The sequence below is a fragment of the Peromyscus maniculatus genome, chromosome 6 (assembly GCF_049852395.1).
Source record: "Peromyscus maniculatus bairdii isolate BWxNUB_F1_BW_parent chromosome 6, HU_Pman_BW_mat_3.1, whole genome shotgun sequence".
Classification (NCBI taxonomy): Eukaryota; Metazoa; Chordata; class Mammalia; order Rodentia; family Cricetidae; genus Peromyscus; species Peromyscus maniculatus.
The window spans coordinates 95,641,813-95,785,991 of NC_134857.1; the positions used below are offsets into that span (position 1 = coordinate 95,641,813).

At 41.9% G+C, this 144,179-nt stretch overlaps 2 protein-coding genes and 1 non-coding gene across 5 annotated transcripts; 1 reads left to right on the forward strand and 2 right to left on the reverse strand.

Moving 5' to 3' along the window:
• Window positions 1-6,905: 6,905 nt before the first annotated feature.
• Slc30a7 (solute carrier family 30 member 7) lies at window positions 6,906-70,877 on the reverse strand. The gene is made up of 11 exons (XM_006977818.4): window positions 70,523-70,877; window positions 70,192-70,293; window positions 61,792-61,905; window positions 58,759-58,846; window positions 58,011-58,137; window positions 54,975-55,136; window positions 47,199-47,249; window positions 43,454-43,589; window positions 19,690-19,780; window positions 16,877-17,026; window positions 6,906-9,227 (listed from the first exon to the last, which is right to left on the reverse strand). Exons 1-11 carry the CDS (start codon window positions 70,600-70,602, stop codon window positions 9,180-9,182), a joined length of 1,149 nt encoding a protein of 382 aa, XP_006977880.1. The 5' UTR covers window positions 70,603-70,877; the 3' UTR covers window positions 6,906-9,179.
• On the forward strand, window positions 70,212-92,553 carry Extl2 (exostosin like glycosyltransferase 2). Of its 3 annotated transcripts, none has more exons than XM_076574861.1 (5): window positions 70,212-70,308; window positions 74,122-74,195; window positions 86,393-86,820; window positions 87,925-87,995; window positions 90,552-92,553. In XM_076574861.1, exons 2-5 carry the CDS (start codon window positions 74,191-74,193, stop codon window positions 91,035-91,037), a joined length of 990 nt encoding a protein of 329 aa, XP_076430976.1. In that variant the 5' UTR covers window positions 70,212-70,308; window positions 74,122-74,190; the 3' UTR covers window positions 91,038-92,553. The 3 variants fall into 3 exon arrangements, with proteins under 3 accessions (XP_076430976.1, XP_006977881.1, XP_015852016.1); XM_006977819.4 differs by lacking the exon at window positions 70,212-70,308 and adding an exon at window positions 71,035-71,311; XM_015996530.3 differs by lacking the exon at window positions 70,212-70,308 and adding an exon at window positions 71,284-71,947.
• Window positions 92,554-126,248: 33,695 nt separating this feature from the next.
• On the reverse strand, window positions 126,249-126,352 carry LOC121830637 (small nucleolar RNA U13). Its single transcript, XR_006073853.1, has one exon. It is a non-coding gene; the product is annotated as a small nucleolar RNA U13 (small nucleolar RNA).
• Between the last annotated feature and the right edge of the window lie 17,827 nt (window positions 126,353-144,179).

Here is a 144,179-nt window from a genome sequence, read left to right on the forward strand (position 1 = left end):
TGGTCAGTAAACCCAGTGATGCTCCTCGGCTGGGGTTACAGACACCCGTGAGGCCATGTCCAGGCATTTACATGGATGCTGGGATCTGAACTCATGACATCATGCTTGTTCGGCAAACCTCTTACCACTGAGCCATCTCCCCAGATTTTTTTTTTCTTTTTCTCTTTTTCCAATAAATTTTGATTGCCTAGTGTGTGGGACTGTGTGAATTCTAATGATACCTCATCAGGCTCTTCTTGGTTTTTTTTTTTTTTTGGTTTTTCGAGACAGGGTTTCTCTGCGTAGCTTTGCGCCTTTCCTGGAGCTCACTTGGTAGCCCAGGCTGGCCTCGAACTCACAGAGATCCGCCTGGCTCTGCCTCCCGAGTGCTGGGATTAAAGGCGTGCGCCACCACCGCCCGGCTCTTCTTGGTTTTAAGAATTTAGAAAATATAGTTGAATTGTCTATTTAAATGTTGGTAACACTGTTAAGCATGAGTTTTGTGGTAAGACTTAAAAAAATGTTATTTTAATGTGTATAACCGGTTGTTTTCTTGCATGCAGTGCTGATAGGGGCCAGAAGAGGGCACCAGATTCCCTGGGATTAATGTTAGAGATGGCTGTGAACTGCTGCGTGGGTGTGGGGAATTGAACATGGATCCTTTGGAAGAGCAGCCAGTGCTCTTAGCCACTGAACCATCTCTCCAGCCCCAGTGGTAGATTTTTCAAAGCTTGGAGGTAGGGTTGGGGGAACTGACAATGTCCCAATGAGCCATCAAAGTGCTGTTAAGTTGCTTTTTTCCCCTTGAAATAGAATGCAAACTAGTAAATTGCTGCCATTCTGTTTACATTGTTGATGTGTTTGCCTCTCCATCTCTGTGTGTCTTCAGTCTAGATGCAAAGCTTGCTTGTTGCTACACTGTGAGAAACGGGACAAAATAAGGAAGAAAACAAGCATTTAAGAGTTCCCAGAGGGTTTAAGAGAGATGGCTTAGCAGTTAAGAGTGCTGTCTGGCTGTTGAACTCTTCTAGAGGTCCTGAGTTCAAATCCCAGCAACCACATTGTGGCTTACAACCATCTATAGTGGGGTCCAATGCCCCCTTCTGGTGTGTAGAAAAAGCACTTGCGTACGTAAAATACATAATGAAACCTTTAGTTGGACCTAGTGTACTTGGGAGGCAGAGGTAGGTGGATCCATGTATGTTTGAGGCCAGCTTGGTCAACATAGTGAGTTCCAGAATAGCCACCTGTCAAAAACAAGACAAAACAAAACAACAACAACAGCAACAACAAAAAACCCACTGTGTTTCATAAGTGATAGGTACCTTGTCAGCACTACATACCAGGAATGTACACCTCCTCCAAAAATCAAACCACAAATGTAGATTCAGAGTTTGAAACAAACTAGTAATGGCCATTTCTAAGGAAGAAGCAAAACAAGAGAGGGAGCGATGAGAAAGAGCCAGTACTCTGAGCTAGAGGACTGCTCTGCACCGGGAAGCTAGCCTTGGCAGCCGGGCAACATAGACAGGCTTCTGGGGAGGCAGCGGGCTCTTTTAGAAGCAAGATCGGTACAGCATGGAACTGCAGTAAAGAGCTTGTCTCCCCTGTGTGAGAGCTGCAAAGGTTGTGGCGACTGTCCACAGGCCATCGTGGACTTTGGCTCAGGGGCTAATTCTAGGGAACAGAGCAAAGGCAGAGATTCCCTGACCGGTGCTGCAGACCTAGCAAGTAAGAGTGGTGTGCAGCAGGGCCAGGACGCTGAGCAGGAAGTCGGTAGAGCAGCGGACATCAAAGCCTGGCCCAGTGGATCCAGTGGATCCCTCTCTTCCCCGCCTAGAGGCCAATTCTATGTTGCTGTGAGGGGCTGATCCGGACACGGCAAAGCTGGGCATGGACTAGGTGGGAAGATGAGCAGTTCTCACGTGATTCTGCTCAGTCAAGTCCTGGGATACAATAATGTCCTGGAATGGAAAAGGGAGAATTCAAAAGATTATAAAGGAAGAAGGGAAGGACTTTGTGATAGGAGGGCGAGGAAGTAGAGGTGGCCAAAGCCATGTTTCAATTTCTTAGGAGTCAATAATTCTGAATAGAATTGTCACCAAGAAGCAATTTGGATGGAAGAGTTTTATTTCTGTTCCGGCTTGTATGTTGACAGTTGTGCCCTCAACATGACACATGTGCCACCGATGGCCTTTAAACAGTCAGAACAAACACAAGTGAAGGCAGAGTACTAGGAGCTATGGAGACTCGGACACGGCAAGCAGCACGGGTCCAGGCTGTGAGGGTCTGAGAAGACGCAGCGGAGGCCGTCCCTGGAGTACAGGCAAGACTGACAGCGAAGAAGCCGCTTGAGAGTGAGGGAGACACCTAGCGCAGGAAACTCCAAGGAATCTACGAGAGAAACCCTAGCAAAAACTGCTGTAATGGGGGACACAGAGCCTGAACCGGCCATCTCCTGTAACCAAGCCAGCCCCCAAGTGGAGGGACTGGACTTCAGACCTGGTTTGTCCTTCCTGCAGAGTATTCTGGGACCAGAGCCCAGCAGAATCCTCATCAAAGACCAGAGAGACTTCATCCAGCAACTGATGGGAGCAGATGCAGAGTCCCACAGCCAAACATTAGATGGAGCTTGGGGAGGAGGAGGAGGAGGAGGAGGAGGAGGAGGAGGAGGAGGAGGAGGAGGAGGAGGAGGAGGAGGAGGAGGAGGAGGAGGAGGAGGAGGAAGGATCAGAGGAACCAGAGGGGTTAGGGACACCACGAGAACACAGCCCACAGAATCAACTGACCGGGACCCTGTAGGGGTACGACCCAGGTCCTCACGTTATGACTGAGCAGCTTCGTGTTCTTGTGGGTAACAGTGGGAGCGGGGATGGTCTCTCACTCTGGCCTGCTTGAGGGACCCTTTTGATACTACTGGGTTGCCTTGTCCAGCCTCGATGTGATGGTTTGTGCCTGGTCTTACTGCAGCTTCTTTGGGTTGATGTCCCTGGGAGGCCTGCTCTTTTCTGAGGGGAGGTGGGAGGGGGGGCTGGATTTGGGGGACAGGAGAAGTAGGAGAGGAGAGGCTCAGGGGAGGGGAAACTACAGTCATGATGTAATATATGAGAGAAGAAGACAAAAGAATCCCTTTGACAAGATGGCATGGATTTTTCTGGAATTTTTTTTCATTTAAAAATTTTATTTATTTAGAGACAGGGTCTTAATTTGCAGCCCTGACTACCCTGGAACTCACTCTATAGATTGGGCTGGCCTCAAATTCAGAGATCCACCTGCTTTTGCATCCTTCTGGGTACTGAAATTAAAGGTGTACACTACCATGCCTGGCAAAGATTATTTTAAAAGGGAATTACTGCTGACAAGAGAGCTTTGGAAGGGTCATGGAGACTAGGTCAGCTTCACGTCAGATGAGGTCATCCATAGAGAGGAGGTAAGAACAACTCAATGCTGGTGGAAATCTCCAAAGAGCACTAGAAAGGGATTTGAGCTAAAGGAAGAGTATGCAGGAAGAGGCTCTGGGTCAACACCTCAGCATCCGGTCTCTGTAGATTCTGGCCCATTCAACTCAGAGACATGACCCAAGAAGACTTTTAAACAGAAATTTAATTGAAAACAATTTTTCAATACAGCTGTTTATGATCATTTTAAAATACATTGCGGTTAAACAAAAATATATATGTGAATGTACTCAAGTAGAAAATGTGAAAGATACATACATTGTGGACCTGTTGTAGTGCACTTGGGCAAGTCCTAATAGTTCACTGCAGCTTTTTCAAACCATCCAGGTTGCTTACCTCTGACATTCCTACCTAGCCTTGCCTTGTATGTAAACATTTTAGAAATGTTTAGAAGCTATCATTTTCACCAAAGGAATCAACCCCAAGTTAGCCATGTTTAAAACCATCAAGAGCAGGGAAGGGAAGTGTGGGCCTGTTCAGAATACATAAAGAAGGGAGCTGGCAAATTGTCAGTCACATTATTTCCAAATTAGGGGAGAAAATATACAAAAAATATTTGAAGATAAACAAGACAAAAATGGTAAGTGTATTCTAGGGACATGAAATGGTGTTTTCATTAGAAACCCCTTCAAGAGGTATCTCTGAAAGAGTTTTGGATGACAAAATATCCGGGGGGAGTAGACAGTCCTTAAAAGATAGGGCACGATGGCAATTCTCCACCAAACCATGGGAGGCGACACAATCCTCATCGTGCCTGTGCAGTCCAGAAGGCCCCAGCGCGGTCTCAGTTCTGCCAAACCCCCAACAACATGGAAAGTAGACAAGAGATTGATCATCTCAGAGGCTAGCTGGGGAGAAATGGACAGAGTGAACAGAGATCCAGTCTGGACAAAGACCGCAGAGCTTGTGAGATGTTCCCTGCAGTGAGTGCCAGCGTCCTCCTGACCCTACCCTTCAGGCTGCATCGCTCCGGTCTACCAAGAGGGACTGGGAACTACATGTGTCATGAGCCTGTAATCAGAAACCCACTGAGTCAAAGCGGAAAAGGAGATACAAGACTTCTTTTCGGTTTTTTTTTGTGTGCTTTCCAACATCACAGTCAAAATTACAAATTTGTATTCAAAGTTGTGGTGGAAGCCCAGGCTTCTATTTATGAAACAGACTTTTCATATCGAAAAGCTTTGTGTAAAATGCAATGTGTAAATCAGATACTACTTAACCCTTCTGAAGATTGATCGGTGCTTTTTGGCCGATGATCCCCCAATGATGTTCTTGAGGGCGGGCACTCTCTTCTTCATGCTGGCACAAAGAATGCTGTCAGTGAGCAGCTCCACTACGACTTCCAATGGAACTTTCTTCTGACTGCTTGTTAAATGGACTTAAGAAGTTCTAGTGCCATTTCCCCAGCATGGTTTTGGTTCCATGGCCAAGTTATGAGGCAAACATATAGAGCATAAGAAGAAACAGGCTGGAGGCAGTTTGTAAATGTTCCCATAGCAACGGCACCTTGAATGTTCACCGATTTTCCAGGAGACTACACAGATGTGCTACAACTTCGTGGGTCTTTTAAAAACAGCCATCAGAAAAGACTGAGTTGCTGCCATACCAGACTCCCCCCAGATAAGGACTCCTTCCTCATGCTGTGAGAATCATGGACTGGATTTTAAGATGCCGTCAATCATAAAATCATGCAAAATTCTCTTTATAAAGATGTGAGAACACGAGAAAAGCCACCAAGTATCCGGATACATAAATATTTAGCAGAGACGATCTACCTTGTTTTCTGTGTTATCTGTAGTTAGGAAATGGCCAAAGATGACCTCATCAAAAGAAGCCCCAGCCATTTGGCCTTTAAATAGCTACACCTCTCTGCTATATCTCTGCAAACGCTTCCCTTGATAGACGATTTTTCACTGTCTGTCTTGGTTCTGTGGTAGAGATCTGAATCATTAAGGAGGCCTCTGTAAATCATATCCTGAGAGTCTTTCACAGAACAGAGAATTGGAAAACCATGTGTTTCAACAATGGTGACTCTTTGTAGAAAGACAAGCAAACAAAAGACCTTAACTTGGCCAAGGAAATATATTCACGGAGTGGCCTAATATTTGCAGTTCTGATGAAGATTTCAGAACTTTACCCGAGTGAAGTAAAAGATGTGTTCCATACACTTACTGTCCCCCATTTGCACAGCTCTGCTCTGAGAACTTTTAAAGTAAAAATGCTCTCCAATGGCTGAAACAGAACATGGCAGGCAGGGCTGAAATGGCATGACCTGTGTGACTCAGCATGCTATCTAAAAGGAACCCATTTACAGCACATTAGCAAAATTAGGAAAGTAAGCCAGCATTCAACTGGACTGAGCCTTGGGCAATTAATAAAAATCCACTCACAAGTTAAAAGTATCTAAAGTACAATTTTGTTTCCTTTTTCCAAGTCAAGAGCTGGTTTTGGAAGAATAAAAAATAATCATTATAATTTATTCTGCAACAAATACTATGGAGATAATCTAAACTTCACAATTATGTATGAAAACTGAGACAACATTCCATTTATAAAGTGCCTTCATGGACCCAAACTAGAGGTCAGAGTTCTTTATTGACAAGCCATATTTAGTCACATTTACAGAAAGGCAAGGTCCCACAGGGAAGCAGCACAGCACAGTGGAAAGAACTCTCGACATGGCATGGATAATCGCATTCGAACATTGGCTTTGCCACCACTTAGCCCTGTAATCTTAAGGAAATGAGAGCTTTTCTGGACCTCAGGTTTCTCATGAAAATGAGAGGTAGTACAGACTGTTCCCAGCACAGTCTTTGCTTAGGTGTGCAATTCTACGGTAAGTAATGTGTTCTCTTAAATCCCAGCATTTGCACCTTGTTGGTTCCCATGTACTGTCTGTAAAAACACGGACGTTCCGATCAGCTGCACTGGGGGTTATTGATTTGGCTGCTCTACAGAGGTACATAGAAGTCACAGTATTTTGGCTGCCAGTACGTATGTGTAGGCTCTGAGGAATCTAGATAAAGGGAAATCACAATGACATCTGTCGCTATGATCTTATGCCTCCACTGCAAAGGGGAGTGGATGGCAGTAGAGGGACACTAACCTACACGTAACTAGATACTGTCCTTCACGAAGACGCACACTTCGGTCAAGTTCTTCATCAAGGAATACAAGGAATTTTGAAAATACACCTAGTTGGGGACATTTGTCTGGTAAGGTAACTTTCCCTGAACAAAGCAGGTTTGTTATTCAGAGAAAAGACTTTGGTTATTCATAGATTGGCAAATTTATACTCAGATTCGCTTTTTAAAAATGAATATTGGCCTAATGTTAGGGGTATTCTGATTTAATTTTACTACCATAACCAGGTAGTATTTCTTAGTGGGACCACTGGTTAGTATTATGACTGCATCAAGAACACTAGAAGACAAGCTTTCTTTCTGTGAAAGGTTGTTTCTGCTCACATTTTCTTTTCTTTCTTTCTTTCTTTTTTTTTTTTTTGGTACATACAGGTATGCCAACATTTAAGCAAAAGTGTAAATGCCAAACTGCAGAATGTTATGAGTTGGCAAGCTCTTGGAACAAAGTGCAAACTTAGTTCACATCAAACATATTCCATGCCTCTCCAAAGGAAAAGCAACGCTCATGGATTGGGCACTGAGGTCTAGTTAAACAGAAGCACACATTTCAACAACAACTTCACTTCCGTAAATCTTATAAGCAGCAAAGTGGACTCCATGTGTACAGTGTCGATACAGTGAGTCACCAAGTTTAGCCTGGGAGGCTCACATCTGAGTCTGTGCCTTCATCTAGACCTCTCATTTCCAGCAGTGTGCCCCAACCCACAGAATATCCTGGGATCCGTCTGACTCAACTACTCAGAACAGAAATGAAAAAGCAGTCCAGGACCAGGACATTTCCATTTGTATGTTCCCTCCTGAAAGATTACCGAATTTGTTCCAATCAAACACAATCTACTGCAGGGAGTCCTGGCTTTAGAACTGCCTGGCAAAAAACAAACAGGGTTTGAAATCACCACTTGATTTACACAAAGGGCACCATAGACATTGTGTGGTCTTCTGCTGCAGTCGAGACTGCTGTAGCTCTCCTAACACAGACTAGTTCATAAATTGTAGGTCAGAAGTAGGACAAAAGGAACTAAAAAACTCAGGCAAAAATCAACAGTAAATTCGGCCACCTTACTGATAAAGTGTCTGTCACTGATCTACACTCTTCATTTTTGCCTTTCAAGGTTTTTAAAATTTTGCTAACTATTAACTTATTTAAACTAAGGGGATTTTTTGCTGGGATAAATGGGGCACAATGGAAACATGTTCACCCAAACAGCATCTCTCCAGAAGAACACTTGAGTGTTAAGCACCTGTCATCTCTAATTACAGTTGATTTATTATTTAAGACAGGGTCTCTATGTATCCCTGGCTGTCCTGCAAGACCAAACTGACCTTGAACTCCAGAGACCTGCTTGCCCATGCCCTCTGAGTGCTGGGATTAAAGTGTCCATCATCATGACCATTGAAATTTTATTTTTCAAGTACTGGAGACCCTAGAAAACCAACTATTTGTAAGATACCCATTTTAGAAAGAATTCTATATCGCCATATTTGCTCCACAGTGATAACAGTTCACACTCAATCAAGTGCTGTCCTAGAATTCCTGGAAGTAATTTGTACTTGTGCAAACAAAATCAGAAAACAAAACAAAACAAAAACCCTGTACTACTTGGCACCTGAAAAGAGGATGAAGATGTAAAATGTCACTGTCACAGTTATTTCTGCCAACTCTGTGGTGCTTTTTCTCATCACTATCAGAATCTATAAAAATGATGAGGACAGCTACTGGAGGATTTCCCACAGACAGGTGAAGGGTTTAGAACCTGTAATGGAGGAGAGTTTTTGGTTTAAATGAGTTTTTCCAATGTATCTGCACTTTTGAAACTAGTCTACAAAGTATCTTAATGTGATCACTGAATTTTTTATAAAGCAAAATAATGTTCTTTTTCACAAGACAAGAAATTTAATATACTTAAACCTATGCTGGAAATACACAAAAGACAATTATACATGTTACTAGCAAGTCTTATTTTGTACAAATTACAGAATATCCATTAAAAAACCATACATATGACCTTGATGGTACATTTCTATGCTGGCAAATATATTTTCGGATACAAAGGCACTTTGAAAACCCAATATGGTTTGGTTCATAAGTTTGCAAGGTACAAACAATTTTACAAACGTATGATTACACTGAAGAGCATCAACAACTGTGACATCACATAGAAAACAGACTTCTATTTGTAAAAACAACACTGGTTTTGTGGGAATACAAGCAGTGGTTTCCAGCAGCTTTAGTGAAGATATTCAGAAGACTGGCGGCCCCCGGTCTGAATTTCTCACTGGCTGGGTGAAATGATAGGATGGGCTGAAGGTGATCAGCAAGAACCCCCAGAAAAAAAAGAGAGAGAGAGAGATAACCCAAGACCCCAGAACAAACCCAGAAACCTTAGCAATCGGAATGGCTTGGAGGGAGAGCACACAAGGCCACAGTCTGGGCAGGATCCGGCTGTGATCCCCAGCTCACGCCGACTCTACCTGCACTACTGGGTGCTTCCGACGAGATGTAGTGTTGGCGTCTCCGTTTTAGAGCACTGGGTAGTACAATGCTTTGGATTGTACAGTACTGGAAAATTTTGGTCCTCAAACAATTTCTTTTCATTGACTACATTGCTGCAAAGTCAATCTGTACATAAAGCTGCCTCACTCCAGCCTGAAAAGTTAGAGAGAACAATTAGAACCAAACCTGTAATAAAACCTGTAACAGATGAACATTCTAAAAAAGTGGCAAGAAAGCAAACGCCACCTCATTTTTCTTTGAAAATGGAATCATTTTTGTCTTCTGCTTCTAAGAAACAATGTATTTTCATTTCAAGTTGTCAAACTACTACAGAAAAAAAAATTCTATGCTATTAGTCACACACCCTACTCATGTGCTATTAGATAGGGTTATCCATTTGCCCTCACTGTTTAGAGAACACGACAGTGCTTGATTAGCCACTATTAAAACCAGCTTACCACAGGCTAGCTCTTCCCATGACAACATAGGCACTTATTTTTAATAATCACAACCAGCAACTGGTTACTTATTTTACATGCCAGTTCCTTCAGTTTGGGATATGAACTTGCTATTCACGAACATTGCTCTCTAAATTACCCCCTATTTCATCTATATTATCAATTTTATTCTTTCAATTGGGTCATTTCTCTTAGTGTCAAACACACTATAGTTTCTTCTACCTTAAAAATCTTTTACTTTACCCAGCATCCCTTCCTGCCTGGATAGTCTCAATCTCTGCTCTTGTGGGTAGCCAAAATACCCAAACATGTCCACAGTCATCGTCTCTAATTCCGCTGCTCTTGCAGGCATTTCAACCCTGATTTTACATCTCACCACTTTCTACAACTATCTGTCAAGCAACTTCCAAACTGCTCAGACCATTCCACAGTCATGATTATCAGGAATAATTCATATTACCAGTCTCCTCGTGCCAAACACTTTCCCTGTGACACTTTCCGAGAATATTCACTGGTTAGTCTCCTTCACTGTTTCTTCTATAATTGAGCAATAACCACTGACAAAAAGCTTAGTCCTTGTAATCTATACTTGTTCTCTAATGGTCTCCTCTTACAGCCAGACTGTAAGTCAACCTTTGCATGTGTTCATACCTCCACGTTTGTATGTCCAGACTGGAGCTTGCACCTACCACTTACACTGGAACTTGACATTGTTGGGTATCCAAGAAGCAGCACAGGGCCACTGTACTCTTTCTTCCCATCACACCAGTTGACCTACCCTCAGGACTGCTCCTTCTAAACCTCTTTCTGTTTCTCACATCCAATATCCAATCTACTTGCAAAACTTGGTGGCTTCCCGTCCAAAATATTATCCAAACCAGAACTTGACCACTTTACATCATCTCCATCACTTTGAACCCACCCTCGCCACCATCAACTCTTGTCTAGATGTTATCAATGCCCCTTGCCTGGCTTTCACATTTCTGTTTATTCTCAGAATACTAACTACAAGGACAAGTGTCCCTCTATGCCTCCAACCACTCAACAGCCGATCTCCCTTCGTCTGTACAATGGCCACCACGCTGCTGTGGAATGTGGCTCCTGACTTGCCATTGATCTCACTGATCACTCCTCCTCCTCCTCCTCCTCCTTTGTTTACTCCCCTTAGCTATACAGCCTTCCTGTGAACTTTGCTCCTTACGACAGCCACATGACTGTTGCGGAGTATTCCTTTACACTGTGAAGATGTGTCACTGTGATTGGTTCAATAAAGAGCTGAATGGCCAATAGCTAGGCAGGAAGAGGTTAAGCGGGACTTCTGGGGACAGAGAGGATTCAGAGAGGAAAACAGGTGGGGTTGTGAGTCAGACATGGAGAAAGCAGCATGAACAGTATGGAGAGATGGCATGCAACAGAACGTAGATTAAAATGAGATAATTTAAGTTATAAAAGCTAGTGGGACAAGCCTAAGCTAAGGCCAAGCTTTCATAATTAATAAAAAGTCTACATGTTGTTATTTGGGAGCTGGTGGTACAGAGAAAGACTTGCTACAGAAGATGTTCTCATCACACCCCTAATGAAGACATCAGTGAGGTCTGTCCTCACAACTCTGTAGTGATATATTATGTCCCCCAATATATTGTGTACCCTAATAAAACTTATCTGGGGTCAGAGAACAGAACAGCCACTAGATTAGACATAGAGGCCAGACAGTGGTGGCATACACTCTTAATCCTAGCATTCCAGAGGCAAAGATCCATCCGGATCTCTGTGAGTTCAAGACCACATTGGAAACAGAGCCTTGTCTTCACAGTTTATATTCTATCAGGGCCTGGACAGGAAGAAGAGGGAAGGACAAGAGAAGAAAACACCAGTTGTCAGATGTAATGCCAGAGGGGAAAAGACCGCTTACGGATACTTCAGACAGCCCAGTCTCCTTCCACCCTCACCCAAATCCCTGCCACTTTGTCCGGTCAGCCCAGGACCAGACACTCCAGACACAACTACACTGCCACTTAAGATCGTAAAGATTACTTATTCAGTCAGTTTATCATTTCTGTTCTTCCACTATAATGTAATCTCTCCAAGAGAAACATATTTGTCTTCTTTTGCATTCCAGACTCCCAGAACCTCCGTAATATCTGACACACAGCACGAGGTCAATAAATATTACTGAATGAATTAAAATCCTATTAATTTCTTTCTTTCAAGCAAAAACTACTTTTAAATAGAAGCAGGAAAAAAAAAGGAAAGAAATGAGAATGCTCTTGCCAATACTTTATAAGGAGAGGTTCTCAACAGGGGATAAAGAGGTATTAATGTGACCTTAGAACAGTAACACTGGGCTCCTCAAAACACCCCTCATTTCTATTACAGCTCATTTTTTTCTGGAACTCAGGTGGAAAGGTTCTGTGCAATACTGATGAATGCCTAAGCTAGCTTTAGGACCTATTCCAGTAGAATAAAGAAGTAGACAGACCCTAGGTTGTCAGCACAGAAAATATGCTTTTTGCCTTCCCGCAAAAGCCTTCCCATGACAAGCTACAACTTTTGCTATTTAACTTACAGAAAAGTGACCTTGTTTCTACTTCCCTTTGGCTGACAGGCTTGTAGGGAGGAACTTAGCATTTGTATGATCTTTACCCACAAATGAAAACCTAAGCCCAGTTCTCCTCACCGAAACAGTGTTGATGAAATCAGTGCTACTGATTTGCGGGAGTGTTATATGCTCATCTAATATTTAACAAGTAGTTAATAAACCTGCTTCCCTAGAGTGGGCACTGTTGTCAGGAGCATGTGTGAATGAGAAAAAAATTTCACTCGCTACAAAGGCTGTTATTATAAATTATTCTGATTTACTGCAAGGATATGAGTTGATTTACTCAACCCAGATGGCTCTGGGATCGTCTATGTGTAATCTTAATAGAAAGTAAAAATGTTGCCCAAACATATTGTTTAATATCTTTTCTTTTTAAACAAAATTGCTAATGAAAGTAAAATGGGCAAAACAGTTGGGCTCCTTTTTATTGCCTGCCGTTGTCATTACCCCAGTCTTAGCACGGGGAAGACAGTAATAAGAAATGAGTAGCCCAAGGCGATGAAGAGGGGAGAGAAAAACAAAGGGCTAGATAAATTATCTTTGCATAATCATGAGTTAATTACTCAATCTGATATCAGTCCCTGAGGGGATAGCAGCTTTCCACAAAAGCTCAGTCCAACAGCAAAGATAAAGAAGTCATTTGCTGCATCCGCCTGTCCCAGTGGGCCGGGCAGCTTGCTTCTCCAGTTCCCATGTTCATCCCAGTCTCCTTCAGAGTAAAGAGAAAGCCAAATTTCCAAAGAATCTTCCGGCCAGTGACCAATGCCTGACACAAAGAGATCTAGGGTTTCCCGACAGGAAGACGTGACAGCTATCCCAGTGGTCTGCGCCTTCTTTAATGGGAAGGATGGCTAGTCATTTTAACCCTCAGTTCACTGCCCTGTCTCCACCCCAAAAGTTAGCCTGGTGCTATGGGCTCGGGATAGCGCCAAGAAAGAAGTTAGAGTCAGAAAAACCAACAGGAATATGACTGCAGAAATGGTTGTTTTACTGGTATTCTCTTGGACCAAAGCCATAGATTCATTTTTGCTTGAGGTTTTGACTGAACATGTTAATCTTTATTCCTTTGAAATGCAAAAGGGGGGGGCTAGGAAGATGGCCCAGAGATTAAGAGCACTGCTCGCTCTTCCAGAGGACCCAGGTTCAATTCCCAGCACCCTTATGGAGGCTCACAACCATCTGTAATTCCAGTCCCAGGGATCTGATGCCCTCTTCTGGCCTTTGCTGACACTAGGCACACACATGATGCACAGACATACATGCAGGCAAAACACCTACACATATAATTTTTTTAAAAAAAAATGTAAAATGAAGTCATGCCAAACTATCTTTCTTTTCCACGAGAGATACTACAGAGTTAATGAAATGTAAGTAAATATGACTAAATTGTAAGTCAAGAATAACAATCTAACTGGTTATCACGACACACCTGTTATCCCAGTGCTCTTGAAACAGAGGCAGGGGCAGGAAGCCTATAACTCTGAAGCTGCCCTAGCTACAGAGCAAGTTCAAGGCCAGCCTGGGCTACTTAATGACACAGCCAGTGAGAAGAACCAAGAACTGGGGATACAGCTCAGTGCTGACTTAACATCACAAAACAAACACAAGGAAAAAGAAAGAAACCAGACCTGGCGTCTTTTTCTGTAAACCGCCTGTGGTCACGAACACATTAATCCCTATCTCTGTAACTGACACCTCGCGGGCTCTCAGGAAGTGCCGGTGTTGCCGCCGCGGCCATCATTATTGTGTCCGCTCCTACCGACCAGCCAATGAACACACAGACCATATGGTTTAATGGAAACAGCAGACCTAGGGATACATAAGATCCCATAGCTGTCTACTTAGCCTCCCGGACTTTAGGTACATGTGATAAAGGAAGGTGAGAAAAAAGGCTAAGGAAAAGTCTGCAGAGCAGGCAAACAAAATCAATACCCAATAAACATTAAAGCCCATTACAAAAAGAAAAAAAAGAGGGTTGGAAGGGGAGGAAACCAGAAACCTACTTAGAGAAGGGAACACGACCCTTTCTTCTGCATACCACTCAAACAGAGAGCACAAGCCTGGACAATGCTGCCGGTCAGAGAAAGGGGGATTACGAACACAGGGACTGGAGGAGGCGGGGGGTTTCTGTATTTTAGGGACCCTGACTTGTGTTTGGGAGGAGGCTTTTTGATTCCTTCCTGGATATACTGTTCACTTCTATTTTCAGGTCAGAGGACAGAGCACAAAAGGCAGGAAGCTGGGGGCTCAGGAAGCCGGGGGCTCAGGATGCTGGGGGCTCAGGACTTAACTGGCCTAGAGGGAGAGCAAACTGGGAAACTGAGTAGGGTTCTGCCAGGAGAGAATGTGCAGCGGTTTGGCTGGCTGTTGTGCTTTAAGGAATGGAGGAGGATAATGAGCCTCAAGTACATTCGAGATCTTTCTTTGAACATATTTAAGAATTTTTCTTCAAATACTATTGCTAATAAAACAGAGTATATTAAGGCTACAACCATAATTGTGACGTATACCATTAACAAGTGATCCTGGCCAGTTTAAACAAAAGCCATCAACCACTGCATTGCTTCTAACCCAGAGTCTCACTTTCTGTTTCTCCAGTTATCAATTGATCATTCATTTCAAACCATTAGTTTACATGGCCACTGAGGAAGACTTTGCTGCACAAGACAACTTGGACGGTCCACACTGGATTACACCTCACTACTATTCCTGAAGGAGTATACGCCCCCAAGTGACTTCCAGCAGCTCCCTCCCCTCTCCCACACTCACACACAAGCCTGTCTTTAGCAGCTGAAGAGAAATCGGTGACTCTGGAAAATGATAAAAGGACAAGGCCACACAGTTCTAAATTCACACAGATGTAGACCACGTAACTAAATAGAAACTTCAAACTGTCTGATTTCTGTTTCTTTCCGTTTAAAGTTACCTAACGCAAGCTTTCATGAAAATGTCTGTAACCAAGGCCAGCCCTTACATTCTCACTCAGGGTCAGCGGGAAGAAAGACACCAAACACACACAGTCAACTCAGTCAACTCCTTCAGAACCAAGAATAGACACTTTCTACAAGAGTCAGCGCCAGTGTAAAAAGTGAATTCATCTACTTTACATCTACTCATTTTGTGTGGGGTGCTTGTGGAGGTCAGGGGAGTCAATTTTCTCTTCCCCTCATGTGACGTAGGTCATTAGGCTTGGCAGCGAGGTCCTTCAGCTGCTGAGACATCTCACTGTATGTGATCATTTTTGCCTCCCTCGAAAAAGCAGTCAACTAGGTTTCATTTTGGTAAGTGAGAGTTCTACGTAAGATGTAACTTAAAACACAAAGTAATTTAAAAATTTACTTTTATGAAGTGAAATCTGTTACAGCAAGCCCTGACATTTGCTCATGCTTCAAGGACACACATTACTACTGCATAAGCAGAAAAGGAAATAAATTATTTAAATATTCTATTCTGGTATGTGAGCACTAAAAAAAAAAAAAAAAAAAAAAAAAAGATTAAAAAAAAAACCCTTTAGAATCACTAAGTGTAAATAAAAGTTACTTTAGAATGTGACCCCTACTTCTCCCCGGTGGCGTGGGGAAGGGCTTTGATGACCTTCACAGCAAGCCTCAAAGAGAATCCCTGGTAGCTACAAGGAGTGAAATCAACTAGTCAGGACCTTCACTGATAAACGGCTTTAAATATTCCAAGCTCAAATATTGTTTCTGAAACAGAAGCGGCAGCTGAAGGCACGTTCAAATTCAGCCATTTCCAAAGGCAGGCAGGGTTAAGACTTGGGAAGCCTCGCCGTGCTCCTGCGGTTACAGCTTCAGCAGCCCCGACAGGCAGCGGCTGCCAGCGTGGTTCTCAAACGAGAAGCTGCAACACTCCTTTTCACAGAGAGCTGTGAGTCAGCGACAAAGCCGGGAGTGTGCAGGTGTGCAGGGTGTGCTAGAAGGGGGCTCACAGAAGGCCCACTCCGAGGAGGGGCGCGGCACTCGGAGAAGACACAGGGTAAAGGAGAGGACCGTGGTCGGGGGAGGGCAGTAAGCAGAAGGTTACTGCCATGTCCCTCTCCTTTGTCCCTGAAACATGGAGCAGTGAGAAGTATTCAGATAGACTGCATAGACCTCCAAGGCTTCATTAAGAAAGTCACGATGAAGCACATTTATAGAGATGAGACAATTTATATACTATGTCTCTCAAAAAGCTGTTAAAATTCTGAGCAAGTGGTACCAGCACACTGTACAGCAGTCTTAACTGCATCTAAGATTGGGATTATGTAAATCCTAATTAACATTAGATCTGTCAGTAATTCATCCATAAGGAACCTAAGCATGTGTGTCTCTCATCAGGAGGCAGAATCTCTAATTTCTGTAATGCCTTGAATTAAACTAGACTGCATATTATATTCATGTCTGAAGATGTGAGGGAGAGAAAGAGAAATATATAACCAGTGACACATACATCACAGAAAAGTAATTCTGCTTAGAGGACTGCTTAGACTCCATTCAACAATACTAACTGAAGTGGAAGGCCCTGAGTCAATATCCAGCACTGGAAAAAATAAAATAAAATGAAAGAAAGAAAGAAGATAGTTAAGAACTTTTAAAGGCCTTCCAAATGTTGACTCAGGTTGGAGAGCAATGTTTCCTGCTCTTTTCCTTCAGTAGCATCAATATTTGACATGTTAAACATAGGATTTTTAAAGCTAGCAGATGCAGAGAAACATAAGACTCTTAAAAGAGGTTTGTAACGAGTCATACCTGAGTAAAAATATTATGTGTTTGGCTTAAGATCCACCTGGCATCAGCATCAGGGGCGACTATGAGCTTCAAGGTCCCAACGTAAACATCAGAACAGAGCGTCCAGAAGTGCTGTTCCTGTAAGCTGTAAACTCCTTGTAACTGCTGCACCTGAAACACAGGCCAGATGTCAACATCAGGATCAAGACAGCCCCCTCCTACCTACATAAACCATCAGGCAATCAGAAAAAAGGGATGCTGGGACAAATGCCCATGGAGTACTCGTGTTCCGGTGACATTGAGACAGACTGGAGAAAGAGAATGAACAAACACTTATCAAAATCTGTAGCGACATCTGAGGGGAACTAGAGGGAAGTTCTCATTTCACACGTGGATCAGAGAAATGTTTAAGTACAGCCGGGTTACAAAGCAGGACAAAGTATGACAAAGTATGTAGACCACAGAAAAAGGGGGAGGAAACAAAGGCCAGGAATCAACACAGACTTAGAAGTGATAGAATTCATTCCATTGACAAGGTTAATGGGCCAGAGGGACATTTATTAAAGATACACTTTTGAATACCTACACAAATGGACAAAACCCAGCGCATGCAGTTAAGAAGTACGACAGTGAGATGACCACTCTCCCTCCGTTTCCTGATTTTGCAGCTCCCCTAATTCCTTCTCCGGCTCTCCCACCTGTGCTCTGCATTTGGAGGTGAAAACAGAGCCAAGAGAGCAGAACTCTGGCCTCTCCCAGGGTCACCACATGCCTTCCCAATGCTTCAGACATTCCTCTGTCCTCATGTCCCCACCCCCGAGAACCTGAGCCATGGCCTGCACATGCTGGCTAGCACTCTACTCCTGAGCTACTTCCTGGCCTGACTTTCAATCTTTTCAGTCCTAATCAGTGCCACGATGCCAGATGTGCTACTTAGCCGTCATCCTCCCGAAATGTCTGGATGTATTATCAACAGAGTCTTATTTGGAACTAACTTCCTGCTCTCCAACACTTCCCACCCTCGTCTCAACCTCCACAGCAGCATTACCGTACACCAAGCTGTGAGACAGCACCTTTCCCCTTCACTAATGCAAACCTCTAAAAACACATCCCAAATATGTATTCGCCTCCATCTTGCTGCCAATGACAGAAGTCTGAGCCAGCTTTTAAAACATGCTCTCTACATAGGACAATCTTGTTAAAGCACAAAACTCATTACATTCCCACTGCACCAAAGCATTCCAGATCTTCCCACTGAGAGTGAAGTCTAAGCCCCTTAACATGACCAAGACCTCCTAACATCTGGTCCTTGCCTTCTTTCCAACCTGCCAATCACTTTCCCCCTTATTTATCATGCTGCAGCCACAAAACCTGTTTTGCTAGTCTCCAAATACACTAAATTAGTTCTAGCCATAGCTGCCTCCCATTAGTGGTTTTGTGTGTGTGTGCATTCTGGAACATTCTTCTTAAGGATTTGTATATGCCTGGACACTTCTGGCCATCAGGGTTTCAGTTTCCTTGGATATAGTTTCCTTGCTGAATCTGATGTGGCCATCCACATCTACCACATTCTCATTTCATTTCTCACAGTGCACATCACTGACATTTTCATATCACTAACATCACTTAACATGTTTGTGCCCACTAGACCGTGAGCTCCATGAGAGCACAGTGTCTTTCTTTGTTCACCATTTGTCTCTAGTGTTTTAGAAGAGGATCTGATACACAGTGAACACCACAAAAACAAAACAAAATAAAACATAACAAACAAAATCATCTAGAAGGTGGCGGAGATGGTTTCAGCAGTTAAGAGGACTTGCTGCTCTTCAGAGAACTGGAGCTCAGTTCCCAGCACCCACATCAGGCAGCTCACAACTGCTGGAACTCCAGCTCCAGGGGCTCTGATGCTCCTCTGTCCTCAAAAGATACCCACACACGTGGCATACATACACAGAAACACATGCATATGCATAGAAATAGACATTTTTAAATACACTGGTGTGGTGGTGTGAATGAGAATGGTCCCCCATAGGCTCATATATTTGAATGCTTAGTCCCCAGGGTGTGGGAAGGATTAGGAGGTGTGGCCTTGTTGGAGGAGGTGTGTCACTAGGTGAGGCCTTTGAGGTTTCTTTCTTTTTTTTTTTTTCGAGACAGGTTTCTCTATGTGTAGCCCTGGCTATCCTGGAACTCACTCTGTAGACCAGGCTGGCCTCGAACTCAGAGAGATCCACCTGCCACTGCCTCCTTCCTGAGTGCTGGGATTAAAGGTGTGCGCCACTACCGCCTGGCTGCTTTGAGGTTTCGAAAGACCACAGCAGGCCCAGGTGTGTGTATGTGTGTGTTTGTCTGTCCCTCTGCCTGCAGATCAGGATGTAGCTCTCAGCTACTGCTCTAGTGCCATGCCTGCCTGCCTGCTGCCATGCTTCCTGCCATGATGAAACAGACTAAACCTCTGAAAGTACAAGCAAGCCCCCAATTAAATGCTTTCTTTTATAAGAGTTGCTTTGGTCATGATGTCTCTCACAGCAATAGAACAGTAAATAAAACAGTTATATACTTATAATATAAGCTTATTTCATTAGTTAACAGATTCTATTTCTTTTAATAGCTCAATTTCTAGACATGGACAGTACACACATTTTCTTTAGTAAAGTTTAGTAAACTCATTACTTTCTAATGAGTTTACTTGGGTTTATATGAATGACATTCATGGTCACCATGCAGTCTTGGAAGAAAGATTAAATTATATGCACATACCACCCATATTTATACAAGATGAAAATCCTAGCAGTTTGGAAACAACATACACTCCAAAAGTTTGCCAATCTTACCCTCTGATAGCACTGGGGAAGTGTATTTTCCAACGAGGGAGGAGTTCTCTGCATTAATATTCCAACAGACTCTCTTAAAAGAGGAATAACACTAAAGGAAAAAAAAAACTTATTAAGCCATGCTTTAATAATCTCTATTTGAAAAAAAAAAAAATCCCTGTCTGCAAGATGGTAATACTATACTTCCTTAAAGTACAGAGTATGATTTAATAGAATTTCAGAAAAAAATAATCTACTGGTCTTTGTTCCAAATTTCTTATAGATTCAGAAAGTTATTGAGTAAAGGATCTAGAGAGAATATATCCACTAATGTATCCATTGATTTATCTATTATTTCTTCTTCTTCTTTTTTTTTCCAAGACAGGGTTTCTCTGTGTAGCTTTGTGCCTTTCCTGGAACTCACTCTGTAGCCCAGGTTGGCCTCGAACTCACAGAGATCCGCCTGCCTCTGCCTCCCGAGTGCTGGGATTAAAGGCGTGTGCCACCACTGCCCGGCCTATCTACTATTTCTAAATCTGGTTATTTATTTACCAGTCATAGCTCAAAAAGAAGCGTGTGTGTATGCACAATACTCATGCACCTGTGCCTGTGGATATCTGAGAAGACTAGAAGAGGGTGTCAGATCCCCTGGGGCTGTCAGCTGTGAGTCACCCAATGTAGGATCTGGGAGCTAAACTCTGGTTCTCTGCAAGAGCAGCAAGTACTCACAACTGCTAAGCCATGACTCCGCCCTCCCCTCCCCCCAGCCCTCTCAGTCATATTTTCATTATTTAAAACACAGAGCAGCCTGGTTACTCCCACAGATGGATGAGGACTCCTCTAGGAAGGGAGTGCAAAGGTCACTATGGACACAGGTGATCTTCACAAACATCTGAATTATTGCTTTAGGTCACTTGGATGACTGTGCTGAAACAAAACGAACAGCACAATGCCGAGGGTGATGCTAGTGCAACACCCTCTAGCCTGGCTAGTCACCAAATTCACCGTGGAGCTCATTTTGCTTTTAGTTTTGGCATGACGAACCAGCATATCTAAGGAAGGTCCACTATCTACAGCACTGCAAAGCTCTGCAGATGATTCCAGTAAGTCAGGGGGTGACATTCTCTGTTCCACTGCTGGCTACAGACCAGGGGAAGAGATCAGAAATAATTTCATGGCTCTTAACAACTGAAGCCACTGCTCACTTTCAACCTTATGCAATCTCTAAATGGCAAATATGGAGTTGTCTTGGAAGCATCTGCAGGGGGTGCGGACCATGGGAATTCAGGCCTGTGATCTCAAAGCATCTCACAGCAAAGTAGCAATGGAACTGTGCCTTAAGGATTCATGATATTTCTAACACGAGAAGAGATACTACTGCAGACCAAGAGGAACAGGGCAATGTCTGGCTCATCATCATAGTCAGAACTGTGCCTAAAGGATTCCTGCTATTTCTAACAGATGAAAAGGAAGAGCAACTACTAATGCAGACCAAAGGAACAGGGGCATTGTCTGGCTCACCATCATATTCCCAAGGAGGCCTAATAAAGTGCTGGTCACCAAGTATGCCCGTGATAAGTGTTGGCTGAATAATTGACAGATACACAGATAGCAGGCATTTTAGAATCTAGATTAAAGAAAAGGACACAGAAAAAGAATTAGAAGTGTGTTTCCAACTTTTACATATAGAATGATTTGAGTAAAAAAGAACAGCAATGGGAACAAAGACAGAGGAGATTCAACAGACAGGAATAACTGGGATCGTACAGTATAGGGGAGCACACAGTGGCAGCCAGGCTGAGGACAAGTCAGTTTACTAAGCATGGAGGCGAGGGAGCAGAAAGGATGGCATTTTCAACCTGGACAGGACTTTCAGTCATACTCAAGGAAAACGTATTTGTTTAGGAAGACAGCTACAAGAATGAAGAATTAAATATCATCTGTGACTCCTCCTTAACCCTAGAGCCTTCGTGCTCTATCTACTAATGAGATGTCCTGATCCTACACCCAAGAGAGTTTGTAACTAGTTCATCCTACTCCACAGCCACAGTGATTTCCAGATCATTCACCTGGATTATTACATTAGCCCCCAAAGGGCTCCTTGGCATCTAATCTTACTGCCCTAAATCCACCTGGCAGGCAGCTTCAAAGATGGCTCCCGAGACCCTTGGGATTCATGTTCCCATGTCATCTACCCCTAAAATGTGTTTAGTGGGGAGGGAGACCTAACAACTTGCTACTAATGGACAGAGTATGACAAGTGATGAAATCAGCTTCCTGATTAGCATCAACACTCTGGCCTCTGACCTAGCTTCTTTCACCCTCACTTGCTACCTCACAGCTGCCATATTGTGAGCTCTTTTCCTAAGAGGCCCATGGGTCAAGAGAAGAAGGGACACCTCTGGAGAGGAACTAGAATCCAGTCCACTAGCCCCAAACAACAGAAGACTATCAGCAGCTGCTTGAGGGAGGCTGAAGTGGCTTCTCTCTCAGCTGACCCTGCAAAGACTGCAGCCCAGGCTGACAACGTGATTGCTGCCTTGGGAGAACTCCCAGTTAGCCATGCCCACAGCCTCCTGAGCTACAGAGACTAGAAGATAGGAATGACATTAGCTACTAGGTTTCTGTGGGATCTGTTCTGCATCTATACATAACAGCTATTTTCTATAGAGCTATGAGGCTAACCCACAAAAAACAAGCACCCAATCCCATGTTCCCTAGTAAACGCTGGGTCAGAAGCTCCCCACTTCCTAAGGGATGAAATGTGAGCTCTTTAACATGGTACTATTTCTGGGGAGAGGAGGGAGGCCTCTGATCCCTCTACCTTTACCGCCTCTCAATCCCCGCTTCACATGTAAGCTCTTCAAACATGACATACCTCACCTTGTTCCTTCCTGTCACGCTTTGGCTAATGGGCCTTTTGTTCAGCTTCTAGGTTTCTTTGAAACTCAAGTCTGACTTCCGTTGGGGTATGTTTGTTGACCATGAACTGTCCTCTGAACTATGCGACGTCTACTCTCGCTCCTATAAAAACATGAGTGATGTGGGGCCTGGTGGCACATGCCTGTAATCCCAGCACTCATGAGCCAGGGGCCAGACTGTGACACCTCGAAAGACCGTCTCAGAAAAAGACAGAAAAAATATCAGTGGTTTCTATGGGATTATTATATTGCAAAATCATCAAGCTGCTTTCCTCTCTACATACTGAAAAGTACTTTATGGATTAGGATTTCTGTTTGTGTCCCCAGCATTTGAGTGTTTGGTCTATAACTATGTATGGAACAGAATTTACAGCTACATCCACTGAATAAAATTAATTCAAAGAGTACACTTTAGGTCGTGAAAAATTACTAAACCTTTCAGAATGTATGAAATATTAACAGAAAACACACGAGTGCAGACTGTAAAGCTCAGTAATGAAACACGTGGCAACAGAAAAGGCATCTCCAGCGGCTTACACATCCCAATGAAGGAAGAAAATACAACCAGAAGGCCATTACTTAAAACAATACAATATGCTCCAGTCCAGGCCTTCCGTCACACATTTTCAGGAGTCATGGTTAGGTCGGAGAGGGCTGGAAAGAAAACCAACTGGAGAAGAAGCAAGGAGCTGGACAGTTAGGACTATTGGCTGTCAAAGAACTCCCTACACTGCAGAGGAACCCCTGTTTCTGCCTAGCATCCACACTAGTAAGATGCACGAAGACTCGAGTGGGAACAAAGAGAGGGACGATGTATGATTACTCTATGTTGGTTTCTTCCCTCCAGCTTCATTTCTCAAGGAGAGGAAAGGTAAGTCAGAAAGGGTTTCACATACTTAAAGGGTCAGCCATCACCTTTACTGACCGGGCTCTTCTAAGAAAACTAGACCGGCCACCGGTCACAGCAAGCACCCTGCTGCAGCCTGGGCACGCCACCTAGCTTTCCTAACAGGTCTGAAGTGGTGTCAGGGGGTCAGGTGTTGGAAGGACACCAAACAGCTGGGGAAGACAGTGCTTGCTCACTCACAGGAAGAAATGAATTCGGAACCAAGGTCATTTTCAAAGTCCATAGAACGTAAAAAAAAAAAAAAAAAAAAGCCTGAAGCGACTCCAGTTTTGACTTTTCAATTGTGTTTAGCTCAGGAGTTTCTGTCCATATTTTTCTGATTAACTATCATGACGGGGAATCATCAAATGGACTTCAGCATGGCTCTATCTAGCCATAATGAAAGGATATGGAGGAAAAGGCAAGCTTAGCAAATTCCTGGCTGAGGTAAGACTGAGAGCTGCATCCAAACCCTGCAGGGAAAGGAAGAGCAAGCATCTGGAACCAGTCAGAGGCTGGCTTCTGGTTGACTAACTCAATTCTAGCTTTCACAATGGAACGCTAGTTTCCTTTCATAAATGACAAGGGATGACTCATTAAGCATGAATTTACCAGTAAAACAAAGTAATGGTTTCATTCTTCAAAAACTCAACATAAATCTATGGTCATACTATAAACATAAAATTAATTCCAAAGCCTTTTAACAGGTTAAATGAGCAACATTTACTCTGTACTTCAAGTAACTCTGCAATGGAAATAAATTCAAGTTTTATTTCAGACACAGCTTTTAGGGAAAGTTCAACATATTTCAATAGTAAATTAAATAACCTAACAGTAACTATAAATAAGGTAAACAATGTATTGGGGTTGGTGAGATGGTTCAGCAATTAATAGTACTTGCTACTCATGCAGAATGAGTAGAACTGAGTTTAGTTCCCAGCACCCATACCAGCAACACACAAGTGCCTATAGTTTCAGCTCCAGGGGGCCCGTGCCCTCTTCTGGCTTCCATGGGCACTCACATGGATGTGTACATACACAGACACACTTAGATATATGCAAATAAAATAATTCTGGGAGTCTGGAAAGATGGCTCAAAGGTTAAGAGCATTTTGTACCCATGCGAAAGACCAGCATCAGTTCACAGCACCCACACAGTGGCTCACAACCCTCCAATGACAACTCTAGGAAATCTAACGCCCTCTTCTGGCCTCCTTGGGCACCAGGCATGCATGTGGGACACATACATACACATATATAGGCAAACACTCACACTCTTAAAAAATAAAAATAGTGAAATCTTTACATTTTTTAAAAGGCATACACATTATGAAAATTTGTGAAGAAAAATGATACTTATAAACTTCAGAGTTTAAGTAATTAAATCTGAGAAAAAATATCTAGCAATAATTAAAACAATTCTTAGGCTGTGTGTGGTGGTGCATGTGCAAACCTTTGGTCCCAGCACTTGGGAAGCAGAGGCAGGTGTATCTCAGATGAGTTCAAGGCCAGCCTGGTTTACACAGTGAGACTAAGGAAAAAAAGAAAAAGAAAGAAAGAAAAGAACAAAAGCCCCCCAAACCTACATGATTTTTGCAAATTGGTTTATTTAGTGAATGCTTCCTTCTTACCATTAAGGATTTTTATAACCTATAAATATGGAGAGAAAAAAATGAAAATTTTAAATTAATGTAAATCTAAAGGTAAAGTGTATATGTCTGCCTACTAAAAGAACCAAACCCAAAAATATGTATGTGAATGCCTGCATGTATGGATGTACAACATGCATGTCTGGTGCTCACAGAGGACAGAAGAGGGCACTGGATTCCCTGGAACTGCCGTTAGAGGTGGTGGGACCTCTACAAGAACGAGCCATCTCTCGAGCCCCACTCAAAACCTTTTAAAGGACAAAAGAAGACAGACATTCCATCTCTAACAGTACTGCAAGGTACACGTAGACATGCTCTATTTAAACAACCAAGCCACGGTCATGGATGATTACTATTAATTAATCTTGAATTTCATAAACCTAGTAGAGGACAGATCTGTCAAAGTGATCCCATCTGGGGATGTGGTTCACATATAACTATACTAAACTTCTGGACCCTGGGGTCTAAATCAGTGCACAGGACAGTGGGTGTTTCTTACTTAGTAATGAGGACAATAACAGACACAATAACAGACAATAATAGTCATGAAGAGGTTGCCCCTTTCCTTAAGCATCTGGGACATAGTTGTAACACTTCATGTATCTGCTTTTTGCAACAGAAATAACAGCATATAACATCAAATTAGTAAAGAATTCTATTTTTGTTTATATAGCACTTAATAGCTTTTAAAGTGATTTCATAAAAACTTTGGAACAAAAATATCAGCATATAGCATCAAATTAGTAAAGAATAATATTTTTGTTTATGTAGCACTTAATAGCTTTTAAAGTGACTTCATAAAAGCTTTCCAATTTTATAATCACAACAGTCCAACAGTATCCTTAAGAAAGTGTTGGGGTCACAGCATCTCAGATGAAGGCAGGATCATGGGGGATCACTGACCCAACTCTTTCCTTTTATAGATGGGAAAAACAACTCGGAGAGGCTTAACCAGCTTGTGGTTTGTTAGAGCTGGCTAAGAACCGTTAGTGACACAAAGCCAAGGCTCGAGCTGCCGAAGAGCTTGCGGCTTCTCGGCACAGTTAGGTCTCCTGGGGTCAAGTCCAGTCCTACTTTATTCCCAAGGCCTGGCATCGCGGTCTGAACCACGCACTTAGCACCTGTCCAATCACGTATCAAACAGACAACACATTGGGGGAGGTGCTTCAGTGGGTGAGGAGGACCCAAGCGGGAGGACTTGTGTTTGAGTCCCCAGAAGCCACACTGAGCAGGATGCAGTAAAGCACATCTGCAATCCCAGTGACCCTGAGACAAGATGGGGGTGGAGACAGGAGAATGGACGGAAGCTGGTGAGCCAGCTAGTCTGCGGTATGCAGGGGCAAACAACAAAGACACGCAACTTCAAACAAGGCAGCAGGCAAGGACCAGCACAGGGGGTGCTTTCTGACCCCCACAGGCATGTGTAGAAGTGTTCACATGCCTTTCCAGACACAAAGTCACGAACAGACACATACATATATCACACATGAGCATATGCAAAGTACGCAGTATAAAAAATTCAATTGCCAACAGAGAATCGCTGGAATACAGGATATCCTGCAAAGTAAGAGTCAAGTACCCCCAATTCTGTAGTTCTCAAAAAAGAACCTCTAGTAAACAGAAGGCAATGTGGCATTTCATTGTATGCTTACATACAGGTGAGGAAGAATTTATTTAAGAATACTCAGCACTTTCAGATCTTGATGTATAATTTATTATCTTTGTGTGTTTGAGTCAGGGTCTCGAGTAGCCAAGGCTGGCCTGGAACTGAGAATGTAGCTGAGAACGACCCTGAACAGGGCCTCCCGTCCCAGCCCCCCAGTCTCCGCCTCCTAAATTTTGGGATTACAGGCAGGACTATGCCCTACTTCAATCTGTTACCTTTTTTAAAAAGTTGTTTTTCAGACTTATTTACTTTTCCCTGAATGTATGTATGTGTATCCACATTTGAGCTTGGTGCCCATGGGGTTTGAAGAGGGCGCTGGACCCCCTGGAACTGGAGATGTGGATGGCTGTAAGCCACCATGTGGGTGCTGAAACTAAACCAGGGTCCTCTGCAGTAGCAACAAGTGCTCTTAACCACTGAGCCATCTCTGCAGACCCGAACTTGTTAGCTTAATAAAATATCTTTCCTTCATTTCATGAATGAGAAACTAATACTCATGCCATCGAGCCATCAATATAATAAAGAGGAAATCTAAAAACGTAAGAGACAACACAACCAACCAAGGGAGCCAAAAGCACCCCCGTGCACACAGCTTTAGAAGAGGCCGGAACAAACTCCCACGCGTGTATTCAACATCAGGAGACAGAGGCGTCAAAGAGATGGTGAGAGCGGGAGGAACCAGCCACCTGAAGCCAAGCAGCGGCTTCGCTCTTGCTTTCCCTCCATTTGATAATGAGCTCAGCAGAACCAGTTACCATGAAAAAGAACACAGCCCAGCAGTAAGGGATCACAGTTATGGAAGTGGCTGCTTCTTCTGTGGGCAAGCAGGCCATTGGCAATGTCCGGTGCGGCAGGTTTAAGACTGTATAAATGATAACCCATTAGAATGGCACACACCAAACTACAAGCTCGGTATAACCTTATCTACTTTCAAGGTGGAAAAAATCGAGACATGGAGAGGCTAAGTGATTGCTCAAGGTCACATGTCTAAATGTAAAACCCGAGACAGGCTTCACTTCTAGTGCTTCTAACCAGTCTGAGATATGTCATGGGAACAGCTTTCTAGTTCTTCCAAGGCACCTTTCTCTACAGAAAAGACATGACTTTCAGATGTGTATGAGGCCTGGATTACTAAAAGAAACGAAGCAGCTTGGGGGCATCTGAACAGGAGAAGTGACCCAAGGGGACCTTGGCCGTGTGCAGGAACAGCAATGTGGGGCACTTCTCACACCTGAGCACTGATCAGAAGCAAGTCCCTGACCCTGTGACGACTGCTGGGCGCCAGTTTCAGGAGCCGCACGTTTGCTAGAAGTAAAGCTCACATACGAAGTAAAAAGCAAAGGAATCCATGTTTAACTTCACCTAAAAATAGAAAACCACCCTGAGTGTGTGTGGTGGAGAATCTCAAAGCGGGTTTCCAATTGCCATACTGCACTGCATGCAGGTTACTCTGAAATGTTGAGTTACAGAGGTACAGATGAAATCATGTTTTCAAAGGACTAATTAAGCAAAAGAACCAAGTAGCCTTCATGCAGACTGTACCTAGCAGCAGATAATTTTAAACTATACACAGATTAATAACAAACATTAAAACTGTAAAAGTAAAGGTCACCCTTTTCTTCTTGCAGCAAGTAATGAAGGGCACGCCCATATGCTTTCTGCCTTTTAAAGTTTGCTGAAACTGTTGACAATTCTCAAGTCAAAAGGACATCAAGGGGCCACCAAGATGCTCAGAAGGCCAAGTGTTTACTTGCAAGTCCAGCAACATGAGTCTGAACCCTGAAAGCCCCAGGAAAATGGCAGGAGAGAATTGTTTCCACAAAGGTGTCCTCTGACCCCCATCACATTCACACAGTGGCACACTCACCTCACACGCATTACACAATGTACAGTAATAAACTACAATTTACAGAAAAAGAATGTTAAAGTATATTTAAAATCTCATTTCAAACACCTTCCCTGTCTTCCTAGAGGCAGCTATATTTACTTTGGTTTGAGTTTTTTCCCCTCCAATTTTCTTTCACAAACTATGTAGAGTGTGCTTGTTATTTTCCTTATTACATACATGACTGCAGTGCTCTCACAGAACATATGCTAACATCTTACACATGGCAAATAGTCAGCGCTTTTCAGGGAATATCTTGTTCTCAGACTATTGTATCTTGGAAATCATATCACATCATCAGACACCATCTATATTCTTTCTTTTCCAAGAGTCTCTTACACAGACCTTTCTTGCTGACGAATATCTGTGCTGCTACCAATATTTTGCAATTACAAACATAGCCACAAGAATAATTTTATGAATGTATCTTTTAATGTTTTTGTCAATTTATCTCTGGGATATGTCCCTAGATGTGGAATTGCTTGATTACACAAATGCTAGTATCGCAACATTTCTCTTTACAGGGACAATTTTTATTCCTATCAGCAGCACGTTAAAAGTCCTGTTCTAACCATATCCTTGCTACAAGGTTGGAAATTTATCCGGATCGGTAAAACATTCTGTCTTATTGCTGTTTGAATCTGTCTTTGTTGTTGTTTTACGAGGGGGACTGAACTACTTTTATATGTCATTTGTTTCTGGACTCATTGAACTGCTCCCTAAGTTTATCTGCTTTCCAGGCCAAGTCACTTTTAGTTATAAAGACCACATTTTGTTCTGCAGTTTTCTTAGCTCTTTGTACTTGTTTTCCCTTACTGACCTTAAAAATCAACTTTTACTAACTCTTCCTCAGAGGGGAAGGAAGGAGGGAGGGAAGGAGGGAGGGAGGGTAGGAGGGAGGGAGAGAAGACCTGATAGAATTTTTATTATTAGAAGTTGTTGTGGAATATTTGTTTACACTGTGTGAAGATGTGTCACTGTGATTGGTTTTATAAAGCGCTGAATGGCCAATAGCTAGGTAGGAGAGAATAGGCGGAACTTCCAGGGAAGGAGATAGAGAACTCTAGACAGAGAGGAGGAGACGCCAGTGAGAGTCTAAAGAAGTCAGATGTACAGTGAAGAGGTAACATGGCAGAAAATAAATTACTAGAAACAGGTTAATTTGAGTTATTAGAGCTAGTTGGGGACAAGCCTAAGCTAAAGGCCAAACTTTGATAATTAATAATAAGTCTCAATGTCGTTATTTGCTGGCTGGCGGTCCTGATGAAAAAGTACCACTACAAGAAGTTTCATATATATAAAACTGCATAAGAACAACAGGCATGATTATGATGATGATTCTTTGATAGTGATGTAGATCTGCTGACGTCTACTTTTGGGGTTTTTAGACATGTTAATCTCATGTAATTTTTAGATATTTCATCTCCACATTACCTTTGTTGTTGCTACTGAAAAAGTTTCTTTTCTTTAGTTTTTTGGGGTTTGTTTGTTTTTTTCTGTGCTGGAAACTGAACCTAAGGCCTCACACAAGCTACGCAAGTGCCCAGTAACTGAGCTACATACTCAGTATGCTTGAGTTCCTGGCTGAGGTCATCCCCTGCTCCTCTCAATGGTAGACTGGCCTGGAAGTGTAGGCCAAATAGACAATTTCCTCCCCAAGTTTCTTCTGGTCACAGGTTTCATCACAGCAACAGAAAGGAAACTAGAACACCAGGTCGGAATGTCCCCAGCATTACCTGTAACAATGACAGTGGCTTAAGGCTGTGCCGGATATAACTGGTAGTGAGGTGACCGCCATTAACATCACACACTTATTTGCACGTTGAGTCTTTTTTATCTTTAAATCAGAACTGGGTACAGAATCAAAAGTCCAGTCCAGTATGGTATTCACAGCTCTAGCTCCGACACTTGGCAGAGGCAGGAGGACCGCCACGAGTCTGAAGCCATTCTGGGTCATGAAGTGAGCTCCAGGCCAGCTCGGGCAACAAAGTAAGACTGTCTCAAAAGCAAACCACGAAAAAGAAAGGAACGAAGGAAAGAAAGAAGGGAAAAAGGAGGAGGTGTTCAATAATTGAGCTCCATACTCAGTCTCTTTCTAGCTTTGTATTTTGAGACACAATTTCACTAAGTTGCCCAGGCTGGCTTTGAACTCACTATGTAGTCCAGGCTGAAAGGAAGGAGGGAGGAAAGGAGAGAGGGACAGAGGGAAGGAAGGGCCATGGCATTTTTTTCAAATGTCTTTTCTGGCAATGATTTCATGGCTTTTTCTCTACATTATTTAATGTGATAAGTAATATGCATAAACTCTCTAATACTGCATTCTCAGGATGAACACAAATTGTACACGATTTCCAGAATACTTTTTGAAAACAGCACTTAATGTTCTGAATTGTAATACATTTGCAACTGAGTAAGTATTAAACAATTCTTAACTCTTGTAGCCTAAAGGTTATTTCACAAACTACAAATCTGAGGCCTCCAGGGATGCATTTGCCAATCACTTCTGGTGGCTTTGACGAACACTGAAGAACGATGCCATTATGCTGATTTATTATAAGGAAACAGAGTCATACTACTGTTGTACCAAGAAAATGCCTTGAGACAATGCAAACACTGCAGAGGAAAATGCAGTGGAACAGTGAAGCCAGGACAGACCCTGGGGAAATGGCTGGTACCCTGTGCTCTAACCTGCTCTTCTCCCAGTTCAGCCATTCACCATCCACTTTTCCAGTCCACACTAATGACACCAGAATTTCTCTAGGTTTGGGTGGGACATTCAGAAAACAGATGAGAAGGGAAACGTGTGAGTCACACACCTTGAAGTGACCCTCCATGAACCACTCAGATACGGAATCCTTCACTCTCAAGTGTGCAAAACCTGTGGCTTGCTTCAACGCAACAGAATACGACTAAGGCAAATCGACTAACAGATGCAGTTAAGGTTCAAATAAGTTGTTTTTAGTTCACCAAGGGAGAAACCCTGGGTGTTGTGGAATATCAGTTTAAGATGTGTTACATTCATTTATGCTGTGGAATATTTGTTTAATGATACAAGGATGTGCTGTATTCTTTTATGTTGCATTTGTTTAACTCTGTGAAGCTGTGTTACTCTGCCTGTCTAAAACACTTGTCTAATAAAGAGCTGAGGAGCCAATAGCTAAGCAGGAGAGAGGGACAGGCAGGGCTGCCAGGCAGAGAGAATAAATAGGAAAAATCTAGGCTTGAGAGAGAGGAGGAAAGAGAAAAGAAGGAGAGGACACCAGGGGCCAGCCACCCAGCCAGCCACAGAATATGAAGGAAAGAAAGAATATAGAATACAGAAAGGTAAAAAGCAAGAGGTAAAATGTAGTTAAAGAGAAACAAGACAATTTAAGCTAGAAAAGCTGGCTAGAAACAAGCCAAGCTAAGACCAGGCACTCATAAGTAAGAATAAACTTCCATGTTCTTATTTGGGAGCTGGGTGGCGGCCCCCGAAAGAGTAAAAAAAAAAAAAAAAAAAAAAAAAACCAACTACACCTGGGTATCCCTGACTTAATCAGAGCCTAGCTCTTAAAAGAGGGTCTGGAGCGCTGGCTGAGGTCGGCGGCTCCCCTGCTGACTCTGAAGAAATAAGCCACCATGAGCTCAACAGCTGCAAGCTGAGGATTTCTGCTGACAACCACAGAAGCTTGCAAGATGACCCTGAGCCTCGGAGGCTGCGGGCCCAGCCAACGCATTAGTTACAGCCTTGGGAGGCCTGAGCAGAGCAGCCAGCGAGGCTCTGCTCGGAATACTGATGGTGGAAACTGTGAGCTAACTGACCAGCCTGGGACAATACGTGTAGTCAGCGTTCCTCACTGCTCCTTCCCTCTTTCATACAGTCCTCAGCCACTTCCCAAAACATAGCCCATGCACCCCAAATAACACTGAAGAAAATATACCAGGACTTAACATCTTCGAGGGAGGGGGGAGAGGGAGGGTGGTGGTGGTATCTTATAAGCCTTTAATAAAAAAAAAACAAGTCTAAGGTAGAGTTTTATGCTTTCCCTGTAATAACTCTTAAGAGTGACAAGTAGTTAGAAATATGGAATTCTGCCCTACATTAGGGTTGTCTGGATTTGGAAAGACTATATTTCAGTAATGATCTCTCCTCTATTTGGCAGGTCCTGAGAAAGAATGCATCACTCTTGAGGGAAGAGTGAAACTTCTGTTAAAATAATGTCATTTATTTATGCAACACACAAAGCTGCTAACTTTTCAAAAGAGGAGGGCTGGGAGGGTTGATTTTAAAAAGTAAAAGTCTTGAATTTCTGGCTGCCATGGTTGGCATCAGGATCCTCAGGAAACACTTTTTTGATGGTGGGAACTTCCTCACTGGAGGTCACAGCAAACGGAGAGGAAGGAGGCGGACGGCACACACGTGACCGCAGTTCAACCACACTCTGCATCCTAACACACCAAAGTGGCACAAGAGGCAGCTCACCAGAAGGAGCCCCAAATACCTGATATCAATGCAGACGTCCTTGATATAAATAGATATAAACTATCTCTGACCGACTGATAAGCCCAGAGTCGTTGCCAGTAACTTACACAAGCTAGTCCATTGAAAACAAAAAATGGCGTCATTGGCACAACTGCAGCCACATTGTGTGAATAAACCTGGGGAGAGAGTTTCAAAGTTTGGATACGACTGTTTCATAATTTAGGGAACACGGAGAACGTGGGATGACTTAGCAGGAAAGGTTTCTTACTGTTTCTCCTGCTGCTTCACCTCAACTTTAATTTGGAAACACTGTTCAAAACTAAAACAAACCCCTCAAGCCAAAGAAACTGACTTTTATAAAGCACTGGATGCTATTATTACACAGTTAACAAATGCCTGAAAAAGTGCTACGCCTAGATTTCGACACAGTCAAAAGTAAAATGTTGTCATGGGAAAACACATTGTTTAAAGTACTTTTTAGCCTTTGGGCAAAGATCAAATGTAAAAATTGGCTTTATTACATGGACAGGACTCTCAAGACAGTGTGATCTGACCAACAGGGTTGTCAATAAAGATGCGCTTTGACAGGTCACATAGAAGATATTTCCACAAATCAAATGAGATGAATATGAACCACAAAGGTTTGGATTAAAACATGTTATACACATAGTTTAAAGGTTCCAATCCAAGTTATGACTAGAAAAACCCCAGCATTCAATGCTCCAAATTTCAAAAGTCTACAACTGAGCAGCTTCATCCTGGAGTATAAGACTGAATCTGGAGCCGCAGGTTTTTTATTAACTTTTAACACCGATTAATATTGGGCAGGCATTAACATGTGAAATGTTAAATAAAAAAAGAAGGGCTACACAAACATTCATACAGTACGCAGAATCTGGCTGGATGCAACCCTACCAGATGAATCCACTTCCACGCACATGATAGGGCCGTCTGAGTACGTGGTCAGGAAACAGTTCAACTCAACACTTGAACAAGGTGTAACCTCTGACTTCCATATTTACTATGATATGAAAATATCTAAGTTTTTATTACCACTTATAAAGCAAAGATGCAATCCTCATATCTTTGCAGTTCAAATCTAAATGGCCTTGATGGCCTCTGATCTGTAACATCAGATTTGTTTGTTATTTAGTAATCTTTGCCCTCTGGTTTTGAGAACTCCCTTTGCATCATAAAGCAATCTATAGAATGTCAATTCCTATTTTGCATTACTAACTTTGGCTTATAATGCTGGAAGTATCCTATGCCAACAACCCATGAAAAGGCATTTAATCACACAGAAGCTTAGAAAGGAACAACAGTCCACATTCATGAAAGACAAAGCAGAACCATAAGCAAAGCCTCCCAATCCGTAACCTAGGTCTCCAAAATTCCAAACACTATCCAGAGCAAAGAACACTGATGTCAGGCCGAGGGTGAGGGTCCTATTGTACTGGAGGGTCTATCTACTGACACACTGCTACACATAGCACCACTGTTCTGGAAAATGAGGGTGATAAATTCCGGTGTTAGGTAGTTAGGAACAGGGGCCAGGGAAGCTTCAGAAGTGTGGGCATCAGAGCTGAGCCTTAGAGACTCTCAGGACTGACAGGAAATAGGAGGAAGAAAGGAATCACAGAGCAGGATACTATGAGCAAAGGCACAACAAAGGCAACCATGTGCACAGGGTCTCCCATCAACAACAAGCTAAAGTGTGCTATTAACAACCATAGCCTGAAAAACAGACAAGAGGCAGATACCAGGGTTTTGATCCTAAGAGATTTATTTATTCTGGAAGCATCAGTAAGGTACTCACAGGTTTAGAAAGTTTCTGAAATGTCTACTTAGTAAAATCACCACATTAGTACTAACACTGGACTTTGTTATGTGCTGTGGGACGGTCTGTATGTCAAATTGCTCTGATTGGTCAATAAATAAAACACTGATTGGCCAGTGGCCAGGCAGGAAGTAGGTGGGACGAGGAGAGAGGAGAATTCTGGGAAGCGGAAGGCTGAGGCGGAGAGACACTGCAGCCGCCGCCATGACCAGCAGCATGTGAAGATGCCGGCAAGCCACCAGCCACATGGCAAGGTATAGACTTATGGAAATGGATTAATTTAAGCTATAAGAAGAGTTAGCAAGAAGCCTGCCACGGCCATACAGTTTGTAAGCAATATAAGTCTCTGTGTTTACTTGGTTGGGTCTGAGCGGCTGTGGGACTGGCGGGTGACAAAGATTTGTTCTGACTGTGGGCAAAGCAGGAAAACTCTAGCTACAGTTATGTATATCAGCTTTTCACCACTGTAACAAATACACCAAGATGACCAAATGATAAGGAGAAAGGGTTTATTTTGGCTCAGTTTTCTTTGTTTTCCAGCCCATAGCAGGACAGCACTTCATAGCAAAATAGGGATGGACAGCAAAACCACTCACTTCACAGGGAGCCAGGGAGGACAGCATGGGAGAAGGGGCCAGGGTCTCACCACTTCCTTCAAGGACACACAGCCAGTGATGTGAGGACCTCTCACCAGGCTGCACCATCTCCCAATTGTGGTCCAGACAAGACCTTTACCACATGGACCTTTCTTCAGGTGATACTTAGGATGCAGACACTAGGGCACATATAAGTTTTTTTTCTTTCCTTTTTTGGTGTGTGTGTGTGCACAGGCACGCAGGTGTTTGAGTATGCAGCTCTATCCACCTGACTTTAGGACAGAGGAAAACAATATGATGTGTGTGAGGTTTAAAGGGCAAATGGATTACTGAGAAGCTCACTGGGGAAGACCACACCTCACAGAACTCTTTTCTTTTCACTTCGCACACAAATAACCATTTTAGATTCGTGGCCCAGTGCTTCCTCAGTAAAAAACAAACACTCAACAGGAAGTAAAGTGACTCCTAACCTACAAATTGGTTGTGTCTTAAGGCATTAATTGGCTGTGTGAAAACAAACAAACAACAACAACAAAACCCCACTATTTTCTCCTAGGAAAAACTGCAAAGAGATGTGGGCTCTAGGGAGATTTGTAATTGGAGCACAGTTAACTTCTGATGGTAAATATAGCAGCTGAGCTAGCAATGTCCTTTAAGGGAAAAATTTAGTGAGCTTGAAATGAAAACAAAACTCACTCCTGTACTATGATCCTGTTAACCAAAACCCTGCTCCCTCTTCACTTGCCAGGACATAACCCTGTTCTTACATAGCCAGTTCATGAAAAGAACTGAAACCCTTTACATACACTAATAATTGTGGAATATATGTGATCTTCCTCTCTCTCTCTCTCTCTCTCTCTCTCTCTCTCTCTCTCTCTCTCTCTCTCTCTGTGTGTGTGTGTGTGTGTGTGTGTGTGTGTGTGTGGTGGGGGGTGTAGAGAAAAATGGAAACGAATGGAGAGCTTTCTGAAGTCACAACTCTCTAAATAGTTTCATCATGGTTTATTGACAATGACAAAATCTGACTGAATTAGTGCTCTGTACAGTGTCCTCAGAACCTAAGAAAAGGTGGTTCAATAAAAACTATGGAATGTTTGGAAATGATAGGATTACATAATAGAATCAGAAAAGCTTCCTGAGCCATTTGGTTTCTTTCAGATTTCTACAGAGCCTCTCTGCCAGCATTTCCCAACTAGGATTCTTCATCTCAACCACTGAACACACATGACCGAAGTGAGGACTACTTACTTCCCAAGAATAACACAGTTCCAACATGCTCTACAGGCACAAGTGAGAAGTGCCCATCACCTATGAACTGGGACCTTTCCCAGAATATAGTTAGTTGAGAAAGAGAGTGAGATTGACTAGTCAGTCTTTTCTCTCTCATTATAGTGGCCTTAGATACGATTTAAATATGATTTAAAAAATAATGTAACTCCTGGGTGACAGTGTTCCAACTTGTTCAGTTGTACAACATGAAAATTTATACAAGCAGCAGTTAAAATTCTGATAGACTGTTTTCTTCTATTTCACACTGCCTAAAGAATAGTAAATGTAGCCACTTGAAAGGCTAACCACAACGGAAATTGTTAGGGAACACCCAAAAACATTTTTGAAAAAGATAAAATGCCTATAATTTCTCATATGTGACTCTATGAAGATAGAGTAGCTTCCTGTGTGTGCTTTTTGCTTATTATAAGCCACAAATAATTAGAATCAATTACAATTGACCCAAACTGGAGTCACGGTCAAATCATTTAGGTGTGAACAATGACTGTGATCACTTAAGACAGAGAATAAGATAAGATAGTGCGTGACTGCTTTTCTTCGTGCACAGCCTTTCTATTTCTTGTCTCTAGTTACCACCATTGCTTGTCATTACCAAAGCCTCTAAAACTTGCCTCAAAAACTGGAGTCTTTTTCCCTCAACATGTAGTATTTAAAAACTTATTATACTAAACAAGAAGAGATTCTTTTGGTTATAAAGCTTTTGTTTATGCATCTATATCATTTTTTTAATAAGTTCAAAGCACAATAAGGATGCTAACTGGTAAACTTCAGAAAACTGATTTTAAAAGGCTCCCAGAACACACCTGCAATAACACACACTGCTGTGTCCTGTTACATATTCTCCTCAAGCATAAGGGACCTCTTTTTATGTAAGTGGTTAACACAACCAAACTAAGTCAATGGCATCATTTAAAACTTGCAACGACACACTGATTTATTCCGCTTTCTACTTCCTTTCAGCTCCAGCTTTACTCATGGGAGAAGAAGGGAGCCAACCACTGTAGACCTTATCCAAGGTCCATTTCCAGGAAATAAACCATTCTCTCGCTGCTACATTCCACCTCTCCGCTCTTCACTGGGAGACAAAATCCATCACAGCACAAAGCAGTTCTACCCAGGAATTCTCACCACCCTTGGCCTGTGTCTGACAGAGCCGAGAGAAAACCACCAACTGTGGGGAGGACTGCCACTGTCGGGGGGGAAACGGAGTCCAGGCAGATGAGACAGTTCGGGGCAGGTTTCCCAACACATTTTACCTGGGCAAAATGACACAGAAAACACGTACGGGGTAGGAAAGAAAAATACTTCTCTGTTTTTCTTGAGACAAGGTCTTGTATAACCCAAGCTGGCCTCAAACTTGAGGACTGCTCCCTCAGTTTCCCAGGTGCTGGGATCACAGGTGCCTGTCACCACGCCCTGCATCTACAGGCTCAATGTGACACCAGAAAGTACATCTTGTGAATGGAATGGAACACTTCCTTTATAACCTGACTGCTGAATGTGGCGTTCCTCATCCAACTGTGGGTTTCAGAGCAAAGACAAAAAAGCTGATAGTTTAGACAAAGTTTAGAATTTCTTAGGTCGGCTTCTGGGGAGAAAGTGGGGGCCTGCTTGCTTATTTCTATTTTAAACTCTGTTCACCCCCATCCTCCCACCATACACACCACACCCCCCTTAAAGGCCAAGCCCATCAAGTCATTTGCTCGTCTACCATCTGAATACCAGGGCACGATTCTTGGTCATTCCTTTAGTCACTCAAGAGCTGAGCAACTGGCTTTTTACCTGTCACCTCTACCCCTGTCTTTCATTATTCTCGGTCTAAGTATCCACACGGACAAGCCCTCCTTTTTACGATGCTCTTTTCCTCCATCTGCTGACTATAACTTAGACCTCAGATGGTGATTTTAAGCATGCCACACTACTTTTATTTTATTTGTATTAGTGCTCTGCCTGCATCTAAATGCGGGCACACACACACACACACACATATGATTTGCACTGGTTAATGACTCCTGAGCAGGGGTCTGCTCCAGAGCACAGCTGACACGTCAGTTCATTTCCCTTTGTTTAATTCCTACCTTGCCCCTACCACGGTAGCACTCATCTACAAAACTGCACACCCATTAAACCCAATTCTTTCTATCCCTCTATGACTCTTACTAAGTAGCTGAACAAGACTAGAGGAAACATACACCCATACTAGTTGTTTTTATACTAAATTCATGACCACAAACCTCAAAGTGGGTCTTGGGTGCTGCCAGGCAATCACATTTTTCCCCTTTACAGTGAGAGGCTTCAAAAGGCAGCTGACTATGGCTACTCCCTGCCACACGCGCGCGCGTGTACACACACACACACACACACACACACACACACACACACACACACACACACACACACGGTCTCTCGATGCTTTCTCTGATCAAGCTTTCATTCTCGCCACTCTCCCCAGGGTTGGGTATAAGTCACCAATCATCCCAAAAGCATTTGATGGGGGCCAATTATTTTTTCCTGTTGAAAATACTTTCTCCAGAAGGCCTCTGGAGCAGTGTGTTCATGTCTCTCCTCGTGCCTTGCTGCCCTGCACTGTGCATGTCTTATTATCTACTTGTATGCCCATTTGCTTTACCGGCTCCCCCATGGGTGTAAGGTATTTGCTACGCGATCAAATGCCCAGCTGAATAGGTACCACAGCATTTGTTGAATGACCTTTAAATATACCGGAGTTATCCACTGTCTCAAAGAGGTGAGATGTGACACATTTCAATAGGCACATCATACATTTCATTGTAATTCAGTAATTCATTGTATTACAATCAGGATGCCTTCCTTTGTTTATCAGTATGTTAAGTATATGGAAACTAAAAATTTCTGGAAATTGAACAGTCGGACAGAAACAAAAATAAAAAGGGTCTGTACTTGCAATTGGCTGACTGAGGCTGCCCGGGGCACTACACTGAAAGGGAACCGATGCTGCACCAGTTTCAGGAGGGAAGAGCACAGACTGTTTGACATCTCCAGGGAAAAGGAGTGGATGCGGGGCCCGGCTGCTAGCTGACCACTGTTCTGGGATTTTAAACTCCCGGCTGTGGTAGCCGGGTGATGGTAGCAATCCTGTATCTACACACCCACTGCCTGCTGGAAGCCTCCACATGAGTAACTAACGCAGCATCCCAAACCAGCAATGAGCAGAACATGGCCGCTGATCTACAGTGCCTCCAAAGGGAGGGGAAACACCACTCTTCTCTCAGTGGCAACGCCTCTGTCCATCCCAGATAAGAGCTCTAAGCATTGCCACGGCTCCCATTCGCTTAAGCCTGACCCACACCTCCATATCCACAGCAAATCTCACTAGTTCTACCCCATTTCCTGGCTTTATTCAGACCTCTCCATTGCTAGATTAGACCTGGCTACTATGGCCTCTCCCTGGTCCATTACGGCAGCTTCTAGATGGTCCTACTTGTATGTACTTGTGCCCCTTGCAACCTCGGCTTCATTCAAAAGAGTTCCTTTCTTTCTATCTTTATTTATTTTATTTTATGCAATTAATTAATTTGTTCGAGGCAGGAGCTCATTATGTAGCCCTGGTTGTCCTGGATCTCGCTCTGTAGACCAAGCTGACCTCAAACTCACAGAGATCTACCTGCCTCTGTCTCCCAAGTGCTGGGACTAAGGGTATCATGCCCAGCTAAAAACTATTTTCAAAAAATTCACATCAGGAGGCTGGAAAGATGGTTCTGTGGCTAAGAACATTGGTTGTTCGGTTCCCTGCACCCATCTGGCAGCTCACAGCTAACATTACAGTTCCAGGGCCCAGAAGGTCCAGGCACACAAATGGTACACAGACATGCATGCAGGTAAAACACTCACATACATAAAATAAATTTCAAAAATACAAACCAGGGTAAGAAGATAAGTGATGGGGTGCTTGCCTAGCATGTATAAGCTTTGGCTTGGTCCCCAGCACCACAAAACAAAACCTATGGACCAAGGGTCACTCTATTATCATTTCCCACTGCACTTGAAATGAAATCCGCCTCCAAGCCCTGTAATTTTCCCTGGTATATTTCTTCAGCTCCATCCCAAACCACTCTCCTCTTGTGCCCTGTGCTTCAGCCACACTGGCCTCCGTTAGGGTAGCTGTTTTTAACCATGTGCCTTTTTATCAACTGGTCCCTAGGCTGGAAAGCTCTTGGCGACATTTAGTTGTGGACTTGCCTTATCATGTAACCTCAGATAACAGCTCAGTGACTACCATGACATCCTCCCTTAGGATGAAGAAATAATCATTTCATATCGGAGTGTCAATCTATTGATTTGATTTTCTCTCCCCTGTGGCAAGATAAGATCAAAAGAGCAGGAATCTCAGAGCTACTTGTTGAAGACGGCTTATAAAGATTTTAAAAAATGTATTAGACACTGTGGCAAGGTAAGTCTGTTGTGCGTGCATATATGCATTTATTTATTATTGATTTTTGTTTGTAGAACAAATGAATAAGAATATAACAACAAAAGAATTTCCAATTTAGAAAATAAAATTCTTTTTTTTGAGATGGGTTTCTCTGTGTAACAGCCCTGGCTATACTGAAACTTACTCTGTACACCAAGTTGGCCTCAGACTCACAGAGATCTGTCTGCCTCTGACTCCTGAGTGCTGGGTTTAAAGGTGTGCGCACCACCCGTGCCCAGCTATAAGACATAACTCTTTTCTTCCCCTAGGGGGACCAAACTGGAAGGCTGAGGCAGGAGAACTGCCATAACTCTGAGACTAGCCTGGATAGACATTAGACCCTTTAGAGTGGAAAAAGCCTAAGTTCTTCTGACTCAAATCTGGGGTGTGCCAATTTCTTCACAGGAGAATCATATGGTCACTTTGTAATAACAGGGTATCAGTTTGCCCTCCCGGAGCTGCAGACACATAAGGCAGACTCTGGACACTATGATAAACACCTTGGAAGGGAACATTGCTGAAGTCACTACAGGGAAGGACTTCACACAGCTCGCAGCTGGTGTGTGTGTGTGTGTGTGTGTGTGTGTATGTGTGTGTGTGTGTGTGTGTGTGTGTGTAAATGTTTCCTGAAGGGGTGCTATTTGGATTAAGCTTCATAGGAAGAATGTGGAGTTGGGGTCCACACATCTTTAGGGTTGAGGGAAAGGGCGTATCAAATGCAAGAAGAGTTTAGAAAGAGAAAAGACAAATGGGAAGGCAGAGAGTTTGATGATGTCTTTAGGACACTGAAGAGAAGAGACTGTCCCTGGGGAAAAGAGAGTGAACTGAGGTGAGGGTGGGAGAGGCTGAGAGGATGAAACACTGTGGGGGGAGCCGCCATGGGCCTTGAACTTTCTTCTGAGATAGAGTCCAAGGACTGAAAGCAAGATAACTGCAGTATGTCACACAGTCCTCCCCAGAGAGCTGTCACTGCGGCATGGAAAGGAGAAGGCGGGGGACGGAGAGGCCATCATGGCTTCCCATCAAACCACAGCAGAACTCGGGTGATGACAGGTGGCGCAGAGTAAAGGGAGTGCTAAGATCACACTCTTCCACACCACTAGGACAACTGAGACTGTAACACACACTAAGGCAAAACGCACTCAAGGCGCCCCCAACAAGACAGGTGGTTACAGACATTAACGTTTCTGTCAGGAGCCTGGCACGTCTACACTAACTCAAGAGAGTTTGGCTAAGACCTCCAAAGATGAGGAAAAGTCATTCTGAGCTTTAGAAAGGCTTCCATACACACCTGCTTCCGTGTGCAAATAATTAAAGAATAATCTGCATGTTTAAAATGTATGTTCTATTTTTAGGGCAGAAAGGGAAAAACAAGCACCTCCAACTTTAGCACTGCAATCTCCTACATCGACCCTAGTCAAGTCTGAGTTATAAACAGTCATTCCAGTCTCACTTCTCATCAGTCTTCACTTTCATCACAAAAGCTTCTACTGAGTAGAGATGGAGAAACGATAACACTCCAACTGAGACATACTATGCAAATTTAAAATAATTAAATGCTGAAAGATTAAAGAACATATTTCCATTTTTTAAAAAAATAAAAATGAAGCCAACAGTGAAGTGTGTTTTAGGACAAAAGATCTAAGACAATAATAATATTAGCTACACAATGCACTGTGGCAAACAGTCACTGAGGACGGATGTGCAATGTCTTTATGGGGCACTAGCACCAGGGTAGGTGAGGAAAAGAAAAAGAATAACAAAACTGTACAATTCAAGACAGATCTAGCAGAGGCAACATCGATACTAGAGTCTAACACTGCCACGTCTAGATATAAACTAATAGTCTAGTTAATGCAGTTGACACTGCCAATATTTTATTCTATAGATAGAGTGTATGACTGAAGATTTGAATTATGATCAAAGGCTTAAACGTCAAAACCACAAAGAAATGTTTAAACTCCAGGCAAGATATAAATAGAAAAGGCATGGAAATGTGAAGATGAAAAGAGAATCTGGACAAGAATTTCCTTGAAGCCCACAGGAAAGCCCAGACAATGTGCACTGTAGATCTGTAATCACATGGTTTTGAGTGGCCTCCCTCTCATTTCAACAACAGATAATAACCCAGTGTGCCACTTACCTGACAACGATAAGAATGGCTATGAGAATCGAACAGATAGGATCTGCTATCATCAACCCAAAGTTCTGCATCATGATGGCAGAGGCGATCACACCAACACTCCCAAGTGTGTCTGCGAGGATGTGTAAAAATACTCCTGGGAAGAAAGCATCACCAACATTAAAACTGTAAAATAGGAATAGTTCTTGGGACTGGACCCAAAATGTCAAATACCATCACCCACCCAATGAAAAATCAGTCAGGAGGAGACTGACTGCTTAGGAACTGCACAGCAGAAAACCTATGACCTGAAACACTGTTTTCACAACACCAGTTACACATCTGACCGTAGGTTATACTCGATCTTAATAGAACAATACAAATGAGAAAGTAGAATTTATTTCAAATGCTATTTATGAAGTCCACCTTTACTTTAAAAAGGAAAAAGGTTAAATAATTTGTTCGGAGAAGGAAAGGGCATCAGGTGAAAAAAAAACTGGTTATGAAAGCATTTTCATTTTGAAAACATGTACACACAGAGCCCTCTGCTGGTGATTAAAATTATTGCCTTAAGGCTAGAATTTCATATGGACCCTAACTCAAGTTAACCTGATATTAATTATCCAAACAGTTTCACCACTGAAATCTGTTATTATGCTCAAATTCACCATGCAAAAAAACAAGTATCTGAATACTTTTAAATGACTAGAAAATATACATTGAACCTTTAATATTAGGTACTGAGTAAGTCACTAGTTAGCTGCTTAAGAACTAAAATATACTATTAAGATAAGTGACATTTGCCTGGAAAACCATAAAAATCTCAAGAAAGAAGCTGCATATACAATTCTTCCAGAAAATACCTAAGACAATAATCCACTCAACATGTAGATTTTTTGTCCTTGTTTTTTGTTTTGTTTTTATTTTGTTTTGTTTTTGGAGACAGGGTTTCTCTGTGTAGCTTTGGAGCCTGTCCTGGAACTTGCTCTGTAGACCAGGCTGGCCTTGAACTCAGAGATCCACCTGTCTCTGCCTCCTGAGTGATTAAAGGCGTGCGGTGCGCCATGCACAGCCTGGCTCAATCTGTAGATCTTTAATGAGCAAAATTCACCACACAGCAAAAATCCCATTAGTCCTGAGCACCATCAACTGCTCTACATGGAAGACTGTGAGCAGCTAAGAAATTCATGTCGGATTCCCCGAACAATAAATGGTAAATATGCACTGATTTAAACTAAAGGAAATTGTGTAGCAGTTTAAACTGTGACCACTAATGAGTCCCATTAAATCTTTTCTTTCTTTCGTCTCCTTTTTTTTTGTTTTTGTTTTTGTTTTTCAAGACAGGGTTTCTCTGTGTAGCTTTGCACCTTTCCTGGATCTCATTCTGTTGACCAGGCTGGCCTTGAACTCACAGAGATCCACCTGGCTCTGCCTCCCAAGTGCTGGGATTAAAGACGTGCACTGCCACCACCGCTGCCACCACCACCACCACCACCAGCTCCATTAAATCTTAATGTTTGCTGGGGAAAGACCATTCACTGCCATCGTGTAGTGTACAGCAGGCCACAGCAAATGGCACTCCATCACACCCCCTATTCCTTTTCATCCGTGCAGACTCCTCTGCAGAAAATTTTACATCTGTGTGCAGATGTGTGTGTACATGTATGCACATACCACAGCACATGTGTGGAAGGCACAGGACACCTTGTGGTGGTCTGTGGTGATATACTGCGTACCCTAATAAACTTGCCTGAGGATCAGAGAACAGAGCCAGCCACTAAATTAGACATAGAGGTCAGGCAGTGGTGGCACACACCTTTAATTCCAGCACTTGAGATCTCAGGCCTTTGCGTGGGAAGCACACAAGCCTTTAATCCCAGGTTGTAGTATGGCAGGGCACAGAAAGGTATAAGGCGTGAGGAAACAGGAACTTGCTCTCTTGAGGCTGACGATTTTGTAGAGGTAAGCTAGTGGCTGGCTGTCCTGCTTCTCTGATCTTTCGGCTTTCACCCTGATATCTGGCTCTGGGTTTTTTAGTAAAAGACCATCTAAGATTTGAACAACAGGAGTCGATTCTCCCGTTCCACCACGAGGGCCCGCAAGTTTGAACTTGGGTCGTCAGACTTGGCGGCAAGTGCCCTTACACCAGTCACCTCACCAGCCCCAGAATTGTCCCCAACAAATAATTCACTGGCAAATTCTTACACGTAACAAGCTTCCCTACGGTACTTTAAATACCAAAGAATACAATATATTCCCATCAAAACCACTTTGGCTTTAAAAAATAAAAATGAAAAAGATGGATATAAATCAATACACTTGAAAGTCCCTATGTTACAAACTCTTAAACATGATAACAGTTTTAAGCTTTTAAATTCTTCAATCAGTGTTTTGGTAGGAACAGAAATAAAAATAGCTCTGAACAATGAAAAAAGGGGGGAAATAATTTGCTCTTGCTTCTCCTGAGGTTGGAAAGTCCCTGCCTACATGCAATTTCCTAGCCAGAAAGTAGGTTTTATTAGCACACATCATTAACTACTCTATTTTATAGTAACTATTCATGAAAAAAAAAATCACTAAAGAAATAGATAAAGTATGTTTAACTCACATAAAATTGAAGCTATGCAAGACTTGTAACACACCAATGCTCTCACACCTCTAAAATCTGGTGCACCAGAAGCCGAACAGAGGACGAGCAAGCAGCTGAGACCTGCCTTAGCTCAGAGTGCTCGCGATGACAGTCTGCAGAGCTGCTGGCTAGGAAAGCTTTCACACCAGAAGGTAACAGCTGTCCTTCAGCTTCCGCCTGGCCTTCTGGAGACCCCAAAACGCAGGCGTTTCAGAAATATAAACTCATTTTCATCACTGTTTATACAAAGATGATAAAAGGCTATATCAAGCTTATTCCCTCCCATTCATGATTTTTCATAACTAAATATAAATTGTTATCAAAGCTAATGACAGCACTTGACACAGTTGCATCAAAAATGTGTAAAGACTATTTTTAAAGCAATTCCATATATTTTGTAAATGAAAAATTGGTGACTAGCGGGTAACCAAGCCCTTTAAAAATAAACTCTTCCCTATGGAGAAACACAAAAAGTAAGATTAGACCAAGAAATTGTTGAGAAAAACACATGCAGGAGAGGCTAGATCTAAAGCCACCAAGAAAACCAGACTGAAGTAAACTAGAAAAAAAAAAAAAAATCAAGAAGCAGGGAGCTGGGAATCTGGACAATATAGTCCACAGGAAACTGAGAAAGACTGGTTCCCACCCCCAAAAGAAAGTAACAGAGCTCACAGACAGATTAGTTTTCTCTAGCTGGTGCTGTTTATACTGTTTATACGACATTAAGCTCCTGTTTAGGTATCATTAATTGATGCCTTCACATATGACAAAGGTCTCATTGGATTTCATTTTTAGCTCTCAATTTTCCTACAACTTAAGAACATACTGAACATTATTTTGGAGAAACTGTCATAATCCTAAGAAAGCAAACGTACCTGGGGCCACAGGCCTAGCACTTACCTTTAGTAGGATTTTCCAATTTCTAGGTTGGAGTTTTTAATTAAATCTAAGAAAAGAGCCAAGTGACAAAATATGGCTAATATATTCAACATAGTGTGTGTTTGTGTACATTTCCAAGGAGGGAAAACATTTAAAATATGCCTGCCATGCACTAATTTTTTAAAAGAGAACTCTGGACAACTGAAAAGGATGAAGCCAGTTTCATGAAATCAAGAAACACACAATTGCTTGTCATACCTTGTAAAATCTGTCTGCTGGGTCCTGCCGTTTCTTTGAAGGATGGACCATCTGTAGAGAATTAAGTTAAGTTATTTTAAAACATGTCTTCAATTCCTGATCCAAATGTCTGCAATTCAGAGTCCATTTTGCTCAAGTGTATGATGGAGGTGTGAGTGGACTGTCATATTACACCTACAAAATTAGTTTTTAAACTTAAGTAATTAAGTAGAGGTGAATTTAGAGAGGGCAATTTTGAAATGTAACAAGGGTACAGAATATTCTGGAAATTATTGTACTATAAATAAAAATCACAAGAAATTCAAATATTATGAAGACCTACCAATATTATACTAATAAAGTTTGAAGAGGCCCATGAATGAAAGCCAGGGCTGACAGCAAGGTAAGCGGACTGTGAACAGTAGCTTTCAGTGAGTCTGCATGACTGCGCCACTTTCTCCACAGAGGACAGACAGACAGACACTACCTGTGCCACTTTCTCCACAGAAGATAGACAGACACTACCTATGAGAAGACAGACAGACACTACCTGTGACTTCTCCACAGAAGATAGACAGACACTACCTGTGACTTTCTCCACAGAGGACAGACAGACACTACCTGTGACTTTCTCCACAGAGGACAGACAGACACTACCTGCGCCACTTTCTCCACAGAAAACAGAGTCACTTTACTAAAATCCTGCCTTTTATCATGGGAACTGCCTGAAGCATTTCCCCTGTTCACAGGGGCAAAAGTGAGGTCATTACCACAGCTGTGCCCTGGGGTCTCCACGGAAAGAAAGGCTGTGTGCCACCGGCCTACTGGCGAGCTGCAGAAGATTGGCGGCACCAGGCAAGCACTACCTGTGAAGGCCTCAGGTTCACTGCTAACGTAGTTGTGGGAAAGGGTGAGGTGGAAAGTGGACAACGTATGTGACATACTCGCACGGGCTGCCAAGCATAATAAGAAAAGGATTTCAAAATCTTACATCAGTGACACGTTCAGTAGGTCACTGTTGGGACGGTATTTACTCTGTCAATAAAATTTTGGAGAACTAAAATTCTCTTTAGGATGAAAAGATAAAAGGCACTATCATTTCTATACTTAAATGCATCAGAGACTACTAATCAGCTTTGCAATGAAACAAAAACCACATAAGTCAGAAAAGATGGGCAGCATTTGTTCAAAAGGACCATCAGGAGACCAGCCAAGCTGGTGAATGTGAAGCGTGGTGACTGGGTGGTCACTGTCCACGGCTGACAGCACACCTGAACACTGCAGCAGTGAAGCACACTGGAGAGCACCGGGCAGCACACCTGAGCACTGCAGCAGTGAAGCACACTGGAGAGCACCGGGCAGCACACCTGAGCACTGCTGCAGAGAAGCACACTGGAGAGCACCGGGCAGCACACCTGAGCACTGCTGCAGAGAAGCACACTGGAGAGCACCGGGCAGCACACCTGAGCACTGCTGCAGTGAAGCACACTGGAGAGCACAGGGCAGCACACCTGAGCACTGCAGCAGTGAAGCACACTGGAGAGCGCCGGGCAGCACACCTGAGCACTGCAGCAGTGAAGCACACTGGAAGAGCACAGGGCAGCACACCTGAGCACTGTGGCAGTGAAGCACACTGGAAAACACCAGGCAGCACACCTGAGCACTGCGGCAGTGAAGCACACTGGAGAGCGCCGGGCAGCACACCTGAGCACTGTGGCAGTGAAGCACACTGGAAAACACCAGGCAGCACACCTGAGCACTGCTGCAGTGAAGCACACTGGAGAGCACTAGGCAGCACACTGGAGAGCGCCGGGCAGCACACCTGAGCACTGAGGCAGTGAAGCACACTGGAAGAGCACTGGGCAGCACACCTGAGCACTGCAGCAGTGAAGCACACTGGAGAGCACTGGGCAGCACACCTGAGCACTGCTGCAGTGAAGCACACTGGAAGAGCACTGGGCAGCACACCTGAGCACTGCAGCAGTGAAGCACACTGGAGAGCACTGGGCAGCACACCTGAGCACTGCAGCAGTGAAGCACACTGGAGAGTGCCGGGCAGCACACCTGAGCACTGCTGCAGTGAAGCACACTGGAGAGCACTAGGCAGCACACTGGAGAGCGCCGGGCAGCACACCTGAGCACTGCTGCAGTGAAGCACACTGGAGAGCGCAGGACAGCACACCTGAGCACTGCAGCAGTGAAGCACACTGGAAGAGCGCCGGGCAGCAATGTGACAAAGACACAAAAGCAAGAGGTGGCACCATAGCTTCCCTGGTTCTGTGGTACTCTCCTGGAAGATGCAGCTGCCACGGAAATCCTACTGGCAGTCAAACGCACAGCCATTATAAAAATCCAGCTCCTAGCAGATCACCAAGTGTTTGCATGCATGAAATATTTCTAGAAAAGCCATTTTTGACATCAGTATTTTGAAAGGGATAGTCTGGTGACATGGTTATAAAAACTAACTCTAACTAAGTTAAAAGTCCTCTTGGTTGTGGCAGAAGCTGGCTGGCTAGTTGCTCTCTAAACTTGTTTCTTTTGCCTCCTGAGTCTATAACTTAACTGTTTCCTCAGCTCCTTGAGTTGGGGTGCTGCACTGTGGTGAGTTGTGGATAAGGATGTGAAAGACACAAGCCTCTTTTAGGTGCGTGGGAATGTCACCATGGGAACTGCAAAGGAGCCACTGGGCAATTCCAGCAGATGTGATGCCTTAGAGAGAAGCCCAGACCACCCACTGCTACAAGAAGCTCCCAATTTCTGCACCACTGGCTTAAGAGCCTTAAAAAACAACAACACAGCTCCCTCACAGTGTTACATTTCAGTAAATACAAAGCTCAGTGAGACGGACAAGGTCGTGAGCTAAGTGAAATGGAGGCCCATTTCCTTACATATCCCACCGTATGAGCCACCATTCAAAGCCTAGCTGTTTTACTTACTCATTCCTGTGTCTATGTGTGTGCATGCACTCACACATGTGGACCTATTCATTCCTGTGTCTATTAGTGCATGCACTCACACATGTGGACTCATTCATCCCTGTGTCTGTGTGTGTGCACGCACTCACACATGTGGACCTATTCATTCCTGTGTCTACGTGTGTGCATGCACTCACACATGTGGACTCATTCATCCCTGTGTCTGTGTGTGTGCACGCACTCACACATGTGGACCTATTCATTACTGTGTCTATGTGTGTGCATGCACTCACACATGTGGACCTATTCATTCCTGTGTCTACGTGTGTGCATGCACTTACACGTTTATGTGTGTGCACACACTCACACATGTGGCAATGACGAGACAAGGTGAGGGAGTTGTTCTCTTCTCTCATCAGGTGGTTCTGAGAACCAAATTCAGGTCGTCAGCTTGACTGTAAGCACCCTTCACATGCTGAGCCTCTCACTGGTCCAGAATTCTAGCTTCTTAATATTGACTGTGATTTGTTTGTGCCTCAGTTAATAGGGACAACAGCTATTATACCCTTCAGTCAATTATGAGAAAATTATAAAAATTAACACATAGAAAGCTCTTAGAGTATGTCTAGTACATACTGAGCACTTAGGATAATGATTACAATAAATATTAATTGAACTCCCACAAAATGAACCTGAGTAATTTTTAAAGTTTTTCCCAACCTTCCAAAATACATTATTTTTATTAAAACCTAAGCACAAAATATCTTTTCTAGTAAATTAGGAAAAAAAAATCTTCTTCTAATCAATTATTCATAACAAGGAGAATCAAATTTCTATTCTTTTCTTTCAAACCTGATTGAGAAGCCATAATTCAAGATCTGCAATACTCTAAAATTTGTGGAGTTCGGAGCATCATGTTGCTATTCGAAATGTTCCAGATTTGGGGACAGATTTGGACTTCAGACTAGAGATGTTCAGTTAGTCCAGCCTACTGCAAATACCTCAAATACAGAACAAATCTGAAAACCTCAGACACTTTGGATAAGGGATATTCAAACCTTGTTGTATGTTGGGACTGGGAACTCTGGAGAAAATTTACCCAGCAATTAAAAACCTGAGTATAAAAAATAGGTAAACATTGGGAACCCAGTAAATATCTACTGAGTTGTTCCTGTGTGCCAGTGCTGTGCTAGGATTTTATACAAGAATCAGGCGTGACACAAGAGACTCAGTCCCCTGAAGAGCAAGGGTACAGAGGTCAGCTGACTACCACAGGCTTCTGTGCTGAGGTCTGCAAACATGGCTACCCCGGTCCCTTGATCACACTATGCTCCACACTCCACCAGCGACGACGCCACCACCACGTAAAAGAGCTGTCTGGGATTAATATGAGTGACATACAAAAGCAAGTCAGCTTCTACATAGAACTTGAGGCATGGTCAACCTTTTCCCACTACCACAGGATGATTCACACCTGTACAATTCATACTCCAGAACCCAAAATCAAGTTACACACCAAAAGAGAAAATAAAGAGGTTTAAGTTGGCTGTTTTGTGTTGGGCTACATTAGTAGCTATTGCATGCAGCCCTGGGTCCCAAGCTGTAAACGCCAGAAGTAATGAGCATGGTCAGTAAGGCCAGTAATTCTCCACCTTGTACCTTCTCGATCATGACCAGAAAAACTGTACAGACTCACTATAAAGGCTCTTAACAAAACAGAAAGAAAGAATTCTAGTTTAGAAATGTATTTCAAGTAAAATGCTGTTGTTTGACAGTCCATAACTAAACAAAACTACTTTAATTGCTTTGTACTTGATGACTGCAATAATTCTGGTTAAAAGCCGTCTCTGAATGTAAAGTGTTAAGTTCACAGAGAAGAATAATGAAGTTTCTATTCATGTTTGTTTATTGACTTGGATTAACTTTTGGATGTGATGTGATGGGTATGAACACGTGTGTGTGAGGCCTGAGGGTGACATTCATGATTTCCTCCACTGCACACCACCCTTACTTTCTGAGGAACAGTGTCTCACTGACCCTGAAGCCCATCTATTCAGCTAGGCTGTCTGGCTAATGCACTTGTGGGATCCACTGTGTCTCCTTACCCAGGGGCAGAGTTCAGGAGCACTCCACCACCTCTTGCCCTCACACTTTCTATGTGGGTGCTGAGGACCAGTCGAGGTCCTTGTGTGTGTGCAGCAGGCACTGTGCCAACTGAGCCCTCTCCCCAGGCTCACATTCCTGTCTCATTGCTAAAACGCAGGACAGGTGAGCAGCGAGACTGTACATGAGCATACTCCATCAATAAGAAACTCCAGAAAGGAAGTAAAATGGAGAAACTCAGGAGAAATGAGATGACGGGAGCTTTATAGTTTTCTATGGCTCTGACTGGTGAGTCTCATGTCACTAAGGTGGCGAGAATTCACTGAGTATGTTGGCTTCAGTTCCTGCCTCCAGGTTCCTGCCTTGACTTCCCGTGATGCACTGCCACTTGTAAGGTGAAATAAACTCTCTCCTTCCCAAGTTGCTTTTGGTCCTGGTCGTTATCACAGCAATAGAAAACAAAGTAGGATATAAACTGAAGCTTAGTCGTGTTTAGGGAGGACTGTGAAAGTATTCGTATCTTTGGGCTCGGAAGGCTGCTGAGTCCTCAGAGTTTCACCTATTACAGGAGCTTGGAAGATTGGACTTAAGAGAGAAGTGCAGACGATGGAGGTCTGGCTTGTGAGATACAGTGGGAGGTAACAACACTATCGGGACCACTCATGAGATATTTTGGATTAAGAATCTGTGGAACAGGAATTGTTGCTTTACTGGCACAATTGATGCTGGTTAGCTAGGGCTTAAGAATCAGCTTTGATTAAGAAGAGACCAGCAGCACAGATGAAATCCTGCAGGAAGTTTTCCTCAGGGCCAGCACACAGATGCTGTGGTCCAGAGCAGGCCATGGCTGTATCTCCGGCTGATGGCCACACTTGGCCATGGGTAAGCGTCTTCCATATACTTACTACTGATTTTGGTGACATACAAGCTACAGGACTGAATGGATAATGAGAGCAGCTTTGGCTTGGCGCTGTGCGAGGGCAGGGAGACCACTGATGAAGGTGGAGACCCAAGGACTCGGGGATGAAGACCCAAGGGGTTATGGGATGAAGCTGAGGCTTGGCACCAGGTGGCAGGGTTGTGGTTTGCAAACATGGCATATCACAGATTGAAAGAGGTAATGCGAACTGACTGAGGAGATTACTTACTACCCAGAACTAGAAAGCCTCTGCACAGCAAGGGAAACAAACAAGAAAAGAAGGAAAAGGAATCTGAGGGTGCAGAACATACCTACAAACTGATTCTTAATACCTGAAGTAACGAAGAGCTCAAACAACTCAGGGGAAAATATTTGTCAGGCTGAAAAACGGCCTATTGATATAGAAAAAGATACTTAGCACCAGTACTCAGCAGGGAAATTCAAATAAAAATTTCAAGAAAATTGTTAGCTATTAAAAAAAAAGTACAGGCAAGCGAGTAGCGAAAAGGGAACCATTATGCACTACTAGCAGGAATGTGAACTGGTGCAACCACTACAAAAACTAGTGTGTGGTTCCAACATGAGCACGCAAGCAAAGGAGCCGGAACCCAGAGCCCAAGATCTAGGTGTACTTCCATTCACTGCACCACAACATGCCACACTCAAGACAGGGGAGCAACCTCAATGTGCCTGGCACAGGAACGGGGCACCCTTCTTCTAAAGAGAAAGCTACAAAGCTTCAGGACACCAGGGACAAATTCGGAAGACAGGTGGCGTGAGTAAAACACAATGATAACCAGCAGCTGCCATGTCTACGAGGAAGCTGAAGGAGGTAAACTCGGAGAAACAGAGAAGAGGTTCTGAGACGGAGAAGGAACTGTCCAAGGGCACAAGGCTAAGCCATGCTATCTATGCAGAAGGCCCAGAGAGCTGTACAACACGGAGCTGTTATAGCCAACACTGGCCGGCACACTCCCAACTGTCAGGAGGGTAGAGCTTATGCTGTGCTCCCATCTAAATAATGCGTAAATAATGAATAAATAAATAATAAGAGGTAGGAGGAAATGCGTGCTAGTGATGTCTATAGCTTAAACTGAGGTAATGGTTCCACAAAGGTAAACTAGTCCCTGAGATCAAGGCATAAGCATTGAATGTGCACAGCATTTTGTTTGCCAATCATATTTCAATAAGGTATTTTGAAAATTGGAAGACTGAAAAACTGGGCCTTGGAATGTTCAATCTTCAAGGCTCTTCTCACTTTTTTCATATCTAAAGCTTTAGTATTCTGTCCATATGGCCAGTGCTGGTAAACATCTAAGTGCATACTTTATTTAAGATGTAGGCAGATTGTGTTACCTAAGCAGTTCCTATTAATCTATACTCACAACTCGTGAATAAATGATCTGAAATAAAATACATTGATAAATACGTTATAACTTAGTATCTAATGTTATAACATAAAGATTTCTAAAGGAACATGGAACATTAGACAACATTAAACAGTTATAATAAAAATTGAAAAATCTCTAGTATTTTCATAACATTATATACTAAAAAGGCCTTGTCAGACTTAAAACAATCATAGTTTTCATTTGCTAAACATCAACTGTTTCCCACTCACACATCAAAAAACTAGTATTTTATTATTATAGTCACTGAAAAACAAAGCAAACAATTAAATCCACCGCCTTACTTTCATGTTACAGTACAACAAACAGAAACTAACACTGGAAACCACTTAAACAGACTCATGAGAGGCCACGTGTCCTTTCAACAGGCCATTCCAGCCAGGAAAAGACACCTCACACATCTTGTTTGTTTGGAAGGCTGGCCCTCTGCAGGTGCTCTGGCTGCACTCACCGTGAGAATGGAAGTGCCCGTGTCCATGCGCGTGCCCATGTCCATGCGCGTGATCATGGCTGTGTGCAGCTCCATGTTTGGCTTCGTGACTATGGCAATGATCTTCATGGCCATGGCTGTGATCTAGAGCACCATTAAAGAGGGAATGACTGTGTCCATGGCCTAGAAAACAATATTTGAACAGAAGATGTGTAAGAATGCACAACTGATTACAATAATACTAGTTAGAAGAATCCTGTCTCCAGATTCAAGTCAGGAAACACTTGCTTCTAATAACTACTGCCAACATGCTCAAGCAGTCCTGAGTTCTACCATGGAGCACAACAATAAACTCTGAAGGCCAGAAAATGCAAATCCTGCAGGATCTCCAGGAGACCTGCAAATCTTGATGTGATCTCAAGCTGACTCAGGGTCTAAGCTGAACTCCCACAATACACATGAGCATGTACACACCTATGTGGCCTGATCTCTTGCCTACAATCTGCTCCACGGGGATGCTTCTGGAACGAAAGGTGGAAGAAGAAAGGATGGAACAACCAAGCTGGCAAGCAAACAGAATGCTGGCTGCTCCTCCACATGCCGGAATACCCACTTTGTCAATATATGTACCATGGTGTACACACGCACGCACGCACCAAATAAATAAATAATCTAAAAGTGAAACAAAAGAAAGAAATCCTAGTGGCCAAAAGGCAGTGGATGGATATCGAAATGGTAGTGGTGGGATGCAGAACTAAAAAATTCTATAATCTACAGACTCCCTTAAAAATAAAGGAGAAATTAAGGCAATCCAGATGAACAAAAGCCTGTCCCCTCAAAATATTAAAGGGCTTTCAGGTTAAATCAAAGGACATAAAAGGAGTAGTTCAAACCCACGCAAAGAAGAATAAACTACAAAGGTAAGTACAAAGGCAGAGTTGTGTTTGCAACTCTGTCTGAAGAGAGCACACAAATCAGTCAGTGCGAAACTATATTGATGGGTTCCACCCATACATCTCAATAATAAAGAAGGAAGAAGAGACCAAGCGTACCTGGGGACAGAGGCTTTGTGGATTACTGGTTTAACCTACTAAGCATCACAAGTAGATGCTGTTGTCCCCAGGCCAATCACTGAAAGTTTTCTTAGGGAAATGACTGGAAAAATGCTGATTCTTCCTAAGTGGGAAATATCTCAGAGAACAAAGAATAAATAGATGGAAAAACAGACTGGGTAACAAGAAACCATCAAACCAAACTGAAAGCATTAATACAGAGGATTTGGTGTTCATGCCCTGGAGTAGGAAATCCTTGAAACAGAGAAGGAACTACACATAAAAAAATGTAAAACAAAAATCACACTATGCCGTACTTTCATTTCTGTTGCTGTGACAAAATACCCTGAAAAAAGTAAAAGCAATTATGGAGAGAAAAGGATTTATTTCAGTTTGCACTTCTAGGTTTCAGTCAAGATGTAACTTCAAACAGCTACTCACTCACAATCAAGCTCACTTGCTTGCTGCTAAGCTCAATTTCAGGACCCTTGCCTCGGGAATGGTGTCGCCACATCAGTTAACAACTACATTGAGACAGTCCCCTGCCAGGCTTGCGCACGGGCCAACCTAATGTACACAACCCTTCATTGAGACTGTCTTCCCAGAAGACTACAGGTTGTGTAGGTGACAATTAACGCCAGCCACCACAGAATGCATACAAATTAATCTCTATATGAAAACTGAAATACAAGCATCAACTGGGAAAAGATATCCTCAACACATAAAACAAAGGAAAGCAGCAATACTTTAAGTAATACTGTAACTTATAAACAAGTGGGAAAAAAAAACAATAAAGAAGCAATTATACTCTAAGAACAAACCAGCAGAATGTTCAACTGCACTACTAGCAAGAGACAAGAAACAATTAGAAGCTACCTTTATCAAAGGTGAGCAAAACTACGTGAATCTGTAATATTAAAGGTTGATGTGGGCTGGGGAGAAAATGAATACATTTATTTCTGGAAGTGAATGTGAATAACACTCACTGTGGAAGGCAATGTGAAAAAAAGCGTATCTAGTAAAAATGTACATATACTATGTTTTATGAATTCTACGTATACATTAACACACTAAATTAAAAGAACTGTCTGAAGTGACGGAAATGTTCTAGATCTGAACTGTGCAACATGGCAGCTTCATATGCTTTCTTGTTCCCTCTGGTTTTTGTTGTTGTTTTTGTTTGGGGGTATATTTTTTTTAGTTGATTTTTTTTCTTTTTCTTTTTGGCTTTTATTTGCTTTGTGGTCGAGACAGGGTCTCTCACTATGTACCCTAGAAAGCCTGGAGTTCACTATGCAGAACAGGTAAGCCTGAAGCTAGCATTAATCCTCCTGCCTCTGTCTCCCAAGTGCTGGGATTGTAGCAGGCAAGCACCACTGGCTTCATACCATGGAGTTTTCTGTGAGTTCATTACAATAAAGTGATTTCATAAATTAATAAAAAAAAATGCAAGGTAGTTTTTTCTACCAATGGAAGAATCTTTAAAATGCATTATACGGTAAATTAGAGGTACACACACTATTTTAGTAACTAGACTTGTGGTTTTCTGATACCTGTTTTTTAATATGAGTAAATATTACATAAAGCAGACGAGCTCCAGAAGTCTGGAGAGATCCATACTAATACAATAACGTGCATAACAACTCTGAAAGGCACTGGGACAGAGGGCTATGGAGAAGTAAAAGGGAAAGTCTAGGAAGACATTTCTGAGTATCTAGATGTCATACTTTTGTAACTTTAAAGTGACTAATTTTCTAAAGTATTTAACAAAAGAACCATGCAAAAAAGAAAAAGAAAAAAAGGGGGGGGACTTGCAAGGATATCTGCCCCCCAGTTTGAAGACTGAACTCAAGCCTCAGAACTTGGTGGACAGAGAGAACCAAATCTCCCAAGTTGTTCTCTGACCTACACACACACACACACACACACACACACACACACACACACACACACACCCAAATCAATGTCAAAAAAATGAAGAAACAAATAGTTCTAACCATCATACCAGAGCCATGAGAATGTCCATGACCTCCATGATTGAACACAAATATTCCTACTAGGTTTACCACAAATCCGAGAACTGAGACAAGCAGCAGCCTCTCATGGTGCACATCTGGAGGAGCCAATGCTCTCTAGAAAACACACAATACAAAGAGACGGCATTGATATAACTCCTGATTGCAACTGGAGGCAACAGAATGCAATATGAAAATTTTTAGCCATTTTCAGAAGTAAAAGTGTTCAAAACTACCTGCCCAAAGTTTGACAGCTAAAGCTAGTATTCACATATTGCAGACAAAGTAACAATTCCTGTTTCTAAATAAATGTAAGTATGTGCAATGACATTTGCTTCCAAACCTGTTCCTCCTGCTCTCTGTAAGTTTACTAATCTTCACATTTTCCTTCTACTTTTAGAAAATGTACACCAAGTATTAAATGCTCACTAGCAAAACTCGCAGGTTCTAGATGTTTTAAGACAGTTCCTAAAGGACTTCATTACCCAGACTGCACCTCTACTTCTCCATGGTAACACCTCGTGCAGCTTATAGAGCACTACCATCTTACTGTTTTCCATCAAGATGTTTCACACATACGTAATTTTTCCACTATTTCATAAGTCGTCTCGCATATGCATGTTTTCTCTACTCCAAGACAAACCTCAATAAATGATAGTTGAAAAGATCTCTATTACATCTTTAAAACATTTTCATTAAGAACAGTCATTTCCTGACTCTAATGATTATCTACTATACCTCAACTCCTTCTGAGAAAATAAAGAAAGCAGTGAAGATCAGAAACAGCCCATTGACAAAGCCAGCCAGAACTTCCGCTCTCACATACCTAAGGAAGAGCAAGGCAAACAGAGAATTATACTTCTTAAACTCCAAAGGAATGTACATATTTCAGAGATTGTAAGCCATATTACATGATTTTTAAGTGCCAGTAAAGCCTTCATATTTACAGGATACATTTCATATAATACTGTAAAATGGATGAGGAAATTAATTGCTATGAATTGTATTTAATAGCGAATGCCATAAAACACACACTTACAGAGGCAAAAGACCTCCTGATAGTAAGTGGGCTGAGAAAGCTGCAGAAGTGGGAATCTTAAACTGCCACTGTAGAAAGGATAAGACCAGGCAAGTAGACACAGAAGGAAGAAGGGTCCAAACAAAGGAAGAGAAGATGTCTCGGAAAGCGGGTTTTTACTGCAGTTATTTCTCCTTTCCTTCCCTATTCTGCTTTGTACCTTATGGCTATGAAATCTTCAGAAAATGGAGCTCTGATCTCATGTAAAGTTAAAGTATCCCTGTGTTATGTCAGAGACAACTTGAGATTTATGTTCGTTATCTTTTTCTAAACTAATATATTCAGCCTAAACTTTTAGCTGTTTATTTTTAAAATTAACTCTATCTTCACATCACTCTATGAAACCACTTTTTAATGCCCATACCTTGTCTCTGGGCTTCCAAAGTCTTCTGCTTCCTACTTAGGTGAAGAGCTGGGGAAAGAGCTCATCTTTCTACAAGGCATGTTTGACCTAAAGCCATGGAAATAACTGTAACTCAAAGTGTGTCCACGGCACCTAGTCCTTCATCAACATTGCAAAGCATCAAAACTGTTCTTCCAGACACTGCGTGGTGGCATGCACCTGCAAACCCAGCCCACAGGCTGGCCCAGGAGGATTACAGTTCTAGGCCAAGTCAGACTACATAAGGAGCCTGTCTTTAAGAAAAAATGCTTCTGCTAGCTTTTTACGTCAACTTCTAAACACAATTTTTGTTATAAAAAGATTTTTTAAATAAATAGAAAATTTTCTTTTCTGGTTACGTAGAGGCCCTCTCAGGATGCCCTGAAACTCACTATGGAGCTTCTGAGGGCTTGAAATTATTTCCAAGTTCAGGGGGTACAGACATGTGCGACCATGCCAAGCTGAACAAACTCTTTATTGGTCCTCTATTCATTTATGTTTGAATTCATCCTATCAAGTAGATCGAACATAATATGAATTTTACACTCCATTTTCAAACATATATATTTCAAATATATATGTAAATTAAATTCATGTCTAAGCATGTACATTTTGGGGAAAAATTTACTAAATTCAAGTAACACACAGCCAGTTTTCTATAACTTTTTTTTTTTTTTTTTTTTTGGTTTTTCGAGACAGGGTTTCTCTGTGTAGCTTTGCGCCTTTCCTAGATCTCATCTGTAGACCAGGCTGGCCTTGAACTCACAGAGATCCGCCTGGCTCTGCCTCCGAGTGCTGGGATTAAAGGCGTGTGCCACCACTGCCCAGCTCAGTTTTCTATAATTTACACTTAAAAGGGACTTAATTACTAAATCAGCAGGATTACTGTCCAAAACAAAGGTCATTTTCTTTTAATCTCCCCCTCTAGTCCCATAGCTAATGCTGGACAGAAAAAAGCCTTTACCTTAGCTCACTGAATTTCAAGATCAAAGGCAAGACATTTTTTAAGCATCTTTGGGTTCCTAATTTCTAGCTCAGTAGATAAAGTTTCATGCATTCTGATAAACTGCTGGATTAGTTTGGTATATTACTTCATTTAAAATGAAGAAAAGAAGGAAAACTAGACAAATGATCACAGATGATTATGTTCACCTGAACAGAGTGAGTCTTAGAGTTCCAACATGTCATCTGTGAAAGCAGAACTGCCTGAGCACGTCTCCTGTGCCAATCAGCCAAGGCAAGAGGAGGGTCAAGAGCAAGTGCAGACTGGGAAGGTGTGGAGGAAAGAGGCTGAGAGGGGGTGGGGAGAGGGCAGGGGAAGAGGGAGAGTCTAGGGAAGACAGGCATGAGGGTATGAGGATGTAAGCAAAAGTGAGCAAGCGCCAGGGCGGGGGAGGACGGGGAAGTCAGGAGATGAGCAAGAGGAAAGAGGAAGTGCGGCGGAGGAGCCGGGGTGAGGAAGCACAGGATGAAGCAGGGATAAACGAGGAAGGAGTCAGCAGGCACAGGAGAGTGGAAAAGGGGGTTAGTCCTCATCTGCTTACTCATGAACAGAATTATCCTAGGAAGTGGTCCATGAGCTCAAAACAGGAAACATCAGAAGCTTGAATCAAATAATGAAAAACGCCATGGCTTCCCCAGTCAGTGGGGGCAGGAAGCCAATTCTGCCTCTAATCTGGTTCATCAAAGGTCTGTGCATAGTATGTGGCTGAGTGTACAAATCAGGGGAGACAGAAATCACCATGCATAAGAGCAAAGCCAAAAAGGTGAATAAGACCGTGTTACAAAATACTTTTAAATAAATGACAGCAAAGTATCTCTTCAGTTAAAAAAAAAAAAAAAAAAGGAAGAAAGAAAAGAAATATGATCAGTTTCACGTGATTTTTTTTTTTTTTTTTTTTTTTGTCAAAAATAGGCTGAGGAAATACTTATATAGCAACAATATATCTCCTAGATTCTTTTGGTAAAACTAAGGGCTTATCCACCAAACAAAGGATTCTGTATAGAAATAAAGTTACATTATAGATTCAGACCATATACTTTTAAAAACTTATTTCTATTATTTTGAGATTGGAATATAATTACATCACTTCCCCATCTCTTTCCTTCCTCCATATACTTTTGAAGCAGACATATCTAATCCAGGAAGTGAAAGGGTCACCCTGAGGGAGGTGAAGAAGGACTAAGAGGCCTGAGGGGTTCAAGGGCTCAAACCACACAAGTAAATTCAACTTGTAAAAGCTCATGGCCTTAAGAGCTGTATATTTTTCTGTGTATCTTGTAGTTCAAGAAAAGGATTTTAAAGTCTTACCCATAAGAGAAAGCATCATTATCTCTCCACTTGGATATAACAGAAGCTGCCAATCCGGCCAATATAGCAGTACTGTCAAAAAACATGTGGAAAGAGTCGGAGATCAAGCCCAGGCTGGAAAAGAACAAATATAACGGTACATTATAATACAAAACAAACAGTAACACCTGGAACTACCTTCTAAGGTAGCATTGAAATATGACACACAGAAAGATCCTGTTAACTAAAAGCCTAGTGCTGCTAAGAATGGCTAAAAACAAAACACAAACAGCCATGTGCTGCGGCAGGACAGAAGTTGCTCACTGTCTGGTCACAAATGAAGGTCAACTGCTGTTAAGATAGGAAGGGTAGAAAAAACACTGCCGCTGGGGGAGAGGCTCTTATCCAGAGGCGAAGAAGTCTGCTATCATTATTATGTTCAAGATGTATTTGTTTTATTTTATGTGTATGACTACCTGCCTGCATGTATGGATGTGTACCACATGTGTGCCTTACGCCCAAAGGCCAGAAGAGAGTGTCAGATGCCTAGATCTAGAGTTATAGACAGCTCTGAGCTGCTACAGAGATGCTGATAATTGAACCCAGGTCCTCTGCAAGAGCAAGTGCAGTTAACTTCAGAGTCATCTTCTCAGCCCCAAGTCTGTCATCAACTGTCCTGCTCCCAGCTCTTGTCTCTCGGGTGTGGAAGGAAGACAGGATAGGAGGAGGAAATGTAGGAATGTGAAGAACACTCTTCCTACGACACCAGTGATGCCTCTCCACACTATGATACAATGAGAAGGTCCTTCCACCAGATGCCAGAACTTTCATATTGGACTTCACCACCTCCAGAACCATGAGTTTAGCAAACCTCCATTCTTTATTTAAAAAGCGCACGCGCGCGCAAGAGAAAGAGAGAGAGAGAGAGAGAGAGAGAGAGAGAGAGAGAGAGAGAGAGAGAGAGAGAACGAACGAAGGAATGAACTCTGACACTCGGGGTACCAGGACTGCCTGAGTCTACAGCTGTGGCAGAAACTCACCACCATGTCTTCACCAAGCCTGTGACATGGCAACAGGGATCTACCAAGATCAGAGAGATCTGGCTGTGGTGAAGGACACTCGCTACAAGCTGAGCCAAGTTCCAGTATCATTAAGAACCCTCTAGTACTTTAATACTCTAAATTTTACACTAACCACAGGACAGGAGAAACCACCAGAAAACCATAACTTTCATTTAGTGAAATTAACCAGCAAAAACAAATCCCCAAACTAATACCTAGACCAACAACTGATCACATTGGCTTCCAAGCCCTACCACCGTACCCATCCAGAAGGAAAGCTGCTGGGGAAATACTGGAAAGGACAAGATGAGGAGCATTATCAAAGACTCTCTGTCAAGAACTAAAGCAAGCAACAGAATCAGAACCAGATACGGCCCAGATGTTAGAAATGTCAGAGAACTTTAAAATAAGTTATGATTAGGAGCTGGAAAGATGGTTCAGCAGTTAAAAACACCAGATTAAGTCTTTAGCATCCTCACAGTGGCTCACAACTGCCTGTAACTCCAGTTCTGGCCTCTATGGCCACCAGACATGCATGTGGTACATAGACATACATACAGGCAAAACACAAATACAAATACAAAAATAATTAATATGTTAAACAATGTGGTGTGGAGCATTCATGAAATATTCATGAACAAATGGAGAATTTCCACAGACAGAAATTTCACATAAAGGAATCAAATGAAGTAGTTGAGGATTTTCCAAAATTCCTGAAAGGCAATCACAATCCAGGATAATTAGTGAGTACACACAGGGGAAGGGGGACCAGCCAATCACAATCCAGGATAATTAGTGAGTACACACAGAGGAAGGGAACCAGCCAATCACAATCCAGGATAATTAGTGAGTACACACAGAGGAAGGGAACCAGCCAATCACAATCCAGGATAATTAGTGAGTACACACAGGGGAAGGGGGAACCCTCACACTTCACACAGAACACCAAAGAGAAAGGGAAAAGGACAAGAGTCATAGATTATTCTTACTGGAAATGATTCAAGTCAGAACATAATATGGCACCATGTTCAAAGAACATATAAGGAAGAAGTTTGCTTGCCTCTACTATCTTCAAGGAAAACTGAGACTTGTTTTTTTAAAGGGAAAAATTACCAAAACCAAAAATTTATTCTTTGAAAAGATCAAGGAAATTGGCAACCTTTGTATCAACTGATCTACAGAAAAGATATAAGCACCAGGCGTGAGTCTGTAATCCCAGAACTCAGAAGCTGAGGGAGTTGAAGGCAGCTGGGCTACACAAGTGGGAGTCTTTGTCAAAAACAAAACAAAACAAACAAACAAACAAAAAACAAAAAAAAATTCCTGCTACTAAAAGTCAGGAATAAAGAGGGCTACTGTTGACTGGGAAGAACTGAAAGGAATACTAAGGAAAGATTACAGGAACCCCAGCAAACTCCCCCCACACACACAAATCTGTTTTTTATACATTCAATGGATATAAAACATTGCCTTAAGGGAAATACAAAACAGTAAGCCCTATTGATTGTAGCAATCAAGTTCTTTTTAATACTTATTTACTTATATTTATTTTCATGGTGCTGGGGAATCTACCAATGCATTATATTCCCAGGCAGTTTTAGCATTGAATAAAATGTAACCGAACTTGAAAATCTACTTCCTCTTCTAAACTGGAAAAGCACCATGTTCTCTTTCAGCAGATGATATGAAGCCTTTTCCCTGAACCTAGGATCATGATATGAAAGTTACTTAGCTACAGATAAGTAGATAAACTCATATGAAAAGTCTCTAGTTCACATTCACTGTGAAAATACTGAATTTCGCTATTCATCTTCAGTGCTAGCAAGTGTTACTCCGATATGAATTATTATCTGGACTGTATAGCACAAAGTTCTTTAAAATGTAAAGGTAGGGGCTGGCGAGATGATTCAAGATGGAAAGGCACCTGACACCAAATCTGAAGACCTGTGTTCAAGGCCCAGGCCCCACATAGTGGAAAGATAGCTCCAATTCCCACAGGGTATCCGCTGGTCTCCATATGTGCACCAAGATGCGCGCGTGCGCACACACACACACACACACACACACACACACATGCACACACACACACACACACACACACACACACACACACACTGGAAAAATAAAATGTAATAAAAACTTTTGAAAAATGAAAAGTAAGTAAAACATAAAGGCAGCATATATATTACCTAAAATTATGGATTCGCACAACAAATAAAATGTGCTAAGGAAAAACTATTTCATACAATCAGCATACTTGTTTTAGGTTCCTCTTTAAACACTAATTTCTTTTAAAAAGCGTTACGATACGTTTTTCTGTGACTAATTCTAAAGACACTTGAATGAGGGAGATTTCCTGTGGTATAAAGGAGAAATCTTCACACTGAGTAGAATAGAATGTGAACACACCTCCACAACAGAAGAATCACCTGAAGCCAAGCATGGTTCACACCTGTAGTCTCAGCACTCATGAGCCTGAGGCCAGAGTAACCCTATGAGTCCAGCCTGGGCTACCTAATGAATACTAAGGCTACCCTAGGCTACAGTGTAAGATCCTGTTCACAAAGAACAGAAAACAAAGAAAGGAGGGAGGGGAAAAGGGAGGAGGAGGGAGGGGAAAGAAAGAAATTCTTGAGAAGGATTTTGTCTAACACTAGGAGTGGTAGCATGTATCTGTAATTCTGGCACGGGGGACTTTAAGATCAGCTTTTTAAAAAGAAGAAAAAAATATGTTTAAGGTTCACTCATAAAAACAAAGGCAGGAAGAAAAAGCTATCCATTCTAAGAGATGTAAGATCCTCCCATGTCAGCCAAACACTGTGGGTCGTATTTAGAGTCTTCGCTGTATAATGTAATGTGAGGAGGATGTATGAAACAAGGAAGGACATAGGAGCACTGACGAACTGTTAAGGACGGCTCTTGTCTTTTAAGGAATCAGCCCTAAGCAGTTAGGAAAGACTGCGTCTTCTATCGTCGATCCAGCTCTGGGACGTGCCAACAAGACGGGTGAAACAGGCTGTGGTGATGAAGACGGGTGAGGAGTGCATGGCGTCCATTACACTATTTACACATGCTTAAGATTTTCCATCTAAAACGTTTCTAAAGGTCAACTGGGAACTGAGCTAACAGTGTACTAATGGTGGTTGTTAAACATTACTTCACAATTGAAGACAAGGGATCATCATAATTCACAAACCCCTGTCCAGCTGATTTCTATAATGTGGAATAAGAGGGTTAAGTGTACATTTATTATCAAGAAATTAGAAAATTAGGTTGGGGATGAATCGGTTTCAAAAACCAAGAAGGAAAGTGATCTAGGATGCTACTGAATTCAACGTCTACCCTACACAGGTTCACTGACACACACGTGCATGCACACACACATAATCCACACAGACACACCTAAAAAGCACCAAAAGAAAGTTATTAGGATCACGGCATGAGTAAAGTTAATAAACTAATGAACTGTAGTTAAATAACGTTCAAGTCCATGCCATTCTATGATCCTTAATGGTCATCAAAATAAAGCACTTATCTGAGTTTTTAAGATGAAAAACTAAAGTACAAGAAGGCAAAGGCTCCACCACAGCCGATGAGTGGTCTACAAAAAGGCAAAGCTTGATATAAGGCAAAAACATTATCAAATTTTAATATCGCAGAAAAATGCGTGATTAATGAGAGCACTTCTCACCAAAGAATTACTAAATAAACATCTTCTACACACATGTATGGGACCAAAAAACCCCCCAATACAGCCATTAGCATTTCTAGAACAAATATTTATCAAAACAGAAAACATCAACCTTTACAGTCTGTTTCATGAGCTTCTTCAGTATCTAAGCCAGTGGTTTTCAACCTTCCTAATGCTGCCACCCTTTAATCCAGTCCCTCATGTTGTGGCGACCCCCAACCATAAGATTATTTTGTTGCTACTTCATAACTGTAATTTTGCTACTGTTATGAATTGTAATGCAAATATTTTGGAAATAAAGGGTTGCCAAAGGGGTTGTGACCCACAGGTTGAGAACCACTTGTCTCAGTGAAACTATTTCCAACAGTTTCAGTGTATGGTACAATTGAAAATCAGTTTTTAAACAGATGGTGAAGTAAATGTGTAGCAGAAGAACATGAAAACACATAAAGCCAAACAGTGGTATACTAGAATATTTGCGGGTGGGAATCACCATACAACTCAGATAAAAGGTGCTGGAGGCCTTGCTGGAACTTTGGAAAGAAGAAACAAAAACACTACACCCTGACTTTCTGTGATGAATGGGTTGATCTCTTTCTTCAGTACACATGCCCTTTCTTCCTCAGTAACAAAGCCTTGGCTTGTATCAACCTACACGGTTTCATAGGATAAACCACATTGCTTCTAGGTATGACCATGTGATGAAAGTATGAGGGAAAGCATTATGTGTTAGCACCCAGATAAGTCTTAAAAGACTGCATTTGGCAGTGCTGAGGACTGAATCAAGGGCCTACTACATGGTAGGCAAGAACTGTATCACTAAGCCATACCACAATTCCCAACAAATTTCTTTCTTTCTTTCTTTTTTTTTTTTTTTTTTTTTTTTTTTTTTTTTTTTTTGGTTTTTCAAGGCAGGGTTTCTCTGTGTAGCTTTGGTGCCTGTCCTGGATCTCACTCTGTAGACCAGGCTGGCCTTGAACTCACAAAGATCTGCCTGCCTCTGCCTCCAAGTGCTGGGATTAAAGGTGTGAGCCACCACCGCCCAGCTCCAACAAATTTCTAAATCATCCAAGCACCAAATGATCTATGTTTCATAGCCACTGACACAAATGGAAATTGGGGAAGAAGCAACTATCGATATGGAACTTGATATGCATGGGTACAAGATAAGTGACTTCAGCAAGGCGGGCGACAAAGGTGCACGTCAAGTCTGAAGGATTTAACGACACAAGGAGAGAATAAACCACTAGGGTCCAGAAGAACAAGTCCCTTAAGGACAGCAGAAAGTTATGCAGAAGCAGAAGAGCAAATCACCTAAGGACACAGACCAAGTCATGTACCACTAATATTTTCCTTATTCAATGACGTATATTAACAAACAGCTTGGGCAATAATGGTTTTAGTACTTTAATTGATCTCTACAGATCAGAAAGGAACTATACATCCAACTTTCCATGAAACAGGTGGTTCAGACACTTAAGATAGAAAGCCCTAGAACAAAGCATTCCATGAAGTGATTTATGCCAATGAAAGGTCGTAATGAAATATAGTATGTAGCAATATAGTGTAACTAAAAATGTGTGATATAAGCTATAATGTAATCATAGAATAAGCAGCACATATGCCAAAATTATGACATAATTCAGAAAGAGTAAAATATAAAATATAAATAGTATATATCACTGAAAGCATTATATTCAAATACAAGTTAAGACTACAGTGCTTTTAGTATTTATGATATATTGAAGGTTATAAACTTTATGAGACTAAAAAAAGATCTGTTATGGGGTATCCTTCAAAATATACACACAATCCTCATGGGAATCAAAATGGTTATTAAATACATCAAGATTTAATATTGTCAGTATGACTTTTGTGCCCCAAGCAATAACAAAACCAATAATCTTAATAATCTACTGCTTACTGAAAGTCTTCTTTTATTTGGGGGGATTTTTGTTGTTTTTTGTTTTTGCTTTTTAGTCTGAGACAGGGTTTCTTAGTCCTGGTTGTCCAGGAACTACATAGACAAGGGTGGCCTCAAACTCACAAAGATCCTCCTGAGTGTGAGTGGTGTGTGTGTGTGTGTGTGTGTGTGTGTGTGTGTGTGTATTTGACAGCACCAGGGACTGGATCCTAGGCCTGTCTCACAGTAGGCAAGAACTATACCACTAAGTCATACCACAATGCCCAACAAATGATTGAAGATGTACACCAAAGAAGAGATCTTACAACACCCAGTAAAAGAATACCTTTGTTCAAACCCAGCAGAGCTAGAGACCAAAGACTATCATCCCTTTCCTTTCTGAAAATGAATTTTAAAAGACAGAGACCAAGTTAGTTTAACAGAAGCTAACGAAACCATAAATTGCACAGGATAATCTAAGACCCTATATAACTTGCCCTCGAAGATTCTGGGAGATTTATATCCCCCATCCTTTATTAGATTCTTTTTTTTAACATTTTTTAAAATTTTTATGTGTGTGTGTGTGTGTGTGTGTGTGTGTGTGTGTGTGTCTGTCTGTCTGTCTGTCTGTCTGTCTGTCTGTCTGTGGGGTCCAGAAGAGGGTGTCAGATCCCTTGAAGCAGGAGTTACAGACACTTGTGAGCATCCAGATATGGTGCTGAGAACTAAACTCTGATCCTCTGCAAGAGTAGCAAGAACTCTTCACTCTAGCCCCTCTCAGCAGATTCTTTTTTTTTTTTGGTTTTTCGAAACAGGGTTTCTCTGTGTAGCTTTGCGCCTTTCCTGGATCTCGCTCTGTAGACCAGGCTGGCCTTGAACTCACAAAGATCCACCTGGCTCTGCCTCCCGAGTGCTGGGAGTGCTGGGATTAAAGGCATGAGCCACCATCGCCCAGCTCTTAGCAGATTCTTAAAAGGGAACAAAATCTGCAGATGGAGCTAGCACACTTGAGAAGTGTGCTCATGCTGTTATTTGCGGAGCAACTTCACAAGCCCAGAATTATCCCCTAGCAAATACTTAAATACTAGGGACTTGATTTCCTTAGTCACACTGGACTCTCCTCTACCCAAAGCATGACAGGAGAAAACAAAAATTCAAAGGTGACACCAAAAGCCATCAAATCCAGAGGCACTTTCAGAAAACTGCCCAGGATTTTCTACTGCAGTAAAGACAAGAGGGAAAATAACGAGACAGTTTCACTGTAAAAGAGAATGGCATACGCCTTGTCAAAGGTCTCTTCACAAACCTCTTCAAGAGTCATTCAAAGATAACCATAAATTAAACAGGGACCCTCAGATCTTCCCTTTCAGAATCTTAGGGGTAAAATCCCCAAAACGCCACACCCACAGGAGGTTAGCTAACAGGATCCTCCCAGTTTTCCCCAGGCAAAGCTAAGGCAAGCAGTTGGAGAGGAGATTCATTTTATCTGGGGGGGAAAAAAGGACGGGGGGGGGGCTGTCAGTCCTGTCTGATGGAGTTGCAGGAAATCAGAGTCTGTTCCTTATGGGCCCTGATCTTAGAAAAGCATCCCTTCCGCACGGATAAAGAAAGGTGTGAGAGAGCAACTCGGCAGAAGTGGTAGCGGCAAAGGTAAGACCTGAACCTACCTACCTACCTACCGGTGAGGAGCTACGTGGCACTAAGCAAACAGTGGCTACTTTCCCTCCCCCTCTGCTTCCGCCCCAATCATCTTCCCCTTCGGTTACCAGTTGCTCCAGATGCCGTAGAGCAGTTCCACAAAAGCGAAAGAGAGGTTCAGGCACAGGAAGAAAAACAGGTTCCGGGATGTCTTGTCCGACAGGATGGACCTGCGCACGATACAGGTGATTAGAAGCAGGCAGGAGCCAAGGGGGTGCCGGGGACCGCGAAGTCGAGTCCCCCTTCCAAAACCCACCCAGTCCACATATGCTCCTTCCACCACAGCGGGGGTGGGGGGCGGACTGACGCTCCCACCCCGGACCTCGGACCATCCTCAGCTCCCGGCTTTTGTCTCCTCCTGCCAGGCAGCCCCCTCCCAGCAGCCACAGCACCCCGCACCTAAACCAGCCTGAGATCTTGCCCAACAGATTGAATTTGGGTGGTTTGTATTCATCATCCTTGATGGACAGGGGCAACATCTTCTCCACCCGGCGAAGGGCCGGGCCTCCTCCGTCCCTCTAGAAGTGACTCGGTTTGGTGGCGGCAGTGACAGCGGTGGCGCTCCAGACGCGGACCCCCTCCCTAGGCGCTGGACCGCGGCGGCGCACCGCCGCGAGACACAGACACAGACACACACCCGGGAACTCGAGGACTTCCGGCCCGGGCCGCGCAACGCGTCCTGGGACGGGAAAGCGGGAGGCGGGGTGGGTGGGAGGGGTGGGGGCTCGGGCGGGGGCGGGGCTTACGGAGGAAGGAGGCGGGGCTACGAGGGCTGCAGAAAGCCCGGGCAGCCAGCAAGCCGCCGCGGGGGGATCCCTAGCTGAGCTGGTCGGTCGGGGGCGTCCTATCTCCTGAAGTCCCGAAGGAGAAATCCTCAGCGGCGGCTCTGCCGACGTGGCTGGGTTCAGGGCCTGCTGTCACCCACCCGGGTCGCCCACCACCAACGTTCCCGGATGCAGCGCCTGTCCGCGCCTGCCCCTTCTGCGTTAACCCCCTAAGGACCTCCGATCCCCGCTGGGCTTCCAGGCAGCACCGCCGAAGGACCCAGGCAGCCACGTGCTGCGCCGCCCCTGCGCAGGATGCGCGGCGATGGCTTCGCGAGGTCAGCGCTGAGGGAGTGCACTCCACCCGCGGGAACCGCCACGCGGGAGGCGATCGTTGGGTGCCTTGCAAAAGAAACACTGACAGGTATTTAAAAGAAGTCTTTTAGGAAGCGGGCCACGGAGCCTATGGCTTCATTGCTGTTTCTCCCTCCCGGGCAACCTCAGTTGGTTGCATACACGGCCCTTTAGCATCTCGGTCACCCCGGGACAGTAGCTGTCACTGTAGTCCATTTCAGGAGGTGCAGTCACTAGCTGGCTGGATGAGGGACGCTGGAGATGAGCCTTTGCGGGCCTGAGCTGGGTAGAGGGACACGACTCCAGCATCGTTCTGGGGGATTGTTTAGACAAGGTCAGCTGGCCCGTCACGTGAATGATTAAAAGTTGTTACCTAGGAGAGGAAACCAGAAAGAGGGTCTGGCTTTGGGAGGTGGCTTGGAAACTACAAAACCGAGCTTCTTGGGAATGCCTTTTTGCCTAACAGGAAGTGGAGCGTCACCCAAAGGGAGGGAGGGGTGGCCACTCGGGGACTGTCCCCTGCTCCGGGCGCTCACTTTGCGGGAGGCGCATTTCCTAGGTTATCAATTGGACCAGTAAAGAGGTTGGAAGCCTGATTTAGGAAAGGGGGTGGGAAAGAGGCAAGCAAAGGAGACTCCCTTTCCGTTGTATGCGAACCAAGCTGCAAATAAACCTGCTGGCCCCACTGCAATCCTCTGCACTGGAGGTGAGGCGACTGTAAAATACGCTTTCGTTGATTTTGTTTTTCCATTTGGGATCTATGCCTGTTTTTCCCTCGTTCTTGGAACTTTATGTGTAGGAGGGGTTTATTCCGTAATTTGATTTTTGAAAGTATATCTTGTAAATTTTTTAAAAAAATGTCTGTCTTTAAAATCTGCTGGTAAAAACGGTTTGATTCTATATATTAAGTTCTGGGAAGAACATTTTTGTCTTTGCTTTTCTCGGGTTATATTTCATTATTTAATTTAAGCGAATATTTTCAATTAATAGCATTTACTTTTTAAAGGAAACTTTTGTATTTAGAGTAGTCTTTGAATCTTACCCTGCTGCATTGCTGGGGAAGCCCTAACTGGATGCAGACTAAGGTAGTTTAAGGCTAAATATTTCCATTGCAGTTGATTTTTTTTTTCTTTCAAGACTGCTTTATTTCAGTATGATGGTGGGGATGGTACATAGAAATAATCAAATTTCAGCAACTGATGTCCAGCCTTCGCATCAAGGTCAGCTGCAATTTGAGCCTATGAGTTGTTTTTTTTTTTTTTATTCTGCCTTTGGAAATAATTTCTGTATTCTGTCTTGCACTGCTGTAAATCTGAAATTGCTTTGCTGGCTTAGGGAGAAACCCACATTACCAGTTATTGAATAGTTTTGAAATACATTAAAGAAATTTAATTTCAGCTCTGTGAGTTTCCAGAGACTCCTAGATTTACCTTCCTCCCTGCAAGATATAAGCTAGATACTCTCTTGGGGATCTTCTCCTTTCTAAAAGTGGCAATGCTATTTCGCATCCTTAAGCCCTGGACAGCATAATGGCCAATTCAGCGTTAAAGGAATTCTTGTTTGCAACATAAAGCACAGAAGGACACTATTTAAATCAGGAAAATTTCTAGGAGTAGAAATTGTTTCCACTGTGCCTTGCTTCTTTTTTTTGACCTCGAAATAACATCTGTCCTGTACATGTTACCCTATGCATGTTGCCCTGTCAAAATTTGACTCTTTCATTCAATCATCATTTAGTGAGGATCTAGTATGCGTCAGGCTCTGTGTTGGTATTGGTAATATAAAGGTGGATAAGGCAAAGTTCTTCACCTGAAACAGTTTTTTGGAGAGGACAAGTGGATGTAAAGAGAGGGAGGTGGAGATAAAGACAAGCCAGGCCCGTATTTTAGGATTGTGTGGTGTTTAAGTTGTGCACAAGAGATGAGTTGGGAATTATGAACAGAGACAGCTATCACTCAGTGAGTCCTTGTGTGCTGACCCATTCCTTTTACCACCACAATAATTTTTATCATTAAAAAAAAAAAAAAAACATGAGTTGGAAGAAAAATGTTTTTGATTCCTCAGCTCTGTTTTGGTGGTCAGTATTTAGCAAGGCTCCAATCAGATGAGGTACTTGGGAAGTCTCCAGTGATAATTCTTCATTCTTTCATGCATTACAAGATTAAATGGCTAGGGAAGACTATAAAATAGATGCAGTAATAAATGTTCTTACATTAATCAATGATTTCTACTGTGAACTTTTAAATATTTGTTTATATCGTCAATTAGTTGCTTTTGATTAATTGTACATTCTATATGGGGGGTGGGGGGTTAGAAACCCAGCTGTTTAGACACGTGGTTGAAGATCGAGAAAGGAAAGCAGAGAGGATTACAGGACGGAAACTCCTCTTGTTCCAGGTCCTTTCCAATAGCAGACATCAAGAGTGAGAAGGATGCCATCTGTCAACCCCAGTAATCCGGGCTGGCATTTATCTGCAACCCTGTTTTAGAGCCATGGTTTATTAGATACTTCAGATTAATGTCCTGTGCACTGCTGGTGGGAAAAAAGGGAATTAGAGCAGTGACTGAGAGTAAAGATGTGTGTAAGCCTAGGAATTGAATAGTGATGCAAACTGTATACATGGGCCTTGGATTCACTTCGTGTGTTTGCTTTGGTTTCAAGTGTGTCAGTGTTATAGGTAATTGGGATGATCTGTTTATTCTGTTTCCGGACCCTCCAGAGAGATCTAAATACAAAGTGCTGCAGCTGTTAGCACCAACCAACAGGAAAACACTATCTGCCTTATTCCCCAAATGTAATTCTGAGAACATAGAATAGCAATTTTTTAATTTAAAAGTCACTCAAAACATCACAGAAAATTCTTTGATGTCTCTTACTAGCACCAAGAGAGCCTGTTCCTGTCCAACACTGAAGCCGCAGGGAAGCTGCTGTAAAAAATTAGCAACACAATGAGGTAAGTAACAGATTCTCTTTCTTTAAAAAACAATATGGTAAAATACATACAACAAAATGTATCATCTTTATCATTTTTCCCCTTACTGGAATCTTAGGTATTTTTATATTGTTGTATAATCCCCAGAACTTTTTCATCTTGTAAAACTGAAACTTTATACCTACTAAAAAGAAAAACAAACAAACAAACAAAACCTAGCCTCTTCTACCTGCTCCCAGCCCTGGGCACTCCTGAGTCCACATCCTGTTTTCATGAGTTTGGTCACATACCTCATGTTTCGATCATACAATAGTTGTCCTTTTTGTGTGAGTGTTTGTTTCCCATAGTTTAACTTCCTTTTGGGGGCTAAATAAAAGTCCATTGTATGTACGTACCACACATCCCAAATGGATTGTCTATTCATCTGTGGACACTTGGGTAATTTTTCTTTTTTTTTTTTCTTTTTCTTTTTCTTTTGACTATTGTAAATTTGCTATGGCAATAGTGAAATCGCACTATTTTTGTCTGCAGTTGTTTTCCTTTGGATTTGTTTGTTTGTTTTGTTGACACAGGGTTCCACTCTATAACCCTGACTAGCCGAGAACCCTCTCACTATGTATACCCAGTTGGCCTCCTAACTCACAGAGATCTGACTGCTTCTGGCTCTGCCTCCAAGTGCTTGGATTAAAGGCATACGTCACCATACCTGGCTTAGTTCAAATTTTCTACATTGGCAGTTTGGTTTTCTTGAAAGTAAAAGTTCTGGCAAGTATGGGAACAGTCCCAGCCCTGGGGAGATGAGGCCATGAGGACTGAGAATTTGATGCTGGTCTTGACTGTGTATATAGTAAGACCTTGTCTCAAAAAAGAAAAAAGAAAAATTCTGGCTGGAACCAGGACCTATTATAAAATACCATAAGGTCTCTTTTAGGGCAGATCCACCAAAATCATGACCCAGATTCTAGGATAAAATCAATACTTGTAGGTTCTTTTTTTTTTTAGGTGGATGGAGGCCTTTCTAAGATTGAGTAACTTGGCCTTTTGGCTAAGATCAAGTACAGTGTTGTTTTGTTTTAATCAATTTAATCTGATGATTGAGCCTGTGGCTTCCCATTGTCCAAGCATGCGCTCTGTCACGTCGCTGAGCCTACACCCCACACTCCATTACCTCTGTGTGTGAAATACTCTCGTAGTCTGGAATAAAGCTGCAAACAGTGCCCCTGCAAAACATGGAGAGAGTACAGAGTTGCTCAAGTGTGAGTCCGGAGTTTGAGTCTGGCCCACCACTCACTCTGTCTGAGGTTCAGGAAGTACTTCTCCTATTCTGTCTTAGCTGTCCCATCTACAAAATGTAGTGTACCTATCTTATTTTTTTTTTCTCTCCAAAAGTTAGAAATGCTGTCAGTTGGAACCGTCATACAACGTGAAGGGGAGAAGCTCTGACAGCTGTCATTGTCATCATTGAGCGAAGAGGGGAGGAGCTGTGTCTACCTCAGTACAGTCCTGGGCACATGGGAAAAACCTATAAATATTTGTTGCCAGGATAGAGCGCCATGAATTGTGTGACCTCCCCCCTCCACACTAAAGGGAGAAAGCTCACGTGAATTGGTGTTGCTTCTCTCTTAGGCTTAGTATCTGAAAATCTGTGTAAGCCATAATTCATATGCATGAATTTGTTTCTCTTCAAGAAGTGGCTTTGGGAGCTGCTGAAAGCCAGTTTCAGCTAGAAGGGAAAGAGTTCCCCAGGACAGTCTGGGGATTTGTGGCCTAACAATCTTGCTCTGCACCTCCCCAATCTTCCTATCGCTGAAACAGGTAGAGGTTCAAAGGAAAAGCACCTGTGTCCTGAAATGGCAAAAACAATAGATTTGCAGATGGACTTGGCATCTTTTTGACCCAGTTCTCAAACTAATTTTGCGTTAGACTCTGCTGGGCTAAAAGCTCTTTTCTGTTTCTTTAGCTTTGTTTTTAGTGTCCATTGATGCCTTGGATCCTTGCAGAGTCTACAGAGTTCCTCTTAGGAATAAGGCCATTTTTGAGACTCTTCTAATATGCTTCCATTGGATTGGTCATCTCCCAACACATCATTATCGTCATAATCATCTGTAATTAACTGACAATTCCGAGAGAAATGAACAAGGCAAGACACAGCCTTTATCTATGATAATTCACACCTGTGCACTTTGAAAGTCTAGAGACCTCAATGTGTGCCTCAGTGATAAATGGCCGGATTGAAGGAGGCAGGCTGTGCATTAAAAACGATTTATACATATTTATGTTTTATTTCCCCGTAAATCGGTGATAGTAAAGTTCTAGTTATTGATAACGGCTCCCTGGAGCTGTGTTGAGAATATGATGTTTTAAGCAGGAAAGGGAAGAAGGAGGAGCTGAAAAGCCTAAGACTGATGAACAGCTTTTGGTATAGACAGGCAAGGGAGACCAGGAAGGGAAATGGAGACACTGGTGACTGGTGCGTAGTGGCCGGTGTCCCGCCTTGAATGCTGCTGGTGCTGTTCCCTCTAACTTGATTTATCCGTAACAAAATGGCTCACTCAACCTGGCTGCCTGCAGCAGAGGGCTTGGATGTAATCAGTGCAGAAATGATTTTCTCAGAGTCTGCACTGAGGAATGATCTGGTACAGCAGCAATTACCTAGTCAAATGTGATGCTGTATATATGGCGCTTTAAAAAATAATGCTTCAGTGATTCTGTTTCAGAACTATAGTTTCAAAAATGTAGTAAAGACAGAACTAGGCTTCTAAAGGACAGGGTACATGACCTTTTATTTGTACCGTGTGTGTGTGTGTGTGTGTGTGTGTGTGTGTGTGTGTGTGTGTGAGAGAGAGAGAGAGAGAGAGAGAGAGAGAGAGAGAGGGTATGTGATCTATTCCTGCCTTTTGAAGCTTATTATTAACACAGAATAACTTTTAAGTATGTATGATGCGTTTAGACTTGCAAAACAAGTTAAGAATCTGGTGGACTCTCTGGGAGAAAGTGAGGGAACAGAACTGACAGATGAGAGAAGGGCAGGGGGACATTTCTGAAGTGACATTGACAAGAGTGGAGTCCTGAATACAGGTGAAATCCAGCCTGGGGTTGGAGAGATGGCTCAATGGCGAAGAGCGCTGGTTGCTTTTCCAGAGAACCCAGGTTCGGTCTCCAGCACCCACATGGCCGCTCACAACCATCAATAACTCCGGTTCCAAGAGCTCGGATATGCTTCTGGTCTCATGACACCAGGCATGCATGTAGTGCATATACATGCCATGCAGGCAAGCCCTCACCCACAAAAAAATAAAATTAAATCTTTAAAAATATGATCGTCCTCATCCTAAACTACCCTATAACACCAGGAACAAAACTTAAGAGTGCAGTAAACTCTATTTTATGTTGCCTACAGTTTAATACAAAAGATCATTATGGGGCAATAAAGTGTATAGCTTTGTCACTTAATTAAATTTGAATTTGTCAGTCTATTCATTACTTTCTAGCTCATAGAAACAAACTCAATGGAGGGAGGATTCATTTTGACTCCTTGTCTAGGAGGATACAGTCCGTCATGGCAGAGAAGGCATGGCAGCCCTGACTCCATGCTGCCCGATACATGGGGCCAGCCAGGAGGCAGAGACATCTGCTGGATCCAGAAGGGTCTATGGCCCATAAGGCCTGCCCTTCAGTGACCCACTTCCTAAAGGTTCCACACCTCCCTAAAGAGTGCTGCTACCTCTAGACTCAGTACTCAGTCACATGAGTCTATGAAAGGCAGTTCTGGTTCAAACTGGAACAGTCAAGTAGGTAAGAAATTTGTCTGCTCAGATCGTCTGCTGCCTACCTGAGTAAGTCAGATACTTTCTGGTTGTCATTACTTCCTAAACCTCCTTGGGGAAACTCAAAGGGTGGTAATGTCTAACAGATGGTGTTTTTCTCCCAAGATAAACAGGTCTGTTCACCAAGAGCTCCTGTAGAAACTGGGAAATTAAAAAAAATATTCCAATTCAGAATAATCCCAGAAAAATGGAGGCGCGGGCAGTTCACAAGTCAAAACAAAACCAGCCAGAGATTTGGGCTGTCTATTACTAAGTGGTTTGGCTGCATCGTGTGCGTGTATGTGTATGGAAGGAAAGCCCAGGTCCTGAATTGACCTCTTCCTCCCACCATGGGGTGATTTATCCCCTGGCAGGCGAATACCCTTTTCTGAGTGTCTGTGGTCTCTAATCAAAGCAAGTCCAAATCCTGGTATTGAAAGTAGAAAGGTGACCGGTATGGCGCTGGCCTGAAGTCACATTTACAACTCTTTTGATGGTCTCTTACGTAGGCAAAAGTTTACTGGAAGCTCGCTCTCTTAATTGGACCTAATTTACCTTTTGAATTTCTTCTGTTAACATTTTAGGCATCTGTTGCTAAAGTCAGGGCAATTTAAACACAGACTCCCTCAGTCCTTTCATCTGTTAGGGATTACTGTCACTGCCCGGACTCAAACGACAGATCCTAGTGTGATTGGTAAAGACTGCCAGAGACTTCCTCAAAATGTCACTACACAGTGGGACAGAGAGAGATGGCCCCCGCAAGTAAGAGCCACTGCTGAGAAGCCTGTCAACCTGAGAGCGGTCCCCAGGACTCACATGGGTGGAAGGAGAGAAATGACCCACGAGTTGTCCGCTCACTTCCCCAGGCATGTGTGACAAGGGCCGCTCCGCACCTAAAATAAATAAGTGTAATAAAGGAGATCCTTCTACTCTGGGGAAGGTGCCGGAGGCACAGCTGTAAAGGTCTGTCCCCGCGCCCGAGTTCACAGGAGCACGCACACAGGATGGAAGGCAGTGAGGGAAAATTGCACAATGCAGGTGATGTCTGAAAGACTTGAGGGAAAGTTTGTTCAGATGGGCAGAAGGAAGCGCTCTGGAGGTAAAAGGCTAATACAGGAGTCAGCGGTGGTCGGCTTGCTGTATGTTACCAGTGCCCGTGCTTCAGTTTGAACAGGGTCATTTGCATGCAATGTACCTGGCCAGAAGCTGCAAGGCATTGGCAGCCGCCTCTTCCAGCTCCCATCTTGCATGTCTGTAGAGGGAAGCCCCACGTTTTGAATAGACCTTTGCGTTCCACCTTGGGAGGGTTTTTATCGCCTGGCAGATGAAGGCCTTTTTCTGAGCATCTGTAGTCTATAATCATCAGTTTTTATGCAAGTACGTATCCTGGAGAATGAGCCTGAAGAGAAACAGTCTGTGCTGTAGCGGGCAGATCTCGCAGCGAAATGGCAGACTAGTTATCAGTCTTCTACCATCTGTGGCATCAAGATGAAAAGCGGCGATCCTCGTTGTCTGGTGCCAAGCTGCTCGCTGCGTTTCTTTCTACCTGACGAGCCAGGGGACGTTTTTTGTTCCCGCTCCGCTCTGGCATATTTGTTTACAGCTTCTCTCTGCATAATGATTGCTCTTCCAGTCTGAAGAAAATAGCCCCAAGAAAAGACTTCAGCGGTACCGCTTCTGGGGACTGTCGATAAGTAGCGTGCCTTAGAAAGTTCCCTTTCTGTTTAAATACATACACGTATTTGTAACTCACACTTCATTTACTGCGTATTGTTTGCTTTCTTACTTTATCTTATGTCCACGTTTTGGAAATTTGCAAACATGATCTTCTGGAAACCACTTTTCTCCGAAACGTAAACATTCCTCACGTCATAACTCAGCAGTTCCACTGCTCAGCATTTACCCAAGAGAATTGATAACAAATGTCTGCATAAATGTTTGCTCGCAAATGTTCATGGCAGCAATATTGATAATAGCCCAAATATGGAAACAGCCAAAGTGCTCACCCATTGATGAACAGATAAGCAAAGTGTGCAGTATCTGTATAATAGAACATTACCTGGGGTGAAAATAGAATTGGGGGGCACTAGGAAGATGCCTCAGTCCAGTCAGTGCTATCAGTGCAAATGTGAGGGTCCCCAGAACCCACATAAATGGACGTAAATAGCACAGGCCACCTCGTGCCTGTGCTCCCTCCAGAGGCAGAGACAGAGTCCCTGGAGCAAGCTAGACTGGCCGAATCTGTAAGTTCTGGGGTCAACGAGAGACCTTGCCTCAGTTAAGAAAGTGGATAGTGATTGAGGAAGTCAACCAATGTCAGCCTCTAGCTTCCACACACATGTGCCTGCCCACATTCAAAATGCATATGCACACACACACATGCACATTACATCCGTATAAATGCCCCAAAGAGATGTCTATATTTGTGTCTGAGGTTTGAAAATATTTTTGCTAAGTAAAACGAGTAAGATACAAAAGCCTTTTATTTTATAGTTCCATTCATAGAAATGTCTAGAATAGGCAAATTCATTGAGACAGAAAGTAAATTTGTAGATTTTCTGGGGCTGAGGAAGGATGAGATTAATGGAAATCGAAGGGACTGTTCATAGGTCTGAGTTTCCTTGGGGGCACCAAAAGTGTTTTAAAAATAAGTCATGAATGAGGTTATTGGCACTTGCCTGCATTTTTCACCACTCAGGATGCTGAGGCAGCAAGATCAAGAATTTAAGGCCAGCGTGGGCTACAAGTCAAGACTCCATCTTAATAACAACAACAACAAAACTCATGATGTTTCCAAAATTGTGAGGATATTAAAAGAACACACTGAACCATATTCTTTAAGTGAGTGCATTTTGTGGAATGTGACATCTTATTGAAGCTATAAAAAATGTCTTATACATAAAGAATTAATCTTTACATTTCTTGCCAGGGGTTTTAGTGACAGCCATGCCATAGTGGACAGCCATGGACTGTGCTGTCGAGAAAGGCTTCAATACAGCTGCATGACTTTAGGCAAGTGTCTCTCCCTGGACCCCAACCATTGATCTATAGAAAGTAGTTGGCTTTTGAGATCCTGTCCAACTCCGAGTTTACTTGTCTTTGCAGGGAGGTGAGCAAATATTGGGGCCTCTTTGACAGTTTTGTTGATTGTTTGAGCATAACCAATAGCCGTGGACTTGCTGGCCGTCTTTCTTGTCGTGTTCAAGTGGATCTTATGAGGCAACTCAGATGCAGAGCAAGGCTTCTCCACTTTGAGCATAGCCGGGCAGATACTGCTTTGCTGCTGTCCTGCCCACTGTGATGTGTTCAGCAGTACCCCTGACATTTACTCTAGATAGCAATAGTACCTCCCTTCAGACGTGATGACCCAAAATGTCTCCAGGTTTGGCCAGCTATTCCCTGGCCATCCCTGGTTGAAAAACCTCTGATGTGGAATAATAGTTTATGAAAATAACCAAAAGGATTAGTTCTTTACCTCTGCGCAGAACTAAGATGTGAGCCCAGGTGCGAGTAGAAATAATCACTGGGAGAACCTTGGGTTTTTTTTTTTATTGTTTTTTTTTTTTTCTTTTTTGCTCTGTTATGTTGACATTCGCAGTGTTCTCTGTCATCTAGTGTGGGGGTGGGGGTGAAGGAAAGGCAGAGAACAGAGACTAAGAGCTGTGAGGTGGGTATAGTCGCGGCACGAGGAGGGCAGATGCCGATGGCTCTCATAATTCTAGCCTATTCTGGTCTACACAGGGAGTTCAGACCAGCCAGGGCTATACAGAGAGACTCTCTCAAAAGAAGGGGCAAAGGAGCTATGAGATCCACTTTGGACTGAGACAGTGTCAGTAAATATGCACAGATATGATTTTAAAACAAAACAAAAAAAATAAAGGAGAAATGTTGTGATTAAGAGCAAGGTGCCCAGCTCTGTTTACTTCTGATTTCTTCACCTCTTGCAGGTGTGCTCTTTTATGTTCCATTCAGAGCTGTGGAGTTGGTGATAGGGTCCGTCTTTAGAAAAAAAACAAAGAAGCTTGAACTGTTCTCCGAAGTGCATCCAGGTTGTTTGCGACGGGCCTGCAATAGAGTGCTCCACTTCAGCCGTTCTGAAAGTAGTGTGCCCCCAGTACTGCAGTTTAGAAAGTCCTTTCTCTCTTGCTCTTTTGTGCACATTAAGAAATTTGCATAATTTAATTGAGGTGCATTATTTAATAAATGCCAAATGAAATATTGATGATCTATCTCTAAAGACATAAATTATTCAGAGCTCCTGAAACCTTGCTGATACAGGTAAAGTAGAGGCTTAGAAGGTGTTTGAAAGAGAAAACGTGTGCGGTGGCCCAGGGAATCAGCTCCATCTTAGAAGTATAAATGAAAGGGAAGCTGTCGCTCCGGAGTGTGTTTGACATTGTCAAAAGTTTGCAATTATCTATAGTAGTTAATCTCCATTACGTTTTCCGGACTAGAGTGCGGGGCAGTTAGTGGGTAGAAACACTTAGAATATACCATTTCTGCTGAACTCCAGAAAGTAGTACAAAGCTCTTCTTGACCCTGGTGTCCTTTAATGCAGTTGGTAAAACCTTGCTGTGCCCTGAGTGTTGCAGTGAGATCAGGATCCATCCCTGGTGCATGAGCTGGCTTTTTGGAGATCATTGCCTATGGTGGGACGCCTGGCTCAGCCTTGATGCAGGGGGCGGGGCTTGGACCAGCCTCAGCTGAATGTTCAGGCTTTGCCAACTCCCCATGGGAGGCCTTATCTTTTTGGAGGAGGAGATAGGGGGTGGGGAAGGCTGGAGAGGAGTGAGAGGAGGAATGAGAAGGGGATCTGTGGTTGGTGTGTAAAATGAATAAAAAAAAATTCTTAAATAAAATAAAATGCCTACAAACACACACACACACACACACACACACACACACACACACACACACACGACCATGCAGAACTGAACATGTGCTTTATGAGGCCTACTTTTAAGTTCAGTGCTAAAAAGATTTTCAAGCCTTTGGAATCAAGATTATTAATTACTGCATCTTTTCTTTGGTTGACTGCCTTAGTAGTATGTGTTGTTTTAATAAGAGAGTACATGGAATGAAAATGTTGTGCTCCAAAGCCTTAGATTACTGTTTATGAAAGTAATTACATGAAAGCTGGGGATACTAACTTTATTCATGTCTTAGAGTGAGGCCGTGATAGAGGCAGAAACACAAAATTGCTTTTCTTAATAGGGAAAAAAAAAAAAACTGCAGAAAATAGTCCAAGACCAAATATCCTTGAAAACTCTCCAAAAATCTCTATAAGTAATAGTGCATTTCTAGTCTGGCCTGGAAACATGAGAGGTTTTGTGACTTGTCCTTGTGAGTAAGCACTTCCCCAGGGTGGGCACGATAGTGCATGCCTGGAATCAGAGCACCCAGGAGACCGAGGCAAGAGGACTGTGCATTCAGGGTCAGCCTGGGCTACGAAGAGAGAGACCCTGTCTCAGATAATAAGCAGCTAAGTTTAAGCTGCAGGTGACTCAGCACTCTGTCACAGCAGGGAATGTATGTATGCCTGGAGTTCTGCATTCTCAGAAGCTTAAAGGCGGAAAAGCTAGGCTATGTGGCTTTTCTCTGCCCTTGAACTAGAGAAACCTGTCTGCCATTATAAAACACACTTCAGGATGTGAAGCAAGGTCGTGGGTGATGGTTTTAACACAATGCGCCTGCAAGGTCTCCTCTAGGCAGAAGGAAGGACTTCGTAGACTAGTCTAAGGGATTGCTCGTGGGACAGGGGCCTAGCTGCACTTGTCTTGAGTTCAACCACAGATGTGAAATGACGACCTTAGATGTGGTCTGTGTTAAGCATCATACCTTTCCAAGAAGATGGAAAGAAACAGAATGTGGTATATAAAGGCTGTTTTGTATTAAGAAGAGCACTGTCTGCTCTGTACTGATCCTATGCCTTAGCCATGGGTTAGCTTCCAGTAAGAAGTCCTAAAAGCTTCTTCATTTTTTTAAATCAGTATTGGTCAGTAAATGAAGTGCCTGTTTACTGTGTAATCTAGGAAGAAAGATTGTTTCAATAGAAATGAAAAGGAAGTGGAGATGGGTCAAATCATTGGGAATAGTACACTGCAGTACTGGAGACTGGGGCACGAGTTATCACAAGTTTGAAGTTAGCCTGTGCTACATAATCCAAGGCCAGCCTGGGCTATATCCCAAGCCCTGTCTCAAAACAAATAAACAGGTAATAATAATCTCATATTCTTTCTTTCTCTGTGTAAGGGATGTAGGGGTGTGTGTGTGTGTGTGTGTGTGTGTGTGTGTGTGTGTTCACATATATAGGATATGGGAAGGGTAGAGGTCACTGGTGTAATGTTCCTCAGGCTCCCATCACCTTGATTATTTGAGATAGGGTCTCTCACTGGGACATGGTGCTCACCCACTAAGCTTGACTAGCTAGCCAAGAATCCACCTGCCTGTGTCTCTGCAGTGCTGGGATTACATGCTTGCTACCACACCCAGCTTTTCACAGGAGTGCTAAGGATCAAACTCAGATCCTCAAGCTTGCATGACAGACACTTCTTCCACTGAGCTGCCTTCTTTCCCAGACCCTCTTATTCTTTCTGATGCTGAGAAATCTGTTTTGTTGACTTAAAGGTACTTTTATGATGTTGACCAGAAATGCCTAGTGTTCTTTGTTTGTTTTGTTTGTTTGATTGATCAGTTGGTTGTTTTTTTGTTTGTTTGTTTTTTGTTTTTTTGTTTTTTTTTTTTTGAGACAGGGTTTCTCTGTGTAGTTTCGGTGCCTGTCCTGGATCTTACTCTGTAGCCCAGGCTGGCCTTGAATTCAGAGATCCGCCTGCCTCTGCCTCCCGAGTGCTGAGATTAAAGGCGTGCACCACCGCCGGCGCCACCGCCGCCGCCGCCACCCGGCTGTTTTGTTTTTTTAATCTAGTCTCTTCGTTGGTGGATTTCTTCAGACAATCCATTTTCCACAGTGTTGGCTTTTGTACTTGTAGAATAGGTCCTAGTGTGTGAGGACTGGCCCCAAAGTGCTGTGAGGCCCAAGGAAGGAAGGCAGACAGATCTGGAATGTCTTGGGAAATTGGCCCAGAAGTGTGGCACTAAATGGCAGAAGCACCAGCCAGACCTCCTGAAGTGTGGGTCAGAAAAGGGTGTGTTTACAGGGTGAGACAAGTGGGGCCATTTTATCTGGATTGTAGCTGGTTTATCTTAAGATAACAGTAAAGGCATGCTTACACCAGGGTCTGATGGTAAGGCCTAGTGACTCCCATGGTTTTATCTGTTTATGGAGGGAAGCCCAGCTTCCTACTCAGGGGCAGTCATGGAAGTTACATGTGAAGATGGCTGCAGCTATGACAAGCTGAATTCATACATTGACAAAATGGATACAAGACACAGTTGCCAAAGTGCAGCATATGGACATGTCTGAAAAGGTTTGTGGAGTAATAAATCGTCTGGAATCAGAAGTATGGGGTAATTAATAACCATCAGTGTTAGAGCAAGAGGTAGTAATCCTGGAAATGGGTAAAGCTGGAAAATCATTTCTGAGTCTGTAAAACTAACAGTAAGATTTAACCTTATTACACACACACACACACACACACACACACACACACACACACACACACACACATTTGAGAGGTTGATTAGATAAAACCTTCTGACTAGTGACTATCCAAGCTATTCTCTTTAGTTCTGTGTTCACTCCTGCTGTTCCATGGCTGGCTCTGGAAGACTGTTTTGTTTTGTTTGAGGTAGGGTCCTCGTATGTATTATGTATTATGTAGCCCAAGCTGGCCTGGAGTCTTGCAATCCCCCTACCTCACCCTCTTGAATGCTGGGATTGCAGTATGCATCACCATATCTTGTGATCCGTGCTGTGGGATGTGGTCCTTTGGAAGTACAAGAGCCCTGTCTTGGTCACTGTTGTATTGCTGTGAAGAGACACCATGGCCAGGGCAACTCTTATAAACGACAGCATTTAAGTGGGGGCTTGATAACAGTTTCAGAGGGTTGGTCCATCATTGTCATGGTGGGGAGCATGGAGGCAGGCAGGCAGGCATGGTGCAGGAGAAGTACCTGAGAGCTTACATCCTGATCTCTGTAGTCAGCGGGCTGAGAAAGACAGACAAACTGAATTCTGTGGGTTATTTAAAAAAAAAAAAAAAAAAAAAAAAAGAGGACAGGAAGGAATGAGGAAGTGGTGGTAGAGCTGGAGGGGCTGGGGGGAGAAGTGAGAAACAAATACGGTCAAAATACATTGTATGGCATCCTCAAAGAATTGACAAGAATATTTCTTTAAGATGAAAGAATGTAAGATTACATTTTTTTTTTTTATGTGTTAGGCCAAATCACTTTATGAAAGAATGGAGAGATTAATTTACATCCCTGATAAGAGCGTTCCGGTCTCTATTCCAGGTGTTGCCACATCTGCAAACTTCCTGGAAGAGTCATGGGGATTCGAGTGCTTCGTTTCTCCCTGGTGGTCATCCTTGTGTTGCTGCTCGTAGCTGGAGCTCTGACCAATTTGCTCCCCAACATCAAAGAAGACAAGATGCTCACCCTGCGCCGGGAAATCAAGCCCCAGAGCACGCCGGCCCTGGATTCTTTTACTCTCATTATGCAGACATACAACAGAACGGACCTCTTGCTAAGACTCTTGAACCATTACCAGGCAGTACCAAATCTGCACAAAGTGATCGTGGTGTGGAACAATGTGGGTGAGAAGGGGCCGGAGGAGTTATGGAATTCTCTCGGGCCTCACCCTGTCCCTGTCGTCTTCAAACCACAAACAGCGAACAAAATGAGAAATCGACTCCAGGTCTTCCCCGAACTGGAAACCAATGGTGAGTCAAAGCTGGGTTCTGAGACGGAAAGGGCTTGAGTGGGTGGGTGGTTGGGTGGACTTCTGGCTTCCAGGGAAGTTATCATTAAAAAAACAAAACAGGGCTGGAGAGATGGCTCAGCCGTTACAGGCTAGGCTCACAACCAAAAATATAAAAAAACAAAACAAAACAGCACTTGGAAACACTTAAGAAGCAATTCTCAAGAATCCCCACAAGCAGCTTTCTGGGTGAGAAAATCACATACATCTTGTAATAATAACAAAGGGGGGTAATGTTAAAATATTTTTAAAAGGTATGCTGTGTGGCATAATACTTACAGAGTGTATATTATTCATTAAGAAAAAGTCATAAGATGACTGTTATAGTCAGGGTTACTATTGCTGAGATAAAACACCATGACCAAATGTGACTTGGGGAGGAAACGGTTTATTTGGCTTACACTTCCACATCCCTGTTCATCATTGAAGAAGTCAGGACAGGAATTCAGACGGGACAAGAACCTGGAGGCAGGACCTAATACAGAGGCCTGAAGGGTCACTGCTTACTGACTTGCTCCCCATGGCTTGCACAACTTTTTTTTTTTTTTTATAGAACCTGGAACCACCAGCCCAGGGAATAGCACCACCCACAATGGGCTGGACCCTCCCCTATCACTCACTAATTAAGAACATGTCCTAAAGACCTGCCAATAGCCTCGTTTTATAGAGGCATTTTGTCAACTGAGGCTCCCTCCTCTCAGATGACTAGAGCTTATGTCAAGTTGGCGTAAAGCCAGCCAGCACAATTGATGCTTAAAGTATCCGGGTCTCTCTCTTCTTCCTGTGTGTAACAGTTTCTCCAGGGTGTGATTTTTCTTAAAAGACCCTTGGCTTTATTTAAGGCTTCATTACTCTCTGGGTTGATGAACTATAATTGCGTGATGATATTTCCCCCTCAGGCAGGATTTTCTTTTCCTACTGGACAGATCTCTTCAAGAATACTTTTTAATTTACTACCTGGGTTCGAAAATGCTTGCTTTGAATGGTCTGTATAGATGCAACTGTATCTTACTGATTTTTATTCATTTCCAAACTGTTCAATGATTTTTTTTTCTTTCCATTGCAGCGGTATTAATGGTAGATGATGACACTCTCATTAGTGCCCAAGACCTTGTTTTTGCTTTCTCAATTTGGCAGGTAATGTTGCTATATGTTTTATGACACCATATGGGTAAAGTTTTATCTGTGTAATACCTAACCAGGGTAGCTTAGTTTAACATGGAGGTCACTAAAACAGTATAGGCAGTATCTTAAAACATAGCTGAAATTGTCATCCGGCAGTCAAGAGTTTCTGAGCTTAATTAAGACAACACGAAAATTGGCTTAACATTTTGGTGTAGTGGGAAGAAAAATTGGAATTAGCTTACCAAGAACAGTGAAATAATCTGGTACAGCCAAACTACAATGCAGTAAAGTTTTCCCCAAACCATTTGTGTCTCAGATGGCAAGTGTATTTGTGTATTAACAATGTAAGAAACTTGTTATAAAAGAAAGCATTTATCGCTTCGACAAAACTGCATCCTCGTTAAGACCATGTTGAGCAATTCTGAGGTAATAATTGTGTGTGTGCCATTGTGGTGGCAGGTGTTTGTTTTGGCTTGGTTTTTCCTGAATGCCAGCTTGACTGAACAGGCGTGAACAGCCCACTAGCTCTCCCTCTGAGCATACACTGATAATAGCTGAGCTTTACAGGCTGCATTAGAAATGACCTGAATCCAGAACTGTGTGTAGATCTTGTGATTAAATACTGTCCTATCCTAGGCGGTCAGATTCGCAGTAAGGTCCCCCCAAGAGCTACGTGGAGGGTAGTGACAGTGCCCTACCAGTACCAGCCTTCTCAACCTGCAGTTTTCAATTTCATGCCTAGCATATTGATTAATGAATCGTCCTTTTTTTCTATATTAACAGTTTTTTTCTGCCCTATAAATAAAATCTTCTTAGGCAAAATGTTCTAATATCATACTTCAGCTCTGGGATTTCTTTTTTTTTTTTTAATTTAGGAATTCTTTTTTCATTTTACATACTAATCACTGTTCTCCCTCCCACCCCTCTCTCCTCCCCCTCCCCCTCCCCCAGTACCCCTCATCCCCTCCTCCTAGGGGGTAAGGCCTCCCTTGGGTAGGCTGGCATACCACAGCTATGGGATTTCTACTTAAGGGTTAAACAAAAAAATCAACCTACCCTAAATACAAAGATAGAATCAGGTACAATGTAAAGACTGTGATTAGTTAGAGCAATTTGAATAGAACTATAAGGAAATATGAATGGTATTTTAAATTTTATATATGAAATATCAAGAACCATTTCAGCCCGCTGTGCAGGAGAATCTGACTGTGTGATAGTGTCCCGCGCTTCCATAATGTGTTGTGTATGCAAGTAAGATGGAGAGGATGGGCACCTGTGCCTACACGTACCTGTCACTGCCCCACCTTGGTGCCTTCCCCTGGCTCTCTCCAGCATGTGAGACTTTTCAGTGTTTGGATTCCGTAAATGGTTCTTCTTTGGAGGCTACTAGCCTTTATCTATCATCTGAGCATCCTCTCTGCCCCCAGCAACACAGTTATCCCTATCCTCAATGCACCCCTCTGCCTTACCCAATCACCTCTATAGCCTTCTGACCTCTCAGGGGGTGGCAATCCCCACTCATGTATGTGAATATCCTCATTATACTCTGAGCTCTTGGAAGTGAAATTGAATTTGCTGAGATTGTATGTGTGCATGCCCCTTGCCTTGGCAGACAAAACTCAAACTGGGTGAGATTCAAATTATTCACAAGAATGAATTAAACTTTTAATAAATATGTAATTTATGTTGTACTTACTGATTTAAATTCATATTTTTGAAAAGGAAATATCTAAATCTGAAAGGGCATAAAATTTAAATTTTAAACAATATTTAAATTGTTTAAAATCAATTGTGACTTTCAAGAACATTAAAATCAACAGAGGAAAAAATCAACATTGAAAAGCAGTAAAAATCATCTCTACTGATATACATTTATATATTTATATGATATAATATATAAATTTATATATAATTAAGAGATTAGAATAGCTTTTCAAAATGATCACTTACATCTTATCTCCTATGATAATATTCATGAGGTCAACTTGTTTGTTTTGGGGTTTTGTTTTTTTGGTTTTTTTTTTTTTGTCTTTTGGGTTTTTGTTGTTGTTTTGGGGTAAGGTAATTTTTGGTTTGTTTGGTTTGTTTTGAGTCAGGGTCTTTCTATATAACCCTGCCTGTCCTGGAACTCACTCTGTAGACCAGGCTGGCCTCGAACTCACAGAGGTCTGCCTGCCCCTGCCTCCTGAAGTGCTGGGATTAAAGGTGTGCGCCACCACCATACCCATCACAATCAACTTTTTTATAGCAAACTTTGAAGGACTAGACTCCATGGGAACTAAATTTTTTTTAGATCAGATGTTCGAATCTGGAGAATATTTGTAAGGTAATAATTTTTCAGAGGGATTTTGATTATGGTGGAATTTAAGCTGTAAACGTATCAAGAGACAAAGTTATGAGGTTGTCTAGAGTTAGAGGAAATTAGGGTGTAAAAATAAGGGAAATATAGAAATAAGGAATAAAGAAAAGTTGACAAATCAACCACATCTTCTGTGATAAATAAACATTTTGTCTATGTCTTCTCTGAAGAACTGCCACACTTAATTGTTCTTTTCCCCCTCTTTTCAGCAATTTCCTGATCAGATTGTAGGATTTGTACCTAGAAAACACGTCTCTACTTCGTCCGGTATCTATAGTTACGGAGGTTTTGAACTGCAGACACCGGGGCCCGGGAACGGTGACCAGTACTCCATGGTGCTCATCGGAGCCTCCTTCTTCAACAGTAAATACCTTGACCTCTTTCAGCGACAGCCTGCGGCCGTCCATGCGCTGATCGATGAGACACAAAACTGCGATGATATCGCTATGAATTTCATCGTCACCAAGCACACTGGCAAGTCTTCCGGGATATTTGTGAAACCTATAAACATGGTCAATTTGGAGAAAGAAACCAACGGCTATTCTGGAATGTGGCATCGGGCAGAGCACTTTCTGCAGAGATCTTACTGTATAAATAAGCTTGTTAATATCTACGATGGCATGCCCTTAAAATACTCCAACATTATGATTTCCCAGTTTGGTTTTCCATATGCCAACCACAAAAGTAAAATGTGAACGGGAAACAAACAAAAACAAACCCGAATACTGCTAGGTTTTTGAGTGGCTTCTCCATGCTGTGTATTTTTGGTTTTTAAGCAACACCATGAACATTTATCTAGTCCACAAGTCTCTACAATAGAAAAACAAAACAAAACAAGAAATGTATGCAGTACTTCTAGTATGTAAAATACATGAACTTCAAAAGCCAAGAAGCCTGTCTTAGCCAGACAGGCCTGTTTGTGAAGAGCTTCTGTCCAAGGTTGAAACTCCTTGGTCGTGATCTTATTGTTTACATCTCGAGACTGCTCTCCAATTTGTTTGAGCCCTGGCATTTGCCTTAAGGACCTACAGCAAGCAGCTTCCAGGACCAGAGACTCAAATAGACCATTTCCAGCTTTTCAGTGAAGGTTGACAGTTTTTTTATGTGAAGCCTGAAATACTTCTTCAGCTAATGCCTGTGATATAGGGAAAAGCCATGTAAGGAGAGTTTAGTCTGAACCCCATGTCGAGAACCAGGAAAATTCCTGGTAGCCAGTGTCCTTTGTGGCCCTTCTAACCAGAAACAACTGTGCCCAGCATGGTTTTGATGCAGCAGTCAATGCTGGTAATTTTGCTGTTAAGCCTGTTGTGACTGGGAGGGTAAGTTTTCATGGCTGACCAGTCTCTGATTGTTTGCTTGGTGTTTATGTGAGCCTTCCCTGCATGGATCACGTCTCAACCTATATGCAACAAGGAGTCAATGTGTTACTGCAGTCCGTCACTGTGTGTGACCATGAGAATGTACATTATTTCTTATATTTTACAGAATGTGTTTAATAAATAGTATAAAAGAACCTCTGAAAGAATAGAAGTTAAGTAGAAGCTAGCAGAAATTAAAAACCTTAGTATCAAAGATCTTTATTATTAAACCATAGGTTATCTTGTAGATAATTAATAACTGTGTTACACAGAAATGTTTGCATCCAGAACACTGGATTTTTGTTGGGATTTTTTTTTTTAAGTCCCAAGGCACTATTCATCATGATAAAATTTCAATTACATAGTTGTGAAAAAATTCAATAAAAGAATTGAGCCATCATGTGGGGTACCCACAGTTGTTCCTGTCACTGTTGTTATGGGAACCAGTGTCTGTCCTGTCTGCTGTTTTTATAGTTTGTCCTTGTTCATCACTACTGAAAAGGAATACTCCATCAGGCTTCTGTGTATCGATTTTCTTCTCTTTAGCTAAGTCCTCCACATTTTCAAAGGTGTGAAAATAGCAGAATAATGACAGCTGAAGTTCCACTGTAAGATCTTCCTGCTGTCAGTTCAATGTCTGTCTAACAACCAAGTGGATGTGTGTGTGTCTTCATGCAATCATATATATATATATGTATGTATATACATATATATGTATATATTTTTAACCTTGACCTCATTAAAAGGCATGTCAGTTATCTGCTTTCTCCAAATTTGGCAGTATGTGTTTGCCTCTTTGTAGTCCACTATCAAGTAAATAAACTTCAACTTTTCAGACATCCTGTGTTAATAACGGAGCAGGCTACTTTTGTGGTGTCTTACATATTTCTCCATACTCTAAAATACTACTCAAAATGCAGTTGAAAACTTGATATACTCACCAGAATTGGGAAAATATTCCTGTATTTTATTTCCTATTGGTGTTTTAAATTTTAAGCACAACATTATAGCATATAAATTATACCATGTTCTCACGTACTATAGAGTAGTCAACAAGAATACATTTTGGTCTATACAAGAAGACCTCTGCCCTGTGGCTAGCTTCCTACACCCATCTTTCCATGAGTACTTCTTACTCATGCTCCACACGCGCAGGCTCAAAACTACACCCACAAAGCAGTGTATGTAACTCGGGAGTGAACCCTGCGGGCTCTGCCTTTAGACTCGGGGCTCAAATCTTTGCTACACAACTTATTCTTTAACCAGTCTAGGCCCCTATTTCCTTATCAAAATGTGATTGTTTTTCTTCATTTTTCTTAAATAATGCCTATCTATTCTCAAAATTGGAAAACTGAGACTAGGTTAATACTCATGGTTATATTGGGAGTTGGTTTTAAAGGATAAGATAGTGTGCCTGGGTAGAGCACAGTGGCTTCCCTATTTGAGAAGCTGTTAGGTTGACCATTCAAGTTAATGCCAGAAAACCCAACACCCAACAAGTGAGGTCCTTAGAGCAATGTCTGTGTCACAGTACACAGGAACCATGGGCATTGTTCCTTGTTTTCATTATTTTCCTTTCTTTCAAATACTTTTCCCCTTTGCTTTGTTTCTTTTGGAGACAAAGTCTTAGTCTATAATCTAGGCTGGCCTCAAACTCATGACCCTTTTGCCTGAGTCTCCCAAATGCTGTTTTACAGACATGGGCCACCACATATTGCCAAATGCCTTTATTCTTAACATTAAGGCAATACATATTTATTCTATCAGTTTTGGCATATTCACAGCAGTGTAAAGTAATTAAAGATCCAGATATGGTGGCTGACATCTGTAATCCCAGCACTCAGAAGGCTGAGGCAGGAAAATTCCTATGAAGGTCAGACTTGCTACAGAGTGAGACCCTGTATTGATATATATGTATCTGTGTGTGTGTTGAGAGAGAAATATTTGTATTTTTGAGAGAAACAATTAAAAATGACCAACTAAATAAAAATGACATTTTGATTTGTATTTCTACAGATCTTTCTGAGCATATGGTTTAAAAGAATAATTTCCAAGAAAGATTTTTTTGTTGTTGTACATTGTGTGGGGGTGTGTGAAAGTCAGAGGACAACTTTCCAGAGTCAATTAGCTCCTTCCATCATGTGGGTTAGAGGCATCAGACTCTTAGGCTTCATGACAAGTGCCTATACCGACTAAGACATCTCAACAGATGTTTTAATGCCACTGTTTCCTTGTTATTTCATTGTGCGAGGAAACCATGGTTCTGTAACCAGTTAGCGTGCTCCATTTCACTTGTTCCCTTCTTACTATACAACAATGGGTAGACCAGCAACACTACATGTATTATTATGCATGTATCATTGAGCATGTCCTTCCTTAACATGGAGTCCAACAAAAGTGAACACCTGGATCTGTCTAGTGGGATTCATCCCATCCTCTCATGGGTTTTGATACATATTGCTAGATTCCTCCAGAAGTGTTGCCATGGTGATGCTATTAATAGCCTATCTGAGAACACCTGTTTCCCATCATCAGCCTTCCCCACCTCACCCTTTCAATTCTCCTGTCATCTACTTCTTCCACATAAAATATTTGAGTGCTACAGGATTTTAAAGACTTCTCTTTCACAGAACTTGATATTGAGAAGGCTGAAAAGGTGGTCAGGAACTATCCAGTTACAGCTGGAAGGCCGGTAGAAGCTTCAGGAAGCTTTCGAAAGGCTTCTGGGAACTATCTCAAGGTTGCTGTATAGACACATAATTCACTATCCTATCATACAGTCTTTGTCTTCCCAAGACTCCTAACTTCGTCACACACCCCCAACACACACCCTGGTTTTTATTCACCCCCATTCTCTCTCCTTTCATAAAGTCTCACGACATAAAGCCCAATCATTTTCTCACACACACTTGCACTGGGTCTTGACCCTTCTTAATTTCCTTCCCTGCGGGGTGAGGATGAAACCCCCCACCCCCCCGAAACTTCACATGTTGCGCTTGTTTGGGAAGGAACTTGACGGTGCTGCAGGATCAGAAGGATTCTTGAACGCCACCCCAGAAAAGGGGCGGTGCAGCCAGGAGGAGGAGGTGTTTTTAAAGTTATAAAGTATGGTTGCGTCAAAATTACACTGTGCAGCATGAAGAGAGAAGAAATTCTGCAAATACCAAAATAAACTTTAATAAGCCCACTGCAGCAAAGGTGCGTGTGTGTGTGTGCGCGCGCGCGCGCGCGCGCACACGCATGTGCGCTTGCGCATTTGCTATGTAGTCCAGGCTATAACTAAATAAATAATTCAGTTTATTATGTGGGCCAGCCTTCAGTTTACAGTCTTCCTGCCCCAACCTCTTGATCCCTGGGATTATAGGCCTGAGCATCATGCCTGGCTCCAGAAGAGGTATTTCAATGAAAATATTTCTCATCGGGAGGTGACTCTTGGAACTCTTTTTGTATCTCAGCATTTCATTTTATTTCTAAGAGAAAGTTAAATACCCCATTGGGATTTTTTAAGTAGTTCTTTTCTGTTTGATCACAAGAAAGCGGCTTTATTTCATACCAGATGTTAACCTGGACCTACTGCATGAGCATGCACGTGGTGTGTGTATGTGTGTGTGTGTGTGTGTGTGTGTGTGTGTGTGTGTGTGGTGTGTCCGGCAATTGGGGAAAGATTATATTTTTGGTTGTTACAAATGAAGAGATGCTACTAACCTCTGGTATGTTAAGGGTGATGTTGCTCGGTCTCCACCAATGAGCAGGGCGGATTTGACAGCGACATAACCAAGGAAAAGCCAGCTTGGCATCGTCCTTCAGGCCATTTGGTTATTAATTGTCCACACGGCATGCTTTCTCGAGTGTACTTTGCGTTCTAACGTGTGGCCTGTGTGACGATGCCTACTGGAGAGAAAAATACAAGGAGAAATGTGCGTCTGTGTTTGATAAGATGTCCACCATGCAATGCTGTGAGCACAGACCCGATCCGAAAGCCACAGAGGTCTCCGGGGAAGCCTTCTTCTGACTAACATCCCCCCTCTTATCCACACTCCTCTTTCCATTCTCACATCTGAGGAAATACACAATACAGCTTGCTTTTCTGAGAAGGACTTGGAAAAAAGCATATTTTGGAAGCGCCAGATAGCAATGTTACATAATACCCTGTGTATTCAAATCACACATCTTGAGTTTGAGAAAGCTAGCATAAATGAGTTGGAAAAAACTAAATATAAATTTTAAAGCATGTTTGCATGTATTATTTTTTGTTTTTAGTCACAAGCAATATGCATCTAGTAAAGGATTCCAGAATGGGAGCATCAGGGAGCTTTTTTTTTTCCCCCTAGAATCTTCCAGGTATCCAAGTTATTTAAATTTATTTTTCTCACCTTCCTCATTTATGAAAGAGAGGGGCAAACTAAATGTTTAGTGAATTTCTTTCCAATTGTAAAATTTGATGACCCTAAATCAGAGTGTTGAATCAGTTGGTCTTAAAAAGTAGCAGCCATGGGTTGGACATAGAGTTCAGTTAGTAGAGTGCTCACCTAGCATGTGGTGGAACACACTTACACTCTCAGCATGCAGAAAGTGGAGACAGGAAGATCAGAAGGAATTCAAGGTCATTCTTGGCTACATGGCAGGTGTGAGGCTACCCTGGACTATGTGAAGCCCTATCTTAAACAAAAGCAGTAGCAGCCATGTTTCCCTTTCTGGCAAGAGAAAATACTACCGTGGAATGTCCCCCTCTTGAAACTAGGTGCCCTCACTCTGACCTAGGCCTGTCTGTCCAAAGCAGTGTCTCAGAGTGGGCTCTGACTTAAGTATTGCTCTGTGCTGTAGTGTCTGAGGATGGAATGTCATGATGACAAGTAGACACGGAAAGGTTATCTTTGAGGATACTGACTCCTTAACATCATTTCTGTTTATAGAAACCTGTGGCTTGCGACCCCTTTTGGGGGGTCGATAGACCCTTTCACACGGGTCACCTATGACCATCAGAAAACACAGATGTTTACATTAAGATTAATAACAGTAACAAAATTATAGTTATGAAGTAGCAACGAAATTAATTTTATGGTTGAGGGTCCCCACAACATGAGGAACTGTATCAAAGGGTCTCAGCATGAAGAAGGTTGAAGACCACTGGTTTATAAGGTGCCCAAGAAGAGTTGCCACAGGCTTACTATGAATCAAAATTTTCTATTTACAGTCATTAATGTATGCAAATACATTAATATTAGACTGCAAATACAGTTTTAAAGACTAAAGTAAGGTCCTACTTATAAAACACAGTCTTTAGAAATTGGCTTTCTTACCAGCAGGTGTCAGTGCAGCCCAATAAAGTAAGATTTCTGCCAGTTTAGCTGCCTTCCAGTAAACTCAGCAAAGCTTTATATTAGCTATATTAAAACCCACTGTTCCTGCTTTCACTTAAGAAGGTCTTTCTTCAGTGAAATTATGGAGACATTAAGTTAGGGCAAAGGCCCTTGCCACTAAGCCCAATGACCTGAGTTCAAACTCTGAAACCCACAAAGTGGAAAGAGACCAACTACATAAAGTTGTTCAGTGACCCATACTTGTATGCCATGACATGTGCATGCCCTCACCCATAGGAAACAGATAGACAAAGTAATAAATATGTTTTTAAATTATAGTGAATCCCAGCCTAGGTTGATCATATTAAATAAGCTATAGCATCTATTAACAGAATTTGTGCAGTAACGAGGTTTCTCAGTTAAATCAAAGGCATAATTTAGAATTCTGAGTGATAAAGTTTCAGAATAGCATACTATTTTGAAATTCATACATCCCAAAGAGTAGGAACAAAAATTCATTTATGTCTGGCAAGTATAAGTCTTCTAAAAAAAAACCATTTTTCTAGCAAATAGTAAAAACAGAAATCATGTGCTATCATTTGCTTTTAGAACACAGCCTTTTGCTTTTAGCCAAAGTTTTAGTTTTCCAAATAAATGTTCACTCATTAATTGACAACTTCATATATGTATCCAATGTATTTTGATAATGGTCACCCCTGGAATCCCCCTGTCTCCTCCCCTCTCCCACTCTCTCTGGAACTCTTTCCTTCACCTCCTACTTCCAGGCCTTTTGCTAAAATGACCCACTGGGTTTAATTAGCACTGCTTGCATGCGTGTGGTTCTAGGGTTATTCACTGGATCGTGAGACACTTGCGAGCAGCTACACCACCAAAGAAAATTACTCTCCTTCCCAAGCAGCCAGTAATTAGCAATAGCCTCCCAGCTAGAGGTGGGGCCTCATGAACTCCGTGCCATACTACAGCAAAAGTTTTAAATTTAACAACAGTCAGCAGGAGTATCTCACCTCTTACATGCTCAATGCAGTCTACACTTACCCTTCCTGATACAAGCCTGCAATGTGGATGCTTGTACCATCCACAGGATGAAGGTACAACAACGGATGTCCATAGAAGGAACTTGTCTATCATGTAAAGTTTGTGCAGCAATCACACTGTTGCCTGCAAGGCTGTACTCTTCCTTTCATGTAGCACCTCATTTCTTTTTAAGTGCCAACTCATGACAATCTTAAGAAAACCTCTCTTGTTAGTCTCAAATGAAATTAAAGATGTATTTGTCCAAAGAATTTCTCTAACAATGATATGAAATACAGAAGTACACTAGAACAGGGATAAAATTAGGTATAGGAGGGGCAAAATTACTTTTGAAAAGCAAAAGTCAGTGTTTCTTATAAAGTGAATCATGCGTCCAGGCGTGGCAGTACACATCTGTCATCACAGCACTCAAGGTAAAGGCAGGAGAATTGTCACAAGGACAGTCAGGGGTACATAGTGAGTTGCAGGCCAGAGTGTCACATAGTAAGAGCTTTGTCTCAAAAATAATAAAAGAGAACTACAAAAAAAATTAAACATGCATTTACCATAAGGAATGTGTATAATATTACCTTTGAAAAGACATTGCTTCTTATAAAGTCAAATGTATATTCATCTTTAATAGTACCCAAGGCCTAAGTATTTACCAAGCAGATAAAGATATGTATCCACACAAAGACACAAATGTCTATCAAAACTTTATTTATAATCATCAAGAGCCAGAAGCAGATTTGAAATCAGCAAGACAGAGTGGAGCAGCCTGTCACTCTGTCCCCCCAGAAAGGATCTGCACCGATGAAGAACTCTTCCAGCTGGAGTGGCCGAGGAACATGGACAGCAAGGAAGCACAACCTTCTCAAGGAATCCGAAGCTTCTGACAAACACTATGTGGGGGAAGGGGGAAATGATGTCATCATGTGAAAATCTCAAGAAACAAAAGAATTTTTAAAAAGAAGTTGACAGGGGGGTTAAAAATGGTCTAGAATCAAGCGAAAATGGAAGCACATCATCCCCAAAGCCACACGAGCTAGGGTGGCACTAAGAGGGAAGTGTATGATAACTGCCTCTTCTGGGGCTGCAGATGTTGACACTCTACTCAGTTGACAGATGTAGATGTATCCAACCGTCTTATTAAATAAGAAACACAGAAACAATGTAAAAGAGAAAGAGGTCAGAGCTCAGAGCTAAAATCTCACCCTTCCTCCTGCTGTCCCAGCTTCGCGAAAGAGACCTACTTCCTGTCTGTTCATTTTTTTTATAGTATGTTGTTCTGCCTTCTCATTGGTTGTAAACCCAAACACGTGACTGCCTCGTCACTGTCTGAATGTACAGCCCTCTAGGTCTTAAAGGCATATGTCTCCAATGCTGGCTATATCCCTGAACACACAGATATCTATGGGATTAAAGGCGTGTGCCACCACCGCCACACTCTTGCTATGGCTCTAATAGCTCTGACCCCCGGACAACTTTATTTGTTAACATACAATCAAAATAATATTTCAGTACAATTAGATTACCACCACAGACAGAGTGCTTGCCTGGCATGCACAACGCCCTGGATTCAACCCCCAGCATCACATGCACTGGGCCGTGTGGTGCAGTGCTTGGAAGGTGGGGAAATAGGATGAGAAGTTCAAGATCCCCGTGAATACAAAGTAAAAAGATTTCAGACCAGCAAGCTAGCAACATGACTAAAGCAAGGAGGAAATCAAGCCCCAAACTCAGAGAAGCAAAGGAAGAAGATCACAGCAAATGGATGACATCGAGGCTGAACAATGAATATCAACAAAACCAAGACATTATGTTTTAGCTGGGTGTGGTGGAATGACACCTTTAATGACTAAGTCAGCCTGGTCTACAGAGTGAGTTTCAGACCAGCTAAGGCTACATGGTGAGGCCTTGTCTCAAATAAAAAAAATTGACACACCTTTATAGACTAAGAAATAGACTGAAGGAGATCTCATATATATATATATATATTTCATACATATATTTCAAAAATGCATTTCAAAAAAAATTACAGGCAGCTAATGCAAAGACTGTCAGGTGGGATTTTATTGAGCTAACATGCTTCTGCACAACAGAGAAAGCAATCCTTTTCTCTCCTTTTACCGTGGAGTGATGGTACAAGGGGATGAGGACTGCAAACTGTTTACTAGGTAGGAGGTTAGTATTCAGATGGTGCGAGAAACTCAGGCACTCAACAGCAAAAGACTAAACAATCCAGTTTTCAGCAGGGCAAATGACCTGATAGGCATTTTGCAAAATGAAGATACCCAATGACTAGTGAATGTATGAAAAATTCTAAGCATCACTAAGAGATCAAAGCCATAATGAGATATCCTCTCACCCCAGTTAAAACAATTAAAAAATGAATGGCATGTGATAATAGCAAACACACACACACACACACACACACACACACACACACACACACACAAAATTGTTGGTGAGGAGGAGGCAAGAGTGGCGCTCTTGGTACTTTAGTAGGAATGTGGTTGATATGTGGATCACAGAATAGTTTCCTTCAAACAAGCTAGAAATGGAACTCCCACAGGGCACAGTTCTCCTACCACTGGGTAGATAACTAAGACATTAGATCACTGTATTGAAGAGGCATTTGCCTTCCCTTGGTTGTTACAATACTATTCTGCCAAGAATAGTAAAGATACAGAATCAACCCAAGTGTCCATCAGTAGATTAATGGGTAAAGAAAATGTTATTATTCATGCTGGAATACTAGTTAGCCACAAAAAGAATGAAACCCATAATTTGCAGCAACATGGGTGGACCAAGAGAACATTGTGTTGAATAAATACATCAAGCACAGAATGACAGATACCTCATGCTCTCCTTTGCATTGATGTGTGCTGAAAACTGACTTCATATAGAATAGGAGCAGTGGTTACCAGAGACTGAGAAGGTTTTGGGGGAAAGAATAAAGAGCTGGTACGGGGGTTCTGTTGGGTAGGCTGAATAATTTCTAGTGTTCTATGGCCCAGTAGGAGAACTGTGGTGGAAAACAGCTAATTGCATTTTTCCAAACAGCTAATAGAAAGGGTCTTGAATGCTTTCAGTACAAGGAGATGGTTAATGCCAGAAATAATAGATAGACCAATTGTCATACTCTAATCATGACACTTTGTTTAAATATATGGCAATGTCACGCTGTGCTACATAAGTATGCACAATTACATGTCAAGTTTAAAAATGTATGCACACACATTCGCAGAGAGAGAGACAGAGACAGAACTGAAAATAGCCCAAATTTCTGCTATCTATTAAAGGATAAACACATTGTGATTGACTCATTTTGTAAAGTTTACTTAGAATGAAAAAGAGAAAACTACTGATATTTGCAACAGCAAGGCCGAATCTGCAACGCCGCAAGTTAAAGGAAAGAAGGCAGATACAAAAGCTCCATACCACATGATTCCATGCGCATGACAGTTTGGAAAACGTCATGCTAGGGGAACAGAAAGCAGACCAGTGCTCCCCTGGTCCTGAGGATGACATGGACTACACACGGGTGCAGGGAAGCTCTGGGAGCTGACAGGACTGTCCTGCATCCTGATTGTGACGGTGGTTAGGTACATGTGTACACTGGCAGTTGATGGATTTCACTGTATGGAAAATTCACAAACTTACTCACTTCAATAAGCTAAGTAAAATTCCACAGTCAGCCAGCAGGTGTCATGCATTCATTTAGGAAAAACCAGCAACGCATCACAAACTGCTTTTAAAGTGAATGTTTGCCTAATATTTGTATCTACAGTGATCATCAACATCGTGACTCTAGACTAATGACTGAAGGAATGAAAATATCCTAAATAGTCCACCTGTTCCTCGATCCAAGGACAAAATGTGCTTCACTCTGTTTAATGTTTCAAAGATTGTTAGAAAATGCAGGAACAGCTTTACAAACATTACTTTCCCAGTCTCGGCAAACTCAGTCCTCTAATGGAATTTCCTTTCCTCTCAATGTCACCTCCTGATAACTATCTGGCAATTCACACGCCATAAAATTTCATCCTGAGCAAAGTAACTCCCGTGTTGCCTGGTAACTTCCCTACAAGTCTCCCTTTCTGACTACAGCTCTCAAGTGATACACTGCTGCTACCTTTCATGCTAAACAGCAAGCCATGTGGCGTGATACCCTCTGCTCAATAATGTTTGTTGATGGTGGAAAAGTGAGTGAACAGTATACTTGACTCAATCTTATGTCTTAAGACTGAATGAAAAGTAAAGGGTCCAAAGAGTGATCGGAACAATTGACAAACACTTGAAGTCATGTGGCTGTTTTCCTTGGATGGCTGAGGCTTATGGATAGGAGTAAGGGCAGCAGTACACAGCAACAAACAGCAACAGATTAATAGAGTGAAAAAGATGCATGCCTTATGTAACAACCTAGCAGGAAGTCTTAACCTGTTCCTGCCAAATACATTTGGAGATGTCTAGGGGCTCCTTAAATAATGTTTACGTGAAAAATACACAGAATACTATAATTTCTAAAAGTGATATTTGGAGAAATCTGTGGCAACTTCAAAATAGTATAAAATGTGTTTATAGTTTTAAAATTATTATTATTTGAGGGGCTTGCGTATATCACGGCGACCATGTCCACTTGGGAGAGTGAGTTCTATCCTTCAACCATGTAGGTCCTGGGGATCCAGTTCAGGTACCAGGCTGTGACGAGAGCCTTAACCTGCAAACCATCTCACCAATGCCAAAATGCATTTTCGATATCATAGGTAATGTTAGCATCTGTAGTTTTCTTTTGTCCCCAAATGAACAGTTGGTGAAAACACTAGATTTTAGTGTAGTGAAATTAAAGTTGTAGTTTTTCTTTCTAAACACAGCCTTAAATTTGACTTATGTAACACTTGAGGAGATCTATGGACACCAAGTTTAGAACTGTGAGATGGAAGGAAGGCGGGAAGGTGGGGAACAGGAACTATGAAAGATAGAAGCAGGGGGACTTTCCTTCTTCAGTAGAGTCTGCCCGCTCTCTTCTTCAGAAAGTGCACAGCATCTGCTTTGTTTTGTCTTGTACAAGGCTGCCACTGCCAAGACTCTAAGTGCTGTGCTTTTCTTCTCCCTTATACCCAGACATAAAATGGTTAGTTTTTCCAAAGCTTGCTTGTCCCTAACATCTCTGAGGTTAACCCACTCTTTTCAACTTCACGATTACTGCCTCAGACATTTTAATAGCTGCCAGTCACTCCTTGCTTACAGTGTATCAGGCACAAGGCAGTGTTTTAACATGTTGTCTTATTTAATCTTCTCGTCATCCCGGGCGGGGGGGGGGGGGGTGGGGGGTGGGGAAGAATAATGACACTTGTCACACAAATACAGAAACTGAAACCCAAGAAGGGGAAGAGCTTAAGGCGGCCTCGGGGTGTTTAAAAGACAGAGCCAGGACCAGTAACATTCGATCGAACCCCAAAGCTTTATGGTTTTTGGTTTCTCCAATTTTCTGCTATTCCATGCATCTATGACTGCACATTTATGCATCTCATTACCACACAAGTTCTTTCTCCCAAGAGACAAACCTAATCACTGTACTTGGCTGCCTCTGGCCTCTCAGGGTTCTTGCACACTGTTGTAAGATTATTCTGGCTACTGTATGAGGTGTAGATTATAGAAGGGTAAAAATGGAACAAGAAGACTAGGAAAGTGATGGCCGATAACCATGCAGACCTGGGGTGGCTTCGTGCCTCCTGATTTCACAGAAGGCATTTGGCAATGTTTGGAGAGATTCTGATTTTCACAGCTAGGGCAATGTGAGTGCTCCTGGTACCTAGGGCTCTAGAGAGACATGAGCGTGGTTTGGGGCAGGGTGATAGTGGGGGAGGCTGTGAGAAGTGTGAGAAGCAATTACTTCAGGTCGCTTTGGAGGTAGCTGATACACTGTATGGGACTTGTTGGCTGGATGTGGACTCCTACTTTTTTTTTTTTAAGATAGGTCTTGTAGCCCAGGCTGATTTGATCTTAATTTGACTACGAAGCCCAGGCTGGTCTTGAACTTGTGATGATCCTCCTAAGTACTGGAAGTAGGAGTATTTTCTACCAGATCCTGTTTTGACTCCTGTGGTTTTGGCCTGAGCAGTGAGATAGGGGGAAGTAAAGATGACTGAAAAGAGAAACAGCAGGCAGCTGGCCTCAGAACATTGGTTTGTCTGGGGGTTTAATTTGCCTTCACTAGAAATTAAGGTGGCCCTTGATAACTTTAAATTTGCTGGTCCTTTGTTCACATAGTTACCGACGATAACTTACAAAAAAAAAAAAAAACTGACTAAAATCCGACCCTCAGAGTAAAGGTTGACAGTCTTCAAATTTTTGTCTCTTAAAGAAAATATGTCTTCTGAATAAACCTTATTGTAAACCTAGGAATTTTGAGTTTCTTCTTAACAAATATTCTCTGATGTAATAACAAGTTTCCAAGAAAAAATTATAAGACACTTCCTTCAATCTTTCCTCTTGATTAATAGCATTCTAGAATTTTCCAAAGTGCCATAGGCTTTGCATTCTTATTGTGGTTGTGGTTGTGAGCCTAGCCTTCAATGACTGAGCCATCTCTCCAGCCCGCTTTGCATTCCTGAAGTGATCCTACTTGATCACAGTGCATCCTCATCATTTTGTACGTTGCTAGTTTCAGATTATTGAGTCTTTTCTTGTTTTTTTTTTTTTTGTATTCTTACATCTATACTTATAACAAAAATTACACAACAGACTATTTTTCATTTGGTTTTAAAACCCTGATCCCTTCTGAGGGTCCTATTGCTTTTTCATCAACCTGGGAGCACTACAATGGGAGGGAGCCATTGGAAACAACTGAAAGAATGGCACGGGAAAGGTGGCTTTGGAACAGGTAACACTCAATAGAGGTTTTCAGTAGTGTCTTTAGAATCTTGTTTCCCAGAAGGAGGGAAATTTTACCAGCAAATACTCAATTCAGTCTTTATATTACTTGAATTGGATGCTGTTACTTTCTAGCTTTGCTATGACTCCCTCCCTCTGCTTCCCTCTTGTGCCTCTGCTTAGGGCAATGGAACAATCCAGTTTGATCTAGCAGCCTTGGAGAGGGAAGAGTCAATGTCAAGGTTATATGGGAGAAAGACATGAATACCTCACAACATTATCTCATGTGTAAAGATTTTTAAATATTTAATTGCAAGTAGACCTAGATTTTTCTAGGAAACAGAAATACACTTTTGAGAAAGTAGTTCGTTTGGTCACATAGAAAGATCTCTTCCTAAACTTTATATTCTGTCAGTAGACTTGTGTTTAGATGGTAAGCACTGAACATGTAAACAGACTACAGTGACTGAAGTCTCTCTGTCTTCATCAATCAGATTCAGTATAACAGTTGATATTTCAGATTATATGTCACCTATTCCCTAAAGTCTCCTTTGGCTCTGGAAGGTTGAGCTACATGTTCCCTGAGTGCCATGTTTTCACTTCTAGGACAGTGTTTAACCCTTTACTACCGGTATCCCTTACTGTCTGCCAAGTCATGTAGATTGGGTCAGGCTATGCACTGTTACGTCCCCAATGTCTAATTAAAAGCCCCAAACCCCTGCTTGCATGAGTAAGTGGACATGGTTAGTAGTCTTACAAGCTTTCTGCTTACCCGTGGTACACTCGAGGAAGATAATAGAAAAGTTGCTATGGAGGTCTCTGAGTCCTAAGCCCCAAGTAAGAATTCTATATATAGCATCTCTGCAGAGATGAGCTACTGCCACAATATTTCCAGAAGAGGGAATATACTTAGCTTTTTCCATTTATGGGTAGTTCATATTTTTAGAAAGTGCTTTTTGTATTAAATTAAAATTTGCCTCCTTGGTTCTATCTGTCCCTTGGACTTTTATAAATTTCATTTCTATGGTCTTATTTATTCTTCACAATTTTTAAAAGACATAGAACCAAATTTATTTAAAATATTACTATGATGGTTCATCTCACCTAAAATCACCACCAATCAGAAGGAAAAAATTTCCCTCTCCACCACCCAGTAAAACACACAGTTGTTCTTTTTTAATTCAAGTATGGATAGAGCACAGACCATTCTGAAATAGAAAGGGACAAGAATAATGGTGAGTTTGGTGACACCTTTCAGGGGACAGAAATGGTCTTGATTTTCTTGTCCTCCATTCCACCAAAAGGTAGCGTTACTATATAGGTACTTAATATCATGTAGCATATGATATGCTATGGGGCTTCACTTATGGCTGGGATATTTTACATTTAAATATGCTCATCAGAATGTGTAGTGATATTTTGTTTGTGCTATAATAAATAAAGCTTGCCTAGAGATCAGAGGAAAAAGCCAGCCATTATATTAAACAGAAGTCAGGCAATGGTAGCACATGCCTTTAATCCTATCACTTGGCAGGAAGGGATCTGTCTGGATCTCTGTGAGTTCAAGGCCACACAGATCCAGGCATGGTAACAAACACCTTTAATCTAAGCACCAACCATAGAGATCTGGAGGTCTGTACAGACAGACAGCAAGTGACAGCGCTGGGCAGGAAGAGGAAGTGGTGTGCTGGGCTGAGATAGCCAATGAGAGAACAGAACAGAAAGGCATATAGGTGTGGACAGACAGGAGTAGGTCTTTTTGGAAGCTGCAGCGTTGGTGAGGTTGGTTAGCTATGGCTTTCCCTATTTCCCTGATATCTCGGGTTTTCACCCCTATATCTGGCTCCATTTTTTTATTTAATAAGACTGTTTAGCAATTTGCCTACAAGAATGTTTCTATGCAACTTTGCAATATTACCATGTTTCTATTGCCCAGTTTCATTGTCATGTCAACTCTACCTGGGAACGATCAAATTACCTTGTCTAGGTCTAGTTTGCCACCTCTGTGCTGTCCCTGGCAACATGATCTCCCGGGCACTGTAGAGCATGGAGCTCATTATTCCTGTCCGTCCCTTCATCTTGCTGTCCAGCCAGTGGTGGCCATTTTCTTCCCTGTAGTGTTTCTCATCCATGCCTCTCCAGCAATAGTGAGAGGAGGCCCTTATCACTTGGTGATTCCGTTTCTGCTTCTCTTTATCACTCCAGCTTCCCATTTTCCCCTACAAGGATACCACACAGCTACAGCCATCTTCTTTCAGCTCCACTGTCATCCACTTCTAACCAAAGTGAAAATCTAGGACATGTTGATATCTTAAAATATCCATCAAGTTTCTTCGTTTGCCTCTATCCAAAGTCACTCAACCTTCTAATTCCTCTCTCCCACTCTCAAATTGTTCAACTTTGGCTTGGGTCTTGGACTTTCCCACAAAACTCCCAGTCCATTCTGGCCAGCACCCACCCACTCCGCACCCCTGTTCACCCACTGTGTTTACACTGATCTGTTCTCTTTGCCAACTTTAATAGCAACAATAATTCTGTTTCCTCCACGGGTTTTTCCCCCCCAAATTGTTGTAGGTCTTATTCATCTTCTCTTAAGATTTGTAATGTGAATTGTAAAATAAACAAAGTGAATAAAACTAATATGTTCAGTTTACCTGCTGGTTGTGAAAAGAACTCCCATGCATCCCTCTGAAATAGGAAATAGATTATCAGACTTCTTGGAGCAAGTCCTGAACTCCATGTATCCTTCTCCAATCAATTGTATGGTATTAATAGCTTGTACATTATAATTTAGCACTTAGAGCAATTAAGTACCATCTTGCTTTGCCTTGTGCCTTAAATATGTTGATTTTATTCTTTGTCCTTGCTCTGAAAGGGCAGAGAATATACAGATTCTTCGGTAGAAATCCCACTGTCTCAAGCAATGCTAAGTAAGTATTATGAGTCAAAAGATACTTTTTTTGTTGATTATAGATCAGGAAAACCCAACACAAGAGACAACAATGCATACACCCACACCTAAGAGAGAGCATTGCTATAGCTTTCAAAAACACTACCACTTAGAGCCATGAGTCGTCTGCTTTCCTGGGTTTATTTCCCACATGCGGTGCTCACACAGAGTTTCAGTTTTCTTTCCCTTTAAACAGCATGCAGCTTTCTGGGAAAGTTCTCAGGGAATTTCCAGTCTTGCAAAGCAGAATGCACAGGAATGCCTCGCTGATGAATAGAAGCCCATGGCAACATGGTAGAGGCAGAGAAGATTGGCTCCCCTCAGCCTCTTACAGAGCTCCTGCAATCTCAAGCAGCCAACTCTCCCCCACTGCACGGCTTCCTCATTTGCAAAGCTTCAAACTGTATGTGGTGTCTTTCGTATTAAATGCAAGTGTAAGTAAGCATCCAGAATTTTGGAAGTTTTATCACACAGAATTCAGGCTCCTCTTCTACAATACAGAAACGATGTGACATGCATCTAAAATGTGTTTTGTAAAAAACAGTAAAAAAAAAAAAAAAGAAACCAACATTTAAAAAGAGTAATCTTTTAAGGAAAACATTTAATTGAAGGAAATGATGCACCATGTAGAGAGCTTGTCTAATATTCATGAAGCCCCGAGTTTGAATCCCTGGAATCACATAAAATGGGGTGGTGGTACACACCTGTAATCCTTGGTGTTCAAGGTCATCTTCAGTTACATAGGCTAGCTTAGGCTATGTGAGACCCTATCTTTTAAAAAAAAATGAGCCATGAGGCCAAGTCAGTTTAGATTCAAGTGCAGCCTGGGCTACATAGAAAGTCTGAGGTCCCTCTGAGCTACACAGAGAACTTTGGTTTGAAAAAAAATAATGTATATAATATGTTAATGAGGATATCACAAGATGGTATAGATATTGTATATATTAATATTTTTAATGCTTAGTCAGGCATCTGCATCTCTGAGCTCTTGTTGGGTTAAACAAGAATTCTGTACCTAGGACAGGTTAAAAGTCAGCAGTAGACAAAAGAAAATCACTTCTGTCTTGTCTTTGTGCTTCTGTGACGGGCAAAAATCACTGCTCTGAGAAGTTATTTCTGGCTTAGGCACAGTATAATCACACAGTAAGATAAGCAGGAGATATTTCATATTACTAAACTGGGCTTACTTATAACAGCTTAGTTTTATTTAAAGACAAGGAAATGGCTATGTTAGAAAGACTAGTAAGCACCCCCAAAAGCATCTGACCTTCATGCTCAGCCAAATTTCTAAGCTTCATGTGTGAGAAGAATAAATTGTCTAGAAGATTTCACTCCCATCCATTCAGGTAACAAATATGTGTGCATTCTATCATGGATTAATGCTAATTATCAATTCAGATACTTCTGTGAATGAAATAGACAAGAGCCCTTATTTGGAGAGTCTATTTAAAGTGAAGGAATACTGACACAAGTTCATATTGTGTGATATCACTTTTCTGAATTTCAAAATGAAAATATATTCTGTGGATTTTAAAGTCATGTTAATACAAGGCTTCACATAAATACAAACCTCAAGGTCATAGTCAACTCCAAAAAGACACAGAGCAAAGGGACCAGGGAGGAAAAAAATAAGTCAGGTGATAGTTTTAATTGTCAGCTTGATGGAATCTAGAATCATCTGCGAAGAGAGTCTCAGTGAGGAACTGTCCCAATCAGCTTGGCCTGTATGCCTGTACAGACATAGTTAATTGTCTGTTTTGTGCTAATTAATGTGGGAAGATCCAGTCTAATTAATGTGGGAAGACCCAGTCCACCATGCTCAGCACATTTCCTTGGACAAGGAATCCAGGACTGTAAAAGAAAAGAGGAGGCTGAGCACACTTGACTGTGGATATGCTGTGAACAGCTCTCCCCAGTTCCTGCCACTGTGATTTCCTCCCAATGGTGAACTGTAGCTGGAACTATGGAGTCTTTCTTCCCTGAGATTCAGACTGGTTACCCAGAGAAGATTTTTAGGAACTAAATTGTGCAAGAGAGTGAGCTTTTTATGTTCCAACAAAGAGCCTTGGCTGCTTTTTCTCCCAGGACGGAAAGACAGACACCCTTTGCATATGAATAAATTGATGAAAGGACTAGTCTTCCATTGTTGCAGAGACTGAAGTAGGCATGTTAGATGATAACTATCATTGACAAAAACAGAATGATACTTAGAAAAGCCTCAAACACTAAATAAAATTTAGAGGCAAAGTGCTAGAGAGGTCCCCAGAAATCCACAAAGATAACTCCACAATAGACTGCTGGCAATGGTTGAGAGAAAGCCCGAACTGACCTACTCTGGTGATCGGATGGCCAAACACCTTAACTGTCATGGTAGAAATCTCATCCAATGACTGAGGGAAGAATGCAAAGATCCACGGCCAGGCCCCAGGTGGAGCTCCAGGAGTCCAATCGGCGAGAGAGAGGAGGGATTGTATGAGTGAGAGATGTTGAGACCATGATTGGAAAAAGCACAGGGACAAATAGCCAAACTAATGGAAACACATGAACTATGAACCAATAGCTGAGGAACCCCCAGCTGGATCAGGCCCTCTGGATAAGTGAGACAGTCAATTAGCTTGAACTATTTGGGAGGCTCCGAGGCAGTGGGACCGGGACCTGTCCTTAGTGCATGAGCTGGCTTTTTGGAACCTGGGGCCTATGCTGGGACACTTTGCTCAGCCTGGGTGAAGGGAGGAGGGGACTGGACCTGCCTGGACTGAATCTACCAGGTTGAGTTGAATCCCCAGGGAAGTCCTTGCCCTGGAGGAGATGGGAATGGGGGGGGGGTTGGGGGGAAGGGTGGGTGGGAGGAGGGAGGACAGGGGAATCCATGGCTGATATGTAAAATTAAATTATAAAACTAAAAAATAATTTAAATAAATAAATACTTTTATTTGCAAAAAAAAAAAAAGTTAGAGGCAAATTTCTAACTACACAGCAAGCTTCCTTAGAGTTCAAAAAGGATGGAGAGGGGATGTAGTCTTTTGTACTCCTATGGCAATTAGATTGTAAGCCCTAATTTATTAATCATAAAACATGAACTAAAAATATCTTAAAAGGAAACACAATTGACCCCCAGGCTAGCTTGATCTAATTAAAAAAAAATGTAAGAGAATGTTGGACTAATCATAAGTGAATTCAAAAGCAAAACAAACCTTTCAATGTTTTAAAATGGACAAATATAATATTTGAAGTAAAAAATCACAGCATGTTTAAGAGTAGATTGATCACCAGGCAGTGGTGGCGCACACCTTTAATCCCAGCACTCGGGAGGCAGAGGTAGGTGGATCTTTGTGAGTTCGAGGCCAGCCTGGGCTACCAAGTGAGTTCCAGGAAAGGCGCAAAGCTACACAAAGAAACCCTGTCTTGAAAAACCAAAAAAAAAAAAAAAAAAGAGTAGACTGATCATTAGGGGGAAAAAAGGATTGGTAAACTTAAGAACAAGTCAATAAAAACTGTCTGGATTAAAACCAAACTAGGTCTGAATGGCCCAGAGACCTAGGAAAGAACCAAACACAATAGGAGGGGGGGAAAAGTCAACATAATGATGCCTAAGGACACCTGCTACACTCACAGATTGGTGACTACCCCAACTGTCATCAGACCCACGCCAAGCTCTGGGCTGAGCTCGGGGAATCCTGCTGAAGAGATGGAGGAAGGGTTGTACGAGCCACGGGGCATCAAGAACATCACAAGGCAACCACAGCAACATTAACCTGGCTCATAGGAGCTCACAGAGTCTGGATCAACAACCAGGGAGCCTGTGTGGGACTGACTTAGGCCCTCTAAATATGTTGACAGTTGTATAACATGGTCAACTTGTGGGACTCCTAATAGTGGGAGCAGGAGCTACCCTTAATGCTTTGGCTGGCTTTTGGAAACCTATTCCTCATACTGGGATGCCTTGTCCAGCCTTAATCCAAGGGGAGGAGCTTAGTCCTATAGCAGCTTGATCTACCATGTTTTATTGACACCCATGGGAGGCCTGCCCCTTTCTGAACAGAAACAGAGGAGGAGTGGATGGGGGCTGGGGAAGAATAGGAGAAGAGGAGGGAGGGGAAATTACAGTTGGGGTATAAAAATAAATGAATAAATTGAATTAACAATAATAATAATAATAAACAGATTACTGAGATGGCTCAGTAGGTCAAGGCATTTGCTGGCAAGTCTAATGACCTGAGTTCAATTCCTAGGTCTTAGACAGTGGAAGGAGAGAGTTGACTCCCACAAGTTGACCTCTGACCTGCACATGCACACTATGCCATGCATGTGGCCCCCTAAAAATGAATACAATTAAAAATTTAAACCAATATAAAATCATTTAAAAAGCTGGGCGGTAGTGGTGCATGGGAGGCAGAGGCAGGCCGATCTCTGTGAGTTTGAGGCCAGCCTGATCTACAGAGCGAGATCCAGAACAGGCACCAAAACTACACAGAGAAACCCTGTCTCGAAAAACAAAACAAACAAAAATATTTAAAAAATAAATCATGAGAAATTACAGGATATTAAAGATAATATAGGAAAATATATATATTAGAAAGTATAATTAAGCATAAATAACTAAATAAGTTAATATAACATATATACAATTAGATTCTCAAAAAGAGAAAAGATGAAGGACAGATTAATGGACAGGAAACAATTCTGAGGAAATAGAGGTCTAAACTTTTCCAAATACGATCAGCTAATGCCTATTCATTCTTGTTGTTAAGCACACAGGTATTTTATGACAAAGGATATGTTGACTTGTGTTATAAGATTTCAATATTAAAAACCAATGACACTGTTTTAGTTCTACATCACTGTGACACAATACCTGAGAAAAACAATGGGAAGAAAGGAAGATTTCTTTTGTCTCACAGTAGTAGAAGTTTTGGTTTGTGGTGTCTTGGCTTCTTTGTTTCTGAGGTGATCTATGGTGAGGCAGAATGTCACAGAAGAAGTGTGTGATGGAGGAAAGCATCCCATGGAAGCCAGGAAGGTGAGCAAGGTTAGAAAGAAGAAGAGACAAGATTTAGTCCCCAAGAATCCATTCTTTTCAATGAGGTCGATTTTAGCTCTAATTATCAGCTTTTCACAGTCTAGAGTCATCTGAGAAGGGAGTCTCAATGGAGGTTTGTCCAGATCATATTGGCCTCTGGGGGACTGTCTTAACTGTTAACTGATTAGGAGGACCTAGCCCATCGTGGGTGGCACCAGCCCCTGGACAGTCATTCCAGACTGTATAAAAAGTCTAGCGAAGTCTTAGCGAAGCATAAGCCTACAGATGAGTCAGACAGCGGCACTCATCCATGGCTTCTGGTTCAAGTTCTTGCATCACTTTCTCCACTGGCTCTCCTCAGTGGTGGACTATGACCTGGCAGTATAAGCCCTTTCTTTCTGTCTATCATCGTGTTTCTACTGGAGAGTGTTTTATTACAGAAAAAAAAAAAAACAAAGAAGAAAAGAAAGAAGGATTGAGGGAAGGCAGGCAGGCAGGCAGGCAAGAGAAGGTCTCACTTCCCAACCTCCATCATTTTCCTGTAGCTCACCAAATTATAAAGCCACCAATCAATGATTAACCAACTGATGAAGTGAGAGTCCTCATGATCCACCCAAATCCCTGAAAATCATTGCACTAGGGATCAAGTCTTCAACACACCAGCTTTTGAGGAGTTGTTTCAGATATAAAACACAATAACCTTCTATGAGGAAAGGCTTTAGAGTCAGGTTGCTTGTGCCTAAATCTCTGCATTCACTCAAGAAACAGTTGTATCACATGCACCGTCATTCAAAGCAGATAAATCAGCTGGGACAGACATGGGGTGACTGGAATAATAGGTCTGACCTTAACCAGGGGTCATCCTTTTGCTACACACTTCTCTGCTGAAAATACCACAGACCCTGGTGTTCCATTCTTAGAACTCTGCATCCAGAACAGCTTCAAGGTTGCTGGCTGAGATGATCTAGCCTCATAGTGAGGACTTGACCATAATCCTAAATTTTCTCAGGGTCCCCTAAAGATTACCAGTGCCCCTAATCAACAGGAAGTAGTCTAGAGAACTATGCCTACATTCCCCAAAAATAGGTTATAGATATTTATTATCATTTAAGGGGGGTTGATTATAAGTTGTTATTAGTAAGGGTCAGAACAAAAAGCTGTACAAAGGAGATTGGATTTAAGGATTTCTTTCTAAAAAGAAAATGGGAGGATATAGAAATGATAAGATAAGAGGGTAGATTATTAAATCCACTTTAATCCAAAAACTATTAATATTAAATATTTTACATTGGTATGGATTTTAGTTTATTGATACAAATTGAAAGTTAATTTTGTTATACTGTATGTATATTTCTACTCTTATTTAAAGTATTTTGTTTATGCAGGTCATTCAAAAATGTAATGTATAATTAAAAAGTTCAGAGTAATAGTCATATTTAATCTCAAACATATTCATGTTAGATATGTTTTCAAGGTCATAAACAAAAGATAGATGGTCTTCAAATAACTCAAAGACCTACAGAATATGACATTTAATATGTTTAATAATCTAAGGCTTTTTATGACAGTGAGACATGCCTGCTCCTGGCAGCACCAATCTACTCCACAGAAGATGATGGGCATCAAAGAAACTCCATACGAAGTTTGCTTTCTTTATGGCAAAAGCTAGCCACGTGGGCAAAGAAACTGTCATTGCTTCAATTGCTGACATCATGCTGTCTAAACTGGACCAGCACAATGCAAGAAAGGTGACTGCTGAACTTTCCCAAGACAAGGTAGGACAGTCCTTCAGAATTCCCTGCTTCACAAAAAAGTCTGTCAAATATGCTAGGCCTGTAGGCCAGAGTTGGGTGCCCCAACATTACAAAGAAACTTTGGGTGACTGTCTAGGCAGCAAGATGTCCCTGTCATTAGGTAACCTTTCATCCTTCTGGGGTCTTTGAAGACTAGATAGTTATAGTTTTTCTCAGTTATGATAAAAGGTAAATTAGGTATAAAACTTTGGACTCACAAAGATAAGATACATAATAGAGTATTTTCTCTAATTTTGTCAAATACAAATAGACTGAATATTTTAAGTGTAATTCTTACTTAATAACTGTTCTGTTTTATATACATAGTTTTACTATATTAAAAATACCTTCCTTTGGGCTGGAGAGATAGCTCAGCCATTAAAGGCTAGGCTCACAACCAAAAATATAAGAGTTCGGTTCCCAGCACCCATGGCTGTCTCTCCAGCCACCTCCCCCAAAAAATACCTTCCTTTTTAATTAGTCAAAAAGGGATAAATGCTGTGGAATAATCCTTCTGTACACTGTAAATATGTATTGCTCTCATGGGTTAATAAAAAGCTGACAGGCCGGTAGCTGGGCAGGAAGTACAGGCAGGACAGCCAGACACAGAAGACTCTGGGAAGAGGAAGGGCAGAGTCAGAGGAGTTGCCAGCCAGATGCAGAGGAAGCAGGAGATGAAAGTGCCATGCTAATAAAAGTACCACCATGTGGCAGAGCGTAGATAAAGAATGTGGGTTAACTTAAAATGTAAGAGCTAGCTAGTAATAAACCTGAGCTATTGGCTGGCATTTATAAGCAACATAAGCCTCAGTGTGGTAATTTGGAAGTGGCTCCTGGGATGGGAAAACTCCACCTACACTCTGGAGAATGGCCCAGCACTACCCTTCTCTCTGGGATGAAGCTTTCTTTTTGAACAGTTCGAGAAGCTCATCATAGTGTCACCACTTGCAGCTTCCTTCTTAAGTAAGATGAGGATGGGCCTTTCGAAAAGAAGAGTGCATGAGATCATGGCTTCTTTGGGCTGTCTGCAGTTCTGAGTCTCTTTCCTGGCCAGTGAGCCTTTATCTATAGTTTAGTAATTTTTCTCTACTACATCAGTCTGGTATGTGTATTCATATGGAAAATTAGTACAAATTTTTATCTTATATACAACCCTAAAAATCTCATGCTACTTACATAGATTTTTTTAAATTCCTTTATTAAGAAGAGACTTTAAAACTGCAAAATATTTCACCATATTGTATTTTCTGAGACTATTTCTTAAAAGGCTGAGGGAGGGTGGTTCTAGTTTTTACTCTTAAAGAAAATACCTCTAATAAACCTTTAGGTTAGTCTGTATTGTAGTCTTAATAATAGCTTTTAAATGAGCTGATTCACTCAAACATTTTAATGCATTTAGTTAACAAGTATGTGTTTACAGGATACCTTTCTTATGGGTAGATATATAAATAAGTACATCCAGCACCTATCCAAGGTCTTACCTTTGATGAGATTATAGACTAATAAAGAAGGAAAACTAATAAAACAAACCAGAGCCATACACTGGCAGTATAACCTGCAACAGTTTTATAAGGCCGAATCCATATAAGATATAAGGATTTTATAAGGCCAAATTCTTATAAGATATATTTGTAATCCTTATAAATATAAGACGATCATAGGAATGGCCCTGCTACTATTATTGAACCTTAACAGATATAAATATGAAGCAGGTTTCCACGGATGTCCTGTACCTGCAGATATCAGAGAAACTCCCAGCAAAGGAGGAAGTCAGAGGCACAGAGAGAGGAACTATTAGTCTAGCAGGAATGACTAAAGCAAGTGTTATGTAACTACAGCACTGGCTGGGTTAACAAGAGCTTGAAAGCATTTGAAATGGTGCCCAGTAGTCATCTGATATAAGTAAGGATTGAACACAAAAGAAATGCCCAATACCACTGAGGTAGGGCTAGCAAGGGAAGATTTATGGTTCACCCTGAAGAACTGAGTCTTTAAATACATGCCAGTACATTGCCAGTACACACAGTCCTTCCTTTACCCCAGTGAAGCCCCCTACATACCATAGCCCTGGATTGTTTCAGGTTTCAGATAAATATCTACATTTCATTTGGGGATGATGCTTTTGTTGCTTTGGAAATGGCAGCATGTCAACACGAAGTTGTGTTGTAGAATATTAGTTGAAGATGTGTTACATTTGTTTATGTTGTGGAACATTTGTTTAATGATGCAAAGATGTGTTGCATTCTTTTATGTTGCATTTGTTTAACTTTGTGAAGCTGTGTTACATTGCCTGCCTAAAACACCTGATTGGTCTAATAAAGAGCTGAATGATCAATAGCTAGGCAGGAGAGAGATAGGCAGGGCTGCCAAGCAGTGAGAATAAATAGGAGAAAAAGAGAAGGGGGGAGCAAGAAAAGGAGAAGGAAAGAGAACACCAGGGTCTAGCCACCTTGCTACACAGCCAGCCATGGAGTAAGAAGTAAAGAAAGGTATATAGAATAGAGAAAGATAAAAGCCTAGAGGCAAAAAGTAGACAGGATAAGTGAAGTTAAGAAAAGCTGGCTAGAAACAAGCCAAGCTAAGACCGGCCATTCATAAGAAAGAGTAAGTCTCCCTGTATTTATTTGGGAGCTGGGTGGCGGCACCCCCATAAGAGCAAAGAGAAAAAAAATTAAGTTGAAATTTACATGTTCTTAGTGCAACAGTGTGAAATACTAAAGTTATTAGGGACATTGGGAGTCTCTAAAAATACAATCTCCTTTTGGGTGAAGATGGTAAACAGATTAACATTACTTTTCTCATAAATTTAGGCTTTAGTATTTTACTTTGAAACACTTCTCTCTTTCCCTTTCTTAACATATCTTTAGTAGTAGAAGATGTGTGCAGCTGTTACAGAATGGTGACAGAGTTGAATGAGCCTTAGTACATACTCATAGTATGTGAGGAATGTTTAGCTTAATTCTTGCTGGCATTCTATCTGAGCATAAGTATTCATGATATAAATGAATGCTTATTTTAAAAAAAGTCATTTTCATATAACACATGTAAACTACCATGAATTGACTCTTTCACTAACCAACTTTGTATCTTTTAGAAATGAACATTTACTCTCTGTCCCAAAGATTTATATATTGAGATCTCAAACTCAAAAGTGATGGTATTGCCAAGTACGGTTTTTGGGAGGTGAGGGTCATGAGGGTGGAGCCTTCATGAATGGAATAAGAGACCTGGGAAGGGGGCTCCCTTGCTGTTTAGTCCATTTGAGGACACACCAGGAAGACTATGGTCTGTGAAACACAAAGTAAACCCTTGTTACACATAAATTCAACAGAAGTTAAACTCCCTAACTTCCAGAACTGCGAGAAAGAACTGTTTCTGGTTTAAACCATCTTGTCCATGGTATTTTATTATAGCATTCCAAATGGACTAAGACAATGTCTTTGAGTAAATAATGAAATGCCTCTGGCTAGCATGTTAGTATGTATGCTAAAATGGTTTGGTTAGGGCTGGGGGCGTATCTCAGTGGTAGAGTGCTTGCCTACCATATGCAAAACCCAGTTCCTAGCTCTACAAAAGAAAAGGAAAAGGTGATTGTAGCTAGAGTTTTCCTGCCTTGCCCACAGTCAGGACAAATCTTTGTCACCCGCCAGTCCCACAGCTGCTCAGACCCAACCAAGTAAACACAGAGACTTATATTGCTTACAAACTGTATGGCCATGGCAGGCTTCTTGCTAACTGTTCTTTTATCTTAAATTAACCCATTTTTATAAATCTATACCTTGCCACGTGGCTGGTGGCTTCCTGGCGTCTTCATATGCTGCTTGTCCTGGCAGTGGCTGCAGTGTCTCTCTCTCAGCCTTCCACTTCCCAGAATTCTCCTCTCTCCTTGTCCCACCTACTTCCTGCCTGGCAACCTACTTCCTGCCTGGTCACTGGCCATCAGTGTTTTATTTATATAGAACAATATCCACAGCAGGTGATTAGGTTAAATAAACTTTCTTTCAGTCCAAATATTCTATTTTTTAGGCTTTCATTTGCAATAAAATTTGTAATCAGTAAACAAGCTTAGAAAAAAGTCAAGACAAAGGTAACAAATTATTACTGTTAGTTTTAAATTCCATTGGTATTAATAGCTTGATTTAAGGTTTATAAGAGGGACTGTTTATACTAACACAGGAAAAAGTAACTCCCAAAGGCTTGTTATACTAGGACCCACTTTTTGTTGGATTTTTGCCTACTAAAAGCAGCAGAAAATTCCCTTTAATGTTTTCTGCAGGAAATAAGATAGTTTGTGGTAATGGCAATATCAGCTAAGTGAAAGTTTGGCAAACATGATCTGCTTGAAGAGTTCCTTAAAGAAAGATCAAACACCTTAAAAAGTGTTTCACTTAAAAACCATCAAACATTCTCATTTTCCTTGGGAAATCACCATGGTTTATCAAATTCACCAAGCTTAAAGATTTATATATTTCGTGAAAACTGAAAGAAAATTCGTCAACAATTTGTTTTAAAAACAGATCTTGAAACAATAGTGGGTGAATTGGCCCGGATGTGAGACATTCTGAGTCCATTTTTCTGACCTGATTCCTATCAGACATAAAAGTAAATCAAACTCAATGTCCAGGACATGCTGCCCCATTATGTCATGTAAAACCAAAGTCAACCAAACTTTCTGACAGTAATGATTCAAAAGCATCCAATACAGAACAGGCACCAAGACAGAAAGGGACCTTTATAAATCAAATTAATTATTTTTGTGACAAGGTCTTGCAATGTACCCCTAGCTGTCCTGGTACTTGTTACTAGATCAAACTGAACTGGAACTCACAGAGATCCACCTGCACCTGTCTCCTGAGTCCTGGGGTTGAAGGCGTGGGCCACTATGAATAGAAGAAAGGACATTTTAAATCGGAGGACTCTGTCATATAAGCTGCTGGTGACAACTTTCAACACAACATCATGTATGGGGCTTACACATGGCAGTGGTCTACCTGGCTTCACATACATGCATGAGTGGACAGCTCAGCGTGAGGCTAAAAGAATCCACTCACACAGTTGATGCATGCTGAACAGACTCAGGCAAATCTATTTCCATCAAGGTGCTGAAAAGACCCTAGCCAAGAGCTTAACAGGGGAAAGAGTCAGATATCACGTGATCAAACACCAAAGCCTTGGTTAGCACATGAGAGGGGCGAGCCTGAGGTCATTCAGCCCCGAGTCATTCTGGCGTGCATGTCTCCTAGGAGCCTGTTTGGGTCAGGGAGAAGCAGGAGGGATTTCCACTGGAACTCCGTGGCATATAGCTATCAGCAACACAACCCTGGGAGACCTCTAACTGGTGCAACACAAATGGGAACACACAGCTTCTATCACAACACAGTGCACAACTTTGCCGTTTTGAGGGAGAGAGTTGGAAAGGGAAGAAGCCAGCAGGTGACTCCAGCCCTTTGCTGAGTGCTGCTGGATTTGAGTAGTAGCTGGATATATTCATCAGCACTTTTAGAAACTCTCTATTACTTTGAGAACATCTCCAGGCAAGGAAGTAGGTGTATTTATTAGTCTGGAGACACTGGGTCTTCAAAACAAACACAGTGATCTGAAGTCTCATGACTCAGACAAACTGTGACCAGACCAGGCATTCTTAGTCAGCATCACTGTTGCTATCCTCAAAAGCACGGATGCCTACAGGAGCAAGCTGGCGAACTTTACTCTTAATTTCACCATGTTCATTCTCCCACATGTTAAGAATAAGTGGCCACTGAAAACAAGTATTCACATCATAAACATGGCACTTTTATTTAGTCTCCTTGATGGTCTGAGTAAACAGATTGAAAGTCATTAAGGAACTTGCCAGAAGTCACACAGTTCATTGGGCCTACTGGACTCCACAGCTGGTCACCATACTAGTCCATGTGTGCCCAAGAGGTGTGTGTGTGTGTGTGTGTGTGTGTGTGTGTGTGTGTGTGTGTGTGTGTTATGGTTTGGATCTAAACTGTCGCCTGCAAGGTCATCTGCTGAATGCTTATTCCCCACATGGTGGTACTGTTTTTGAAAGGCTGTGGAATCTAGGGTGTGGAGATGTCCCATGGAAGTATGTCGCCAGGGGTGGGCTCAGCCCGTGACCACCTGCTGGCACCTTCTGCTTCCTGGGTTTACATGATGTGAGAGACTATTGTCACATGCTCTTGCCATGAACCCTACCATGAACCTTCTGAAACTGTGAGCGAAAATAAACCGTTCTTCCTGGTCACAGCAGTAACCAATCCATTATTATCTTCTTTAAAATGATCTCTTCACTGACTTTCTATTCTTGCCCCAACTTTCTCATTTTTTCACAACTCAGTGAGCTGAGATTGATACTATTACCTAGTGGGCTTAGAGAGGGTAAGCAACCTTCATCAAAATTACAAAGCTTTCAGGAAGTAGGCATACAATTTGAACTAAAAACCTCCTTCAACTGGATAGCTATTCATGCAAACAACTGCATTTAGGGTTAAGGATGTATCTCTATGATATAAAATTTGTCTAGCATGCAACAAATGAGCATACACAAAAGGGGGACTCTACCCCACAAACAATTATCTGCAGAAAGGTTAGGAATTTTTCCATCCTCCTACAACTAGCAAGCAGCATAATGGAATTTCAAATTGAATCAAGTCTAATGTTTTGTCCATTCCCTTGTTATGATGGAGATTCTTCAGTTGTACCTGTCATCAATGAACTATCATGGCTCATGAGACTACTGCTGAAGTTCATGACTTCTACTCTGAAAAATAATGGCTTATTTCTAGTTTCTGCTTTTGTTTTTCATTTCAGCAAGTCATTGGACATTTATTTCTGCCTAATGGACTTTTTGGTCTTCAAATATCGAATGAACAAAATTTTCCCATTAGTCATACTAAAGAAACACACACACACACACACACACACACACACACACACACACACACACACACGGGAGTTGGGGGGGGAGAGACAGAGACAGAGACAGAGAGACAGAGACAGAGAAAGAGACTAAGTCCTAAGTTACTATAGATGTCTATACTAGGATCTCTTTTCTCACTGCTCCTTACAATCAGCTGGAGAACTGCCAATAAATGACTGCTTGGACCACTGGCAAAGGCTAACTTAATAGGTACCAGGTTGGGGATCCAGGTAGGCTGAAGCCTAACTCTATAGCCTTTGGCTATCAGTCCTGGAGGAGCCTGGAGGAGTACACATTTCTTCGACTAGCTAACCAGCTTATCCAAACAAACAACAAACAAACACAACCCCTCAAATCCCCAACTCCCAGGAAATGAGTTGCGTCTTGCTATACCAGCGCTAGTTACTACACATTTTATGTTTTTACTTAGTTAATTTACTTCCTAGCATCTTCTTACCAAATACATAATCTGTGTGACAAGAATCATAAATCTAAGGAGAGATCATATTGATTTAGTGTCGAGACTTTGACATTAAGGAACATGATAAAAACCCTTTCCACTCCATGTTACTGTTAAATTAAAGACTTCATCATTAGCGACTCTCTCTGCTCATCTTTATTCCTGTGCGTGGTGGGGTGGTGCTGAGCATGTCTACTGTCTTTGTTCTTACATTCATCTATTCCTTTGTAATGCAGTAATTGGTTTTAAGATGAAAGCTAATGCTGACGACAAGCATGCGGAGCTATTACTGCTGCTAGCTAATGTACCACTTAGAAAACCAGGCAGTTAGAAAGAGAAAAGTTTTGGTTTTTTTTTTTTTAATGTCCTTTCATTGGTTTATTATGACAATTAGGGGAATAAAGTGCAGACTTTATCTCTTTCGCATAAATGAGAGCAGAGATGAAAAGAGTGAGCGATATTCAGATGAGAACCAGTGAGTCTGCAGAGGCCAATCCGTGTGCTTATGTCCTGGAAGAACAGGAGTCCAGCGTTCAAATCCACATCTATTGAGAGAGGCCGTCTGTGGTTCCCGGTAACTACTGAAGTGCCAAACAAAACAATGGGTGGCATATATACACTTTTTAGGAGAGAGATATGTATGACTTTTGCCAGGGCATATGGTAAGACCTCTTCTATAAGTTTATGCAGAGAAATATCATCTTCTTGGATGTAACATGAATCTTAAAAGGTCTTATGAATAGAAAACCTGGAGTAAAATTGGAATAAAAGCTGAAAGATCAGGGAGGCAGAGAGCAAGCCACTAGTTCTTACCCCTATGAAGTCCTTCACTGAAAGAGAGCGAGTTCCTGTTTCCTCACACTTATATACCTTTCTGTGTCCTGTCATATTACTTCCTGGGATTAAAGGTGTGTGCCACCACTGTCTGGCCTCTATGTCTAATCTAGTGGCTGGCTCTGTCCCTTGAGCCCCAGATAAGTTTATTAGGAAAAATAATATATTGGGGTACACAATGTATCACCACACTCGGTGACCACAGTGAACTTCTTTTCCCTTTTATTGAAAGTAGATTTTTTTTGTTTTATATCGTGATTATGGTTTCCTCTCCCTCTGCATCTCCAGTTCCTTCCTACCTCCCCTCCCATCTAGATCCATCCTCTTTCTGTCTTTCAGTAGAAAGCAAACAAGCTTCAAAGGGATAATAATAAAATTAATGTAAATATGATAAAACTAGCACATCAGAATAGGACAAACAAACAGAAGATAAAGAACCCAAGAAAAGGCACAAGAAACAGAGATACAGAAACCAACTTATTTGTACACTCAGGAGTAACACAAAAACACCAAACTGGAATCCATAATATATGCACAAAGGACCTGTAGGGTTAAAGGAGAGAAAAAAAACCCTAAAAATTGTATAAATAAAATACAATTAACATAAGATTAAAAAAAATTAAAAACCCTGACATGACATTATAAGTCAAAGAACTTCCCCCAAATGCCATTGAGTTTGTTTTCTGTTGGCCATCTATTGCTGGGCATGCAGCCTGCCTTTAAGAGTGGTTTGTTTCCCCAGTGAGACTCCCTTGGAGAAAACTAAACTTCTATTTGCAAGTGGTTATCAGCTGGAGACAGTGTCCGGGTTAGGGATGGAGACATGTGTCCACTTCTTTTAGCTCTAGGACCTTTCATTTCGATTAATCTCTTGGAGCTGTCTTTGCTGACACTGTCTATAAGTGTTTGATGAACGTCTACAGTCCTTATAAGAATTCCTAATAACAAGAAAGTATCGGAGCTTGGCTCACTCCTTAGTTAGAAAGGCCCCCAGGATCAGAAGGATAGCTACCTGAGTGATGTTTGCTGATTTTTCTTCAGTCTCTGCTAATACTACCTCCAGCGGGACTGCCTTCCTCTTTATTTTTTTGGGCCTGTGCATGTCTGCTTGATCAGTGGGGGACCAGCTAGCCCAGAAATGATTGAGGCTACCACCTACTCAGATCCAGGCTCCTCTACTCTTCTCTGAAGGGGCAGGTTAGCATTTCTTTGAGAGGACCTCTCTCGGAGTGGGAGAGACAGAAGATTGGGCTCCTGCCACATTCTGTTTTAACTTTGGATGAAGGTCCATGCATCTATCTGTGACTCTATGCTACTGACCATTCTAGTTCTGCCAACTAGAAATAACCACATTTTAAAAAAATCTGATGAATCTAGCTGTAGGAATGGACCTTTCTCAATAATCAGGGCCCAAGGCTAGTCAGACTCCTCAGAGATCCTCCATGTCTAAAGCAGGCTGAAGTGTCAGCTCAGTCACCAAGAGTCTTATGCCATCAACTATGCTGATTGTAATGTCTCATTGCAGTAGAGAATTCAATGCATAGACTTTGTGTTATCATGCTTAATCCCCATTATAATTGTCTCAGGTTGGTCCACTTACTATTCCCATGTTATTATTTACCTACAACAAAACAGGTGTATTTTGACCAAGCAAACCATACAAAGTCATGGGCTTTTCAAATGACTGACTTGGGATTTAAGGAGGTATCGGCTTGATCCTAGAGCAGTGGCTCTCAACATGTGAGTCTCAACTTCTTTGGAGGGCACATATCAGATACCCTGCATATCAGATATTTATATTACAATTCATAACAGTAGCAAAATTATAGCTATGTAGTAGAAACAGAATAATTTTATGGTTGGGGGCTTCACCATAATATGAGGACTGTACTAAGGGGTTACAGCATTAGGAAGGTTGAGAACCACTGGTCTAGAGCCTCCATGCTAATCTACTCTGAATTTATGTCAGCAGGGAGGATGGAGAGCCTTTGAGGTGACAGAGTCAGGGTTAGAGAAAGAGACGTCATAGAGTTTAAAGCATTGTGCACACAATGTCACCTGTCACTTCATAGGGGCTATCTTAAAAGTGTTTATGGTACCAAAAAGGCTGAAAGTGTTAAATTTGATGTGAGGTCAGATATCATCAACAATAATAAACATATTTTAATCAAAGTAAATCATGAATATTTTTGGATGCCCCTACAGAATATCCATGTTCTTTAGTCGTATAGATGCAATATTCTAAAATTATCTCCCATGTTCTGAAAGACTGGAGCCTTTACTAGACCTCACATAGCTAATACACCTTGAGATCACTGAAGACTGCTAGCCTACTGTGTACTCAAACTGTTTAACCTGCTCTTAGGAGTACAATGTAACCATTAACCTTCCTTGCCTTGGATTTTACAGAGCTTTTACAACCAAAGCTAATGCACAGCTATAATCTTAAATGATGAACTATTCCATGCCTTTGACACAGAAAATGCATGTGCATCATTTGCTGAAAGCAGCAAATACAGAAGCTGAAAGCAACTTCCTAAACCCTGCCATAGAGGTTAAAAGCAACCATTTATGGATGCTCATTGATAGACAGTAGTGCTTGTTACCTGAGTCAGCTGGAGTCACTGACAGTCCCTCAAACTCTACCAGAGTTTTCTGTAAAGTGACCCATTCTTTCCCCCATGTGACTCTTCCTGTGTTGTTCAAAAGAAATAGAGCAAAGGTCTGTATCCTGTCCTTGTTAGGGACAGACACACAGAGCTCGTACAACAGCCAAAGAAACAGAAACACCGAGACAGACACGGAGTCAGGGACAGATTCACAAGACAGACTTCGGGCAGGCCCAGATTCAGACTCATGCAACAGACAAACGACACAGGGAGAATGGCGAAGAGAATTCAAATCTGGACTTGACCTTGGTTAAGTAATTCCAAAGGGAAGTGCTTTTATTTCTTCCCCTCATGTGACACCGATGCCTTATTGGTGACTTGAGGTTAATCACTAGTTCATATAATATGCACACTTAGTCATCACAAGAGACTATAACATTTCCTCAATAAACCACTTGATGCATTTTTTTAATTGTAGGTAATTACTCATGTCTAATCGTCAATATTAGAAGATGCTTGGCTATATTATATTGCTCCAGTTAAATGACACTGGTGATGGACATTTATGACCTGTTTCAGAAACACAGAGTCCAGGGGGTGGGGAGATCATTTTAAGGCAAGTGAAAGAAAACAGATGCAGTGGAAGGATTGGCTGGAGTCAGTTGCTGTGTATCATTTAAGCTGAGGGGATCGATGGACATTTTTGGCAGAGGACTGACGTTATTTTTCTTTCCCCTCTAAGTTCCCATCACTTGGATATTGTGCCAACACTGTGGCAAGGTTTGGGAGAGGCACACCTCACACAACCATGTGACAACCCAGCCATCCTGCTAATGAACTACAAAACAATTGACATTCACATTTTAATCTTTATATTTTATTTTATTTTATTTATTTTTTGGTTTTTCAAGACAGGGTTTCTCTGTGTAGCTTTGCCTTTCCTGGAACTCGCTTTGGAGACCAGGCTGGCCTCGAACTCACAAAGATCAACCTGCCTCTGCCTCCCGAGTGCTGGGATTAAAGACGTGCACCACCACCGCCCAGCTTAATCTTTACTTTTAATGTGTGTGTGTGTGTGTGTGTGTGTGTGTGTGTGTGTGTGTGTGTGTATCTGTGTGCCATCTGTGTGTACATGCATTTACATACAGATGTCCCTGGAGGCCAGAGGAGTTGGATCCCCTTAGACTTGGAGTTGCAAGTACTTTTAAGTGGACCTATATGGGAACTGAACTTGGGTCTTTTGCAACAGTATGCTGAACACGGCCCACAGAATCAACTAACCAGGGCTCGCAGAGACTGAACCAACAATCAGGGAGTCTATACAGGTCTGAGCTAGGTCCTCTGCATATGTTATGGTTGTATGGTTTGGTGTTCTTGTGGGACTCCTTACAGTGGGAGTGGGAGCAGTCTCTGACTCTTTGGCTTTCTTTTGGGACCCCTTTCTTCCAACTGGGTGGCCTGATCCAGCCTTGATATGAGGATATGTGCCCAGTCTTACTGTAGCTTGGTGTGCCATATTTGGTTGATATCCCTGGGAGGCCTGCTCTTTTCTGAAGGAAAATGGAGGAGGAGTGGATCTGGATGAGAGGAGAGGGGGAGGGGTTAAGAGGAGAGGAGGGAGGGAAAACTTCATTCAGGGTGTAATATATGAGAGAAGAATAAATAAAAAAGAAAAAATGGAAGTCTAAAAAAAGAACAGTATGTTGTATTAACTGCTGAATCATCTCTCCAGCCCTAGGATTGACTTTTTTTTCAAGGAGCCAAGTTTTCTTTTGAGAATATTTTATGTGAACCTGTATTTCTCCTATCCAATTTAATGTTTCAAAAATAAGTAAATTTTTATCCACTATTGTAAATATTCATACAATCAACTCTAAAACTATTTCCCTTGTCCATTTCCATATTGATCTTTTTATATAACACGATTCTTTATTTCACATCATGTACCCCAATCTCATGCACCTCTCAGTTCCTTGGTATTCACCCCTCACCCCTGCAGCATACCCCCCCAAAAAAAACCCCAAAATTAATTAAAAAGAAAACAAACAAAAAAATCCACCTCCTCCATCTTTCTGGTCTCTCCAACACTTCCTCATTTGTCCCAGTGGCATCAGGAGCTTTGGTGTGTCACACTCTTTCGTCCAATTAGCTCCACCTGCAAATGTCCATTGCAATTAGTCATTGATCTGGTTCAAGGCCTCAGGCCTCTGGCACACCTTCATCACTGGACCCTCACCCAAATCCTCTGGGATATCCTGCTGTTGCCCTGAGTCATGGAAACTCTGCAGCTATCATTCTGCAAGAACAGTCCCTTCATGTGCTCCAGCAGGTCATAGGTAAGGTAGTTGTTAGGGTGGGCCAACCCAAGGCCTAAGATATAGGTCTGGGTGGTAGCTGATTAGGTCAATCCAGGCCACTGGGACCACCTCCCTCAGGCAAGGGGCAGCGCCAGCTCTCGCATGCCCGTGGTGAGGGGTGGGGCCATCTCTCCTGCTGTAATGTCCAGCGAGGGCCAAGGCCAGGGGCCAGTGAAAGGTAGGGCCGGCTCAGCATGGCCCTTGGATTTCAACACACATGGTTCCTATGACTCCCTGTGGTAACACAGGCCATGGACATCAACTCTGGCTGCTGCAGAGCCATGGACCCAGACATGGCTCTGGGAAGCACCATGGACCTGGATGTCACCACGGCCTTGGGTGAAACCACAGGCTACCCAGATCAATATAGGCCCAGCAGCAGCATGGCCTTTGAACATCTACATAGTCTCAGATGGCTCACTAGATCCTGTCCATGCGCATGACCCTTGGGGGTAACAGGAGCCATGGACATCAACTCAGACTCTGGCTGTGGTGGGCCGAGGATCCAGACATGGCCCTCTGTGGCAGCCTGGGCCTGGACAACACCATGGCCTTGTGTAGCTGTACAGGCCACTCACATCATCATGGCCCCGGCAGTGGCATGGCCTATGGAAATTAACACAGCCATAGGTTGTGGCCTAGACCCTGGGCATTCGTGTAGCCTTTAATGGCAACATGGGCCACAGACATCAACACAGACCCTGGCTGCTGTAGGGCCATGGACCCAGACATGGCCTTCTGCAGCAGCCTGGTCCTGAACATGACCATGGCCCCCAGTGGCAGCACAGTCCACTCAGGTCAGCAAGACCCTGACACCAACATGGACACAGGTGGCTGAACAGACCCCAGACATCTTCACAGCCCTCAGTGGTTACTGAAGCCATGGACATCAAAACAGACCCTTGTTGCTGGTAGGTTTTCTGTAGACTGATAATAGGTTTCTCTGCCAACACAGTAAGCCAGATCAAGCCAAATTAAAAAGTAAAAGACCAGATGTATTTGAGCAAAACAACTCCTGGGTGAGTCCTCCAGCCCCAAGAGGTGAGAGGGGAGGAGGGGGAAGCGGGGCAGGAGAGAAATCACATGGCCATTCTAAAGGAGGGGCTTACATACGCTGTAGGCGCTGGGGGATGACACGTCCTCCACAAGCTGGCTTTGTGCCCAATGATAAACTTTGGGTGGGGACTTGGGGAGCTGGCAGCCTCAGAGGAGGAGCCGCTGCTTGGCAGTTTTTCTGCGAGGGCAGGGTTTGGAGAGGGAAGAATGGCTGGATTAGGCAGGGTGAACTGGAGATTCCAGCGAAACAGCCGCTACAGAGCTACAGACCCAGGCAGTGCCTTGGCAGCAGCTCAGGCCCGGATGTCAACATGGTCCCAGCCGGCAGCCCAGGCCCCGCAGATCAGCAATGCCCCAGCACTGGTGTGTGGCCCTCTTAAACCAGCATGGCTACACATGGCGGCCCAGACCTGGAGCAGCCTTGTGGTCTTTGGTGGCAACATAGGTAATGGATGCCAACCCAGACTCCGGGTGCGGTAGGACCGTGGACCCAGTCATGGACCTTCACGGTGTCACCTTGGCCCTAGGTGGCAAGCAGGCCTCCCCTATCAGCCTGTGCCTCACCACCTTTCCTTCTTCAGTTCCGCCTCTTTCCACAGCACGTGAATCATTCTGCTTCCCACATTTCTCCATCACATATTTGCTCATCACAATGGCATCTCCCTGCCCAGTGCCTTCCGACGTGTGGATGCCTTCCTCCAGTCCCGACTGTGAGGACCCAGGCTGGCCCGTGGGTATCTTTCATCTACCTGAGCCGAGTGGCACCAGGCAGGCCTGTGGAAAGACTTTTCTTTTTAATGAGAAAGTATGTACCGATTTAAAGAAGTCAGTTTGTAAGTGGTTGAAGTAGGCTTTCGGTTATATTTGTCTGCATCCTTAATGTTTCTGTTATGAATCATTTTAGAGATTAAGCTCATAGACATTAATTAGAAGCAACTAGTTAAAGCGGCTGAATCAAAAGAGAAGGCACTATTGACATGGCAAGAAACCTCAGATCCAGGGTCTCTTCCTCTAGTTCTGGTCACTGTTCCTTTAAACATCGAAGACTTTCTTCCCACAAAGCACCCTGCTCCATTGGCCAGAACTCTGGCTTTTGGCACAATACACATTACCAGTCTGAACACGACAGATTTGGTAGAGTGAAAAATAATGATCATACTTAAAAAAAAGTTGACTTCAGCTTCTGGCCTAGTATGCGAGGCATTTAGAACCAACACCCCATCTTCACAACACACAAAAGGCTAAACACACTGAAAGCCAGCATGTCCTATTAGATTTGCCAAAGTGAGGAAAATAGGTTTGCCAAAGAAGTGATGTCACTGTTCTCAGAGTTAGAAAGACAAGTAAGGAGAGTCACAGGGCAGAAGCGTCTGTGGAACCAGCCCCTGGCAAGGAAAGCTGCAGGAATCAGTGCATTGCTGGAGAAGCAGTGCAGAGAAGCCTGGAAGCTAAAGACTCTAGGAATGTGCAGACACAAGAGGACGTCCCCACAGAATTGTGAGTTTCCACTGAAGGAGCTCAATCCGGTTCCCACAATGAATAATGGAGAAAACTCCATCCATGTTTCTGACAGAGATTGGGAAAAGCAACCTCCAAATGCAATATGATACACAATGATGCATGCATACATACAATGTGTGTGTGTGTGTGTGTGTGTGTGTGTGTGTGTGTGTGTCTAATACTTGTCCAGACAGTAGGAGACTAATACCACATGGAAAATGTGTCTACATAAAAATAAAAAAATACATGAAATATCAGACTTGTTTTTTTTTTAAATTTCTAATTTCTTTGAGTTATTAGTGCTTAAAGAAAAAGCGTTAGTATCTTTGTGATGCAGCATAAATCAGCTCTATGATGGTCAAAGTGCAGTGCATGGACTGTCCTTTCTTACAATATACATGAAGGTAGGATTTGAAAGGTTAAAGATACATTTGGTATACTTCTGAGAAATCGCTCCAGAAGAGGGAGTGGTGCTAATAAGCTAATGTTGCCGAAAGTGATGCAAAGACATGGGGCAGGGGGTGGGGGGTGGTGTTAGGGGCTGGATAACGGTGAGCAAGAGAGGCTAACACAAAACAGGTGGCGAAAGGTGTGACTTGAGCTACTCATACAAATAATCACTGAACTCTAGTTTCCAAATTTAAAAAGCAGAAATTATTAGATTGGATAAAAAAAAACAAAGATCACATGGCTTCTAAAAAATAAAAATAAAACAAACTCTGCTTGAATCATAGGTGGATCACAATTCAAATGATATAAAATGATACTGCAAACCTGATGACAAAGGCACATGGAGTGGCTTTACTGACATCAAAGTGAGCTCTAACACAGGACCATTGCCACAGATTAAGGGGACTTTCTTGAAGGGTTAAGTCTCTGAGGAATTAGAAAAATCCTACATGGGCTATACCTAAAATATATATTTAGAGCTAAAGTGATAAATAGAGAAAGCCAAATTGGGAATATAGACCAGAACTCTAAGAAGCTGAGAAACCTATAGATACACATCAGTACAACTTGAATACAACTGTCAGTCAGTGAGGCTGGAGAGATAGCTAAGTAGTTAAGAGCACTGGCTGCTCTTCCAGAGAACCAGGGTTCACTTCTCAGTTCTCAGGTGGTGGCTCACAACTGCCTATAACTCCAGTTCCAGGGGATCCTGTGCTCTTTTCTGGACTCTCTCAGCACTAGGCATGCATGTAGTACACCTACATAGCAAAACACTCATGCATGTAAAATAAAAATAATTTAGAAATTTAAAAAGCAAAGAGTCATAAGCCACAATATGTGGGGATGCTGCCAACCCCAGTTTACCAGAAACCTTTACATCATTAGATGCTTATATTAGAAAGATCTAAAGTCAAGTGTCAGCATTTCCACCTCTGTAGCTCTTTGAAAAAAATTAAGATCAACGTGTGGAGTAGGGGGACTTAAAAATAAGAAATCACCTAACAGTAACAATAGAGGGAACAATTAAAACTAGACTTTTGCCGGGCGGTGGTGGTGCACGCCTTTAATCCCAGCACTCGGGAGGCAGAGGCAGGCGGATCTCTGTGAGTTCGAGGCCAGCCTGGTCTCCAAAGCGAGTTCCAGGAAAGGCACAAAGCTACACAGAGAAACCCTGTCTCGAAAAACCAAAAAAAAAAAAAAAAAACCAAAAAAAAAAAAATTAAAAAAAAAAATAAAAAAATAAAACTAGACTTTTGTAAAGAGCACTATGATTGTAAATCCTTTGCATTAGTGGGCTATAATCAGAGTCAATCCCCTCCCTGATTTTCAGGGTACATGTGATGTCAGGAGACATGTTTGATCCCACCATTGTGGAACTGGTACCATCATGCAGAAGCCCAGGAATGATTCTTAGAACTGAGAATGTCACTCACCCCTCTCCCCCTCACAAACATTCCTAGTGCTCCAGCTGAGAGTCCTTAGGGGAATATTCACAACACAATTTCCCCCTTATGCACTGAACAGAGACATCACAGACTCTGTAGGTATTATATTATTATAGTATTGATAAATAAGTATTATGAACAACTGCATATTATAAATCTCAATGAAGTGAAATAGAAAAAACTCATGAACTTAATTAAACAATAAAGAGACAATTGGGATACATCTATATTCTATTAAAGAAATTTAATATTAATACTTCCAACAAAAAATTGCATGGTTGTATGGTAAAAAAAAAAGCCAGCCATTCTACTAAATCATTAAGAAAGATGTAATTGTGGTGATATATTGTGTACCCTAATACAATTTGCCTGAAGATCAGAGAACAGAATAAGCCACTAGATTAAACATAGATGCCAGACAGTGGTGGCACACACTTTTAATCCCAGCTCTCAGGAGACAGAGATCCTTCTGAATCCTTCTGGATCTCTGTGAGTTCAAAGCCACCCTGGACTACATGAGATTAATTTAGTCTAGGAAAGAAACAGAGCCAGGCAGTGGTGGCGCATGCCTTTAATCCCAGTACTTGGGAGTCATATGCCATTAATCCCAGCACTAGGAAGGAAGTAATATATCAGGGTAGAGAAAGGTATATAAGGCGTGAGGAGACAGGGACTAAAGCCTTTTCAGGCTGAGGAGTCCTAGAGGTAAGACATGGCAGTGGCTTGTTCCTTTGTCTCTCTGATCTTTCAGCATTTACCCCAATATCTGGCTCCAGGCTTTTTTAAATTACAAGAGCAATTTAGAATTCAAGCAACATGTAATACTAATTGTATAGCTTATAGACAATAAAAGAGAAAAATTACTTCCCAACTCATTATATATGAAGGTTTTTGGCAGATAAAAATGAGCAATGCTTTAAAGGATTTGACTCCGTGATCAAGCAGTGTTTATCCTGGCAATGCAAAGTGGTATTCCTGCTAAAATGAGTAAATCTTCACATTAATATGCAAAAACAAAAGCATATAATCTCAACAGTTAAGTGAAATGCATGAAATATTTTATAAAATTTGTACTAAACTATGAATAAAGGAAAATTTTCTTAACCCAAAAGCTTATTTACTAAAAATGTTCAGCTAACGGCAGACTGAATGTGGGATGCTTTCCCTCTAAGTTCAAGCACAAGACAAGGATATGTTCCCATAACACTTTTACTGGACATTATATTAGTTCATCAATACAATAAGAAAAGAGGAGAAAAGCAAAATATCTGGTAGTAAGGACAAAATATCAGGTTACATAATCATGTACCTACCTTGAAAATACTAAGGAATTTGCAAGAAAAAAATAAGCCAAAATCCAACCAACCAACCAAACCAACAAAAACCCAGCATATAACTTACCAGAAATAATAAATAAACTCAGTAAGATTATATGATTAAAAAAATCAATATACATAAACCTGTTATATACCTATATTCTATCAAAAAAAGCTCTTGGAAGTAGCTGTTTTTCTTATCACATCAAAAGAAAAAGTTTTGCTGAACACTGCTTTAACATCATTGGAAAATATCTTTCTTCTTTCTACACAAGCTTCGGGGGTAATCAGAGGTGAATATGATCAAAATACATTATATACATGTATAAAACTGTCAAAAGTAAACCTATCATTGTGTGTAATTGATACATTCTGATAAAACATTTTTAAAATGGTAAAAAGAAAAAAGTACTTCATATTTTTCTCAGCTCACTTTTGCATCTCAGGTGAAACACAATTTTATTTTGTCCTCAGCTCATACTAAACAAGCTCTCCTCAAGGACATTCATGAAATCTTAGCCACCGATCTATAAGGTATATTTTACATTATTCTCATAGTGTGTCACCTAGTCCAACCCTCCTGATACTTGCTTTGGTGTCCATGACATCATCATCTGCTTGTTCTCCTCTGGACTCTCTGGTAACACAACTCAAATATTTTCTTAATAATGCGGAGTGGTGTGGGAGTACACCTTTAATCCCAGCACTCAGAGGCAGAAACAGGAGAATCTCTGTGTTCAAGGCCAGCCTGGTCTACAGAGAGAGTTCTAAGACAACCAGGTCTACACAGAGAAGTGCTGTCTCAAAAAACCAAAACAAAACAAAAAACTAAACAAACAAATTAAAACCTCCTTGTTATCTGTGTCTTTCACCTGTTGGTTTTCTTTCCTATGATTGAACCTCATTTCCTGTAGTCATACACTCTGAAATTCTGAAGAAATAAAGGGTGCACTTTCATAAAAGTTCTAAGAAAAGATAGGAGTTGAAAAACTTTGAAATATTCTTGACAGCATATTGGGTGAGTTACTTGGTTTACTCAAAATATATAAGTTATGAACAGTGTAATATGTTCAGCCATATGTTAGATATGCTTCCACTTTATCTTATAAAATAAGGGACAGTTCCTTTATTTTATTATCCATAAACTACATCACATATCTGCCAATAGTCTGCGAAATGGATTTTATGAAGTCAGTAATGAGAAATTGTAAGGTGCAAAAAAACAAAAACTTCAATGGTGATTTTAATAAAATAATAACCACCACAATAATAATAAATCTCACTATATAACTGTTCAACATTTTTGATAGTCACTGTTGAAGAAAGAAGATAGAATTGTTAATTTTCTACACAAAAATCAATGATAGATTTTTTTTTAAATTCATGTTATATTTTTCAAAGACATTTGGTCACCTATTAAAATTTATTTTAGGATCTGTATTATTATCCTTGAGAATAATCTAATTATTTCACAAAGGCCTAGAAAATTGTCATCTCTATTGTCAGTAATAGAGGAGGAAAAGAGGAGAAATCATTGATGTCTAAGTGGAACAAAGGGAACATTAAATCAAGAGACCTACCTTATAAGGGAGGGCAGGAACAAGCACATGATTGGAGTTGCTTACGAAATGTTGAGTTTTGTCAGACCCACTGAGTCACAAGAATAGAAAGACTGAATTATGACATTGGCACAAATATCTGGAAGAATGCATGAGCATGTCTAGAGGACACAAGTAGCTTCATGAACAATTCTTCCAGAACCACATTATCATCAGTGACTATAGTGTAGTTCCCACCCCCTTACTTACACCTGTATCAACAAGGGTAGGCAGTCCTTTACAACAAGCTGGTGAAACACAAAACAACAACAACAAAAACAGAAGTCTTAACTTACAGTTGGTTGCCTCAATGTGTGGCTACAGACTTCTAAAGAGTCCTGCACCATGGTTCCATGGTCCTATAAATGGTTGGTCCAAAAATTCAGCAGTGAAGGATATCTTTCCAATGAGCGTATCACTGCATACTTAATCTTTTTCTTTGGTTAGAAGTGTACCAAATGAGACTATATAATTTTTAAAGTAAAGTATTCTTTTATCTGTTTATTAGGGACCTGTAAAAAGAAATACTTGAAGATAAAGAATAGAAAAGTTTAGAGACGAGGCATATGGGCAAGCTCTTAAGGGATTGGATATGAAATATGGAGGACATTTCTTTCCCCCACATTTGAACATCTGATATGGAAAGAGTAACCAAAAAGACGATTATTATATCATCTGGCTTCTGTTGTTAGCCACTCTTGTGCTAGCACACGGACACATGAACAGAGCAGACATGTTGATGAGAAGACTAGGCAGGGATTAATTATATGGGTCGCCATTCACCACAGCTGACCTCCCTACTGCTTCTATGAAATCTCCAGTCTGAACTCTTTCCCTTGGAGATACCAATAAGGCACTTGGAATCAATAGGTTACCTGGTTCTCACTCAGGAACTGACCACAGGCTAAGCTATCACTATTGGTTTATATTTGGAAACTGAAATTTCCATTTTCATAGTCAGGTATTAGCAACATTTCTTTTAATAATCCCCATCAATTTTTTATTTTATTTTATTAGTTTGGCACTCTATATCCAACAAAATGCTGCTCATTAGAATTGAAATGGTCCCCAGATGAAGTCAGTCATCCATCAGTCCTCAGGATGACTAACTGCTTTGGTGAAATCTGAATATTAATGAGACCAAAGTTTAAATTCCTGACCTTTTTAAAATTTTTATTTTAAGGAGACGTATTCTATTTTTATCAGGAGCTGTCTGGGGCATGTCATTCATCTCCTGCTTCCTGTTTTAATCCCCAATGAAATTTGTAGACAGACATACTTCTTCTTCCTCCTGCAGGCCCAAGTCAGGGACTTTTTAATGCTGTTTCCTCTGGACCCACATTACTAAGGTTGAACTCACAATGGTTCAGTGGCTACTACTTTTAAGTTTTCCAAGGGCTGATGTGGGTTGAAATAACCATGCCATAGATAGTTTTCAGACTCAAAAAATTATTCATCTAATCAAATTAATATGAATACACATGAATAATTTCACAAAATCAATATTTTGTAGGAGCTTCAGGAAATAAATTAAAAGTCATCTATATTATCCATCTTAAATGTCCTATCAATTATTATTTTTGAATATACTGGTCCTATCCAGAAAAACAGACGAGTCTTTATCACTAGTTGGCCTCACTAGGTATAAATCTACATCAATAGACGTAGGCCACCCTAGCCACATCACTGTCATCTGTGGCTTGCTCTACTGCTAACTGAAAAGATGCCCCCTCTAGTGTGCCCTGTACAAAGAAGTTAACATACTAACATGAAAACTTGGTTACTTCATATCCTTGCTTCAAAACCTTTAGTGGCTATTCATGAAATAATCTCTGAGATCTAGTAGTTTGGGTTCACATAGAATTTTATTAAAGGCATCAGCCTGGAAGGTGAGGTCAGGAGACATTTTTAGAAGCTCAAGTTAAGACAGTAGAGCTTCTGGTCTGGGTGGCTCTGGGGACCAAGATTCTGTGGACCAGCCTAGATCCTTCCCGATGTTCTTCACCTTCTCCTTTCCCATTGTTGGCTCCCTTTCAATTCTGAGACTATTTCAAGAAGCCTTTTATTTGCTTTTCTTTCTTCCTGTAGACATCTTATCATTTCAAATGCAATGCATGTTCTAGTTCTCAGTGTGAGCATCCCAGGGTGAATCCTCCACAGGACCTGTTCTTCAAACATAAAATAGAATCTGTCTGATTAGACGATAATTCTGGGAGTCACGAAAATGTTTATCTTGATCATTGCCATATTCCTAGTGCTGAGCTGAGTGTCTGATTTTCTCCTTGCATGTTCCATGAAGGAATTGACTGTGTTGTGCTTGGAAAAGACCTTAGTCCTAGTGAAATTGCATCAAAGGATGGTTACTTGCATTGCCTGCAGTCCTGTGGCTAATTCAGATCTTGACCCTCAGTGACATAACAAACTCTAACTTGCCTGGACACATAGGGTTCATTGCAAACACTTTCTCATCAATGAGTAAGGCTTCAGTCTCAACAATACCTCTAAGTTTACCCAAGTTCTCATTTCTGCCAAATCTTTTTACTGACTATTGTTTATGGTTAATTCTCTTTCCTATCAATAATTTTCAGAATGACTTCATACAGATTTTATGTTTAACAACAAATTCTACATGTCCTTCGTACTATCTGTCAGTGACCTTTGTCAGCACTTAGAGTATTCTAATTCATCTCTCAAACACAGATCTTGAGTAGGTGCTTGTATAGTCCCCCAAGCTCTGCTTATCCTGTATTGTGCTTTGGAGCCTGGTCCACTGAAATTAGTTTACATAAAGTCACATTTGAATATTTCCCTACAGCATAGCCTTGTCATGATATTAAAATTTGCAAGTCATGAGCATGCTCAAAATGTGATCTATGACATATATGATCTATGACTAATATAGAAGTTTACAAATATATGTTCATAAAAAGAGTTAAAGTAGAATTACCCTATAAAAGGGCAACAATGCTTTTACTAAAAGCATTAGAGGCAAACTAATAAAAAAAAATACAGTGCCAGGAATATGTTATTTCTTTAGCAATTGTGGGCCATGAGGTCTTGTAGACCCAAAAATGCTATAAGCTATTGACATTATTTTTGTTTATCTTCCAAACTTGATGGTAAGATCCTATTACTAAAGACACTACAAACTTGAGTCATAGAATATGGGAAAATCCAGCTGGTGTGACCTGGAAACTTCATTATTACTGGCTAGCTTTCATAGTTCTGGAAGGTACTATGCAAACTATCAGAAAAGAAAAGTATGTATCAAAAAAAAAAAGAAAGTAAAGTATGTATCAATTGTATCCAGCTATGAACCCTTCGAGCTACAACAATTACTGACCTAGAGAGACATACCCACTGCTGCAGTACTGGCACAAACTTCATGGGAGCGACCAACTGCTCTGGTCCTCAACAGGGATCTAAAGGGAGGGCTGGCAAATGAGAGGGACAAGAGACACAAAGAATGAGAGCAAGACAGGATGTCTGATCAAGCTCTAAAATTTTATTTTTTCTCTTAAGGCATATATAGATAGGCAAAGGGGGTTGTAAGCAGGAAGGAACTTAATTATGGGGCTTTGCAACAGGAAGGGACTTAACTATGGGGGTTGCAACCGGGAAGGGACTTAATTATGGGCTGTTCGGCCAGCAGGGACTGTGGCTCTGAAGGTTATCTATCTACTCTTGTCTAACTGCCTAATTGCTTAACTGCAGCTCGTTCACCTGATATCTGAGAAGAGGTTCTGGTATCTGTGGGAAGAGGTTCTGGTGCTATGGAGACTTAAGCAAGGCCTAGATCTAAGAAAAGAGGAGAGAAGCCTAAATATGGCAACATGTGTGTCAAGAGTCGCTTAGACTTATGGCTCCTATCAACCAACAATGTTCTGATTGGATTTAAGCCCTACTCCACAAAATGAGATTCATATGTTGCACCATTATTGGGCTCAGAACCTATAGATAGACAAATCATAGGCCCTAGGGGAGAACCTACTATTGTTATGCTACTAAATGGACATAGTATTAAACCAACTCTTTATCATTATACCTATAGGATCTCTTAACCCTTGTCTTGAAAGTTTCTATTCACAGATGATGGATGAATCTAAGAAAACTGTCTTCTGGACACAGCAGGGCAGGAAAACATATGAACTCACAGTGTCCGGATGTCAGAATGTCCTAAACCTGTACAAGCCTAAGCCAGACCAAGTCCCAGAATGAGTAGAGGAACTGGTCACAGAATCCTACCCCTAGCCATGGAATTATTGGCAATTGTTAGCTGCTGAGAAAGGGAGAAAGAGTTTTCTCTAAGAGTGTAGTCCCTGGTAAAGTCGAGTACTCTCCAGTGGAAGACCACACATTCAAGGGTATTTGGTCAGCACAAATTAGTCTTGATTTTTTTTTAAGACACAAAGGTATGTGAGTAGGGAAGTGGAGGTGGATCTGGGAAGAGTTTGGGGGTGAATATGATCAAAATACATTATATGAAGCACAACTAATTTTAAAAAGGAAACAGCGAGTAAAAATCAGCTACTGGCTTATTCAAAACTTGTTTTTTACAATGGGAATCTTTTATTTTTTCAGACATAATACATTTCTTAGAGGCTTTTTTCTTGTTTTCTTTTCTCTTTTTTTTGAGACAGGGTTTCTCTGGAGGCTTTTTTCTTTTTGACAATTGTATGTTACCTCAATATTATAGAAACAGGATTTTTTTTCTTGTTTTTCCATTGAGTTACCTTCACTCTGACAATGGTAAATGTTTTCTTGCATATATTTCCTTCCTTTTGTTTTTTTCTTTTACTTTATCTTCTTTATGGTCTATTTTCATTTACCATTTTTTGTTCACTTGAACTGTACAGTCCTTGAACTTGGCTATATTTACCCCTCACACATACATGTACTTTCAATTCAGGAAGGAGTGCTACTTTACAAAGGCTGAACATGTTGCTATCTTTGTTTTCAGGCCTAGGGCAAGCATGAGATTATTTTACACAGGAATTAACCTCTTATCACAAGTCATGTGCATTTCACCCACAGCAATCTGTTCCTTATGATATCCAGGGTCTAAACTGGGTCTCACAAAAATATGTAAATAAATAGAATAAAGCCTGTAAAGGTAATTCATTATGATAAAATACAGTCATATAAATAAATTCACAAGCAGCATGGAGTATTAGCACCTACATATCACTCACCATTATACAACTTTAGTTTGAGGCACCAACAAATAACTACAGTTGCACAACAGTACTGATTCTGGAGTTCACATCTCCAGACATTAAGCCATCATTTAAGTTTCCAGTAGGTGAAAGGTCGGAGATTGGGAGACAGTTTGTTGAGGCACTACCCTAGGACCTGAGTCTTGTTGACAAGACAGGTGTTTCCATTCTGTTAGTCTTGTTGTTAGAGACTCAAGCACATGAGCATAATTCAGCTTTCAAATTGGGCCCATTTCACGGTGACATTACCTTGACTGAATTTCTTTGTGAATTTCAGGGCTTTTGCCTGTCAAAATCTCGTGTGTGTGTGTGTGTGTGTGTGTGTGTGTGTGTGTGTGTGTGTGTGTGTGTGTGCACTTTAACATTATCCTGCTATTTTTATTTTAATATCATCTTCAATCTTTTCTTTGGCCAGCTCACCTTCTAAATACACTGGTAACCTCACATCTACAATTAACTGTTGTATTCTCTGACAGTTACGTATGTCTCTCTTACTCTTGTTTCTGAAAAAAACAAAACAATGAAGGCCTCAGCATCGCGTGATATTTTTAATGAAGTAGACACATGGTATATGCCATTTGGAAGATGGTGCCTTTTGTAGGACACTTTCCTCCTTTTTGAGGTAATCTCTGTCCTGGATACCCCCACTACACCATGATCAGCTTTGTGTTTTCTTCCACCTTCCAGTGTCTAGAGCCAACTGAGTTATAGTTTCCCTGCGCCTGTACCAGGCCATCATTGGTAGAGGCTGCTGGTTACTTTCTGCTCTTGGGACAGCTTGGCAAAGAGACCCCAGCAGTTCATGGGAAGTCCTCTGAAGACAATGACATGTACCCAGCCAGTAGAGCACAGGTATGTAGATGCTGGGTGATGGACACCACAACCATAGGATGATCTACATAATCTGGTGCAGTGGCACAGTGACTTATATAGCTGACATTGAAGTCAGTGGACTCGTCTTTCTCCTTAGTACTAAACTGAGAACTTTGGGGGATGTTCTATGGGGCTTGTTGTGACTCCAGCGTCATCAGTCCTCTCTATGAACTGCGGTCTTGTCAGGGTTTGACAGAAATCTCGCATAACGACAGCTGATGGGCACTCCAATAACAAATAGTCTATTTTCAACCTGGAATGAGAGGCAGATGGAAGAATATAAATCAATCCAGTTGTATTTACATAGCTGAGCAGCAAACCCCAAAGTTCTGACCTCAATACCCCACAACTTGGCAGTTGTTGCAACACATTACAAAAATATTCTTCCTGATGAAATACCTCATTACTTCTATGGTAAGTACTACCGCTTCTCTTGTATTTCTGGTGCCAGTAGATGCTCTGTGCTATTGTGGTTGTTTGGTGGTTCTATGAGGATCCACTGAGAATTTTTCATTTAGCAGGTTTAGTATTTAGAAATATAAACATCTGTGGGAACTATTCATGAGTAAGGTGTTGGTGAGCATAGGGTATTTAGAGTAAGAAAAAATATAAATGAATATATGTAGTGGGTAGCCATTCCAGCTTGGATCTGGAAGTTCCAACCCCCATTGAGACTCTGGCAACTGTCACACCTACGAGGCAGGGCGAGGGGAGGCGCCTGGAGACCCGAGAGCTGGATGGCCAGCGCTTTCTCTGTGCGCTCTCTCTGTGCCGGGACGCTGAACTGTGCAGAGCTCCGGAGAACACCACTGGGCTGTGATACACCTTCCCCAGACCCTGCGACCTACCTTTCACTTAATTTGTGAGTTACGCCATTAAATAAATATCCTTTTAACTACGTGGAGTGGCCAAAATAATTTCTCCAATAAATATGTCTGCATAGATAGACATGTATCTATTAACTATTTGAAAAGTAAATCATACCCAGTGAAGACAGAGCGGGTAGCATTCCTATCCAGGACTGTTTCAGAGTTGCTTTCCAGGAAGAACCCATGACTCTATAATGTCACCATTAATGAAGCATGGATGGAGCACGGATAAAACTTACTGGCTTGCTTGTCTTGGACGGGCTCTATATCTCTTACTCATTTCTAAAGTCCATTTACTTAATCAATGTAAGAAACATACAGAATCAGGCAAGCTAAATTAAGAGAGAGATTGACCTCAGGTCCCAACTTGAATTTATAATTCTAGAACAACTAATCCCATATCAGGTTTAATGTCAAGGGTCATCATCAATACTACTTGTCAAATATTCCCGCTACTGCTCCATTCTGAGAAGGTGGAATGTAGCTGGAGTTTTCCTGTGTCCACCTGGCTCCTGCAGCCTCTCAGACCCAAGTAAACACACAGAGACTTATATTACTTATAAACTGTATGGCCATGGCAGGCTTCTAGCTATCTAGTTCTTATCTTAAATTAACCCATTTCTATTAATCTCTAAGTTGCCACGTGGCTTGTAATTTACCGGAACTCACATCTTGCTTCTCATGGAGGCAGCAGCTGGCAGCATCTCCTGACTCAGCCTTCCACTTCCCAGCATTCTCCTCTCTACTTATCCCAACTGTACTATACTTCCTGCCTGGCTACCGGCCAATCAGTGTTTTATTTATCAATCAATCAGAGCAACACATTCACAGCATAGAGAAAGACATCCCCAGCACTTCCCCTTTTCTTTTTTTCCAAAACGAAAGGTTTTAACTTTAACATAGTAAAATTATATGTAACAAAACAATTATCAAGTAAGAATTATAGTTACAATATCTAGTCTATTTATAATATCATTAATCATTCCTATTGCATATAGTTTTGTATTAGGTTAGAACTTTCTTATTTAGACAAAAGGGGGAGATGTAGTGGGTAGCTGTTCCAGCTTTGACTTGGAAATACTACCCCCATTGAGGCTTCTGGTAACTGTCATGCTTATGAGGCAGGGCCGAGACAGGAATACTTAAGACCTGAGATTCAGATGTGCTGGCTCTCTTGGTTCCTGGATCCTGGATGCTGGAGGTAGACCGAGCAGAGTTCTCCAGAGAACACTGCTGGACTACACTACACCTTTCCCGGACCCTGTAACCTATCCCTTTACTTGTAAGTTATCTCACAAAATAAACCTTCCTTTTAACTACACAGAGCTGCCTTAATACTTCCACCAATAGTGGAAGGTGTCTATTTCTATGCCCCCCCTTTTGTTAAGAATGGGATTATATGATTAGTTCTGCCCAATGAATTCAGAGTAAAATCACTTTGAAATTAAAATAACAATTTTTTGTGGTAAAACCCTCCTTACCCCAGATTTTTCTCTTTTCCCTTACATAGTGATAAACAAGTTAAGGATAAGGCTGTCCCATGTACTTGGGTCCCTAATTGGACTGTAGGAATTGAATTACTTCCTTGGACTCTATTTCCAGAAAATGGATATGAAAGATGACCAAGCAGTCACTTTTTGTTTTTTTGTTTTTTTTAATCTGCTTTCCAAGTCATTCAAAATTATCCTGTCTGGTATCTACATTCAAGGAGAAGTAAAGCTGAAAATTACTAGTTCAGATTATCTCCTTGGAGCTGACTATGGTTTTTGATTGTTTGTCTCGTGTATCTCAATGTGGTATCACAATCACCACATAGCCAAGGATGGCCTTGAACTGACTCCCCGTCACTCCAAGCTTTCTTTCTCTGTGTAGCCCTGGCTGTCTTGGAACTCACTATTTTGACCAGGCTGGCCTAGAACTCAGAGATTTGCCTGCCTCTGGCTCCTGGCCCCTGGAGCATGCACCACCATGCCCATTTCTTGAACTGATTCTTTTGA

Bases quoted from the DNA above. Each gene is read 5' to 3' on its own strand.
- Slc30a7 (XM_006977818.4), bottom strand. From the start codon at position 70,602: ATGTTGCCCCTGTCCATCAAGGATGATGAATACAAACCACCCAAATTC. The intron at 58,847-61,791 runs GTAAGACTTTAA...GCTCTTCCTTAG, and splicing joins AATGATGCTTTCTCTTATGG to GTATGTGAGAGCGGAAGTTC. The intron at 43,590-47,198 runs GTATGACAAGCA...CTTTCTTCCCAG, and splicing joins CAGCAGACAGATTTTACAAG to GAGTATTTTTACACATCCTC.
- Extl2 (XM_076574861.1), top strand. The intron at 86,821-87,924 runs GTGAGTCAAAGC...TTTCCATTGCAG, and splicing joins CCCCGAACTGGAAACCAATG to CGGTATTAATGGTAGATGAT. The intron at 87,996-90,551 runs GTAATGTTGCTA...CCCTCTTTTCAG, and splicing joins TTGCTTTCTCAATTTGGCAG to CAATTTCCTGATCAGATTGT.